This window comes from Mobula birostris, chromosome 30 (genome assembly GCF_030028105.1).
Source record: "Mobula birostris isolate sMobBir1 chromosome 30, sMobBir1.hap1, whole genome shotgun sequence".
Lineage (NCBI taxonomy): Eukaryota > Metazoa > Chordata > Chondrichthyes > Myliobatiformes > Myliobatidae > Mobula > Mobula birostris.
The window spans coordinates 8,073,163-8,217,341 of NC_092399.1; the positions used below are offsets into that span (position 1 = coordinate 8,073,163).

At 40.2% G+C, this 144,179-nt stretch overlaps 4 protein-coding genes across 10 annotated transcripts; 3 read left to right on the forward strand and 1 right to left on the reverse strand.

Moving 5' to 3' along the window:
* The first annotated feature begins 5,970 nt into the window (after positions 1–5,970).
* ppie (peptidylprolyl isomerase E (cyclophilin E)) lies at positions 5,971–22,214 on the forward strand. 3 transcript variants are annotated; one of them, XM_072247102.1, is made up of 10 exons: positions 5,971–6,015; positions 10,491–10,589; positions 10,942–10,985; positions 12,499–12,525; positions 13,164–13,245; positions 15,586–15,689; positions 16,264–16,387; positions 19,243–19,428; positions 20,635–20,777; positions 22,035–22,214. In XM_072247102.1, exons 1-10 carry the CDS (start codon positions 5,985–5,987, stop codon positions 22,101–22,103), a joined length of 909 nt encoding a protein of 302 aa, XP_072103203.1. In that variant the 5' UTR covers positions 5,971–5,984; the 3' UTR covers positions 22,104–22,214. The 3 variants fall into 3 exon arrangements, with proteins under 3 accessions (XP_072103203.1, XP_072103204.1, XP_072103205.1); XM_072247104.1 differs by lacking the exon at positions 5,971–6,015 and adding an exon at positions 6,038–6,255; XM_072247103.1 differs by lacking the exon at positions 12,499–12,525.
* A 362-nt stretch (positions 22,215–22,576) lies between these two features.
* LOC140190635 (homeobox-containing protein 1-like) lies at positions 22,577–90,897 on the reverse strand. 5 transcript variants are annotated; one of them, XM_072247377.1, is made up of 10 exons: positions 90,791–90,897; positions 66,568–66,647; positions 63,826–64,282; positions 63,331–63,416; positions 59,999–60,109; positions 56,309–56,456; positions 53,544–53,626; positions 49,223–49,318; positions 48,040–48,134; positions 22,577–36,195 (listed from the first exon to the last, which is right to left on the reverse strand). In XM_072247377.1, the coding sequence occupies exons 3-10, from the start codon at positions 64,272–64,274 to the stop codon at positions 36,055–36,057; spliced, it is 1,209 nt and encodes a 402-aa protein (XP_072103478.1). In that variant the 5' UTR covers positions 64,275–64,282; positions 66,568–66,647; positions 90,791–90,897; the 3' UTR covers positions 22,577–36,054. The 5 variants fall into 5 exon arrangements, with proteins under 5 accessions (XP_072103478.1, XP_072103479.1, XP_072103477.1 ...); XM_072247378.1 differs by having other exon boundaries at positions 48,040–48,131; positions 66,568–66,650; XM_072247376.1 differs by having other exon boundaries at positions 66,568–66,650.
* An 8,299-nt stretch (positions 90,898–99,196) lies between these two features.
* Positions 99,197–109,801, forward strand: LOC140190510 (zinc finger protein 706). Its single transcript, XM_072247149.1, has 4 exons — positions 99,197–99,303; positions 104,632–104,780; positions 106,883–107,001; positions 108,750–109,801. Exons 2-3 carry the CDS (start codon positions 104,649–104,651, stop codon positions 106,976–106,978), a joined length of 228 nt encoding a protein of 75 aa, XP_072103250.1. The 5' UTR covers positions 99,197–99,303; positions 104,632–104,648; the 3' UTR covers positions 106,979–107,001; positions 108,750–109,801.
* A 7,225-nt stretch (positions 109,802–117,026) lies between these two features.
* LOC140190443 (14-3-3 protein beta/alpha-A-like) lies at positions 117,027–142,800 on the forward strand. Its single transcript, XM_072247034.1, has 5 exons — positions 117,027–117,503; positions 133,722–133,845; positions 137,119–137,282; positions 139,829–139,924; positions 141,142–142,800. Exons 1-5 carry the CDS (start codon positions 117,201–117,203, stop codon positions 141,199–141,201), a joined length of 747 nt encoding a protein of 248 aa, XP_072103135.1. The 5' UTR covers positions 117,027–117,200; the 3' UTR covers positions 141,202–142,800.
* The last annotated feature ends 1,379 nt before the right edge of the window (positions 142,801–144,179 follow it).

Here is a 144,179-nt window from a genome sequence, read left to right on the forward strand (position 1 = left end):
AAAGCATCTACAGTGCAGTGACAGGTAAGAGGTAGAGAGAAGTAGGTGTGACTAACTAGAATGATTGATCAACTGCCTGGGGGAAGAAAGTTTTCAGATGGCAAAGCCCTATAGCACTTTGCAGGTGGGTAATGATTTGCAGGCCCGCAATGGTCTGCGTCTTTGTCCCGGACACATTCCACAACGGTGGCCGACTGCAGCCAGTGGCTTTTTCAACTGAGCTGACAGTTTGAGTTTGCTGTAGTTTTCATATATTGGGAGAGGATGCTGCACCAGCTCGAGAGGAATGGCTGATGTGAGGATGCTCTCTCTGATGGGTGTGTAGAATTGCACCAGTATGTTCTGTGTAAGATGGAAATTTACCAACTGCTGCAAGAAGTGCTCTCCTGCTGAGTCTTTTTGTTGATGAGGGAGATATGGTCCTCCCACATGAGTTCCTGTGAAATAATGATGCCCAGGATCTTGGAATTTTGACTATAGAGTTGTATGAGGAGACACAATTCTCCTGAAGTCGATATGTCTCTCCACAGTTTTGAGGGCAGTCAGCTCCAAGTTGATGTGATTGCACCAGGACAGCAGCTTGTTTCCTTTCCCAGTAGTGCTTCGATTCATCACCTCTGGGGATTAGTCCAAAGACAGTGGTGTCATCTGTAGACTGTATCAGTTTAACAGATGGATCACTGGAGACACAGTCATTGGTGCATAGAGAAAATAGGAGAGGCAAGAGAGATCCTCCACCCACCCCCCCCAACTCATCAGTGCTGACTGAACGGGATGTGGAAATGTGCTTGCCTAGTCTCACATGCTCTCTCCTGTCAGAGAGGACTTTTGTCATTCACCTGCAGATGGAACCTGGTACTTTTTAAGTTTGGAAAGTTTCTCTTGCAGAAGCTCAGAGGTGATGGTGTTGAAGTCTGAAATGAAATCAACAAAGAGAATCCTGACATGTACTGGAGCGTCCAGGTGCTGCAGTATGAAGTTCAGATCGATGTCGACTGAATCATCTAAGGATCCGTCGGTTCTGTGGACAAGCTGCAGAGGTGTAGAAAATTTGGAGTTGTGGATTTGAGAAATGACGAGATCCACCTTTCAAAAGTCTTCATTGTGACTGATGTGAGTGCAACTGGCCTGTAGTCATTGAGTTCAGTGATTTTTTTTGAGGGGGGTGGGACTGGAAAAACAGATTTCTTGAAATCTGGAACAGTACATAATTTAAAAGCAAAAAAGAAATTGTCTTCTAAACTCACAAGAGAGCATAGGCCATCAACTTTGATGTTTCTGTAGCAGGCAATTTCTCATTTACAAAGTCGAGTTGCTAGCTCGACGCTGGACCCAGCATGGATGGAAAGCGTGCCTGGGGAGCCGGCTGGGTTCGGGTTTGGGTTCGGGCTCGGGAGCCTTCGCTCCAAAGCCTGGTGCTGATGCCACTACGCCACCAGCCAGCCAAGTTAAAAGACAGTAATAATTTCTGTAAAAAAAAAAAGACTGCAGAGAACTGGTTATCACAGTGCTTAAGGATGGCAGGGGCAACAGAGTCAGGGCTGGTAGCCATTTTGATATCTTGCTTCCTGAACAACTATCATGCTTCCTCTTCCTTGACAACAAAGTGTGTGGGACATTGGTAGTGTTCGAGCTGAATGGGCACGGGAGGGGAGATCTTTGAAGTGTGATCTGTGAGTCTAATCTACAGGAATTATCCAAATTGGGAGGAGTGAGTCATCAGGGCAGAGAAGTGCCTTCCTTTTGGACTGAAGGCCTTTCCAGACTGAAGAACTGTCAATTGCAGAAAACTGGTTCTACAGTTTGTCTGAATATTGGTATTTGGCAGCTCTGATTGCCTTCTCCACGTTGTACCTGGTCTTCTGAATTCCCCTTTATCTCCACTCCTGAAGGCCTCCTCCAGGCGCAGCTATTTAAGCTCTTGTGTTGAAACGACGTTTATTATTGCTGAAGCTTGGTGATTGTTTTATTGAGGATGCAGGTATCTTCACAAAGGCTGGAATGGTATCCTCCAATGAGTCCAGGTGCTGCAGTATGAAGTTCAGATCAATGTTGACTGAATCATCTACCAATCCATTGGTTCTGTAGACAAACTGCAGTGGTGTAGAAAATTTGGAGTTGTGGAGTTGAGAAACGACGAGATCCACCTTTCAAAAGTCTTCATTATGACTGATGTGACTGCAGCTACTAGTTCTAAAGATTCTTTAGGTCAAGATACCACCGAATGATTCCTCGGGAGACATCTTCCAGATAGTCTATTATTTCACTTTTTCTACATATTGATATAATATATTAATTCTGCATACATATTTTGATAATAAAGTGAACCACTGAACCAATCAGTGGTGTCAAAACATCTCTGAGGATTTATCTGACTATATTTTTACAACTTTATTTGTGGGCTTCACCCTTTTCAGTCTTTGCCTTTATGCAGGGATGATCTGAATCATAAATTTGAGAGTAGATCCATAGTGAAAAAGAAAATTGCATAATTGAAAAAAGAACATTATGTTGTCATTAGGTGCTGACATTGTCTTCGCATTTGACTGCTTCATTGCCTTGCATTTTAATGGCAGTGGATTCCAATTAAGAACTCTAGGGTACCACCCTGGTAAAACTCATATTATAAGTCTTAATTCATTTTCCCTTGCAAAATTGCCATTTCATTCACAACTAGAAATTTATTTTAATTAAAACTTCTCCAAATCATTCCATATGACATTCTGCAAATGTTCAAAGCTGATGCTTCAAAAACAATATCCAGAGAGGCTAGTTCTGATCTTGCGCCTCAGGGAAGGTGGTAGGCTTGCTCAACAGAAGTAGTTATTGAATAACTGCACATCCTGGGAATGGCAGAGATTCATCTGGTGCCATCAGCCTGTGCTGTGGGAGATGCATTTGATTTAGCAGAAGAGGAGAACTTTCTGATGGCAGCAGGAAAGATAAAATTAATGTGAAAAAGATGTCTATCACTTTTGATAAGTTTATAACTTGCTGGTTCGATTAAAAAATGTTTACACTGCTGTCTTTTGGTACATGGTTGGAATCAAATCACTGTCGGATTTTCAGTGTGTGCTTTTCAGCATGCTGCTGTTAGCTGGCTTGTTAAGACATGCATGAGAAGTCCCCGAGAGAGGTTCAGAACAGTGTTTATCTCTTGGTAGGCAGCACAGACAGAGAATTGCCCTATCATACTTGGTGTGCAACTGTAGAACTATCAGAGGTATCTTACACAAAATGCTGGAGGGATGCAGCAGTCATGTAGAAGAGCAAATAGTTGACGTATCCGGCCGAGATGCTGGGCCTGAAAAGTTGACTGTTTACTCTTTTCCGGAGATGCTGCCTGACCTGCTGAGTTCCTCCAGCATTTTGTATGTGTTGCTTTGGATTTTCAGCATCTGCAGATTTGCTTTTACATTATTGAGTACTTTCTTTACCTTGGCCGAGCCAATTATTCTATAAACGACAGAAAATCTACAGATGCTGGAAACCAATATGCAAAACACGCTGGAGGAACTCAGCAGGCCAGGTAGCATCTATGGAAAAGAGGAAACAGTCGACACTTCAGGCTGAGTCCAAATGAAGGGTCTCGGCCTGAAACACAGACTGTTTCCTCTCCTCCACAGATGTTGCCTGGCCTGCTGAGTTCCTCCAATGACTCTATACACGTTTAAAGTTCAATTTAGTCTGAGAGAATGACGGCACAAAAAATTCTGCCTAGTCCCTTCGACCTGCACCTTGACCAGAGCCCTCCATAGTTATCCATTCAGTCCACTTGCCTGATGTTTCACTCAACACCCTAATCACACATTCCTCCTGAGAAATATTGTGACTGAAGGGTACCCATCCACAAAATACTGCAGCACTTCACAAACTTGGGACCTGTAGAGCAATGAAGAACGAGGGCAACAAATTAATGTAAGTGGCACTACTTGCAAATTCCCCTCCACATCGCTGTTATTCTATGAGAGTACTTCAAACAGATAACAGCAGTTCAAGGCATTTTCCAAAGGGCAATTAGTAAAAGTGCTGGCTTTGCCATCAATGCCCACAGTCTATAAAATGAATGTCTTCATTATATAATGCAAATTTTGAGATGTTTTCAATAACCGAAGGAAACAATCTCCCCACACTCGTCAATGCTATCCTGAACTACAGAAACAAATCACTGCAGATATTGGGATTAATAAATACTAATTGGAAATACACAGCAAGTCAGACAGAACTTGTGAAAATTGGAAGCAGATGTTTCAGGGAAATAATCTGCCATAACCAAACTAAAGAGATAAAATGCAATGTTGGAGGAGGGCAGGAAGGAAAAAATCAAGGGTGTGTGATGGTGTAGGAAGCAGGAGAGTTTGAGTAACAAGAGATGATGGTGCTGTGCAAAAGGTCTAACAGGAAAAACAAGCGTAGTGGTTAGCACAACGCTTCACAGCATGGGCAACCCGGGTTCAATTCCCACCGCTGCCTGTAAGGAGTTTGTATGTTCTCCCCACGACCACGTTTGGTAAATTGTAAATTGTCCTGTGATTAGTTTAGGATTAAATTGGGGAATTGCTGAGCAGCTTGGCTCAAAGGACCCATTCCACTCTGAATCTCAATAAATAAATACAATTGTAAAATTAACTAGTGAGTCTTAAAAACTATAGTGTCCTGTTGAAGACGAGTGCTCTTCTTTCACTAGTACTGTTGCGCTATACTGGAATAATGTAGGAAACAAAAGATGGCATTCAGAAAGGGGATGAGATAGAGAATTGAAATGACAAGAGATCAGAAGATTGGGTGGCACTTTTGGAGCAGTGTTAACAGCTGGTCACCCGGTCTGTATTCAGTCACCTTGTGTGCAGTCAATATAGTAAGCAAAATTAATTTGTTCAGCTGGGGGTAAATGGAGCCCTGAACAGCACAAGGTGGGAAGTTGCAACATCTGTAGTTTCATTGAATGACGTGTACAAGGGAAGAATTGGTAGTGGTGGAGGAATACTGAATGAACATGCCATGGATAAAACACAGCAGCAGTATTTGTGGACAGCACATCTACAAGAAATTCTGCATCCACCATCAAGGGCCCCCAGCATCCAGGCCATGATCTCTCTACACCATTGCCAGCCAGAGGCAGGTACGGGTGCCTTCGGTCCCTCACCAGCGGGTTCAGGAACAGTTCTTACCCTTCATCCATCAGGCACCTGAACTTCACTCCCCTCAACACTGAACTTATTCTACAACCTACAGACTTACTTTCAAGGACTCTACCTCTCGAGACCGATATATTTTTTTTGTTAATTTGCAGTCAGACATTTGCACATTGTCTGTCTTTGCATGTAATTTTCATTGATTCTGTTGTTCTTTTTGTATCTACTGTGAATGCCCACAAGAAAATGAATCCCAAGGTAGTATACAGTGACATATATGTACGCTGATAATAAATTTGAACTTTGAGAGAAACAGTTACAATGCAAGTTGATGGTCTTTTACCATTCTATTATAATCTATGCGCTGTCAGAGAAGCATGCAATACCATTGGGGTGATATTAGAGAAAAACCTTATGGTTTACCCAGAGACAACTAGGATTCACTAATCTGGAGCTGCCAATCACTGCAAGAATGTGAGAGAAGGAGCCTAATACATGTCATTTACGAGGATGGGGAGAGAAGGAGAGAGACATGTCATTTACAAGGAAGATGCCGTTTCCCATCACAACAGTTCTTGTCCTGATGCTCCATGAGGTTTCAATGCAAGCGACAGGAAATTGTCACCCTCGCTTCTCCAACATTGCTCGTTCCAACCTCCGCCCGTCTCCACACACCAAATAAATGTTTTTTTTCCCCCAGTGTGAACACTGGGGGGAAATGTGGACGGTTAAGGAATCCCTTCTCTCCGAGTTGTTACACAAGTACAGGAGCCAATCAGCGACCTCGCTGTCCCTTTGGCACCGCCCCAGGCTGGAGGTTAGAGTTCAGAGGGGAAGCTCGACCCAAACATGGCGTCGACCAAGCGGGTGCTGTACGTGGGTGAGTGAAAAGAGGCTGAAGCTGCCCCTCCGGGGTAAAAGAGCGGCCGTCGGGGCAGCGGGTTTAACCTGGTGAACGCTCAGATGGGGCGTGAGGTGTCGGTTCCTGACGGACGCGGGGGATCGGGAGCCTTTCAGCGGGGCGAGCAGCGGCTGTGGAGGGAAGCAGCCAGTCCGTATTTCGGGCCGAGACCTTCCACCCAGGCAGAGAGCTCGGCCTAACCGGTCTACGCCGACCAAGGTGCCCATCTAAGCCAGTCCCATTTGTCCGCGTTTGGCCCATATCCCGAATAAACCTTTCCTATCCATATCGCCATAAAACTGTAAGACATGGGAGCAGAATTAGGCCACTCGGCCCATCGAGTCTGTTCCATAGTGGCCGATTTGTTAACCCTCTCAACCCCTGGGCCGCAACAGCAACCTCTCACTCAATGTCAGCAAGGCCAAGGAGCTGATTGTTGACTTCTGGAGCAGGAAACCAGAGTTCCATAAGCCAGTCCTCATCAAAGGATCAGAGCTGGGGAGGGTCAGCAACTTAAAATTCCTTGGTGCCGTAATTTCAGAGGATTTATCCAGGGCCCAGCACATAGGCGCAATTACAAAGAAAGCACAGCAGCATTTCTACTTAGGAGTTTGTGAAGATTCAGCATGACATCTAAAACTATGACAAACTTCTATAGATGTGTGGTGGAGAGTGTATTGACTGGCTGCATCACAGCCTGGTATGCAAACACCAATGCCCTTGAACGGAAAGTCCTACAAAGAGTAGTGGATACAGCCCCCTCCATCATGCCCTCCCCAGCAGTGAGCACATCGACATGGAGTGTTGTCACAGGAAAGCAGCATCTATCATCGGGGAGCCCACCACCCAGGTCATGCTCTCTTCTCACTGCTGCCATCAGGAAGAAGGTACAGGAGCCTCAGCAGTCACACCACCAGGTTCAGGAACAGTTATTACCCCTCAACCATCAGGAAGGAGGCACAGGAGCCTCAGGACCCACACCACCAGGTTCAGGAACAGTTATTACCCCTCAACCATCAGGCTGTTATCCCCTTTGTGGATAACTTCACTCAACTTCACTTACCCCATCAGTGTCCTCTTCCCACAACCAATGGACTCACTTTCAAGGACTCTTCATCTCATGTTCCCTATATTGTTTGCTTGCTTGCTTATTTATTTATTTCTTTTTTATTTGCAAGGCGGGTTTTCTTTTGCACACTTGTGGAATGCTCAAGTTGGTGCGGTCTTTCATTGATTTTATTATTCTATTATGGATATATTGAGTATGCCCACAAGAAAATGAATCTCAGGGTTGTATATGGTAACATATATGTACTTTGATAATAAATTTACTTTGAACTTTAATAATAATAAAAAAAGTTGCCCCTAAGTTTTGTTAAATCTTTTCCTTCTCACCGTAAATGTATGCCCTCTGGTTCCAGATTCCCCTCCCTGGGGAAAGGATTGAATGCTGGTTCTCAATTGTTGCATTAATGAAAGGTCGGATTTACACTAATGAAATTTTATAACTATCGTGTTCCCATCAAAACGCCCTGGATTCTGTCACTCACAGTTCAGATTGCTTTGGTTATCACATGTATGTTGAAACATAACGGTGAAATGCATTGATTATGTTAACAACCAGCACACCCAGCTGCCAATAGAGGGAGCTAGCTTAGGTCAGCATGGATCAGTTGGGCCGAATGACTCATTTTGATGCTCTGTGACTTTCTCAGTCTGACTGAACCTGGGGTCAGTTAATGGCAGGGGTCCATGGCATAAAAAAGGTTGGGAACCCCCGATGGGGAATGGTGTCAACCTGAAATTTATGATAGAGGGGAAATAAACAGGTAAGAGGAGGTAGTTGAGTAAGAGCTGGTGAGCAGGGTGATTGGCAATTGGTGGAGAGGAGAGGAGTTGGGAGATAATGGATGGAAGATGATGGAATCTGACAGGAGAGGGACGTGGAGCATTGAGCTAAATAAGGGAGGAGGGGAAGGGTGATGGGCAGAAGGAGAAGGTGAAGGAGGGGAAAAGATGGGGAATGGAAAGAGGCAAGAGGAGAATGTGGGCTGGTGAGGGTGGGAAGCTGAGGAGGAGCGAGTAGAAGGACAGAGGTGGGAGCAGCTCGCCTGAAATTGGAGAATTTCCTGCCATAAGATTTTAGATGGCATAGTTCCACCCAGACAGGATATGAAGTGCTCTCTCTCTGTGATGCCCCACCTCCTTCCCTTTCTCCCATGGTTCATTCTCTTCTCATCTCAGATTACTACTTCTTCAGCATTTATCTTTCCCACCTATCACCTCCCAGCTTCTCACTTCATCTCCCCCTCCCCCAACCACCCACCGTCCCCCTCACCTGGCTTCACCTATCACCTGTCAGCTGGTACTTCTTTCTGTCCCTCGCCGTCCTATTCCGGGTTTGTCCCCCTTCCTAACGAGTCCCGACGAAGGGTCTCAGCCCGAAGCATGGACTGTTTATTCCTCTCCATAAATACTGCCTGGCCTGCTGAGTTCCTCCCCAAAATAGTGTGTTGATTTGTGTTTAACGCTGAGGGAGAGAGGTGGGTGGGGGAAATGGTGAGGTGAATTAAAATGGCTCGCCACTGGGCATTCCTGAAGGCCGTATCGGATGGAGCACAGGTGCTTGGCAAAGCATTTGCTTGTTCCATGCTCTTGGCCTCATTGATGCAGAGGAGGCCGCGTCGAGAGCACCAGATGCATTAAACAAGGTTGAAGGAGATGCAATGTGGGACAAAGCAAGAATCCTCGCATTCCCAGGGTGAATGTGCAAACTCCATGCAAGTAGCACCAGTGTATCCAGGTCAGTGGTGATATGAGGAAACAGCTTTATTAATGTCCCCCAAAGCCATCCATAACTTGGAATTATTACTGTAATGATTATCAAACGGCATCCAGATGATAGAATGTCTACCCTGAGAAGGTCTGTGTGGTTTTAATGGATGATGCTTTGACCATAATCTTAACATGGTCATACAGCAGCAGCATCACTGCGCTGCTCTCACACTTGAAACTCTGGAGACTGTGAGTCTTGGTGACTTCGTGAATGGATTTCAAACTTTTTAACTGGACTGGGAAACTGGGCATCTTGTTATAGAGAGATGTAATGTAGGTTTGTTCTTTAGTCTGAGCATTTGGCTTTAGACTGTTAGGACTCAAGGTTCAAAATACATTTATTATCAAATAATGTATAAATTATACAACCTTGAGAGACCTGATGAAGGGTCTCAGCCCGAAACGTCGACTGTACCTCTTCCTAGAGATGCTGCTTGGCCTGCTGCGTTCACCAGAAACTTTGATGTGTGTTGCTTGAATTTCCAGCATCTGCAGAATTCCTCGTGTTTGCAACCTTGAAATTTGCCTGCTTACAGGCAGCCACAAAGCAAGAAACCCGAATAACCCAATTTAAAGAAGAAAGACGATAACCAGATCAGCTTCCCGCTTCCCAGAGTAGGCCCAAGCCTTGATCTCAGTTCATCCTATTAGTGGGCCAAAATGCTGCAAATCTGGCAGAGATGACTAAAGACGGAGCAGTTCACGGCCTCGGCACTTCCAGCCTCTCTGTGCTGCTGTTTAAATTGACCAAGCACCGGGTAGTGCCTCGCTCTAGGACCTGGACACTCTTGGGCCTCACGACCTGAAGCCGATCTTGATCTCACCAAATTGGCTCACACTTGGAGTGATACAATCTCGTATCCTGAGGCATCGAAACTGTTCCACCTCAACTCCGCTCCAAATCCCTCACCCCAGTGCCGCCCGCGACCCCTGTCTTGAACACGTTGCCTTTTGGCTTTGCGATGCACCCGCGTGGCCCATCCTTTGAATTGGCTTCGCCTTCGCTTCTTCCTCATTATTTGCGGTGATAGTTTACTGCATTTTACTTCAGAAGAGGTGTCATCACTGATTCTTTTGGTCAGATTCCTTGCCTTTTGAACTACCAGTTGGCTGTCACATGCATCCCGGAGGAAGCTGAGGCATTTCCACAAAAGGAGGGAAGATTTTCAGTCATGAAAAAGGGTCTCGGCCTGAAATGTCGACTGTTTATTCTTTCCCTTGGACGCTGCCTGACCTGCTGAGTTCCTCCAGCATTTTGTGTGTGTTGCTCTGGATTTCCAGCATCTGCAGGCTTTCTTATGTTTAAGATTTTCAGTCTTAAATGCATTCATCTTCTGTCTCAGCAGATGAGTTGAAGGTCGTGAATCCTATAGGGGCTACACATGAGGACATTAACGCATGCAGATGCTCATGCTCTTGAGAAGAAATAAAATGCTGACAGTGCAGTTTCCTATCGACGTCTCGGCGCGAAATGTCAACTCTTTATTAATTTCTAAAGATGCTGCCTGACCTGCCGAGTTCCTCCAGCATTTTGTGTGTGTTGCTCTGGATTTCCAGCATCTGCAGAATCTCTTGTGTTTATGCATAAGAAACTGAGGTATGTTTGTCATTTTAAATAGGTGGCCTTGCTGAAGAGGTGGACGAGAAGGTGCTTCATGCTGCTTTCATTCCATTTGGAGATGTCATGGACATTCAAATTCCGCTGGATTATGAGACAGGTAAATGCTCAGATTCACCTCACTGTGCTCTGGTCAGTATCAGAAATGCAACAAATTTAATAAGTATTACTTCCTTTGTGACTTAGAATTTTTTGCTACACTTGAACACTTCTAATGAATGAGTTCTGATGTCTCAGAATTCTTGTCCGAAAACTTAAACCTCTAAATTTAATTTTAAATATATAAAGATCTAAATTTAAAATTTGTAGAAGTAAATTAGCTCTAGATTTTACAGCACACTCTTGTATTTATGATGACAGCTGTTTTCTGTGATACCTGGTGTTCTATATTGGTAAATCTGGTAATAAAGATTGTAAAATAGTTAACAATCTAAATTGTTATTCCTGTTTAGAGAAACACAGAGGTTTTGCATTTATTGAATTTGAGAATGCCGAGGTGAGTTAGTTATTTTTATATTTCTAATAACCAAAATCAAACTAGTCTGCCAATCATCGGTATATGCATACTAGAAACTAATTTGAAGACCACTCCGTATTTTATTTTCTAAGTGTCCAGCTGGAAATATTATTGATATTCCATGGGTGAAAGCTATGGATTTCAGCGAGCAAATATTTTTTGACCAAGTTATATAAATTAACTCTTTCTCCATTTCCATGCTTTCAGTCTGCCCATCAACCACCTTCTTTGCATGGTCCACGATCTTCTGCAGTCAGATTCCATCTTCTTCATCCTTTTGTCATTTCCACCTATCACCAGCTAAGAGACCATCCCCTCCCTCTCCCACCTTTCAACCCCCTCTCATTTGAACCCGTCGACCGCCTGTCGGTTCTTTCTTCACCCCTTCCCGCCCCCTCCACCCCAATCTTTTTGTACTATCTCCCACCCTCCTTTCCAGTCCTGATGAAGGGTCTCAATCTGAAACATTGACTGGACATTTCCCTCCATAGATGCTGCCTGACCTGCTGAGTTCCTCCAGCATTTTGTGTTGTTGTAGATTTCCAGCATTTGTGCCAACATAAAAAATGTGTTTACTGTTTGTTTAAGATGGGTAATATTTGTGCATGTTTTCCCCCTAGTTTTCATCTGTAGTTGTGTTGAATGTTGAGACTTGTGCGAAAGTTCTGAGTAACAGGAGGTATGAATAACACTAAGATAACAATGGGAGGGAGGCGGAATAGCTGGAGGTACTGGATATTTGGTATAAAAATGACCTCTGCTTCCTAGTTTCATGTTCCAAGGACACCTGCTTGATATTGTAGATACAAAAGATTGCAGATTCTGGAATCTAGAGCAGAAAAATAAACTGCTGGGAGAACGCAACAGGTCAAGCAGCCTCTGCAGAGGCAGAAAAATGGATGGCTTTTAAAAACAGAAACACGAGGAAATCTGCAGATGCTGGAATTTCAAGCAACACATATCAAAGTTGCTGGTGAACGCAGCAGGCCAGGCAGCATCTCTAGGAAGAGGTACAGTCGACGTTTCGGGCCGAGACCCTTCGTCAGGACGGCTTTTCGGGTCGGCACCCTGCATGGCTCCAGACGCTGCTTGACCTGCTGAGTTCCTCCTACAATTTGTCTTTTACTCCTGTGCGATATTGTTACCAGTGGGAACAGGTGTGAAGTGTGGATTGTGAATGAAGACATGGTTGTGTCACCCCACTCCCAAAGTCATTTGCTCCATCTGTAACAGAAGTACTCTTGATTCAGGAAGAGAAAGACTTTTTATATTTCTAAAAATGTCTGTAAACAGTGAAATGGTCTAGTGCCTTATCGTCTATTGCTTCACATTTAGTTGTATTTTTAAGGCATTTATTTCATCCACTGATGTTATGGTCAATAAAATCTTCTTTCTCCAATGCACTGCTGAAATATAATGTTCAGTTAATAAAAGAAAATTGGTTTGGAATGCTGCTTATTGATAGCTTACAACTTCCACTGATTTTTTCTAGGATGCTGCAGCGGCCATTGATAACATGGTAGGTGGCAAACGGTGTACCTTCTTCGCATTCTTTTATTATAGAGAGCGATATTTTAAAATCATTGTTAATGTAGCGATTACTTGAAAACAAAGCCAAACCCTTTAGACTGATCGAGGGGCTCAACGCTGTGTGACGCGCTTCCAAATAACTCAGCTCCAGGTCAAAAAAAAACTGTGCAATCCTTTGTTACTAAACCAGCAAAAACGAACGACCTTACAGCGATATTAGAAATTAGCACATCCAAAATTAGCGAAATAACAAAATAAACAGAATAAGAGTAATTAGTGTTCTAATTAGCAGTCAACAAAAAATATCATCCATGCCCCGGCTGCCTCTAACTAATCTAACTAACTAGGACAAAGTATGAATACATAACTATACTCATTTACTTCTAGCACACCCCAACCCGTGTGACAAATTACCATAATCCATAAAACATGTACACAAAATATAATTCAGACAGACAGAGCATAGGTATATAGCTCCTACAGTTAATGATGTAAAATGGTTGCGAACTGATCCGCATTAAAGTACCAAGTAACAATGAATGAGGGATATGCCTGAAAGTGAAGAATATTCAAATGCACCCTGCATAATATTAGCCTAATTGTCTTTATTTTCATGCCATTTACCAGAATGAGTCTGAACTTTTTGGAAGGACAATCCGAGTAAATCTGGCAAAACCTATGCGAATTAAAGAGGGATCCTCAAGAGCAGGTGAGGAATAAAACTGTATTTTTACATAGAATGAGTATTTTCCTTATTGACAGAACTTAAATAGCTACTACAGGATATACAGTGGATTCTGGTTAATTAGGTCACCTATTAATCGGGGCAGCTGCTTATTAGGGACAACTCTTATAGAGCAGAAACTATTTGCAAAAATAGCTGGGATTCCTTTCACTTATTTAAACTGGGGTAGGAGACTGTTGCCAAACAGCTTCTAACTAGCATACCCGTATGTGGCATTCGACACTACACTGTGCTTAGAGCAAACAGTCTTTAAATAGGGTCAGTTGCATGTGCTTGTCTTCAAAAGCAGTGATAATCAGGCCTCAGCCCGAAACGTCGACTGTTTATCCCTCTCCTAGACGCTGCCTGACCTGCTGAGTTCCCGCAGCATTTTGTGTGTGTTGCTTCGGTTTTCCAGCATCGAAGAATCTGTGCTGCTGAGCTGTCTGGGGGGAGGTGCTGAAATGCAAAGGCTGAGAGATTCAGAGACAGTAATATGCGGTTTATCGCAGTGACATCCATCATCATTCACGACCTTGCTCAAGATCATTTTGATGCTAAGAGCAAGCCCGAGCAGCCAGAAAAACAGCTTGGAGAGGTTCAAGCAGCAGCTAACAGGTTCGATGGGGAGAGATTTGGAAATAACTTTGGTAGAGCCTATGAATTGTCAATTAGCAGCTGAGGGAGGCCACTCATTCCTTTGAGCATCTTCTGTCATTCAGCAAGTTTGTGATTTATCTGCTTGTAACTTCAACTCTGCATCCAGGCTGCCTGTGATAACCTTTACCTTTCACCCCCCCAACTCTTTAGAATCTATCCACTTCTGCCTTGAAAATATGCAAAGACTCTGTTTCCACTGCCTTTTGAGTCTTTAAGCTCCAGACTTTCAACCCTCAGAGAAGAAAATTTGACCATAAGACATAGGAGCAGAATTAGGCCGTTTGGCTTATCAAGCTCTCCACGAGGACCACAGCCTTGCCGTAGGGTTTGGAGGCTTGCGTGCCTCAATGACCCGGAGAGCTGTGTTGGCTGGAGTCAGGGCCCTATGCTTTGGCTCTTGGTAGGGTCACCCCTGCCAAACAGGTCAAAGGGTAGAGGTCAGACTAAGAGTGGTCCACCAGTCTTCCAGGTTCAGGGGTTCAGCTCCGGGCTAACAACCCTGACTGGTAAAACAAAATTGTTATGGAAACAGCAAAGGAAAATCCTTCTGCATCTGAGTGCAATGGTATTCCTGAGTCTCCATCCAGGACTCCCATGACTGACAGAAGTGAAAACCAAGGGGAAGCTACTGACATGATGAAAGAAGCCCTGGACACCACCAGAGATGAAGGAGCCTCATTGCTAGCCTAAATCTCAGCGACATGATGGGTAGTAGGCAGTCAAAGGAAGGATATACTGGCATTGTAGAGAGCCCAGAGGAGGTTCACAAGGATGATCCGGGGAATGAAAGGGTTAATTTGTGAGCAGCGTTTGATGGTTCTGAGCCTATACTTGCTGGAGGTTAGAAGAATGAGGGGATCTCATTGATATTGAAAGGCTTAGATCAGGGGTTCTCAGTCTGGGGTCCACAAACCCCTCGGTTAATGATAGGGGTACATGGCGTAAAAAAAGGCTGGGAGCCCTTGGCCTTGGTAGAGTGGACGTTGAGAAGTTTCCAGTAGTGGGGGAAATCTAGGACCAGAGGGCACAGCCTCAGAATACAGGGATGTCCTTTTAGAAGAGAGAAGAGGAGGAATATCTTTAGTCAGGGGGTAATAAATCTGTAGAATTCATTGCCTGAGACGGCTGTGGAGGCATTGGATATATTTAAAGCAGAGGCTGATAAGTTCTTGATTAGTAAGAGGGTCAAAGGTTACGGGGAGAAAGCAGGAGAATGGGGTTAAAAGGGATAATAAATCAGCCGTGAGGGAATGGTAGAGCAGACTTGATGAGTCATCTGCTACCTATCTACTGCCCATTACGCCCGGTCCTGCATCTCTGGTGGTGTCCAAGGCTTCCTTCATTGTGTCAGTAGTTCAGTTGTTACTCCAATCAGTCATGCAAGTCTGTCCTCTACCCTTTGACCTGTTTGGCATGGGTGACTCTACCAAGAGCCAAAGCATAGAGCCCTGACTCCAGCCAACATAGCTCTCTGGGTCACTGAGGCACACAAGCCTCCAAATCCAATGACAAGACTGTGGTCCTCTTGGAGGCTTCTTTCTGAGATAAAGAGCCAAAACTGCTCACCATGCCCCAACTGCAATATAAAGCCTCACTGAACTAGAGGCATTAATATAATTGCTGTGCTTTGTAACTGAAATATAAGTGATACTCCTTTCAATCTAGTGTGGTCGGACGACGATTGGTTAAAGAAATTTGCTGGAAAGACGCTGGAGGAAACTGAAGGTGATGAGCGTGGAGGAGACAGTGGAGAAACGCAGACGCAGGAGGTGAGGCTTAGTCACCGTGAAACACTTCGGCAAAATAATTCCACATAAAGAAGGTATTGCAGTTGGACCGGCACCATTTAACGGGTTATTTTAGTTCTGGAATGCCCTAATACAAAATTTGGCAAAGGCTGAAGTGGTATCTGGAGAGTGAGATGGATGCAGGCCTGTGATAAATGACAGTGGAGTTGTCTTATTGCCTTGTATAAGCACCATGTTTAACCAGCTCAGTAATTCACAAACATCTGTGTTAAATGTACATCTCATAAGTTATGAAATCCAAGCATTAACTGCCTTTTCTTAAAAATCATGGAATGCTGCTAAGACACAAAGTAGAAATCCACGATTTCTTAGTAAAAATATGCAGATAACATTGATATTTTTGATTGGATTTTCTTAGATGTACAATACAATTAACACAAATGTTATGAAATCAATTGCGCACATGACTTTGGTGAGATCGGGAAAATAGTATTTGATTTTATCATTTTATACGAATGTATGTCAACACTTGAGTATTTGAAAGTACCTTTTTTGTTCATAATTGTTTAATCATTAAAAATAATTATTTCTTAAGGGTGAGCCACCAGCCAAAAAATCAAGAGCCAATCCTCAAGTCTACATGGACATCAAAATAGGCAATAAGCCTGTTGGTAGAATACGGTTTTTATTGCGAGCTGATGTTGTTCCAATGACTGTAGGTAAGCAGTTATATAACACACACACACGTGTGTCCTTATTATTTGTAACCACCTTGTTAGTTACACTTACTTCCTTTCACCCACCTTGTATCTGAGTCGCCGAAGCTGCCTGCCCAGACTACAGACCATGGGCTGCTCCTGCTAATGATATATTTATGCTCATAGTAGATACTCTCTTGAATTGCCCTTTTTGAAATGTGATGGTTTTGGAGGATTTGCTTTCTATTGTATAAAAATCCGAACTGAAATTGCCAATATCTGTGAATGTGCACAGCTTGAGGTAAAGCAAACATACTGTATGTTCAGTTTTTACACGTGAATCACCTGATTTCTGCCAAATGAGCCTACAAAGGCTGAAGCCTCAGCAGTTCTGCTTCTGAGTGAATTGATGGAAAGGATAGAAGTAGTTGGCAGAGGAGGTGTAAGGCGCTCCTTCCCTCCGCTAGCCTGCAGGTCACCCTTGGGCAAGGTGTAGCACCTGCTTACCCTCCCAAACAGGGTCACGTGAAGCCATGGGGGCAGGTGGTGGATGGTCGTATGAGCAGCTGGTGCAGATCACAAGTCCTGGTTATGTGACCACTGACGCCAGGCAGACAGTCTCTGAAGAGTATTGATAATGGCCAGGGTCACCCATCTTGTAAAGACACTGCCCAGAAGAAGGCAATGGCAAACCACTTTTGTAGAACAATTTGCCAAGAACAATCATGGTCATGGAAAGACCATGATCGCCCATGTTACAATTCATGACACATAATGATGATGAGTTGGCAAAAACCCTGCGATGTTACTCATGGGTTTTAACTACATAAATAATGAACAGACCAGCTTGTACTAGAGAGAGCAAGAGAGAGTGGGTTTCTTAACAGGATGTAGGATAGTTTTCTGCAAAATTGGCTTGGAATTTTCTGGAAGCCCTGAGTCACAAAGTCAGCACCAATATTGAATAAGAGCTCCGGGGCAGTGTCTCTGGTGAGGCTGCGTGTTTGAAGACCTTCCACGTTGGCATCTGTGAAGCCACAGCCAAGGCTGATCCAGCGACCACTGAGTTTAAATGTTCATTATTGTTAAAGGTTAATGAAGAAAGAGAAAACAAATAAAACATGTAATGTACTAGAAAAACACAAAAGATTTGAAATTAACTCAATTAATTCAAAAAGATATAGATTACCTGATCCTCGTTAGTGTCTTGCAACCAGACCTGTCCCCCTGAGTCAGAGCAGCTGCTGAGCCTACAAGTCCCTTGGACCTGTTGGATAAAGTGACAAGCTGAGGCTCCTGCAACCTGGGTCCTCGTCCCTGCTGAACTGCTGTCCAAATCCAGGCCACTCCCTCACCTGCCTCCAGGATCAAACCATCTGTATCTCCCTTCCCTAATGTAAAACAGGGGTTCCCAGCCTCTTTTATGCCATGGACCTCCTACCATTAACCGAGGGGTCTGGGAGCCCCTTGTGTAATACAATGTCCGCAGTTGGCACTCCCACTCAACACCTCTTGGGTTGAAGTTTTTCAAGATGCAGAAGCGTTTGCTAGAAATCAGATCTCCAGCAATGCCTGGGTGTTGCAGTTACAACACATCACCTGTCTTGCCATCCCTGTCAAATGTTGTGATTTCATGGAATCAGTTCAAATTTCTGTTTATCTAATGTAGATTATTTTAACTGGTTTATCAGTTGAATGTAATGTGGACTCATGAGTTTTTATCTACACAAGTCTTTCTTAAGTTAAGTAAAACAGCCCAGTTAACATTAAGCATCAGACATCACTGCCTGAAACATCCATAAATCTAGTGGAGGCTGTAAAGAGTTTTTCCTTTTCTCACTGATTTGCTGATCACCTTCATTCTGCATCCTGTGGTTCTTAACCACTCCATCAATGGGAACAATTTCCCTCACTTAACAATTAACTAAAACCATTGGGTCAATTTACAACCTCTCGGCTCCTGCAGAGGACAAACCGAGCTTCTCCACATAACTAGAAGTTCTCTGTCATAGAGTTAATACAGCATGGAGACAGAGCGTTCAACCCCAGTTAGCTACACTAATTAAACCATTCAAGGTGCTTGAAGCCATGAGGACGATCCCAGCTTCTCCACATAACTAAAAGTCCTCTCTCATGGAGTTAATACAGCATGGAAACAGGCCTTACAACCCCAGTTAGCCACACTATTTGAACCATACAAGGTGCCCATCTAAGTTAGCCCCATTTGTCTGCATTTGGTCCATATCCCTCTAAGCCAAAGGTTCCCAACCTGGAGTCCACAGACCCATGGTTAATGGTATTTGTCCCTGGCATAAAAAAAGGTTGGGAACTCTGCTCTAATATTTTCTGGTCCATCTACTGTACCTGCCTAAATGTCTTTTACATGTTGTTATTGCGCCTGTTTCAAGCACTTCTTCTGGCAGTTCGTTCCATAAATACGTCACTCTCTGCGTAGAAGAAGTTGCCCCTCGGGTCCCAGATTCACACGTCATTAGACTGGAATCTGTCATATGCTTTCTCTTGCTGCATTACTTAGCTTGTTTTTTTCCCGTCATTTAGAGGTCTCTGTTAATTTCCCTACCGTGAGGAGAATATACTTAGATTGTAGCTGAGACATCTCTAACTTAAAGGTTTCCAGTTGTTCAATTATGGCTGTGCCTGCCAAGTTTAGTCCCAGTGTTCTTTGGCTAAATCTTTCCTCGTCACATTGGATTTGGCCTTTCTCCAAATGACTGATTTTTATCGCTTGCAGTTATCACAAAGTGTACACAATGGGATGCTTAGGAATCTGATTTTGTAAATGACTAGCATAATTAATATAGAAAGATCTCACAGATTGTCCTTGTGTAAATATTTAAATAAAACATTTTTCCCAGAGAATTTCCGTTGCCTCTGTACACACGAGAAAGGATTTGGATTCAAGGGCAGCAGTTTCCATCGGATTATCCCCCAGTTCATGTGTCAAGCCGGTGACTTCACCAATCACAATGGCACAGGAGGGAAATCCATCTACGGCAGAAAGTTTGATGATGAAAACTTTATTCTGAAACACTCTGGGGCAGGTAATGTGATTTCTACTTTATTTTTGAAAAAACATAGGTAATTCTGTTGGCGTTGAAAGTGATTGATGTAAAGACTGAAGGTCTGACATTCTCTGTAGCTTTGTCATGGCCAGTTTCACTGGCAAACTAAGAGGCTTGCCTTTTGCTGCTGAAGAATAAAAGTAATAAAAAAAAATGAACTCATTTAATTGACACGGTTTGTGGTTTGGACTCTGGTTAATGATGTTGTTGCTATTTATTTTGGGTGATTTTAAATTGGGGCGGGCTACAGATAACGAACACTGAGCTAAACTGAATATGCCTGGACTCTTCTGACTTTTGTGTTTTTCGCTCATATTTTTTGTTTGCTGCTGCACGTGTTTTTTTGTGCATTCTTTTTTGCGCATGGGGGGGGTTGATGTCTTTCTTACAACGGGTTCCACAGCTCTGTTTGTTTCGTGGCTGTCTGTGGGAAAGATGTGTCAGGGTTGTATACCTCACACATGTTTTGTCTTAAGCTGCAGCGGGATTCCTTTGGTTCCTTTGCTGTGCCTGCTTGGAGAGAATTGTAGTTGATTTTAGATGAGGAATCTTGGCAGGCAGGTGTAGGGGCATCACAACAGAAGCTAATTCTTCCAGTACCAACTGGATTCAAGAGTAGAACTGTCATTTTCTTCCTTTCCTAATTTCAGAGAATCCTGCAGTCACTTGTGACTTCTACCTTTATTCCCACTGAGCAGCTTGGGCAAGAATCCCCCTGGGTGCTCTGGGTGCCTCCATAGTCGAAAGACTGTACTGGTTAGAAGCTTAAATGGACATTGTAAATTCTCCTGTGGTTAGGTTAGTGTTAAATCAGGTTGTCGGGGGTTACTGGGCAGCACAGCTTGAAGGACCAGAGGGGCCTATTTAATAAAATAAAATCCAAGGATTTAACCTGCAAACGGTGTGGTAACGTGCCACATGGGCGCTCAGACGTCATCTGGAATTTTTGAAGAAGCCTAAGATTTTGTTTTCAAAAGTAATTTTTTTTGGATTGAATTAATATTTAATTTAATGCCTTGTTGTATGCTGGTTTAATTTCTTGAAGGACATTGTCTTGACAGCTGCAAAAATCATGTAACATTATTATCTAAGCAGCTTAGGAATAATAGGATCTTGCTCTACTGGGTCAAAACCACTGAATTTTGTACTCTTTAGTTGAGCTGATGATCTCTGCATTTGGTTTAGGTTTACTCTCAATGGCAAACTCAGGAGTAAACACAAATGGATCTCAGTTTTTCATTACCCTCGAAAAGACGGACTGGCTGGATGGAAAGCACGTAGTATTTGGTGAAGTTCTGGAAGGAATGGATATTGTCAAACAGATGGAAGTGAGTATTAAACCCCAGTGTAATTCTACTTTTTATTTTTCCAATTCTATAATCTCTTGTCTTTGATCGTCTTCTAACCTTTATTTCTGCTGTGGACCAATACCATTAAGCAAGGGGTCCGTAAACCCTAGATTGGGAACCTCTGTTCTAACACGTTAGCTGTTGTTTTCTCCAGTACAGTCACAGTCAGTGGAATCGCATATATAGGTGAATAGTGCTGATATTCCCAGTAATTTCTTTTGCTGTAGTGATAGCCAGTGTCTCTTGGGTTGCCTTGAGGTGCACATGTTCACCAAATAAGTGAGAAATGTCGGCCTTGCAGATGGAAAGAAAACTTAAAGCTTTATTTTTTTAAATGGCGTATTCCTTCTCAGTGAGAATTGATTAAGTTATAATAATGAGTAAATTATATTACTTAAGATGCATCAAGTAGTTGATTTTGTGCATGTTACAAATATAGTATATTTATAAAATTAACACAGATTCTGGTTTCTATGATTTTGAATTATTTTAAGGAAATGTAATCATTCACTTGATATTGAAACTATTGAATAACCTCAACTAGTTCCCTCCAATAATTAAATGGCACAATAAAAGGGAGAGAGAGAGAGGCATTCATTGGTGGTGGGGAAAATCTAGAAAATAGCACCACTTAGACAAGATGGTGGAACAACAAGGTACTGGCACAGTAGTGATGCGAACGAACACAAAACAGTTTTTGCAAAAGTCAGGAAAATAGAGACTTGCGTCATAGAGGGAGAGAGGGAGGGAATAATGTTCATTGGCATGTACATAGCAAGGATGGATGAACCAAGAGACAGGTTTAACAAACAGCTGAAACTAAACCAAAAGAAAAGCTCATAAAAGTGAAATCTGGAAGAATGAGCTGTTTGAGGTTATTGGTTAACCATATGTGGAATGCCTTTAATTTTTATGGTGGTTTTGGTGGTGGGTAGAAAAACCACAGTGACATTTTTAAAAGGATAATTGCTTTGAAAATTTAAATATAATTCGGCAGAAGTGAAATGTTGGAGGAACTGAAATTTATTCACATGAATGGAAAAAACATTCAATATATTGATTTATAGTCTGGCTGCAGCAAATTTTGTTAATCTTGTGGTCACTACTTCAAAAGGATCAAAATTAATGTAATTTGTCTTTGAAGTGAAGTATTTGAATGAACAATTTAGTTTGTTAATAATGTTTAGTTCAAGATTGTTTTTCCTGAAATATCTATAACTGGTGTGTTATTTCCAGGCTCAAGGTACAAAGGATGGAAAGCCTAAACAGAAAGTGATAATTTCAGACTGTGGAGAATACGTGTGATGGCAGCGGCTGTTAGCATCTGTGGATTGCAGTGTTCCCCTGTTTTCACTATTAATGTGAAAATTTATTGTAAATATAAACATTCATAATAAATTAATTTTTTAAAATACATCTTTCTCTTTGCGGAGACAATGAAAATTGTTCGTGTTTTCCCGTTCTTTGTGTGTAAAAACTATCAGGGCCACATTTCTCATTAATTGGAGATTTAAAAGCTTTTGCCACTGCAGGCCTTTTTACAACAGAATTCTACATTTGAACATTTGAGAATCATATGTAACTAGATTTAAACACTAAGCACATTTCTAATTGCCCATGAAAGAATTGTGCTCCATTCTAAATCATCCATTGTATCAAAATAAGCATATATGGAAAAATACTTCTGATTTCTTTCTATCAGTTTTTTTGATAAAGTCAGTGAAATTAACGACTGTACGGACATAATTAAGAATTTCTTTCCAAAGAAAAAGAGGAACTCCATTTGAACATATTTATTGCTTTATTGGGGTAAAGAAAATTTGAGCTAACCAAAAATTCAATAATGAAAATATACAAAAACTATAAATTGGGTTCTATAACAGTCTACTGTCAAAAGGCACTAATCCAGACCATTAACTACAAATTATATACATATGGAAGCATATGTATGAACACAGAATAAAGGATGGGATACACAAGCACAGATACAGATAAACCAATTTCTTTTACTTTTCCCTTTTCCTTTTATTTCTCATCACTTTCCTGGGGCAGAATATATGGAAAGGCATTTGACTCCACTGATGTGCCACCATGCACTGCATGATCAGCAAGCACTGTGATCCTGTCCCTGTAGTGTCAGATGCTTGGTTTACAGTTCTGTGGTTTTGATCTTTCATCTTCGGTTTAAATTCAAGTGCTCAGCTTGCAGTCAAATCCACAGCCAAGCTGATGACCAACTTCAGTTCTCAGTTCAACCACTAGGTGCAATGCTTTACAGTTACATTAACAAAGGGTAATTAAACTGGTGTTGGCCAACCCTACTATTTCAACCATGCCAAAAAAGTACACCTGATGGCCAAGTAGAGAGAAGCATAGGCATCATTATAGAAACCTGCTGTTGGCCAACCTACATTTCCAACTGAAGGAGGTAAAAGAACACTACAGGGTTGGGGAGTGTACTTTGAAAAAAAAAGTATGAAACAGAACATGATTACTTTTATAAATTCCACAATATATAGTCACATCAATAGCTGATAGTTCAGTAGGTCAATTTTTGTTGCATATTTTTGTACATATGTAGATACAGTTAACCTCTGGACATAATATTGACACTACCAAGTGCCCTTAAGTGAAAAATAACCTGAACTTTAACTAATATGGCAGTAGATTTGTCAACAAATTAGTAAATACACATTCATAGTTGGCATTGCTGAATTTTAGTACAAGCTTAACAGAAAAAACTTTCCAAACGTGTTTTGCTACATTAGTTTAATGGTTACTACTAGGTCTATAATTAGAGTTTTTTTTTTGTAGAATCTTACGTTTAGTTAAACAGATACAAGATGTCCTGTATTTCCTTGGAACTAGATAAAGGAAAAGTTACTTAAATACAGTGCATAAAAATTATTTTTAACAGTAATGATATTACAGTGTACAGTATTTCAAAAAGTTACTTAAAAGTAACTTACATCAAAATTACATATAATGCTTGTAAACTATGCAGAAAAAAAAGATGCTCCCCTAGACATTTTCACAGAAGCCACAATTATACATTTTCTGTTTTGCTTCAAGCTGCACTGAGAAGCTGGTCTAATCCAGTCAATGAGGAGGTCTCCAAGGACATTGCTAATTGTGCTGTGGGCAGTGTAATTACATCCTTTGTATAATTCTCTTAAATATGCAACTGAGCTAGTTTTATACATTAAACATACTGGAGTACAAAAAGTAATTTCTTTTTAAAAAGTGCTTTAAAAAATATTTACAATAATTAGATGTATTTGGACCATTTTTATAGACCTTTAGAAATATGACATTTACACTGGCTAACTGATGAATCAACCCTTCAGACCAAGAAAATGATGTGGGCAGCATTGAGTTTGTATGTGTATATACATATTTATCTTGCTAAACTATAAATTCAAACCTGTCTTTGTTATACATTTAACTGAAGTCTTTCACAGAAATTACTTGCTGGGAGCAACCCAAGTTTGTCTTTTAAATAACTAGACAGTGAAATAGGATACAAAGTCACGTGCAAAACACTGCTCACAGTACAATGAGTTCTCTTAAAATCGGGTAGATTGGATAGAATAATACTGTACCTTTTCTATTGACCAATAGTGCAATTTTTTAAAAAAAAATCATGGTTCAACGACTCCAAGTTAGATTTTTCTTAATTGGTTTTTATCTCCACATCAGCCTAATAAATTGTGAATTTTGATGTGGGTTCTATTGTAATCATCCATCTCAATTAGGTGGGACAAAGAAATGAATATGGTAATTATTTGTAAAAATTTCACCTAAAATTTAAAAAAAACTCATACATTAACAAAATAATGAAGCAATTTAAACTATTTGAGAAAAACTTAGATGACTAGCATTAAAATTTCACCACCATCCACAATTTCTTTAAATACATCCACATTGACAGAGCACTACAAACAATTGCCTCTATCTACATTGTTGGTAGTAATTTTACTTTGCCATCCACAGCACTAAAGCTCTTGATTTATTATGACTGGTTACACGAGTCTGGATAAAGATCACATTTTGGTGTCCACAATTTCTACTCCGAAGCATACTTTATAAATTAATACTGGTAGATCTAAGTCTTGGTTTACATTTGTAAACCACAACTTTTGTTGTAGATACAACCTGCTCATGAATTTGCAATGTTAAAGTTTTATCAGGATCATGAACATTGAATGCATGTCAATAATGCAGTCATTCCACAATGTCTGGATAACTAATATAAAAAGCTATTCTGATAAATGGTAATGGGTATGTCTCTTAAATAAATGATATTCCTGGCTTAAAACTTTAAACCCACCTTTCAAGAAATATAAATGTGATCTTCAAATTACTGTATCCCAGATCTCAAAACAAAAACTTTACCAGAAACAGTCTTTCACAATGTCAGTAAATCCCGAAGTACTTTGGGTCCAACTAGTAGTTTAGAGAGTTAACCTGGCCCCATTCTTCCTACAGTGCCATTCTGAATTTCTGATGTGACGATATGAAATAAACGTACTGTAAAGACTCCCAAAGTGAAGTCAAGTCGTCCAGTCATCACTCCCCTCCTCTTTCCAACCGATCAGAAGTTTTAAATGGACTACTGCCGCCATCTACTATATACAGGTGTATTTCTACAAAGAATAAGTTGCATTTGAAAAAAGTTTCTTTAACTCCAAAACTGGTTTATTGTAACTGAACTGAAGAGTGGGAACAACTGCAGCTTAATAGACTGACAATCATTGTGGTCAACTGGGTAAAAGATCCAGTGTGTAAATGAAGCACTTGCTCTCCAAAGTGAGCTTACGAGAATAAAGGAGGCACTTTTAGTGGAAAATGTATGTTTCCATTTTTAAGATTCTACCCATAAAGGCCATTCAAAACTTGATTATTTTATCTGTGAAAATTAATAAGCAATTCACAAATTATGGAATTTTTGAGAGGGTAGGGTGTATCAAAATGAACCCGACAGAGCAGCTAAGACAAGGTGCAAAGTCTCACTCACTTACTACAATAATATGCAGTTGTCTGGTCACCTAGCCATAGAGAACAAGATGGCAGCAGCTGTAATCTGTATATTTTTGTGAATATATGTGTTTTGGGACGATGGACTGGGATTTGCAGGAAGTTTATAGAAATGAATATAATGAACATATCAACTACAAATAGGGGACCCTGAAGTCCTTTAAAACATTTATGATTACTTAAATGCAACAACTACGGCTTCCCCAGCTGATCCATCAGAAGTATAGAGGTATACAAAATTAAGAGGGGTACAGATAGGGTAAAAATGCAAGCAGGCTTTTTCCACTGAGGTTGGGTGGGACTACAACCAGAGGTCATGGGTTAGGTGTGATAGGTGAAAAGTTTAAAGGGAACATGAAGGGAATCTTCTTCACTCAGAGGTTGATGGGAGTAGGCAATTCAAATGGTTTGGCACGAACTAGAAGGGCCAAAGAGCCCATTTCTGTGCTGTACTTTCCTCTAATTCTAAGTACTGATTTGGAAGAATACTTGTCTCATAGAATCAGTGGACTGGATAGGTTGAGATGAAAGCTGGTTTGTGCTGGAAGGAAAGGTATTTTGTTGTTGTCCACACTTGTGCCACAAGTGGAGCAGTAACATTATACTGATGCAAGTCTGATACAAGTTATCTGGGCACATTGAACTAAATGAAAATACCACTGAGGTGTATTTGCACATAGGTGATTATTTTGAGCCAAATGTTAAAAGTCTGTGCTGCTGAAGAGCCTAAAGATCCATAAAAGTGTTTTTATTTGAGAGGGCAAGGTGGGGCAGTTGTGCACAATGGACGTATTAGCAAGCAGATTTCCCACAATGGTACAGAGATATTACTTCACCTATCCTAACATCGTCAACACTCAGAAAGGCAACATTTGGGAATGGAAAAAGTGAAGTTGAATTTTTCCTTAAGAAGTGATAAATAGAATAAAACTGAGTTGTTAAAATTGTTTTGCACTCTTCCCCTACAATTCACAAAGTGTAATTCTGTTATACAGTGTATTTATCCCAGTAAAATAAAGTGCACAAAGCTGAACTGTTGGTGACTGATGGTTGAAGTGCACAGTAGTTTCACAGCTTTCCATCTTCTAAAGAGAGGAATTTTCAAACTTGAAGTTAAGAGTGCTGAGAACTTCTGAGAGAATTAAACCCAACAGAACAGTCAGCCTCCCTAATCTTCCCTGTACTTTCAAGATTTTTTCTTAAATATCTATCCAACCTTAATCAAAAAGAGCAAGACACTGACAATTTTATATCGTTATTTTCAAAATTATGCTGTGTTAAACTTATTTTCCACTTATTATTTAATTGTATCATTTTTCACCTTGTTGGAGTTGCTAAGCTTTTTCTTAGTGCTTGCTAATAATACAACATTGCATAGCAAGCAGAGGCAAGTACTTATACCTTGCAAACATGAAAAAAAAATCGGCAGATGCTGGAACTACAAAGCAACCCACAGAAAATGCTGGAAGAGCTCAGCGGTCAGGCAGCATCTATGGAAATGAATAACAGTCAACGTTTTGGGCCGAGACCCTTCATCACGACTGATGAAGGGTCTCTGCCAGAAACGTCGACTGTTTACTCTTTTCCACAGATGCTGCCTGGCCTGCTGAGTTCCCCCGGCATTTTGTGTGTGCTGCTTATACCTCACTCTTGCTGGTACAGGCCTTTAGCCTACTTCTACCAAACCTACTGTTACCCTGTATGAAATTAATTAACTGTACATACACTAATTTATTTCTGTTTTAACTAATTAACTTCACTTTTTAACAAAAACCATTTTCAACTCAACATCAAATATTCCGAGTTTAAAGAGAAGAGTATTTATGAACAGAAACACTATACAACCGTAATTTAGCTAAGTTTTCATGGTTCTGATTGTGCATCTAAATTATTTTAATCATTTAAATGGCATTTCACTGATGCATACAGAATCCTATTAATTTCAGGAAATGTAGAGAGGGCAACGTTAAAATTATCAGATTACGGTGTCATTTTTCTACTTCAACAGTGATGATGACTGGCAGTGTTTTGGAAAGGACTTACCAGCGTCCCTAAAACGTACATTGATTTGAAGGGTTCACTTTGCTTTGCAAGTTAAGGCTCGAAAACGCCAATGTCTCAGGTAGTGCCCCTCGTGGAAGCGTCACCTTCACAGGCTACGCAGCCAAAGATTGGGATTAGTATAACAAACATGAGAAGGTCTGCAGACGCTGGAAATCCAAAGCAGCATACACAGAATGCTGGAGGAACTCAGCAGGCCAGGAAAAGAGTAAACGGTCGACGTTTCAGGCCGAGACCCTTCATCAGGACATCGACTGTTTACCCTTTTCCGGAGACGCTGCCTGCCCTGCTAGGTTCCTTCAGCATTGTGTGTGTGTTGCTCGGGATTACTAGAAATGGGTCAGCACGAACAGGGTTGGCTGAAGCGCCTGTTTCTGTGCTGTTACGACTCTGTGAAGATGCCGAACTAATAGTTCGCTAATCTAAATGAGATGAAGACCTCCAACTTGATACTTTCTCATAGGAATGACTGAACTGTGTGTGTGTTTTTTTTAAAAGAAGGAATGAATCAGGAACTGGGGAAATGGGAAGATTAGTTTTGATGCTCTGGCAAAAAGCTGGCATAGATCCAACAATTAGTCATCAGTGTCAGATAATATATATGGTTGTTTAAAAGTTTTATATAAAGGTGCTATAAATAGCTCCATTAAGAAACATAACACAATTGCAAGGTGTAAGAATCCACCCAAAAGGATGATTATATATGTACTTGCAGAACATACTCAAAGTACCAGGGAGTGCTGCTGTTCCAGTACGTTTCTTCACTGGAAAGACGGGGTTTACCAGGACGCTGCCTGGATTAGAGGGTATGAGCTAAAAGGAAAGGTTGGACAACTTGGGTTGTTCCCTCTAGAGCAGGGGTTGCCAGCCTGGAACCCACATAGCCGACGCTTAATGGTATTGGCTCACGGCGTAAAGAAGTTTGGGAACCCCTGCTCTAGAACATCAGAGGTTTAGAGGCAACCTGATAGTGGTTTTTTTAAAAGCGTTTTGAGAGGCAAAGACTGTCAGAATCTCTTCCCCAGGGAAGAAATGTCAAACACTGAGGGGCATCCTTTAAGGTTAGAGGGCAGAAGTTTTGTGCAGAGAGTGGCAGGGGCAGTCTGGTGGAGTTTAAGAGGCTTCTGGCTAGACAGATGAATATAAAAAAATTATAAGGCTATGAATGCACACAGGAGATACTCAGTATAAACTGGCATCGCGATCGGCACAATGTGATTGCTGATTGGTCTGTCCAGTGCTGTACTGTTATGTGCAGCCCTACTGTAGAAGATGCAAAGCTTGACAAAGTCAGAGCTAGTGCTAGTGCGGTGCACTGTTGTGTACTGCCATACACCTATCGATATCACTGCAATTATTATCCACCCGACTGAGCAGTAACTCTTCCACTCTCACTCAATGTCACCACAGGCTCTCACTTCAGAGCCTTTAAACCAATCCTGCCCTGCCAGTTCACATAAAAGAACTCACTAGGGTACTTCAACGAAGAAAGTGATGTTATCTTGGTGTCCCTCAGTCAACACCATTAACAATAGATAAACTGGCCATTCATCTCCTCTTGCCTGTGGGATCCTTGCACAAATCTTATGTTTTTACTTACTATACAATTGTGATTGCAATTTATTTATTTATTGAGATACAGTGTGGAATTAGCTCCTCCGGCCCTTCGAGCTGAGCCACCCAGCGACCCCCAGCCTAATCATGGGACAATTTACAATGATCAATTACCTACTAACCAGTAAGTCTTTGGACTGTGGGAGGAAACCAGAGCACCTAGAGGAAACCCACACTTTCCTTGGAGAGTTCGCACAAACTCGTTATAGAGGGTGCTGGGACTGAACTCTAACGCCCCGAGTTGTACTAACTGCCACGCTACTGTGACGGCTAATTCAGTAATTATTAAGTCACCGCAACACACTAGGACAGGCCAGGCCAACGCAACTTCCTAAGCAAGAAACATTGACCATTGCTCTGGTGCCTGACCCACTGGGTTCCCATAGCAGTTTGGTTTTGGCTCCAGAATACAGCGTCCACAGTCAATTGCATCTCCTAAATATACTGTTTGTTTGTTTTGTCATTTATAACAGATGCCAGAAACAAAATAATAGTTTTGATATAAAGCTATTAATGCGGTTTCTGGTTCCTTAGTTTCTGCCTTCAGTTATTTCCTGATTTTATTACTGCAGTCGCGATGTCTGGAAATGATTTATTTTTCATTCTCAACATACATGTTATATTTACTAGCTAATAATACTGCATTTCACTCTTAACAGCCAGCTGTCTCATTGGTCCCTGACTAACTCCAATGCAGGGGTTCCCAGTCTGCAGACCCCTCCGTTAATGGTAGGAGTCCATGGCATAAAAAATGTTGGGAACCTCTGCTCTAATAGGTTACAAATTTTTTTTTTTTAAAAAAGGCATTTGTAGCTCCAATAACTCCTCCAGCAACCATTCCTAAATATTGGCCAATTTAAATATTCCTATATTCCTAAATGTGGAATCTTACACAATCAAATCTAATTCTAATTTTATATGACATTCCCTAGTAAGCACTTTTTTCATTTAAAGGTACCAACTTTATTTTTGAGGCTGAACTCAAATACTAGATAATCAGAACCCAAATGACTTAAGGGCCCCACGTGAATATGGCACCTTTAAGGATCTGTCCAGATCACATTTTTGTTTAAACATACTTGGACCTTCTCAAGACCAAATACTCTAAGTACACTTGATTCTCCACCCTCAGCCATTTCAGGCAATCTTTAACTTTCTTGTGCTCAGCCGGTAAGGTGATACTTCTAAACAAGTTTCAGTGGCAGAAAGCTAATAATCTTGAGTGATTTTGTTGTTTCGTCTGCCTTTGAAAAAGTTGAAAAGAAAATGAATGCATCATTATCAAGTTCTGTGCAACTACTACACAGTTGCTCATTGGAAAGTTATGGAAGCGTTATTAGTGATTTGTTGATTTTTGCGCATTAGTGTCAAGTAGCTCATGATTTTAAAGTCCCTTCCTGTTTTTGAATGCTGGGAACAGACAGTGACAGGTGAGAGAAAAAGAATTCCATCAGTGGGTCATCAGTAATGAGATCTGTATTAGTGCCAGGCACATGGCTTGTAGCAGCACTTATTTAAAGAATACTTTGTTCAGTACTCTGCATTCAAAAACAAATTCTACAAGGTGCAATTCTGCTCAGTATATAATGCTTTAAATCAGAAAGGTATTTTGTCCTAAATTAGAGGGATGAACAGATTTATTCTGTGTGCTGTCTGGAGGTTTGTGTATTAATGAGCATTACAAAAATAACTCGAGTAGTTAATCTAGAAATAACCTTATAAAACTACTTGTACATTTTAACGATGAGCCAGATATTTTTACCCTTTCAGCTATTTTGATGTGGCTTGTTGGAACACAAGATTACAACTGATGTAGATGACTGATAATTCTGATTCAATCAAGAGAACAGTTAATAAAGACAACCATTCAGGTAGTCAACTGCTTCCACAGAATAAATAGCAAATTAAGTCTGAATTCACTTGGTGATCAAAATGCATTATTGCTTAATTTAGTGGTTCACTTAATTTTAAACCAAATACTTCAATAAAACTAAAAATTACTGGAAGTTACTATAGTTCATTGAAAAATCAGTTTTTCCTCATAAACCATCTCTCACCGGATACCGTTCATGGTTTGATATGAGACGTGGAGCTGATTATTGCAGGTTCTTGTTGGTAAATCTTTCAAACTGGTAATACCATTTGCAGCAAAAATTGCTGACTGTAATCACCATCTAGATTTAGAGTTAATACTTATGGTTTTATCACATTAAACAATGCAATAATCCTAAGATATTTTGATGAAAGTATACATGTTCTAGTTTTTAATTCAGAGAACTATAATGAACATTTAGATTTTACTCTGATCTTAATGCTGTTCATATCCCAAGGTACATGCTTCCAGTCTATAAAATATAATTCATGTTATATTTTAACTCTGGGCATTGTTGTCAATTAGTTATTAATGCTTTTGAAGTTATAGAGAAGCTAACTGTTTAAATTACAAATTGCAATTTTCATTAAACTCCATGAGTGAATTTGTATCTTATGAACTGCACAGTCAGAAGTTACAAATCACCCAATCACATTGTGTAAGTTACATCCCACAGATTGATGTGTAGGATTCTGTTTTCAAATATTTTTCTTTTCAATTCTATTTAAGGTGACTTCAAAATTTAGTGTCCCTGAAGATACAAAGTACAATTACAGGTTCTCCCAGCTTACCAACACCCAACTTATGAAGAGCCCGTACATATGAATAGGCACTAAGGAGACCAGCAGAATGGATTTTCCAGCTACTCTGGTGCTACAGGTGACGTCTTGACATGAGCTGGAATTTTGCCACATCGAACCCATGAAAAATACATTCTAGTCAATACACTGATGTCCATTTTGTGAATCCTATCTCAAGAAGCAACGCCCAAGCCAGCAACAATGTAATTTTTAAAAAACTGTTAGTGATTTGGAAAAGCTTGGCTGTGGTAAATTCTTTTAGAAGGATATCATGAGTAGCCCAAGAGAGGCTGGGGTTAGTACCAACTTTATTCAGTGAGATTTAAAATGGTTCTCTAGACTATCTATTATGAAGGGGCAACCCACCTCCATAAGCATCTTCACCATGTAGGAACTTTGTTTGCCAGGCAGATTTCCAGCTTGTGAACTGTTCGAAAGCCGAACAATCCTCAGGAACAGAACCCTGCTGTAAGCTGTGAGAACCCATATTAACATATGTATCTGACATCTTCATCCATTAAGACATGAGCTAGAAGCTCTTTTAAAACTTCATGCAAAAGAATGCCATTTGAAGACATTATTTCTATTATAATAAGGGCAAAAATCATTGTGAGAGTTTGTTTGAAAAGCCAAAAAAAAAAACTGCAGATGCTGGAAATTTGAAATAAACCCAGAAAATATTGGAATTACTGGTTTAGGCAGGGAGTAATTGTAGAGGGAGAACGGATTCAGAAAACCTTTCTTCTGCAGCTCAAAATGTACTTGTTCACAAACTCCTCCCAGTTCTAATGGAAGGTAATCAATATGAATCAATTTCTCTCTCGCAATGCCCTCCGATGCGTAGATCCAGCATTTCCTGTCACTGTGCTTCAACTCTAAAGTATTAGTTAGAACATGGTAAAGGCAACATAACTAAGTGGTAACTAGATTAACCCATGGCAAACAGTAAACAAAGTTGAGACAATCTATAACTGCAATAAATATCTGAAACTGAGTAGGGCCACCATAACAGATTGTCTACATAGTTAAAATTAGTTGAAGCTTTGTTCAGCATTATTCCAAAGGGCAGAAAATCTAGAATACTGACTCTGGTAATAATCAAAATAACACTTCTTTTTCAGTGTTGTAGGTATAACAACCAAGCAAATTCATTTATGCAACACTGAAGCCATTATCCTAGCAGCAACACAGGCTATGTTCGTTTCTCAAACCAGCATCATTATAGACTGGGACTAGACCAGCTTGTTTTGAGATTCCACGCTAACTTAGCAAACCCAAGGAGATAATTTTTTTTACTGAATCACTTCACAGGAAGCAGGATTCGTTTGATTAGCATCTAGAATTGAATCCATGGCTATGATATGCATTTTTTAAAAATATCTGCTTCATTTTTCGGAAGCCTTCCTCCGCAACAGAAGCTTTAAAGTGGATAGCAGTTATCCCTTGGGGTGACATAAAGAGTACTGAACTTGAGGTAAGGAAACGTTCACAAAACTATAAAAAAGAAACAAAATTTCCCTCAATTTCAACTTTGGGAGATGTGGAAAACCGTCACAAACTAAATACAGTGGATTCTGGTTAATTAGGCCATCAGTTAATTAAGGCAGCTGCCTATTCATAAAGAACAAAAACTAATAAGGAAAATAGCCCGTTTTCCCTTCATTTCTTCGGGACACGATGCCACTTAATTGGGACAGGAGACTTGTTGAACAGATTCTAACTAGCATCACTCATTTCTGTGGCCATTAGACGCTATACTCTGCTTAGAGTGAATAGTTTTTTTGTCACTAATAGTTGGTGAGAAATAAGCAGTAAGACAATTCAGAACTGTTTTGTTCATTGCAGTTTCAAGCATTCAGGCTTGGAGATGCCAGAAACACAGGAGTGAAAATGAAACTATTTCACTGCTTCAACAAGTTAGAAGCTACAAAGAACTTGAAGGTATTGACAATCTTGAATGCTACAATGAAAATGGAGATTTAGAGGATATAATTGTTGATAGCATAGTATGAAGGCAGTCCATTACCTGCACTGATTTTGTTTATTGCATACACTGGATGAATTCCTCTGTTGATAAACTATTACGAATTAATGCACAGTTTTATAGTACTGTAGTAGTATTGGTAGAGATCTAATTTGTTCTGTATTTCATTTAAATACGTAATTTGTTACTCTGTTTGTCTTTTTTATACTGTTTTAACTATTTCCATGAGACTTGTCTAATTGGGTCAGCCACTTAATTGGGCCAAAATGTACTGGTTCTGATGTGCCCCAAATAAATGGAATCCACTGTACCTGGTTAATCATGTTTTACGACACATTAAAAAGCCAGTCATGAAGTCACTTAGGTTGCTTGCACTGTGGGCAACTAGATTACAAATGAGCACAAAGTCTGAATCTGACAATCAGTTTTCAGCCACCTAACCATCCCACTTGCTGTTAACCTCCTTACACCATAGTCCACCTGAGTACAGCAGGGTCACTCGGAACCTCCATTTCTTGGTCAGCATGCCTCAGTCAATGCAACAGAAGATACACTCGGTCTGCATGAACATTCCTGGTATGCTTGGCAATCAAACGTGGCCGCAGCCATCATCTTACTGACCACCAATTTCCAAAAAGCCAGAAGTCTAAGGCTTTAAAAAAGCAATGCTATTTTACATAGTCTTGTTGGATGGTGCTCTAGTATTAGATGTAACAAAACCTCTATAGCACTGAGAAAAATCTTCTATCCTGGAGGGAGATGTTCAGCAAATAGGCTGTGAACTCATTGCTTAAGCTATCCCTGTGATAAATAAAGCAACATAATGTTTTCTTGCAACAAATTTGATACTGGATTAAAGCTTATAACCATCTATAAACAGAAAAATACTTAAAAATGGTACCGCAGTGATGGTCATTAATTACAGGGAAAATGACTGTTACATTCGAGATCACCACAACAGTGAATATCTTTTAATTGTCATTAATTAGAACCTTACTTCTGGGGAAGTGGAAATTGGCAAAGTTGTCTCTTTTAGGTCTGTCAGATGCAAACATTTTGATCCTCTAAGTTCTGATGCAAATTCCAAAATGTAACATTTAGTTACTATAAAAACGATCATTTAATCGTGTGCACAAATAGACATGAAGAGGCGGTTGAAAGCTTATCCACTGGATCCAAAGGATGCCTGCACGCTGAAGTACAACCAAACCTTCTACAGTTAAGTGAACTTTTATTCAAAATGAAAACAGAACGAAAAGGAAATTATTTGACCAAGGAATGGATATATAGCACTTGTCTTATTTTAAAAACAGGCTGAAAAGTAGGGGCCAACGAACAATGAGCAATCTGAAACACCAGGTTTAAAATCCAGAATGGGAACATATGGAGCCGCACGCTTCTCAGTTTCCAGAAACTGGAGCCTTGAAGAAACTGCACTCTGAGTGTGTTCTGGGCTCTTATAACTTCTGACTGCAGGCCAGTTTAGTCTGGTTTGACTTTTTGTTCGTACCTCCCTAATAAAAAACTAGCTATGTAAAATTTAGAAAATAGAAAATGCTTTTATTTTGCCTTCAGCTAATAATTTCAACTGTATTGAGTAATGTGCAGTAATACATTAAAAAAGTTTCCTTTTTGAATTCACAGTCAGCCGTCAGCAAACCTTAGCTCTAGTCACACCTGACAACTTCTAGTCACTGATATGTTAATATGAGATGATCACATTGGCAGCTATAAAAAAATGAGAACTTTTCTTTCAATTTAACAGACAGCGACAAACAAATGATAAATATACATCTAATAGTCTGTTGCAGAACAGTACATATAACAGGGAAGAAGGTGGCTATAGTCTATAACATTATATAATCCTGATTGCCTTCAGCCTTACGTTCAATCATCGTCGACTGCTTCTGTCTTGATCTCACTTCCACCCTGGCCGGCCAAAGCTAGGACTGAATGATTGACAGCTGCCATTTCGACAGCCAATGAGATGGGATCTTGCTGATGGTCACTATGACAGGTATTTTCATCCTGAGAGGGAAAACACAAACTGCCATATAAGTAGCACAGGAACAAACACAAAAACACACACACACAATGCTACAGCTAAGAATTAAGGTATGCTGGCTGAATGTATTACACAATGAAGTACCGATTATGCTCTCATCAGCAATCTAAATGACCCAGATACTACACAATCTGTCTAAAATACCCACAAAATAAGTGCTTTCCCCCAAATTATTTTACAAGCATTTCATCTTTTTTTTATATAAGCTCTTGCAAGATGTGGGAGATTTGGGAGACCTCCAGTACATCTCCAGTATTGCTACATCTGTGTGAAGTGCATCTGGGTGCAGCTACTTACCAATAACATTCAGGAACTGGAGCCAAAGCTAGATGATCTTCGGCTCATATGGGAGAATGAGGAGGTGACAGATAGGAGCCACAGGGAAGTAGTCGCTACTACTGTTGGGTGGGGTGAGGCAGGGGAACGTCCTAGCTGGGGAAAGCTGCAGAGGTCTCTGGCGCTGAGTTTGGCTCTACGGCTCGGATGGAAGTGGGGGAGAAGAGGAAAGCAGTAGTGATATGGGATTTAATAGTTAGGGGGACAGAGGGGAGACGTTGTGAACATGAAAGGGATTCCCGGATGGTATGTTATCTCCCAGGTGCTAGGGTCAGGGATGTCTCAGATCGGGTCCACCACATTCAAAAGTAGGAGTGTGAGCAGCAGGAGGTGACGCAAGTAGGAAAAGAGATGAGCTCCTGAAGAGTGAATGCAGGGAGCTAGGTCGGAAGCTGAGAAGTAGGACCTCAAGGGTTGCTGACAGTGCCATGCAACGGTGAGGGCAAGAATAGGATGATATGGCAGGAAAATTGATGTAGGGGGCAGGGTTTCAGATTTCTGAATCACTGGGTTCTCTTTTGGAGAAGGTATAACCTGTACAAAAGGGACAGGGTACAGCTGAACTCAAGGGGGACCAATATCCTTGTGGGCAGGTTTGCGAAAGCTGGGGAGAATTTAAACTAGATGGAAACTAGAATGATAGGTCAGGGGATGAAGCAATTGGTGTAAAGACAGATACAAAGAGGAAGGATAGGCAGTGGATAGGGCTTAAATGTAGTCAGCTGGATGGGTTTAATGTGAGATGTATTAGGAAGAAGGACGATAAACTTAGAGTGTAGATCAGTACATGGAACTACAGTGTTGTGGCCATTACTAGGTCTTGGCTGTCAGAAGAGCAGGAATGGGTGCAGGATATTCTGGGGTCTAAATACTTCACAAGGGACAGGGAGGAAGGTAAAAGAGGTGGGGGTGTGGCATTGCTAATCAGGGATAATATCACCAGCTGCAGAAAGGCAAGATATAGAGAGATTGACTACTGAGTCAGCGTGAATGGAAGACAGAAACAGGAAGGGAGCAATCAGTCTTTTGAGAGTATTCTATAGACCCCTCCCACCAATAGCAGCAGAGACAACGAAGAGCAGATTGAGAAGCAGATTTTTGGAAAGCTGCAAAAATAACAGGGCTGTCGTCACTTACTAATATTGATTGGCTCTTTCTTAGTGCAAAAGGTTTCAAAGGGGTGGAATTTGTTCGGTGTGACCAGGAAGGCTTCCTGACGGGCTGACTAGAGGAGAGGCCATACAGGATCTGGTGCTTGGGTCCTAAGTCAGATCTCTCGGTGAGTGAACATTTCAAAGACAGTGAGTGAAGTACCCTGGCTTTTCCCATATTGTCTGCCCCCATCCCTCTCCAAGGCTATGGTAAAGTATTTAATTGAGGGAGAGAGAATTATCATGCTATCAGGTAGGAACTTGGGAGATAAGTTGGGAACAGATGTACTCGGGGAACTGCATAACGGAAATATGGATGTTGTTTTGAGGGTTCTGAATGGGTTTGTCCCATTTGTTCCATGGGAGGGATGGTAGGGTGAGCAATATCTAGTGACGAGGAAGGAGGGACCGTACATACGGTTTGGGAAGCAAAGATCAGACGGGGCTCTAGAGAGTTACAAGGTAGCCAGGAAGGAGCTTAAGAATGGAGTTAGGAAAGCTGAAAGGGAGCAGGACAATGCCTTGGTGAGTAGGATTAAGGAAAAGCCCGATGTATTCTCCACATAATGTGAAGAAGAGAAGGATGACTAGAGTGAGGATAGGTCTGATCAGGGATAAACGTGCTGGAGGTAGGGGAGGTCTGTAACGAATACTTTGCTTCAGTATTCACCAGTGAGAGGGACCTTGAGATTTGAGAGGACAGTGTGAAGCATGCTAAATATGCTGGAACACTTCAATGATGTCAAGAAAGAGGATGCGCTGTAACTTTTGAAAAACATTAGAATAGGCATGTCCCTAGGTTTACTCCAGGAAAAGACTGTGAGAAGTGAGGGAAGAGATTGTTGTGCTGTTTGCATGATCTTTGTGTCCTCACTAGCCATGGAAGCAGTATCAGGATATTGGATGGTAGCAAATGTTATTCCTTTGTTCAAAAAAGGTAGTAGGCATAATCTTGGGAATAATAAACCAGTGAACCTTACATCTGTGGTGGGCAACCATTGGAGAGGATACTTAGCGACAGGATTTATGAGCATTAGGGAAGTATAGTCTCAACAGGGATAGTCAATATGGCTTTGTGAGGGTCAGGTCATGCCTCATGAGCCTGGTTGAATTCTTCAAGGGAGTGACAAAACAAATTGATGAAGGTAGAGCAGTGGATGTGGTGTATATGGATCTTGGTAAGCAACTAACTGCCGATACTGTGCTACACTGTTCTGCATTCATATCACTTCTTGTCATTTTTGAGGATAACTTTGGCTGTGAATACTCAAAGTTTTTTAACACAAATATAAATACTACCAATATTAAATACCTAATATTATTTAAATATTAATAATACCAATTCATAAATATATATACCACCTGGTCCTGAATATAAATACCACCAATTGCTAGTTGAATAAAGAAATTTTAAATATTAAAAATTTGGCTTATCAAAAATATTCTCTGGGTGCTTTGTAATATTTTGTGGTTAAATCAATGAATGTGTTGTTTTAAAAGGAACAGAAAAATAACCAGCCAAAAGTCTTCTTATAAATGAAAAAATACTGTGGGGCGGCAGGTAGCATAGCGTTCTAGCACAATGCTTTACAGCTCCAGTGACCCAGGTTCAATTCCCACAGATGCCAGCAATGTGTTTGTACATTCTCCCTGTGACCCCATGGGTTTCCTCCGGGTGCTGTGGTTTCCTCCCACAGTGTAAGGGTGTACTGATCAGTACGTTAATTGATCATTGTAAATTGTCCCATGATTAAACTGGGATTAAATCGGGGGTTACTGGACAGTGTGGCTCGAAGGGCCTATTCCACACTGCACGTCAATGAATGAATGACTGAATGAACAAGGAAAAGAATAAATAAATATCTAACAACAGGAATTCTGCAGATGCTGGAAATTCAAGCAACACACATCAAAGTTGCTGGTGAACGCAGCAGGCCAGGCAGCATCTCTAGGAAGAGGTACAGTCAACGTTTCAGGCCGAGACCCTTCGTCAGGACTAACTGAAGGATGAGTTAGTAAGAGATTTGAAAGTGGGAGGGGGAGGGGGAGGGGGAGATCCAAAATGATAGGAGGAATGGAATCAACTGAAAGGCACCTGAAAATTACAGTTTTCTATGTTAGTAATTACATGTTGTGGGAGACAATCTTATTTAAGAATGCCAACCAAACCTTAAATATGTTTTTTATATGCAATTTGAGTTTTCAGGCATCCTTGTGCAAATATTTTCATTAATGGCCAATCCGATTCATTAAAACCAAGTACCATGAAAATTGGTTTCTGGCGAGTACCCAGGAGTGGATGTTAAGTTGTAAACAAGTGTTGCAGATTTGATACATACTGTGGTGAAACCATGACAGCTTCCATTTTTTTTTTAATAATGCTTGCCAGGCGCCTTAACCTATCAAAAGCATACATATTGTTTTCATGCAACACAAATACCAGTGTCTATTGTTGACCCTGCTTTATAACATTTACTCTATTAGAAATCATATTCATAAATTTCTAATAATTTGTAAAAACACAAGTTTTCAAACTGTGCACCTGCAAGTCTCTAATCAGAATCAGGTTTAGTATCACCGACATATGTCGTGAATTTATTAACTTTGTGGCAGCGGTACAATGAAATACATAATAATAGAAGAAAAAAACTGAATTACAATATGAACATATATACTAAATAGTTTAATTAAATAAATAGTGCAAAAAAATCAATCTAGATTGATTTTCATTCCAGTATGGTTCTGAACTCCAATCTACTGTAATAGGCTTTGGCTACATCAACAGAAATTTATGAATGGAAAATCATGTTTACCAGATCTGCTAGAGACTGTTATGACTGTAACTAGCAGATTACATAAAGGAGATCCTAAAGGTGTGGATCAGGATTTTCTGAAGGCCTTTGATTTTTTTGCTTTCTGACAGTATGTTTTTCTGAAATCATAACCATATATAATATTTGAGCTACAGTGTGTGCTATACGCTGTCGGTAATGTGTGTTGCTCCCTGGCCCGGAGGAAGACCGTCTTGGTTGACTATATTCATGTATGATCGAATTATAATTAAAATTGAACTTGAAGATGCCACACAAGAAGTTGTGAAACAAAATTAGACACATGGGATGGGGGTAACATACAGGTATGGACTGATGATTAGAGAACTGTCAGAAAACACAAAACGAGTCAATTTTGTTTAGAAAAGCAGTGAGTAGTCGGATGCCGGACCTCACCATCTCTATCAATGATTTGTACATTCAAAGTTCAAAAGTTCTAAGTAAATTTATTATCAAAGTACATACATGTCACCATATACAACCCTGAGATTCATTTTCAACAAACCCACAACAGAACAATTACCATAATAAGATCAATGAAAGACTGCTCCAACTTGGGCATTCAACCAGTGAGCAAAAGTCAACAAACTGCAAATACAAAAAGAAAGAAATACAGACTGTGGACTGTGTATATTGACATCAAGTTGATGCTACAAAGCTCAGTGTTGAAAGCTGTGAAATGTGAGGATGCCGAGAGGTATCAGATGATATGGCCAGGTTAAGCGAATGGGTGGTGATGTGAGAGATGAAATATGATGTGGAAAGATGAGAGTTCTCCCACACAATTAGGTAAGATAGAAATACTATTTTGTTTAAAATGGTGGTGTTGCCCAGGGGAGTTACTGAAAGTCAATGAGAAACACTGCAATTAAGACAGCAAATGGTTCATTCCAAGATGTCCTGACGAAGGGTCTCAGCCCGAAACGTCAACTGTACCTCTTCCTAGAGATGCTGCCTGGCCTGCTGCGTTCACCAGCAACTTTGATGTGTGTTGCTTGAATTTCCAGCATCTACAGAATTCCTCGTGTTTACTCCTACTCTATAGTGTCCTTGAATATCCCATTCTCCCTCCCTAATATGTGATATTCTTAACACAGAGAGTGCAAAGACTTGGGAGTGTGTGTTGTTGGGAATGGTACGTTCACCCTACAAGGCAAGATTAAGCAGATTGGACATGCACTACAAAGTGCATGACAAGTGTTCTTATTGAGACAGTCAGAGGTCAGATGAAACTTGCCTGGGTAGATGCAAGGATAATATTTTCATTAAGTGTCTTTCTTCTTCTTTTGACTTTTAATGGAGGTTGGCAGGTCAGCTTAAAGATGTATTACCACCGCCAACTGGAATTGTGGAAAAAAAAACCTTGCTACTTCTCTTTCAAATGAAAGCTAAATTACCCCAAAAAGCCCTGTGATTTTAAGTAAAAAAAGATGATGCTGTCAGTTAAGGACATCCACAATTTAACAAAATTTTAAAATGAAAACCATCAACACCACCTTCCCCCATTATGAAGCCTGCATTTGATTTCTTTCAACTTTACATGCTTCACATCGTAATAGTATATGTTCAACTGTTTCATAATGATGACAAGACCTACACAACCCAGAGTGATGCTTTCCAACAAGATACAAGGAATAATTAAGCATAGTTGCCCAACTCTAAGTTGTGTCAAATTCCTTCCCTTCATATGGATGTCTTCAGTGAGGATTGCAGCTTCAAAATAAGGGGGTCAGCCTCTCACAGTCCCAAGGCCCCCACAACACCCCATCCCCTCTACCCACCAACAGGATAATGCATCTTTCTAATTCTCTCCACAACCATGCTGTAGGCTTTGTGATACAAGCAACTGTCATTAAAGCCAAACTAGTATGACAGTGGTGTCCACATGTTGACGAAAATTTCAAGGATTCAGGAGCTGATGGTTTTGACTTATTTTCTAAGTCTTCCAGTAAAGTCAGTGAAACTTAACAGCAAGTTGCATTTAACAAATTAGTCAATGTCATTAAACAAAATATTGGACTAAATCATTAAAATAATTATTCATACCATGTGGACAAATTGATATCAAATTAATGATCCATGTTAGCTTATCTGCACAAAAGATCAGGACTGAGAACCCAAGGTGTGAAAAGTGATACAAAAAATGCAGAGTATGACACACCAGCGTGATTAAAGAAATAAAAACATCGGTCAAAGCTGTTAATCACTCAATTAGCAACTCCCCACTTCTCAAAACCGCAAATATTAAATATAGATCTCAGCGAAGAAGTAATCAAGTAAGGTGTTTGTGATTCAACTACACAGATTGAATATAATTGATTTGCGAATGTGATTATCGTAGCAGACTTCGGACTTGGACAAAATCAGTTTACGTGATTATTAACCAAAAGGAGATATTAACATTATTCAAATTTCTAAGTAAACTTTATTATCAAAGTACATTTGTCACCATATACAACGCCGAGATTTGTTTTCTTGTGGGCATTCAGAGTAAATACAAAGAATCAAACAGAAAATAAGAAAACCAAGCAAAATAATAATAATAATAAATAAATAAGCAATAAATATTGAGAACATGAGATGAAGAGACCTTGAAAGTGAGTCCATAGGTCGTGGGAATAGTTCAGTGTTGGGGAGAGTGAAGTTATACCCTCTGGTTCAAGAGCCTGATGGATGAGGGGTAATAACTGTTCCTGAACCTGGTGGTGTGAGTACCGAGGCTCCTGAGGCTTCTGTACCTCCTTCCTGATGGCAGCAGTGAGAAGAGAACATGCCTGGATGGAGGGATCTCTCATGTTGGGTGCTGCTTTTCTGCGAAATGTAGATGTGCCCAATGACTGGGAGGGATTTATTTGTGATTTTGGAGGCTGCTCCATTCAAGGGCATTGGATTTCCATACCAGGCCATCATACAACCAGTCAATATACTCTGCACCACACCACTGTCAAACTTTTAGATGATCTGCCGAATCTTCACAAATTTCTGAGGAAGTAGAGGCATTGCCCGGCTCTCTTTGTAATGGCACTTCCGTGCTGGGCAAAGAACAGATCCTCTGAGATAACACTGAGGAATCTGAAGGTGCTGAACCTCTCCACCTCCGAGTCCCCAATGAGGACTGGCTCATGGACCTCTGGTTTCCTCCTCCTAGAGTCAATAAGCAGCTCCTTGATCTTGTGACAGTGAGCGAGAGGTTGTTGATGTGGCAGGTTTTCAATCTCCCTCCTTAATGTTGATTCATCACCATCTTTGATGTGGCCAATGACAGTGGTGTCATCAGTAAACCCAAATATGACATTGGAGCTGTGCTTAAATAGAGCTTTAGTAATACAAACCTCCTTGCCCTGGTGTTGAGAGTGCAAACACCAAAGAGCAAAATGTTCAAAAGAATCTCTGTCCAGAGTAGTAGGGATTATAGAAAAAGTGATTACATTAGATCTTTTATTCCAGTTTCTTTGAGAATTCTTTACAATTTGCAGCAGTGATTGCATATCATTAATGAGGCATATTAAAATATATTTTTAAATAAGTAAGGAGGCATGGGATCCAAGGGGACATTGCTTTGTGGATCCAGAACTAGCTTGCCCACAGAAGGCAAAGTGTGGTTGTAAACGGGTCATGTTCTGCATGGAGGTTGGTGACCAGTGGTGTGCCTCAGGGATCTGTTCTGGGACCCCTACTCTTTGTGATTTTTATAAATGACCTGGATGAGGAAGTGGAGGGATGGGTTAGCAAGTTTGCTGATGACACAAAGGTTGGGGGTGTTGTGGATAGTGTGGAGGGCTGTCAGAGTTTACAGCAGGACATTGATAGGATGCAAACTGGGCTGAGAAGTGGCAGATGGAGTTCAACCCAGATAAGTGTGAAGTGGTTCATTTTGGTAGGTCAAATATGATGGCAGAATATAGTATTAATGGTAAGACACTTGGCAGTGTGGAGGATCAGAGGGATCTTGGGGTCCGAGTCCATAGGGCACTCAAAGCTGCTGCGCAGGTTGACTCTGTGGTTAAGAAGGCATACGGTGTATTGGCCTTCATTAATCATGGAATTAAATTTAGGAACCAAGAGGTAATGTTGCAGCTATATAGGACCCTGGTCAGACCCCATTTGGAGTACTGTGCTCAGTTCTGGTCGCCTCGCTACAGAAAGGATATGGAAGCCATAGAAAGGGTGCCGAGGAGATTTACAAGGATGTTGCCTGGATTGGGGAGCATGACTTATGAGAATAGGTTGAGTGAACTCGGCCTTTTCTCCTTGGAGCGACGGAGGATAGGAGGTGGCCTGATAGAGGTGTATAAGATGATGAGAGGCATTGATCGTGTGGATAGTCAGAGGCTTTTTCCCAGGGCTGAAATGGTTGCCACAGGAGGACACAGGTTTAAGGTGCTGGGGAGAAGGTACAGAGGAGATGTCAAGGATAAGTTTTTTTACTCAAAGAGTGGTGAGTGCGTGGAATGGGCTGCCGGCAACGGTGGTGGAGGTGGATATGATAGGGTCTTTTAAGAGACTTTTGGATAGGTACATGCAGCTTAGAAAAATAGAGGGCTATAGGTAAGCCTAGTAATTTCTAAGGTAGGGACATGTTCAGCACAACTTTGTGGGCCGAAGGGCCTGTATTGTGCCGTAGGTTTTCTATGTTTCTGTGTTTCTAAATTGATGACTAATGGTGGCATTCTACAATCGACTGGGCCTGATAATGACCGGACATACCTGGGCCACATTGCACATTGCCCAGTGGTGGCAATTGTTGCAGCTATACAGGAAGTGATTAGTTAGGCCATGGCCTGTTCAGGATTACAGGTTCTAATCTTATTCTGTAAATTACAGAACATTTTGATCTATTAACATTGAACCAATCAATGGGTGAATCTTTCAATTCAGCATTTGCAGCAATGCCAGTACACATCCATATTATTCCATGGGTGTTGTCTGCAAGTCGGTTGCTCATTCTGCACACCGCTTGTGCCAGTGAAATCCTCACAGAAGGGACAGCAAAAAACATCCATAACTTCCCAACCCTCATGTTTAACCGTGTGCAATTACAGCAATCCCATCAGCTAATGGGAGGTTGTGCATGGTGTTTTAATTTAATTTGAATGTTTTAAATTGTCTTAAATATGTGTTAATTTCTTAACCACTTTCCCAATGTGTTTTAGAGACTTTTCATGTTCACGTTCAATAAAAGTGTCAGTTTTGACGACAAGTTTGGTTGAGGGCAGGATCTCGCTGTTCTGTGATTGTCAAAGCCAACTACATGTGCTAAGAGAGTCCCTACGCTTCACACCACCACACTGAGGTGCTGACAGCTGACACCTGAGCTATGCTGGAAGAAACAGCATGGCTAGGTGAAATTCTGCTCCACTGTGTCAGGCCAGTTGCTAAACTAGTTCTTTCCAAAACATCATCTGATGGAAGTAATTTAAAATATCATTCGCCAGGGAAGTGGTGCAATGTATTTGAGTTTTATTCCATAAAAGGTCAGGATCTAAATGGTCAGATTATATTTTCAAGGTCCTCCAAATTGAGTACTATTTTTGATTTAAAAGTACCAGCCTACAGGACCAGATTGTGAAGAGTATCTGCCACCTCTCATTGTTTCACGAGGACCATTATTGAACATATGCAAGCAAAAACGAACAGAAACAGTGAATTCCACTCTTCCAGGAATATCAACAAAGCTATTGAATTTTTTGAATAATCCAGTAACTCTCACATTTTTTCTTGTGTCCAGCAAATTGAATTTCATAATTTCCATGGCTGGAGGAGCATACAGTACGTCATAGTCAGTCATAGAAAAGTACCGCACAGAAATGGGCCCTTCAGCCCATCTAATACATGCTGAGCCGTTTAAACTGCCTACACTGGGACCATAGCCCTACTATCCATGTACCTATCCAAACTTCTCTTAAATGTTGAAATCGAGCTTGAATGCACCAAGCAGCTCATCTCACACTCTCATGACCCTCTGAGTGAAGAAGTTTCCCCTCATGTTCCCCTTAAATTTTTTTTACCTTTCACCCTTAACCCATGACCTCTAGTTGTAGACCCACCCAACCTTCCGGAATGTTCAACAGTTATGCATGAACATCAACTTTTTTTTTTAATCATGAAAGACGACACATTCCTCCAGACCTTGTGTCTACTTTTTACCATTATTCACTGTGTCGAGATCAGGAACTACAATCTTGTGCTTCTTTGGCCCAAGTATCACAGTTGCCATTTCCAATCCAACATGTTTCTGAAGATGTTAACATATGACACTAACTACAAGAACTTCTTCACCATTTCCATTAAAAATACATTCTCTCAGGTTTCTTATTCAATCCAACATCACCTCAAAACCAAAAGTCACTAGTCTACAGATAACGCTCAGCTCTGAAAACTGACATCATACCAGCGTGTCTTAAGGTTTTAAAATTGTACCTTGCTGTATTTTTGCTGGTTAAAAATACACATTTCCACCTTACCCAAGTTATTTCAAAGGTTTGCAATAAAAAAATAAATTATTTTATTTCTCCTCTAATTACCCTTCAAGTGCCGTGAATGCCAGAAACTCCTTGAAGTGGTTACAAACATGAACTGGAAGAGGTGTCATCTACTCGGTCAGCAAGGCTGCACCACTGATTTGACTGCAAACTCACTCCAGGTTCCAATCCACTGTACATTTGGTCATCTTTTATCCACAGTTTATCAGGAATCTATCTGAATCTCCACCTTAAAACTACTCAATACTCTCCTATCCACCACCCTTTGAGGAACAGGGTTCCAAAACTCACTTTGGAGAGAAAAACATCCTTGCTTTAAGTGGTCAACCCCTTGCAATCTCATTTCTATATTCTTACAGATGAAACATGTCTAAACCCCTCAGGACTGTGTACGTTTTAAACAAGAGCCATTTCTTTCTTCTAAACACCAGCACATACAAGCCATAAGACTTAAAGATATAGGAGCAGAATTAGGTCCTTTGGCCCATCAAGTCTGCTCTGCCATTTCATCATGACTGATCCATTTTCCCTCTCAGCCTCAATCTACCTTCTCCTCATATCCCTTCATGCCCTGTCTAATCAAGAATCTATCAACCTCTGCCTTAAATATACCTAATGACTGGCCTCCACAGCTGCCTGTGACAACAATGCCCAACCTTTCCTTACAGGATAACCTGCCTATTCCAGTGCACCTTCTCTGATCTGCAATAACATACTTTATGATTTTGCAAGTAGTGTAACAGTAACAGTTAAACATCTCTAAGAATAGTGTGAAGAATCACAGAATTCTTGTGAACCAAGGAATGAATGATTCCAGCTTAACCTTTAAATGAGATCTAATCAAACACCTTAGTCTGTCATTATACAAAAGGCAGATAAGTGGCATAGAGTAAACATTGAAAATAAATTAATTATAACATATATTTATTCAACGTTCCTGGTTTTAAAAAAAGGAAGATTTAAAGAAGTAACTTTTGTCGTTCTAACCTCTAATAGTCGTGACTCACTTGCTCACAGTAGTCGTTGACTTCAATGTCGTCACTATTGGAATGTCCACCAGGACTCTGCACGTCAATCCCGTGACTCTCCAGGATTGCTGCTTCTTTGGAAAGAAGATTGATCAGAAACCAAACTTAACTTTTGAAACAAAAACCCTTTAAAAATAAAATCAAATTCTGAATCTGTTAGAGTAACTTTTCTGATTTCATATAAGTGATAACTAGAGCCCTAGAGGTTCAGAGACCAATAACTTGGCCCTTCCGGTCATCTTGGCTAAAAGAAAGTGCATCAGTGCAGACTGAACTTGGAACTTAGGATTATCTACTTAAGATTTTTTTTTTAATCAACTGAGTTATTGCCTACCTCAAGCTTTTGTCTACAACTTGTTTAAGTTTGAAAGAAATAAAATATGACTTTCACCAAGAAGTTGTTGCTACCATGCAGCCATTTTTAACAATGGAGTCGGTTCTCACTAGAACGGCAAGTCTCACTTCACATCTCATTGGTGCAGTTTTGATTTCAGCACTGAATTGAATCTCTGTCTGATTTTGTAATGTCACAGCCTATATTTCACCTGAACATCAGTGGAGAACTGCTGAAACTACAGTGCTGTGCAAAAGACTTAGGCTCATGTAAAAAAATTCTGTAAAGTGAAGATGCTTTCAAAAGTAATGACGTTAAAAGTTTCGAAATACCAAAAAAAATTGCCATTAAACAGTAAAAAAAAAAAAAAAATCAGTATTTGGTGTGTCTATCCTTTGCCTATAAAACTGCATCAATTCTCTTAGGTACACTGTCATGCAGTTTTACAAGAAAATTGCCTGGTAGGTTGTTCCAAGCACCTTGCAGAATTTGCCACAGTTCCTCTGCAGACTTTGGCTGTCTCGCTTACTTCTGTCTCTCCAGGTAATCCCAGACAGCCTCGACAATGTTGAGATCAGGGCTCTGTAGAGGCCAGACCCTCCGAAACCATATTAAAAAATCTAGGGTGCCTATGACTTTTGTGCAGCGCTGTAAATGAGACCAAAACCTGAATACCTACTCCGACATTCAAACCCACAAAAATAGGTGTGAAACAAGTATCCTATCACAGTAAAGTTTTCAAATAATACTCTGGTTGAGGTTTCAACCATTACAAAAAGTATTTATAATAAGTTGTCTTTAAGACTAATTGTTCGCTAATTGCATTACCTATGTTTGCTCTTCTCTTCATCTCCTTTCGACGATTGGCAAACCAGTTATACACTTTCAGAGGAGTAACTCGTTCAAATTCTGAAAGCTTTTTACCTGAGTAAAGAATACAGGCAAAGACAGCTATCAAAAGAAAAATCACAGAATAAATGTACAAATTTAATACTGCAATTATCCATTGTCATCAGCTCTCTATTTTGTTTCTGAGGAATCAAGCGAAGATAAGAATAGACTCATTGATTATTCTAAGGCTCCTCATTCATTAAGTATGTAAAGGAACCCACACTGAAACCATGAATCATCTAAGATTTCTCCTAGCTTCATGCTGGTGTGCACCAAACAGTCCTTCCAGGCGAAGCAACACTCCACTTGTGAATCTACGGAGGTCGTCTATTGTGTCCGGTGCTCCCAATGCAACCTCTTCTAGACCTGTCATAAATTGGGGGACCACTTCGTCGAGTACCTCCACTCCAACTGCCACAAGCAGGACATCCCAGTGGCCAAACATTTTAATTCTGATGCCCATTTCGGTCCATAAGGTGGAGGAGCATTACCTTGTGTTCCATCTGGGTAACCTCCAACCTGATGGCATGAATATTGATTTCTTCTTCTGGTAAACAAATTTCCCTGCCTTTCTCCTCTGTTCCCCACTCTGACCTTCTATTTTTTCTCACCTGCCTATTACTTCCCCCTGGGTCCCCTCCTCCTTCCCTTTCTCCTGTGGTCTACTCTCCTAACAGATTCCTTCTTCTCCAGCCCTGACCTTTCCCACCCACCTGGCTTTCAGCTAGCTTCCTTCCTCCCCACCCCCCCACCACCTTTTTATTCTGTCGTCTTCCTCCTTTCCTTTCCAGTCCTGAAGAAACTATCTATTCATTTCCACACATGCTGCTTAACTGCTGAGTTCCTCCAGCATTTTGTGTGCGTTACTCCTCATCCACTAAGTGTGTAAAGGAACCCACGCTGAAACTACGAACCATCTAAAATTTCTCCTAGCTCCCGTTTGTGTCCTGAATATTCCTGTTTGCTGCACCAGCAAAAGCTCAACTAAAACTAAAACACTGACAGATATGTATCCTTTTGTTTAATCCAAAGCATGTTTGCACATCAGAGCTCAAAGGAACTTTGTCATGAATATTTTAGGAAACTTAAGTGCACATTAGCAAGTAGATCGAATTTAATCTTCCATCTTATTACTTTCTTCTGTTTACGATTACCGTACATAAAATCTTCATTCTTCCATAAACTACCATTTAACATAAGGCAGTCCCCAGACTACACTAGGGTTCTGTTTCTGAGGACAGTCCATAAGCCAACTGTCCATTTTCTATTGTAACCCATATTGTATTGCTCTTTTAGCTTATTGAAAAATCAGCTACCCGTAATTAAACTAATGGAATACAAACTGTATCCAATCATTAATGAGTACGACAAAATATTTTATCCCTATTAGACTAAAAAATACTTTTCAAAATATATTGGAGAATTTGCATTAAGTTAGATTAACTATCAAGTCAGTCATAAAGGAGTTTCTCCTTTATATCATATCATTGAACTGAAGATAGCAGTGTTATTGAAATCCTCAGCCAATCTTTCCAGTTCTCAGCACCCAAGATAGCAGATTGCAGATGTTTGCCCACATTTAATCCTTTGTGATAATATACATTTTTTGGAGTGTTATTAAAAAAAAAATTCAGTGGTTAAAGAAATTTAAATGCATCTTTTGTGTTGGGAGTTCACAGCATCATGGTGGTGTAGTGGTTAGAACAATGCTTTAGAGTAGCAGCGACCCGGGCTCATTTCTTGCCGCTGCCCATACGGAGATAGCTTGTTCTCCCTGTGACTGCACGGGTTTCCTCCAGGTGCTCCTGTTTCCTCCCACAGTCCAAAGATGTTCCAGTTCGTAGGTTAATTGGTCATTGTAAACTGTCCTATGATTAGGCTAGATTAAATCGGGGGATTGCTGGATGGTACAGCTTGAAAGACCAGAAGGACCTATTCTGCGCTGTTATTTCAATAAATTTTTTAAAATTACGTCGAAGTTTTATATAACTATAATTTAGAGAGACATAAAGTGTATCTATTTCAGATACATAAAGTGTAAAAGAGAGGTAAGAGTGAATATCGGACCGCAGGGAAACAATGCTGAAGAGGGAACAATAGGGGACAATGAATTGCGGATGAACTGAATAAGTATTTTGCATCAGTCTTCACTGTGGAGGACACTAGCAATATGGTGGAAGCTCCAGGTGTCAGGGGTCATGAAGTGTGTGAAGTTACCATTACTAGAGAGAAGGTTCTTGGGAAACTGAAAGGTCTGAAGGTAGATAAGTCACCTGGACCAGATGATGTACACCCCAGGGTTCTGAAAGAGGTGGCTGACGAGATTGTGGAGCTATTAGTAATGATCTTTCAAAAATCACTAGACTCTAGACTGGAAAATTGCAAATGTCACTTCACTCTTCAAGAAAGGAAAGAGGAAGAAGAAAGGAAACCAGACAGTCTGACTTAAGTGATTGGGAAGATGTTGGAGTCGATTGTTAAGGATGTGGTTTCAGGGTACCTGGAGGCACATCATAAAATAGGACATAGTTAGTATAGTTTCCTCAAGGGAAAATCTTGCCCGACAAATCTGTTGGAATTCTTTGAAGAAACAACAAGCAGAATGGACAAAGGAGAATGCTGACGTTGTGTACTTGGATTTTCAGAATGCCTTTGACAAGGTGCTGCGCATGAGGCTGCTTAGCAAGCTATGAGTCCATGGTATTACAGGAAAGATTCTAGCAAGGATAAAGCAGTGGCTGATTGGCAGGACGCAAAGAGTGGGAATAAAGGGAGCCTTTTCTGGTTGGGTGCTGGTGACTAGCGGTGTTCCACAGGGGTTTGTGTTGGGACTGTTCCTTTTTACGTTATATGTCAAAGATTTGGATGATGGAATTGATGGCTTTGTTGCAAAGTTTGTAGACAATATGAAGACAGGTGGCGAGGCAGGTAGTTTTGAGGAAGTGGACAGGCTACAAAAGGACTTAGACATCTGATTAGGAGAATGGGCAAAGAAATGGCAGATGGAATACAGTGTCAGGAAGTGTATGATCATGCACTTAGGTAGGATAAATGAAAGGGTTGACTATTTCCTAAATGGAGAGAAAATACAAAAAAACTGAGGTGTAAAGGGACTTGGGAGTCCTTATGCATGATTCTTTAAAGATTAATTTGCAAGTTGAGTTAGTGGTGAGGAAGGCAAATGCAATGTTAGCATTCATTTCAAGAGGACTAGAACATAAAAGCAAGGATATAATGTTGAGATTTTATAAAGCACTGGTGAGTCCTTACTTGGAGTATTGTGAGCAGTTTTGGGCCCCTTATCTTAGAAAGGATGTGCTGAAACTGGAGGGGGTTCAAAGGAGGTTCATGAAAATGATTCCAGGATTGAATGGCTTGTCAAATGAAGAGCATCTGATGGCTCTGGGCCTGTATTCATTAAAATTTAAAAGAATGAGGGGTCGTCGCCGTGGCTATCCCTCGAGGTCGAGGATGATAGTCATCGTTCTGTTGATCTACTTATGGGCTCTCAAGTGGCTCAGGAGCATCTGATGGCTCTGGGCCTGTATTCATTAAAATTTAAAAGAATGAAGAGTGACCTCAATGAAACCTATCAAACAGTGAAAGGTCTTGATAGAGTGGATGAAAGGGTGCTTCCTATGGTGGGAAGACCAGAGGACATAGACTCAGAATAGAGGGGCATCCTTTTAGAACAGAGATGTGGAGGAATTTCTTTAGCCAGAGGGTGGTGAATCTTTGGAATTCTTTGCTACAGGTGGCTGTGGTGGCCAAGACCTTATGTATAGTTAAGGCAGAGGTTGATATATTCTTAATTGATCAGGACATGAAGGAATAAAAGGAGAAGGCAGGAGATTGGGGCTGGGGAGGAAATTAGATCAGCTGTGATGAAAAGGCAGAGCAGACTCGATGGGCCAAATGGCCTTATTCTGCTCCTATATCTTATAGCCTTATATAATATCTTCCAGAAATCTTAATACATCATTGTTATAACATTCTCCCCTTATACTGGGAAGAAGAATAATTCATTTGGAAATGTACAATGTATGAACTTTAAATATTATACAGGTAATTTCTAAAGTGTTCAACATAAGTTGCCATACCACTAATCAAATTTTCATAAATAAGACTTACTGCTGTGTATTTTAATGACGTATGCAACACCTCATAAATTAAATTAGGCACTTCATGAATTTTTCTCACCGACTTCTTACTTTTTCAAAATAACAGCAAATGATGAATGGCTGCAGATGCTGCTTACCTGGTTTTTGTATGACTGTATTGCAAGCATTTGCAATTTCCTCACGCTTTGCCTCATCAGGATACTGATTTTCACCAAAATAACTGTAAAGCATTGAAATGAAAAAGTACAATGATGCACTTTTTGAAGCAGGAGTATTTTAATTATGATGTTTAGACCACTGTAATTAAATCAGAGGAATATTGAAATGCTTTGTGACTCTTATGCAAAATTGGTTATGCAGTATCCGTAAACATACCCCTGCTGGATAAAGCTCAGGCTAGGTTCAGTGAGTCTCCAACTGCGAAGTAAATTGAGTTCTCAAGTGTTGTATTTCTGGTAAGAATTCTGAGGCACTAATTCTGCACTGTCAGAGGCAGCCATGACACTTTGACCAAAAGCACATGATCAACACACAACTAGTCAACAATCTGGTATGCACAGTGTGACTAGAAATCATCGCATAAAGTAAGTTCACAATTGACTGAGCTCTGTCGTGTCATCAGCTCATTCTGACCAGCCGTCATCCAGGAAGCAGCACTTCATGCTTTTATGTAAATAATGCAGCATTCTGCTGAAAGGCATCAAACCTGAAAGCATTGGCTCCATTTCTCTCAACAGATGCTTTCTGGCACGCTGAGCGTTTCCAGTAATTTCTGTTTTTGTTTCAGATTTCCAATATCTGTGTTTTTTAAAATTCTTATCCTGTGTAAGTAAGCTTTAGTGTTTCACAAGCAGCACTCTGATCATTTATTTTAAAATAAAATAAAAAGAATCTAACTGGTCTACAAAGCAAAACACCAGTATTATTAACATATCATTATCACTGTCTACACTTTAGAACAATGGCAGCTGACAGCAGATTTAATTTATGTCTATAAAATTAAGAGGCAGTGACCAAGGAGGCCCTAATTTTCTAATCCTGAACAGTAATTTCTAGAGGACAAAGGCATAAGATTTTATCTAGAAAGACTGCAAAGAATTTAAGGAAATCATTTTTCACCCAGGATGGGGGGTACTTGAAAGGATGGTAGAGGAGGAAATCAATATCACACTTTGAAAAATAGATTTGAGTTGTCTTACATTGACACAATTTACAAAACTATAGATTTGAAGTCAGTAAGTGGAATTAACCAAAATAGAACCAAGAACATGACAAGAGAAAGTCTACAGATGCTGGAAATCCAAAGCAACACACACAAAATGCTGAAGGAACTCAGCAGGACAGGCAGCATCAATAGAAAAGAGTAAACAGTCGACTTTTCAGGGGTCTTTTCCATAGAAGCTGCCAGACCTTCCGAGTTCAGTCTGACCCTGACCTTCCGGGTTCAGTCTGACCCTGACCTTCAGAGTTGAGTCTGACCCTGACCTTCCGGGTTCAGTCTGACCCTGACGTATCGAGTTCAGTCTGACCCTGACCTTCCCGGTTCAGTCTGACCCTGACCTTCCCAGTTCAGTCTGACCCTGACCTTCCGGGTTCAGTCTGACCCTGACCTTCCCGGTTCAGTCTGACCCTGACCTTCAGAGTTGAGTCTGACCCTGACCTTCCGGGTTCAGTCTGACCCTGACGTATCGAGTTCAGTCTGACCCTGACCTTCCGAGTTCAGTCTGACCCTGACCTTTCCGGTTCAGTCTGACCCTGACCCTCCCGGTTCAGTCTGACCCTGACCTTCCCGGTTCAGTCTGACCCTGACATACTGGGTTCAGTCTGACCCTGACGTACTGGGTTCAGTCTGACCCTGACCTTCTGGGTTCAGTCTGACCCTGACCCTCTGGGTTCAGTCTGACCCTGACCTGCTGAGTTCCTCCAGCATGGAACATTATAGCAGTACAGGCCCTTCAGGCCACAATGTTGCACCAACCCGTTAATCCACTCGAAGATCAGCCTATCCCTTCCCTCCCACATAATCCATTTATCTTTCATCCATGTGCCTATCCAAGTCTCTTAAATATCTCTAAAATCCATTTGTCAGGTGGCATAGACATGATGGGTATGAATTGCCTCATTTTAAGCTAGATTTCATGCTATTGAGACACAAGCAGCATTAAGCTATTACACTGGTAATTAGCAACCACATTAACGTGACAAGTTGTAATTTCTCCTTATATTTTTAATCGCTTAGCTCTGCTCTCTCGTTGCACAATACCATAAATGGAGCAAACCCATTAATATCATTCATCTTTTGCTCTTCTTATGAAAATCCGTAAACACAACCAACCTTTATCACCTTACACTGTTGGGGCAGCAGGCTGAGGGTAGCAGACACCAACAGAATCAACAAACTCATTCGTAAGGCCAGTGATGTTGTGGGGATGGAACTGGACTCTCTGACGGTGGTGTCTGAAAAGAGGATGCTGTCCAAGTTGCATGCCATCTTGGTCAATGTCTCCCATCCACTACATAATGTACTGGGCGGGCACAGGAGTACATTCAGACAGAGACTCATTCCACCGAGATGCAACACAGAGCGTCATAGGAAGTCATTCCTGCCTGCGGCCATCAAACTTTACAACTCCTCCCTTGGATGGTCAGACACCCTGAGCCAATAGGCTGGTCCTGGACTTATTTCCTGGCATAATTTACATATTACTATTTAACTATTTACAGTTTTATTACTATTTATTATTTATGGTGCAACTGTAACGAAAACCAATTTCCCCCGGGATCAATAAAGTATGACTATGACTATGACATGGCTTGCTGGCCAGCAGTTGGAAACTTATTACTCTTCATCCAACTATAGGAAAACAAATCCAAAATAACTACTGCCCTTCCTCCTACCAACCTTTCCATGACAGACAGGCACTCTTTGCGCCAGGTAAATCTACTTCCTCTTCTGAGACGAAAGTTTCCAGTCACTGGACTGACGTTTGATCGCCACTCAGGATCTTCTGTTGTTGTGGTTGAAACTGGCCTCATACTTAAAGTAGCACCTTAGTGGAGAAAAAGAAACAGCTTTGATGGAGGGTTATATTTATGTTAATTTTGTTAAATTATTTCAAACATTGTCCTAATGACAGAAAATAATTGAGTTCTATATAATAGGGAAAATCGACAAAGCACAAAAAGGAGGGGTTCCCAGCTTTCTTTTAATGCCATGGACCAATACTATTAAGCAAAGGGTCCGTGGAAACCCTGCCACAGAGGAAGATGTAAAGCATAACTATCTACTCTCTCTATACCTACGACTGTGTGGCTAGGCATGTCTCAAACGCCACCTATAAATTTGCCGACGGCACAGTTATTTTTGGCAGTATTTCAGATGTTGACGAGGAGGTAGACAGGAACGAGATATATCAGCTGGTTGAGTGGTGTCACAGCCACAACCTTGCACTCAACGTCAGTAAGATCAAGGAATTAATTGTGGTCTTCAGGAAGGGGAAGTTGAAGGAGCACACACGTCCTAATTGAGGGAGTAGAAGTGGAAAGAGTGAGCAGTTTCAGGTTACTGGGCATCAACATCTCTGAAGATCTATCCTGGGCCCAATATATTGATGCAGTTACAAAGAAGACATGAGAGCGGCTACATTCTGTTAGGAGTTTGAGGAGATTTGGTACATTAACAAAGACACTCACTAGTTTCTACAGATATACCATGGGGAGCATTCTAACTGGTTGCTTCATTGTCTGGTACGGAGGGACCACTGCACAGATTCAGAAAAGCTGCAGAAAGTTGTAAACTCAGTCAGCTCCATCATGGGCACTACCCAGCATCCAGGACATCTTCAAAAGGCCATACCTCCATCACCCTTTTCTCATTGCTACCATTAAGGAGGAGGTACAGGAGCCTGACAACACATACTTAATGTTTCGGGAACAGCTTCTTCCCCTCCCCCATCAGAGTTATGAATGGACAATAAGCCCATGATTTTGATGCTGATTCAGATTCTAATAAACTATGGTTATAGAGAAACAAGCAACACACATCAAAATTGCTGGTGAGCGCAGCAGGCCAGGCAGCATCTCTAGGAAGAGGTACAGTCGATGTTTCGGGCCGAGGCCTTTCAGTCAGTCCTGACGAAGGGTCTCGGCCCGAAACGTCGACTGTACCTCTTCCTAGAGATGCTGCCCGGCCTGCTGTGTTCACCAGCAATTTTGATGTGAGTTGCTTGAAATTCCAGCATCTGCAGATTTCCTTGTGTTTGCGTTATAGAGAAACAAGTTATTGATGAAATGTTTGTCTCTGACAGTTTTCTTTTATCTATTAAAATACCGTCTTACACTATGAAGCATGATATGATTATGTTTACATGTATTTGTATTGTAATGGAAGACAACATGATCTTTAGTTGGATACGGCTATTCTAAGTTTTGCTCTCTGTTACTGTGTTCTAATAGTCTGAGGGGAACACTGACCACCAGGGGGCCTTGAATCCAGTGCTACACATACAGTATATGGGTTACTTCTGCACATCTGCAGTCAAAATAAAGCAGCTTGAAGGACGAGGAGTCAGAAATAACTCCAATTCTCCGATCCTTCCCTGTTGGAATTTAGATACTAGTTGCGTTATTTTCATGTTCCTTAACAATTTAATGCAAGTATTTTCCTCCAACATAGAGCGCAGAATTGTTAAAGCAAGGGAAGAAGTCAAGTCTATATTAGAAAAGAACATCAATATCATCCCTAGGCTGACTAGTATTAATGGGAAAGTTAATACCCAGCTTCTAGCTATATCCGGCTATTCCACTGGTGGTCCAACAGCTCTATCAGCATTGACCCAATTTCAGCCCAGGAGATCCATCAGTATTGTCCCAAAGTTGGGTCAGGATTTCTGCCATGATCCTCAATGACAGCCTAGAGCAGGGCTTCCCATGCCATACCATTAAGCAAGGGTTCCATGGACCTCAGGTTGGGAACCCCTGGCCTAGAAGTTCTCATAGCATTACCCTGATATTGGCTCTGTCACAGAAGCACACCAGCTGCTCGATAACCCGGCCTTAACTGTTGTCAGTGAGAAGATTAGAGGGGAAATGAATAGTATCTTCACTCAGAGGCAGGAGGAATCTGAAAATTACTGCCAAGACAGGCAGTAGAGTCAGAAAGCTTCATCCAACCGTTGTGGTGTACAGCTGAAAAGTTGTGACTCTCAAGGCTACTTACTGCCCTGGTGCTGTGAAAGAGAACTGCTCTTTCAACCGGTACAGACACAGTGGGTCAAATGCTCTCCTTCTGTTTGGTAATCTTCTAAATTTAGTTCCCAAATGAGCACAAGTTCATTTATTCTTCCAGTCTATTAATTAGTTATGATAGGAAAAGAAGAAACGGAAGCATTTTTCCCTTCGACAGGTTTGTGGCTGATCTATATCACTGCCACTTTCCTGCATTATTCCCAGTTTGCTCACTTCCCTTCATGTTCAGAAACCCACTTGGAATAAACTCAGTTATTGAGTCTCCAAAGCTCTCCAGGATAAGGAATTCCAAGATTTACCATTCTATGTCCCAATTTCCAGTTTCCCACCTTCTCACCCAATGAAGTTTCCTCATTGAATACAAGCCTGCTTGCCCCAATCTATCGTCATATAGCAAACCCACTCCCTGGAACCAATCTAGGGAATCTTCACTGATTTCCCTCCATTGAAAGCCCTGATATTTAGATAAGCAGAATAAGACGCACACAGATTTCCAGTGACTAATACACCCATCCTACGTAACTGCACAGATTTCTTTAGTACTGTACACAAATCCTCTGATTGCTTCAATGAATTGAACACAAGCAAATCTAATCTCCATAGAAAGTACAGGAGCCTCAGGACCCTTACCACCAGGTTCAGGAGCAGATATTACCCCTCAAGCATCAGGCTCCTGAACCAAAGGAGATAACTTCACTCGCCCCATCATGGAAGTTCCCACAACCTACGGACTTTCAAGGACTCTTCAGCTCATATTCTCAATATTTATTGCTTATTTATTTATTATCATTATTCTTTTTTTTTGTATTTGCACAGTTTGTTGCTTTTTGAACATCGGTTGTTTGTCCATCATGTTGGGTGCTGCCTTCCATTGATTCTATTATGTTTCTTGGATTTACTGAGCATGCCCGCAAGAAAATGTATCTGACAGTTGCATATGGTGACATACATGCACTTTGATAGTAAATTTACTCAGAATTTTGGTTTAATTAGTTTATATATTTTAGCTTTCCCCCTTCCTGGATTGACCATGGCACAGTTTACTTTGAACTTTAAGCATCAACTTTGCCCAGTTTCTCATTGTTCAAAAAAATTTTTCTTACTTTTATTCTACATTTTACTCCTCCTGCCATATTCTTTCATATTTGTCCATCTTATATGTATCCTTTGAAGCTTCTTTATATCCTCATCCCTACTCTAAAATCCCACCTGACACTGTATCATCTCATTTCTTGTATTTGAAGCCCAAAAAGAAAAAAATTGGGAAAATCTCACTGATTGTCTTTACATTACTTAATCATTAGAGCAACAAATCCAGAGGATAATAAATCTGAATATAACCCACCTGGACTATTTTTTTCTAGAAGATACCACCGATAAAATGCCCTCTTCTTGGGTTCACTCATATCAAGACCCTGCTGCAATAGCCACTGAGATATATAACTTTGGCTAATACCTGCAAAAGAAAAACACAATTATTAGAGATTTTGAAATAAATACTTATTATCTCTGTTCAACACACAAAAATTCTGGAGGAAGTCAGCAGGTTAGGCAGCAACTATGTGTCCAGATGAAGGGTCTCGGGCAAAAGCTTCAACTGCTTATTTCTCTCCATAGATGCTACCAGACCTGCTGAGTTCCTCCAGCATTTTTTGTCTGTCGCTCTGGATTTCCAACATCTGCAGAACCTCTTGTGTTTCTGTCTTTACGTACAAGAGCAAGATCAAAGTTTTAGTCCCTCTTGTCCTTACTTACCACCCCACGAGCAATTGCATCCAACATGTCACTCTCGGCAACTTCCGCCATCTCCAAAGGGATCCTACCACCAAACATATCTTTACCTCCCCACCCCCTATCGCTTTCCACGGGGATTACTTCTTCTGTAATTCCCTTGTCCATTCACCTTCTCCCCAACCTCTTTTCAGGGCCCCAAACAGTCTTTCCAGGTGAAGCAACACTTCACCTGTGAATCTGCCGGGGTGGTCTATTGTGTCCGATGCTCCTGATGCAGTCTCATTTACATTAGTGAGATCCGTCGTAAATTGGGGTCCATTTCATCGAGCATCTCTGCTCCATCTGCCAAAGGTGGAGCTTCTCGGTGGTCAAACATTTTAATATCAATTGCCGTTCCTGTTCCGACACGTCGGTCCATGGCCTCCTCTTGTGCCATGGTGAGGCCATCCTCAGAGTGGAGGAGCAATGCCTTCATTTCCATAGATGCTGCCTGACCTGCTGTTCTTCCATCACTTTGCGTGTGTTGTTTTAGTCTTTGGCAAGTTTTTCAGTGTAAATTATATCTCATCAGTCAATAACTCACTCATGTCCCAAATTATTAAAAGCTTAGGATTCCAAGCAACTTGGGTTAATGCTGAAAAATTGTCACACTATTACTTTTTCCAAAGTTGCCACCCAGACCTTTTAAACTTGTAACCAATATCTACTGCAATTATTTTGCTGCATTTTTTAAACCCAGATTTGTAATAATTCTGGGAGTCCCCAAAACTATGAGTTCAGTGTAGTAAACAAGGGAAAAGTGCCAGGAGCACTATAAAATAATAGGGCAAAGGGAGGTGAGGAGGAACAGGAAAGACAGTGAACGCAATGGGCTGGGAAGAAGCAGAAGGTGATCATGATGTGGAAGTAAGGAGGAACTCTTAGAAATCCAAGCTGTATCAGAGTTATCAGAGTCAGAATCACTTTATTGCCAGTATGTGAAACATCAGAATCGATTGTGGTTTGGTGCCAAACATAAAATACAGGAGAATACCATAAGACAACACAATAGATTCCAACAATTTACACGACAATAGTACAAACATCTAGTGAACGGTACACAGTGAACGGTAGGGGACTGTGCATGTGGTAGAACAAAGGGATCTGAGAATATAGGTCCGTAATTCATCCAAAGTGGTGTCACAGGTAGATAGGGTCGTAAAAAAAGCTTTTAGCATATTGGCCTTCATAAATCAAAATATTGAGTACAGGAGATGAGATGTTATGTTGAAATTGCATAAGACACTGGTGAGGTCTAATTTGGAGTATTGTGTGCAGTTTTGGCCACCTACCGACAGGAAGGATGTAAATAAGTTTGAAAGAGTACAAAGAAAATTTACGAGGATGTTGCCAAGACTGGAGAACCTGAGTTATAAAGAAAGACTGAATAGTTAGGACTTTATTCCTTGGAACGTAGAAGATTGAGGGGAGGTTTGGTAGAGATATACGAAATTATGAGGGGTATAGATAGGGTAAATGCAAGTAGGCTTTTTCCAGTGAGGTTGGGTGGGACTACAACTTGAGGTTATGGGTTAAGGGTAAAAGGTGAGAAGTTTAAGGGGAACATGAGGGGAAATTTCTTCACTCAGAGGTTCATGAGAGTGTGGAACAAGCTGCCAGTGCAAGTGATGCATGTGAGCTCAATTTCAACCTTTAAGAGAAGTTTAGATAGGTACAGTACATGGATAGTAGGGGTATGGAGGGCTATGGTCCCAGTGCAGGTCAATGGGAGTAGGCATTTTAAATGGTTTGGCACAACCTAGACAGAGCGAAGGGGCCTATTCCTGTGCTGTACTTTTCTATGACTCTAATCAACAATTAGCAGAAAGGTCACATGCCCAAATGTCAATAACCAAATAAATGTGAACATATGAACAGATTAAATAATTATCAACAGAGCAAGGAGAGCAGGAAGGACCATTTAATGGATCTTGTACGGGGACAGTTAGGGCATTACACCTGAGTGAGTCTTGTTGAGAAGCTGGATAGCCAGAGGAAAGCTACATCACCAATTAGTGCATTGTCGGTCGCTGAGTCGGGACACTTCGACATCGCAGAAGCAATGCAGAGGTTTGTAAAATCCCAACAGCAAGCAGCCAGCCTCTCACTCGCGTTGCAGGAGCAACCTCTCTTCCCCTCCCTGGTGAGAGGGAGCCTGTCTGAGATAGCGAAGTGCTGGGTTATGGACTGTAGTTTTGATGGAACCTCTCTTCCCCTCCCTGGTGAGAGGGAGCCTGTCTGAGATAGCGAAGTGCTGGGTTATGGACTGTAGTTTTGATGGAGCCTGGATCAAGGTCTCTTTCGGGCTTTTGCTATTGCTTGCATGGTGGTGGGGATGGGGGGGGGGGTGCTTCTGCAGATGCAAGTGGGTGGAGGGGAGGGGGAAGGTCAATGGTTCTGCTTGTGCATGGAATGGGGAGAGGGGCTTTGGGTTTCTGAAGTTGCTATCATTCATTCTTTGGGGTTTCTTGTTTCGCGGATGTCTCGGTGAAGAGTAAGAATTTCAGGCTGTGTACTGTATACATTATGTGACATTAAACTGAACCATCTGAACTTCTAACAGGCTTCCCAACAAACAAGATTTTCTCATTTACTGAGAGAAAAAAAAATGGTGGGGAAATGTTCTGTGAAGCCACGCTAATATGACACTATCTTATATCTTTTTGACAAAAGGAAAAAAATAAGAATGCTCAGTATAGTATTTCATTAATGTTCAGTATAGTATTCTATTAATGTAGTGTCATGCTCGGTATAGTAGTATTCTACTAGCATGTGGTAAAATACCTCACTCTCATGACACGTAGTTTACTTATTTTAACATTAAGCCCATCTCCAGAGGAGTATAATCACAATTAATACAAAACTCTTAAAAATAACTCATTTCATTAGCACTTTCTGTCTTACCTGTGACTTGCCCAACTACAGCCTGAGAAATCCTCCGATTGGCTAAAAACGCTTTGATTTCTTCTTTTACTGCATTGCTGTCTCGCCTGGAAAAAGAAACATGCTCTTGTTTTTAAAGTTTATTTATCTCCTATCGTTCCACAAAGTACCCCCCCCAACCCACTCCCCATTTAAGACAGCTCATCCCCACCTGGTTCCTTGCAGCTGGCAAACAAGCCGACGCTGGGCATGGCTTCCACTTAAGACACTGCCACCATCAACGCTGCCCCTTCACTGGCCAACAAGTGGCGCACTGCGGACGACATCTCCTTTTCTTTTCTCTCTCCCTAAAATGGAAACACCTCTTTCTGCATTGCAATTCCTCTAAAATAGGCTAGCCAAGAAATAATAAAACTCAGACTAAGGTCAATGGATACAACCCTATCCATGATCTATTGGCATCTGGGGTATTATGAGATTATGTCATTATTTGCAACAATTATTAAACCACATTACCTCATGTACTCCTCCACCTTCTCTTCCAAGTCTGCATCATCATCTCCTGTGTCAAAACTATAAGACCTCTGACTGCCACTGTTCTGGTACCGCGGAGATAGTGTCCCACTGGCAACAAGTCTCTCACTTGCTATGCTTTCCCGTCCAGTGTGGCTTGTATTGTAGGGTGGAGGTGATGTGTCATAGCTATTACTAGGCGAGGGAGATTGGGCAATACTTTGAGTCTGTGTAGCAGCAGAAGCCGTCGAAGAGGATGCAGAAACATTGTTTCCATAGTTACTACTGTAGTTAGGCCGCCTAACAAACTTTTCACTTTGCTCCTGGTCAAGCCGCTCCATTGTTTCAAGTGCATGAATTATTTCGTGTTTCGTCATTCCTGATCGGCGCAGGCGTTGGAGGAGATCAATTTGTTCAATGGTGTATCGAGGCTCGTCATTGTAGTAAGACATGATGTCATCTACAGAGAAAAACACAATTAGAACATTAAAACATTTTTGACAAGAACAGGCCATTTGGCCCAACAAAGCTTGCTAAATTCTTACTTACATAGTGTGCTTTTAGATTTGAAAGTTTCTCAGGTACACAACTGGGTTGCATGTGTCCACAACTCCCCATGTAAAGAAAAGCCTCCTTAATCTTAATCTGTTTAGTCTGAAATCTCCGGTTAACCAGTCTCCACCTATGGCCCTGAGTCCTTGTTGATGGATTAATTCTGAAGTAGCAGCTGGCATCCACCTTACTTGTACCCCTAATGATTTTGAACACTTCTATCATGTCTCAGATCAGCGTTCAGTAGACAACAAGTCTGGGTCTGTCCGTAAACTGTATTATACTCAGACTTCTAACCAAGCATTTTCATTAATTTTAGCTTTGCTGTTTCTTAAATTGCTGACCTCTATTACACGCTGTACAATTTAACTCGAAACATTGGAAAACAGCCAATTACGCCATCAGCTCTTCAGCTTAATGACTCTTGTATGAGAATGAGAATACAGAACTTGTGCTTTGCCCAGCCAAAATCCAACGCAGAGATGGATGTTTACTTCAGGTTCGTCAGCTCCATGTTCCTCAAGCAGATACTGTGGATGTTGCAATTCTAAATGAAAACAGAAAATGCCGGAAGCCTTCAGCATCCGCAATAAGACCAATAGAGTTAGCAGCTGATCTCCCGGACTGATCTGATAACACAACAGGAAAATATTTGGGTAGTTTACCAATTCTTTGTGCATTGACATTTACAGGCAGTTTGCAGAAGATATGAAAGTATGCTACTAGTTTCAGAGAAGGTGAAGTGCAACGAGACAAAAAGGTACAAGGACCACAACAGGACTGAGAGATGAAGGGGTCTTTTTCTTTGCACAAGAGGTCTGTTTGAGAGTATTCTAACAGATCCAGTATCCTTCCACATTCCAAAGACACACGAATTTGTGGGCAAATAGGTCACATGGGTGTAATCAGGTTTGTTGGGCCAGAAGGATTGTTATCATGCTGTAACTTTGATTAAGAATACATAAACAAATAAACAAACAAGCTGTGTGCTTGACTGCAGTACTCTGAGTGTGCATCAACAAGGATGTAATTACTGGCACACATCTAAGGAGCCATAAATACGGAATCAGGAAATGAGATGGGAGAGAGAGCAAATCACAGTGACTAACCGATCAGCAAAATATTACTTGACCACATTCCCCCTAAATAGACTTTCTTAACATGTTCCCTTGTCGTGATTTTAATTGGTTTTATACTCAAAATTGTTAGCCCAATTATTTTGTTTTTCCCTATCCATAAAAAAATGTTTCAATTAGTATTTGGGTTGTATAAAAGTCAAAGGTGAAGGTAATTTATTCCACCTGCGAATGATCCACCTTGCAAAGAAAAACAAGTTTGAAAGAGGTGTTATCTGCAATTCAGTAAATCCAGAGAAGTACAGTTAAATCCAGCTTTTTAAACTTATATTACTTTTTCAATTTCAATTTCTAAGCGAATTGCACAAATGACCACAGACAAGGAACTTAAGTGACATGTATCTATGTTTCTATCTGCCTTCTCCAACTTGCATACTAACAGGATCTTTCTGTTAACACTTGCAGAACTATCTTCACTACAGATTGTACTCATTCTTACTCTAAAATACAACAAGAGTCAAAAACAGGCCCTTCAGCCCATCTAGTCCATGCCAAACTGTATAAAGTACTTAGCCCTATCAAACTGCACCTGGACCATAGCCCTCCATACCCTTCCTATCCATGTACTTATTCAAATTTCTCTTGAGTGTTGAAATCGGGCCTACATTCACCACCTGTGGTGGCAGCTCGTTCCACACTCCCTCCACCCTCAGAGTGAAGAAGTTTTCCCTTAAATATTTCACCTTTCATCCATAACCCTTGACCTCTGGTTGTAGTCCCACCCAACCTCAGTGGAAACTTCCATTTTAACTCTAAATTATAAAATCGTAATTCTTTTAAAAAGACTAGCTTGAAATGACTACCATGTCACAATTTCAGGTATCTGTGACTACACCACACAGGTGAAATCTTTGTTCAGTCAGGATTGTAGCCACTTTTCCACGCTGCAGCAGTCTATTACAGAGGAAGTGACTTTCCAAGCAACATCGCATTAGTGTAATTACATTCTCACAAGGTACAGTACGAGTGAACAAAATGAACAAATCACACAGCAGCCCTTGCTGAGGCATCACCCACTGTAGATGGTTCTGTTTAAAGCTGAAAATGGGTAACTAACCTGAAGTACAGGAGGTCCAGTCACTATAGCTCTCCACATTGGGCCTCCTTCACCGTTAAACTGCTTCAGCCTTCTTGCCCCTTCTTGTGCCACATGGAAATCCATGAAAAGGAAGAAAACAAAGTAAATCCTACTAACATTTTCTCAACCGGTTCACAAATCCAAATAATTGAGCCCTAGCCATAAACCCAAAGTATTCTCTCCTTGACACCAGTCAGTAGCTTTGAAACGTGACCAAATTTCAAGCAGCAGACCAACGCAAGTAACTTCAAGAGACTTACAGGTTTATGTTCCTTATATTGCTGTTGTGGGGAAAATCATTTCATTAGATCTACAATATAATCTCTATAAACTAATAAAAAAAAGTATGGTGATTATTGTTCATTATAGTTGTTGATACCATTGTGAAGTAGCTTTCTAATTTTTATCTGTATAAAATGTGGCATTGCCACTGTAACATAAAATAAACAAATTTAGAGACAAGATCAAGACAAGTCTTTGTTAAAAAAATTGGTTTGGCCTCAATTGGAAGGATGCATCCATTTCTTAGCACCATTTTTTAAGAAAAACAAGAAGGATTTAGAATGATTCCAGGGATAAGGATCTTTGATTTGTGTGTAGACTAAAGGCAAAATAGTTCTCCTACGAACAAGTAGGTTGAAAGGGCTTCAGACAAAGAGAAACTTTTCCTGTTACCAAGAACCAAAGAATGAAGGTGAACGGCAAAAGCATCAAAAGTAACTTAAACATAAGAAATCCTGCAGATGCTTTAAATCCAAAGCAACACAAAAAAAATGCTGGAGGAACTCAGCAGGTCAGGCAGCATCCAGTCAACATTTTGGGCAGAGACCCTTCTTCTTAAAACTTTTTTTGCAAAATGATCTGGAAAACACTAGTGGTGGAGGTGTAGTGCTAATGGAGATGGGTTGTGAGACGGACTTAAACACGGTATTCAAATAGCATTGGAGGAAAATGTTATCAAGTTATGGAGAGACAACAGGAAAGGAGAACACTGGATTTCTCTTGTTAGAAAAGAGCATGGATCTGATTGACCAAACAGCATCCCCCCATGTAGTAACTTTCTTGTCATTCTACAAACAGGTTCTTACTAACTTTATATCATCCATGCTAATTTCTTTCTACCTTGGCATTCATTTTCTTTCAGTTTTACACAAAATAAGACAAAAATTGACCTCAACAATATATGAAATACATCAACTTTACTTTCTAAATAAGCTACAAGGTCATAAATTTGTCACAGGTGGTGCATTTCGTAGGTCGTCAAACAATTTCACAAATTTCTGCTTGCGGTTTTCAACTTGAGTCTGTAAAATGTGTTAAAGAAATCCCAAGGTTATTACTTCTAAAGGCATGTGGGTGAAGTGATATGGCAGTAACAGTGTGGGTGGGGGCGGGGGGGGAATAACAACTGCATCTTAAAGCATTTGTTTTCAAGACTGTGACCACAATGCTAAAAATATAGGTCACCATCTCTGCTCCTTAACATTCACAACGGTCAGCAGACCAGGTAACCTACTATTGGGTAATATTTGTGAACCATTTGGGTAAAGTGAGTCAGTTGAACAAAGGTTTGAGAAGTACTATCTTAAAGAAACCAGTTAGAGTGGCAGAAGCTTGAGGAAAAATTGATCACTCATGAACACAATAGTGGACTTTTCAGAAGTAGTTGAAGGTCACTCCAGCACTTAGATAGGTCATTGTCGTAGTTGGTACACTTCCAAGATCAAACTATTGTACTGGGCATTTCAGCGTGAAACATTTGAGACACTCCTGGTGTATTACTAAAAATCTGAGAGAGAAAGCCTTACTAAAGTCAGAATTAAGGATGATATTCAATAACTAACTACCATTTCATTTTTTAGGCATTTTCAAAGCCAACAATGGAAAACCAGATACACCCTTCTGTTCCTGACCATTAACCAAATCTAATGTAACTCAGTTATGACTGCCTCCCTAAACGAAGTACAAGCAGTGCCCAGGTTACAAGAGGGTTCTGTTCCCAACAACTATCTATAAGCCAAATTCTCTGTAAGTTGGACATGTTAACTTTCTGTTGTAATATTTGATTATACACTTGCTAGAGATCTTTTGCTTCATTGGATAACACTGGACAATAAATATTTTGTTTCCTGAATACTTTTGAGTGTACCTTATAGATTTTGGGGTGCTGATCATGAAAATCACCATGAAATGTCCCAATCATGCACCATTTTTTTGGAAATACCTATATTTGTTATTTCAATTCATAATTCAAGTCAGAATAATTAATGCCATGATTAAGGAAGGCATTTTTGTTGGCCCACAAATCAAACAGGTAATCAATGACAAGCAATTCAAAGAACTTCTAGTGGGACTGGAGAAAATTGCATGGAAGGCATTGTTGAAAATTTTCTTGGCAACTACAGAGCATCAAACTATGTGCAGATGGTTGACAACATGCTTCAATCATACAAACCAATTAGACTTCTTCCCTGCAAATCGTGGCACTGTCAGTGACGTGCATGATGAAAGGTTTCACCATGACATTGTGGTCATGGTGAAACTGTATCAGGGCAACTGAAATCCATCAATGCTGGCTGATTATTGTTGGACATTTAAGCGAGAAGCCTCAGACACTGAGTACAAACAAAAATCATCAACAAAATATTTTTAGCTTAGTTGAACTATTGCAAAGCAGCAGCACTGTTATGCAATTAATTGCATTATATTCAATAAAAGTTAATTTCTTGTTTCTCCAAATTCCTACGTGATACAAGTAGTCTGAAATTATATTTACGTTCAACTTCATGTGTTCTACCATAAACAGAATATTTCTGAGGAAGCAACAACTTTCGAAAAAATTTGTTGTCCAGTGTACACTAACACTATCCTCAACTAATGGAATATAAACTGTATTCAGTTGTAAATAAATACCATCAAATATTTTATTATTAGTATTGCTAACTTGAAAAATATTTTTAAAATATAAGACTCCTAGCTGACATTGAATCCACAAATGGCGGGCTGCTTGCTAATAACTAACACTGTAAATAAAGCTAGAAGTTGCGACATTTTTACAACTTGGGCATTGGGGTTCAGAGTTCAATTCTGAAGTCATCTGTAAGGAGTATGTACGTCCTCCCCGTGGAATGTGTGGTTTTTTTTCTGGATCCTCTGATTTCCTTCCACAGTCTAAAGATGTACTGGTTAGTATGTTAATTGATTATTGTAAATTGTTCCTTAATTAGTCCAGAGCAGGGGTTCCCAACCTTTTTTTAAAATGCCATAGACCCCTATCATTGACCGAGAGGGTCGTGGACCCCAGGTTGGGAATATCTGGTCTAGGATTAAATCAGGGGTTGCTGGGTGGTGTGGCTCGAAGGTCCGGAAGGGCCTATTCTGCACTGTATCTCTAAATAAAACTTAAAAATAAATAAAGTTACAGCTAAATTGTAAACGCAAACCTTTAAATTTTATCAAATTAAGTACACTCACTAAATTCATGGTGTTGGACTATATGGGTCAAATGATCTCTTCCAGCACTATTATGAGCCTGACCAGGTCTACGAAATTGCACTCTGAAGAAAATACACACATGCTACCAGATCCTGAACAGCAATGTGGGCAAGAAACTAAGGAAAAAAAATCTGACAAACTTGAGAATGGAGTCTATTCTGGCTGTGATAACCATTCTAGTCATAGTGCACTTTCTCAAACACAAGAGAATCTGCAGATGCTGGAAATCCAAAGCAACACATACAAAACACTGGAGGAACTCTGCGGGTCAGGCAGCATCTATGGAGAAGAACAACAGTCGACATTTACTCTTTTCCACAGATGCTGCCTGGCCTGCTGAGTTCCTCAAGCATTTTGTGGTAGGGCACTTTCTGTCTAGTCGCAAACATGAATGTGCACCTGTGTAGTGGCCGAGAATACCAACAATGCCCGAATCTTTCAAGAGTCAGGAAAAGAGAAATAACAAACAGGTAAAGAACTTAAAACATCACTTGTAACCACTAATTTTAACTAACCATGAGAACGGTAATTGGAAAAAGATAGTAACAGCTGACATTGATATAATGAAACTGAGAAGATATTGTGGATTAGCTTTCCATTTGAGGATGTGGCCAATGTATGCTGCAGCACCAGAATTCGAGTCCTCGACCTCATTACAATCCAATCTAACAACCACAGAATTACAATGGAGAAAGTAATCCAAATCTGTGGGATTCAATAATGTTTTGTCATCCAAATCCAAACAGAATGCTGCAAAATTACAACAGAAAATTCACAGGGATCGAACGACTGAAGGAAAGTAACTCTAAACGTTTGCCTAAAACCTTCTGTTTCAACTTGGCAAACGTATTTATAATGTCTAATGTGAATTATCCTAAACATACACAAAAGCAGAAAAGATGCTCCACGCCACTTTTTTTGGCCTAAAACAAGTTCAAGTTTATTGTCATTCAACCGTACACATTTATAACACCAAACGAGACGACGTTTCTCCAGAGCAAGGTGCACAACACAGTACATTTAGCACAGACACCTAACACATGAAGTGCCTGTACAATACTAATTAGGAAGTAGACAGTGTAACACTAGTGGCACTTCAAACGTGATGAGACCTGGGTGGAGTAGTCGCACAGTCTGGGGGAAGAAGCTGTTTCCCATCTTAACAGTTTGTGTCCTAATGCTTCGGTACTTCCTGCCTGATAACTGGGGGGGGGGGGGGGTCAAAGAGATTGTTGGACGGATAGGATGCTAAGGGCCCTGCATAAATATATCTGATGGGTGCGAGAGAGACCCCGACGATCATTATTTTAACACTGCTTCTTAAAGTTGCACAAAGAGTAACAACAGCAGATGAGACATACTATTTTATTTTATTTTATTTATCTGGAGATACAGTGTGGAACAAGCCCCTCCAGCCCAACAAGCCTGGCTGCCCAGCAACCCACCTCTTTATTCAAAATTGCTTAACGATTACCCATTACAATGACCATTTAACCTAAAAACCAGTACATCTTTGGACCCTGGGAAGAAACCAAAGCACCCAGAGGAAACCCATGTCCTCTTTACATCCCGACACGCGGGACAGAAGCAAGGTCGCATTGTGTATTCCACGGACCAGCTAATACCAACCAGTTTAGCGAGCAGAGCGGCGGACACCCCTGCTGAAATCCGGAGGAAAACACACAGAGGATGCAGAGGGGGATCACAAAGTCGAGGAAAGAGGACCAGGTCGAGACAACGGAGACCTTTGAAGAAGAGGAGTTCGGTGGGTAATACCGTTCCAGCTGACCGGAAGTGCACTGACAGCGGTAAGCGTAAAGGAATTGGGTGCTTACTGATCTGGTTAACAACAGATGGTGCAATCTGGGGCATATTACGATCGAGGAACATGTTTGCAGACTGGATATTGAACTTGTTACTGTTGGACTTTGGCCACATTCCACCGTGATACAACACTTGGTGGCACGGGAGGCCGTTCCTGCCTGTGGCTATCAAACGGGCAGCTCCTCCCGTGGAGGGTCAGACACCCTGAGCCAATAGACTGGTCCTGGACTTATTTTCCATCTGGCATAGTTTGCATTTTGTTGTTTGATTGTTGTGGTTTTTGTATTGCTATATTTAGGCTCTATTCTTGGTTGGTGCGGCTGTAACGAAATCAAACTTCCATTGGGATTAATAAAGTATATCTATCTATCTATCTTATGGAGGATGCCAGAATTGAATTCAGAACTCTGACTGCCCGAACTGCAATAGCATAGCACAAGGTAAATGGCAGGATACTTGCTAGTGTGGAGGAGCAGAGGGATCTGGGGGTACATGTCCACAGATCCCTGAAAGTTGCCTCACAGGTGGATAGGGTAGTTAAGAAAGCTTATGGAGTGTTAGCTTTCATAAGTCGAGGGATAGAGTTTAAGAGTCGTGGGGTAATGATGTAGTTCTATAAAACTCTGGTTCGGCCACACTTGGAGTACTGTGTCCAGTTCTGGTCGTCTCACTATAGGAAGGATGTAGAAGCACTGGAAAGGGTACAGAGGAGATTTACCAGGATGCTGCCTGGTTTAGAGAGTATGCATTATGATCAGAGATTAAGAGAGCTGGGGCTTTACTCTCTGGAGAGAAGGAGGATGAGAGGAGACATGATAGAGGTATACAAGAAATTAAGAGGAATAGATAGAGTGGACAGCCAGCGCCTCTTCCCCAGGGCCCCACTGCTCAATACAAGAGGACATACCTTTAAGGTAAGGGGTGAGAAGTTCAAGGGGAATATTAGAGGAAGGTTTTTTACTCAGTCGGTGCGTGGAATACACTGCCTGAGTCAGTGATGGAGGCAGGTACACTAGTGAAATTTAAGAGACTACTAGACAGGTATATGGAGGAATTTAAGGTGGGGGCGTTATATGGGAGGCAGGGTTTAAGGGTCAGCATAACATTGTGGGCTGAAGGGCCTGTACTATGCTGTACTGTTCTATGTTCTAACTGCTACACTGCCATGGTGCCCCCTTCTTATTTATTTAGAGATACAATGTGGAACAGGCCGTTGTGGCCCAGCAAGCTGCGCTGCCCAGTAACCCACCTACTTAACTCTAGCCTAATCACAGGACATTCACAATGACCGATTGACTGGCATGGTTCACCAGAATAACACACAAGCTCTTTACAAATGGCACTGGAATTGAAGTACCAACGCTGCAATGCCCCGAGCCGTAACAGTGTCGTGCTAACTGCAATGCCACCATTGTGATGTTCATGTAACAACATCATTGGTTTTCCCCGTTTAGCTGCACTTGGACATTGTTGAGTGTTCTGTGAGTAAAGAGGAGCTGCAGTTTTTCAAATCAGTAATATTAAAACTCTCACTGCAGAAGAACTTCACATATTGCACTCCTTTTGACAATAATTTGGCAGGAATTTTGCACTGCAAAAAGCGTGCCGGAAGAATGAAAATGCAAAGTTCAAAGTACATTTATTATCAAAGTATGTATTCACTATACAACCTAGACATCGTCTGCTAACAGGCAGCCACAAAACAAAGAAACCTAAAAGAACCCATATAAAAAAGTCCAAATACCCAATGTAGAGAGGAACCCATAAAAAAACAGTCATACACCCAATGTGCAGAGAAAAAAAATCACATTGCATTTTAAAGAAATAAATTTCCTAACAGATGCTGAGACAATATTACTCTGCAACAGATTAACTGCATGTTCAACAAGTGTTTTATTTTAGTGTTTGGTGATAGGTTTCTCGCCCAATTTGTGCGAGATTTCTTCTTTAATGCATTTTTAAAAATTGCCCTGAAAGAAGTTTTGTTTTGGAGAAAGTATGGTATAAAACAAACTTCCGTCACATGTTCGATTACTGGACTGCTAACTCCTCTGCAGAAGTTCCCGTTGTCAATAATAGCCATAAAAATACAACAGAATAGGGTTATACAAAACTTAATTAAAAATTATTGAATATTTGGTCTCATCATCCAGAAACTTCAGGACAAGATTGTTTAATTACTAGGCTATCCAGTACAATTCAAGTCAAGTTTATTGTCATTTTGACCATAAGCTGCTGGTACAGTACACAGTAAAAATGAAACAACGTTCCTCCAGGACCATGGTGCTACATGAAACAACACAAAACTACACTAGACTATGTGAGACAGCACAAGGCAACACTAGACTATGTAAAACAACATAAAAACTGCACTAGACTACAGACCTGCACAGGACTAGATAAAGTGCACAAAACAGTGCAGGGCCGTACAATAGTTAATAAACAAGACAATAGACACAGTGGACGACAATTTACAATATAATAATAAATGATGTAGATGTCAGTCTAGACTCTAAGAGTATTGAGGAGTCTGATGGCTTGAGGGAAGAAACTGTTGCACGGTCTGGTCGTGAGAGCCCGAATGCTTCGGTACCTTTTGTCAGATGGCAGGAGAGAGAAGAGTTTGTATGAGGGGTGCGTGGGGTCCTTCACAATACTGTTAGCTTTTGCAGGTGCAGTGTGTGGTGTAAATGTCTGCAATAGCGGGAAGAGAGACCCCGATGATCTTCTCAGCTGACCTCACTATCTGCTGCAGAGTCTTGTGATCTGAGACGGTGCAATTCCTGAACCAGGCAGTGATGCAGCTGCTCAGGATGCTCTCGATACAACCTGTGTAGAATGTGGTGAGGTTGGGGGGTGGGAGATGGACTTTTCTCAGCCTTCGCAGAAAGTAGAGACGCTGCTGGGCTTTCTTGGCTATGGAGCTGGTGCTGAGGGACCAGGTGAGATTCTCTGCCAGGTGAACACCAAGAAATTTGGTGCTCTTCATGATCTCAACAGAGGAGCCGTCGATGTTCAGCGGCGAGTGGTCGCTCGGTGCTCTCCTGAAGTCAACAACCATCTCTTTTGTTTTGTTCACATTCAGAGACAGGTTGTTGGCTCTGCACCAGTCTGTTAGCCACTGCACTTCCTCTTTGTATGCTGACTCATCGTTCTTGCTGATGAGACCCACTATGATCGTGTCATCAGCGAACTTGATGATGTGGTTTGAGCTGTGTGTTGCAGCACAGTGGGTCCGCAGAGTGAACAGCAGTGGACTGAGCACACAGCCCGGGGCGGGGGGCCTGTGCTCAGTGTGATGGTCTTATAGATGCTGCTTCCAATCCAGAGTGACTGAGGTCTCCCAGTCAGGAAGTCTAGGATCCAGTTACAGAGGGAGGTGTTCCAGCCCAGCAGTTTCAGCTTTCTAATCAGGTGCTGAGGAATGATTGTGTTGAATGCTGAACTAAAGTCTAGGAACAGCATTCAAACGTATGTGTCTTTCAAAATTCAAGTGAGTCTGTCCAAAAGAACAGCTCCTTTCCCCAGTACTGGTTCCAGAGTCCCTTGAATCAAAACACCTTACCTCCATACTACACTTTGAGCCACAAGTACAACTCTCCTATCTGTGTGACACCCTTGCAATTTACAAACATTTCTGGTCCAAATACAGGCATTACCACCATTGTCCTCCAGCTTGCTAACTTACACCCTGGCTCCTTAAACTCTCTCAGCTAAACCCATTTCTTAATTCTAATTATATTATTGGACCATGACACTGGATTCTAATGCTTTCCGGTCTCATGGATATGTCCTTATTCCTAGTTCTGATAGGCAATACACCCTTTGAAGCACACTTTTGTGGCTGCAGAGAGTGGCTTGTATCCTCCCTACTCCGCTAAGTCCACTGTCCTTGTGGTCAAGGAACAAAACTGAAAATTAATTTTATAGGCCATTAAGTGCTACATGCATTGCATATTACAGGCAATTTTCACAGGCTCAAGCTGCCACTGAATACCATGCAATATTTTCATAAATACAAAATATTAATTAAAAGTAATGGAATAAAAAGGACTCTGAAAGGATTTGTAGAAAAATCCCACAAAAAGTAGCAAATACGGCTCGGTCCTTCATGGGTAAGGGACCTCCACCATCCGGGTCGTGCTTTCTTCTTGCTGCTGCCATCAGGAAGGAGGACTCACACCACCAGCTTCAGGAGCAGATATTACCCCTCAACCATCAGGCTCTTGAACCAGTGGGGATAACAATACTGCTGTTTTGTTTGGCTGTGTTCATGTATGGTTGAATGACAATTAAACTTGAACTTAAATAATTTCACTCAACTTCACTTGCTCCATCACTGAACTGTTCCCACAACCTATGGACTCACTTTCAAGGACTCCTCATCTCATGTTCCTGATTTTTATTGCTTATTTATTTATTTATTTATTTATTTATATTATTATTTCTTTTTTTTCTTTTCTATTTGCACAGTTTGGTGTCTTTTGTACATTGGTTGTTTGTCCATCTTGCTGGGTGCAGTCTTTCATCGATTCTATTACGTTTCTTGGATTTACTGAGTATGCCTGCAAGAAAACAAATCTCAGGGATGTATATGGTGACATATATGCACTTTTCTCTAAGAGGACCTTAACCTCATCATAGGGTTTGGAGGCTTGCGTGCCTCAAAGACCTGAAGAGCCATGCTGGCTAGAGTCAGGGCCTTGTGCTTTGATTCTTCGTAGGGTCACCCATGCCAAGCAGATCAAAAGGTAGAGGCCAGACTGAGAGCGTCTACCTGTCCTCCAGGTTTGGGGGTTCAGCTCAGGACTCACAACCCTGACTGGTCAAAAGAAAACTGTTACGGAAGCAGCAATGAACACGGAGGGCCTTCATTGCTGCCTTAAGCACCAGCAGCGGGACAGACAGTAGGTAAGTAATATGTACTTTGATAATAAATTAACCTTGAACATGGAGGAACAACACCTTATATTCCGTCTGGGTAGCCTCCAACCTGATGGCATGAACATTGACTTCTCTAACTTCTGCTAATGCCCCACCTCCCCCTCGTACCCCATCCGTTATTTATTTATATACACACATTCTTTCTCTCTCTCTCTCTCTCCTTTTTCTCCCTCTGTCCCTCTGACTATACCCCTTGCCCATCCTCTGGGTTTTCCCCCCTCCCCCTTTTCCTTCTCCCTGGGCCTCCTGTCCCATGATCCTCTCATATCCCTCTTGCTAATCAACTGTCCAGCTCTTGGCTCCAACCCTCCCCCTCCCGTCTTCTCCTATCATTTTGGATCCCCCCTCCCCTCCCACTTTCAAATCTCTTACTAGCTCTTCCTTCAGTTAGTCCTGACGAAGGGTCTCGGCCTGAAACGTCAACTGTACCTCTTCCTAGAGATGCTGCCTGGCCTGCTGCGTTCACCAGCAACTTTGATGTGTGTTGCTAGAATTTCCAGCATCTGCAGAATTCCTCGTGTTTACTTGAACATCCCTGGTAGTTTACCAAATATGTAACATATGCACAACTTATTAATAGTGTCCCAATGCAGAATTTATTTAATTAAAATTCTGCAGAAAAATATATTCAGTAAAATGCTATACCAACTACCTGATAGTTTTCGTGTTCTTCCTATTTTCTTGTGATATTACAGGGGTACTAGTGCTCTAAACAACTCATTGATGTAAATATAAACATTCACTGAATACTTTTTATATTTTACCTTTAATCTGATATAACTAATATTGCAGTTGTGAGGAATAAATTAAGATACCAACTGCACACATTTTCAGTTTAATGAAATAGTCTTTCATCAGTATCCAGATCACATGACCAATATGTACCTTTTCTTTAGTACCAGTTTTTAGTTTTAAATTCAGTTGTACCAACGCATGTAAGAAAAATGCATTTTTTTAAAAATTCAATGAAATACTGGAGCACTGATATTTATTGCCAGGTTAACAATACAAAGTAGGGCTTGGACTGAATTTTATATGATAATGCAGTGGATTCCAGTTAGTTTGGTCCATCAGTTAAATGGTGTACCCACTCATTTGGGACAACTCTTAAAGAACAAAAACTGAAAAAATAAAATAGCCAGGATTCTCTTAGTTTACTTGGGATCCTATATTGCTTAATTGGGGCAGGAAACTGTTGCCGAATAGTTTCTAACTTGTAATAAACACAAAGAGCTGGAGGAACTCGGCAGGCCAGGCAGCGTTCACATTTTATGAGTAATTAATGCAGAAAGCCAGGCAATTGCAAAGGGTTCACAAACTTGTTCTTTCAACAGTATGGATAGCCACTGTATGATGAACTAGTCAGTTTACATTCAAGTTAAACTTTTAACTCCTTTTTTTTTAAAAAAGCTAAAATCCCTCCTATACACCTTTGGGCATTTTACTACATTAAAGAAATCCAAGCTCAAATCAAACTTTCGTTTTTGGTGTGGCAGGTACTGATTTTATTTACCGCTTTCATTGGAGCAAAGCTGCTCCTACTGCTCCTCAACATCATCTCAATCACCAAACAAATTCCTTTTCGGAAAGATGTACTATTTTTCTATGCTGTAGGGAAACATTTTGCTTCTGATGAAATTTTCACACAGGACATTGTGGGATTAACCTAGATCTTCCCGCTTCATTGACGTAGGAACATTTCTGCCTCTGAACTAATTCCTTTGGTCCACACCAGCTAAATAACTGCACTAGTCCATAGAAAGTTACTTAGTCAATGATAGTAATCAAAAGGCTTAGTTCTTCTGATTGTTAAAATAAACCTTTATGTTAGTGAGCTGCTGATCTTATTGATTCAAAGGCATCTGTTGTCCTGCTTTTCTACAATGGGAATTTAAAATTCACCCATGCTCATACCGAGGAAATTAAAGGCTCCATTTTCAATCTAATGTAAATTTGAAAGCTAACAGGTATAATATTAAAAATGAATGGATCATCTTTGTTTAGTGTTTAATAATTTGTGGTTTATACAGCAAGGATTCCTTGTATAAAATCCACAATGATTGCTTGAACTATAAATTAGAAGATCAAGTTTGGCTTTGTGGTCAGGTGCTACCTCATAATGCTAATTCAAAACATTGCTGTTATTCACATGTTTAACTGCACCCTTGGCTAACTTATGACCATGAGATATAAGAGCTGAATGAAGCCATTTGGCCCTTCAATTTTGCTCCACCATTTTATCAAGGCCTCACAACCCCATTCTCCTGCCTTCCGCCTGTAACATTTGACCTCCTCTTTAAATATACCCAATGACTTGGCCAACAAACACAGCCGTCTGTGCCAAGGAATTCCACAGATTCACCATCCTCTGGATGAAAAAAATCTCCTACTCGTTTCTGTTCTCAAGGGACACTCTTCTATTGTGAGATTGTGCCCTCTGGTCCTACTCCCTCCCACTATTGGAAACAGCCTCTCATGTTCACTCTAGGTTTCAATAAGATCCCCCCCCCCCCCCAAGTGCCTTTGCAACTCTGATTTCTGAATTTGCTCTCATTCAGAAAATAGTCTACACCTTTATCCCTTCTACAGCAGTGCATGACCATACACTTCCCTACACTGCACTGTCCGTATATTGATTCTTGTCCCAAGGATACTCTCAATAAATACACTGTCACTTTGAAATGTATTGTTTTATGCTGATACTTATATTTTAAATGTTTGCGTTAATTAATAAAAAATGAATTTTATAATACATGATCCATTGTTTTTGCATAAACTGGTCTTGCTCTCAAACTCTCATTGTCCTTACTGCTGATGCTGTCATTATCATTATCTTAATTTCAGTCAATTCCACATTCGCTCATTATGTGCCATGTCGTATGATGTGGGTGACTGTTGTCTTTCCAAGACCATGACTATTCTTGGCAAATTTTTCCTACAGAAGTGGCTTGCCATTGTCTTCTTCTGGCCAGTGCTTTCACAAGACGGGTGGCCCCAGCCATTATCAACACTCTTTCAGAGATTGTCTGCCTGGCATCAGTGGTTGCCTAACCAGGACTTGTGATGTGCACCAACTGCTCATACGACCATCCACCACCTGCTCCCATGGCTTCATGTGACCCTGATCAGGGGCTAAACAGGTGGAACATCTTGCCCAAGGGTGACCTGTAGGTTAGCACAGGGAATGTGTGCTTTACACCTCCTTTGGTAGAGACTCATTTCCACCACTCAAGAGTCAATCTCCAGATTCTTCACATCACAAAATAAAACACCAAGCCATTAAATTTAGGTGTGTGGGCAGAAGGAAATATATTACACATTGACAGTGTAAGATGCAAATCTTTGGCTCAACTTAGATCAATTTAGCTTAACCACAATTCTTTAAATTGTGGTATGGTTCCTGAAGTTTAGAAATGGCAAATGTAACTCCATTGTTTAAAAAGAAAGGGGAAAAAACAACAGGAATACACAGACTGGTTAGCCCACATTGGTAGAAGGGAAAATACTAGGATAGAGCATAAAGATGTGATAGCAGGACATCTTTTTCAAATGAAAAAGAGAAGACTAAATCAACATGAGATTCAGGAAAGGGAAAATATATGGGATAAACATACAGTAGTTCAAGAATATAACTGATAGGCTGGATAAGGAAGAGCCAGTGAAAATTGTAAGACCATAAGATATAGGAGCAGAATTAGGCCATTTGGCTCAATTGGCTTAGGTCAGTAAGATGAAAGAGCTGATTGTGGACTTCAGGAAGGGTAAGACGAAGGAACACATACCAATCCTCATAGAGGGATCAGGAGTGGAGAGACTGAGCAGCTTCAAGTTCCTGGGTGTCAAGATCTCTGAGTCTAACCTGGTCCCAACATATTGATGTAGTCATAAAGGCGGCAAGACAGCGGCTATACTTTATTAGGAGTTCGAAGAGATTTGGCATGTCAACAAATACACTCAAAAACTTCTATAGTTGTACTGTGGAGAGCATTCTGCCGCGCTGCATCACTGTCTGGTATGGAGGGGCTACTGCACAGGACCGAAAGAAGCTGCGTAAGGTTGTAAATCTAGTCAGCTCCATCTTGGGCACTAGCCTACAAAGTACCCAGGACATCTTTAGGGAGCGGTGTCTCAGAAAGACAGCATCCATTATTAAGGACCTCCAGCACCCAGGGCATGCCCTTTTCTCACTGTTACCATCAGGTAGGAGGTACAGAAGCCTGAAGGCACACACTCAGCGATTCAGAAACAGCTTCTTCCCCTCTGCCATCCGATTCCTAAATTAGACATTGAAGCTTTGAACACTACCTCATTTTTTTAAAAAAAAATATACAGTATTTGTTTTTGCACATTTTTAAAATCTATTCAGTACACAATTGATTTACTTGTTTATTCATTAGTTTTTTTTAAACTGCTGCTACTAAGTTAACAAATGATGTGATTTTGATTCTGATTCGTGTCTGCTCCGCCATTTCATCATGGCTGATCCATTTTCCCACTCAGCCTCATTCTCCTGCCTTCTCCTCGTATCGCTTCATGCCCTGACTAATCAAGAATCTATCAACCTCTGCCTTAAATATACCCAATGACCTGGCCTCCACAGCTGCCTGTGGCAACAAATTCCACAGATTCACCACTGTCTGGCTAAAGAAATTCCTCCTCATCTCCATTCTGAAAGGACATCCCGCTATTCTGAGGCTGTGTCCTCTGGTCTTAGACTCCCCCATCAGAGGAAACATCCTTTCCACATCTACTCTGTCGAGGCCTTTCAACATTCAATAGGTTTCAATGAGATCACCCCTCATTCTTCTGAACTCTCGTGAGCAAAAGCCCAGAACCATCAAATGCTCCTCTCATGACAAGCCTTTCAATCCCACAATTTTGCATTGGGATTTTGATAAAATATCACCCAAGAAATTAGCATGCAGAATTTAAAACACATGGAACTAGGGATAAATGACAGGAAACAGAAGTTATAAGTGAGGCTTTCTCAGTGACTCGAGGGTACTACAAGTAATCAGAATTTGGTGAGCCCCAGCTGATCACAATAGATATCAATAATCTGGACGAAGAAATCAAGTACTTCATTTTCTAAGACAATGACATAAAACTTAAATGAATTGGAAATTGTGAGGAGGATAAAAGAGACTTCAAAGAAATTTAGTAAAGTTATGTGAGTGGACCAATACATGGTGTAAAGACCCATGTAGGTCAGTAAATAGTATAATGTAGACTGGCTAATGCTAAGGCTCCATGGCATAAAAAAGGTCGCAAACCCCTGATGAAAATAAATAAATATAAGAGATTACAGATCTAACACAAAGACAGACTATTATTTCAAAAGAGAAGTGAATAAAGTGCAGAGCTAAGATGGAGTTGCTGGGAACTACTAAGTTGCTCTGTAGAGAACCTGTATGGAGACAATGGGCCTGTAGGGGTAAAACTAATCCAAAATGAAAACAAAACAATTGCTGCGAGCCTGCGACCACCAAAGGGTTGTTAAACTTGCATTATGCACTTTCAGCTCCAATGAAATGATTGTCCCAAACAGTGCAAATAAAATTTTGATCCTTTATTAGTAATTAACAAACATACAATCTTAAAACAATGAAGTTAAGCAAATCTAAATGTAAACTCAACATTATTCAGCGATATTAAGTGGACAGCAAAGATATGAGCTCCACCAGTCCCAAGCTACAAATAAGCAAGAATACGTAATTTATTCCTTTTACTTTAACCACACCCCCACTAATGTGATTAGTTACCACAATAAACGTGCATCACAGAATACAATGCAGATAGAGAACAAGTACATGCTCCTGCAGGGCCAAATAGCCTCCTTTGTGCTGTACTAATTACGTGAAACATAACAAAATTCTGACAGGACTTGTCCGGACGGATACAGAAGGAGATTTTCCCTGACAGAGGAGTCCAGAACAGGAAAAATGATAAGTCATTGAGTACTGAGGTGAAGAGATCTTCTACCATATAGGGCCACAGAAGCCTAGACACTGAATACATTTAACACAAACACAAGGAAATCTGCAGATGCTAGAATTTCAAGCAACACACATTAAAAATTGCTGGTGAACACAGCAGGCCAGGCAGCATCTATAGGAAGAGGTACAGTCGACGTTTTGGGCCGAGACCCTTCATCAGGACTAACTGAAAGAAGTCTTACTATCTCTTCTTTCAGTTAGTCCTGACAAATTATTTGCTTGAATACATTTAACATACGTTTTCAAATACAAAAGGCAAGAGTTTAGAAAGCGAGCAGTGTGGTATTGAGATAGAGAATTAGCCACAATTGTATTAAATAATGAATGCTCTACCCCTGCCTCTATTTTCCATGCTTTCTAATGGATTAAAAGGATAGGCAAGCACATTTTGCAGCATTTCTGATGAAAAGCCATTGATTTGAAATGTTAACATTATCTGTCTTCACAGATCCCACCTTACTTTCTGGTATTTTCCCATTATTTTCTGTTTTTATTTCAGATTTTCACTATCCATAGCAACCAGTTACTGTCCAAAGAATGTGTCTATTAAATAAAGACCATAAGATATAGGAGCAGAATTCGGCCACTTGGCCCATCAAAACTGCTCCACCATTTCATCATGGCTGATCCATTTTCTTCTCAGTCCCAATCTCCTACTTTCTCCCCATATCCTTTCATGCTCCAACTAATCAAGAATCCATCAACCTCTGCTTTAAGACTTGGCACCCCGCAGCTGCCTATGGCAACGAATTCCACAGATTCACCACTCTTTGGCTAAATAACTTTCTCTTCATCTCTGTTCTGAGGCTGTGTCCTCTGGTCTTAGTCTCCCCAACCACAGGAAACATCCTGTCCACATCCCCTCCACTGAAACCTTTCAACATTCCATCAGTTTCAATGACATCACCCCACATTCTTCTGAATTGCAGCAAGTAGAGGCTCAGAGCCAAATGAACCTCATATGACAAGCCTTTCAATCTCCAAATCATTTTCACGAACCTTCTCTGAACCCTCTCCAGTTTCAGCACATCCTTTCTAAGATAAGGGACCCAAAACTGCTCACAATACTCTGATAATAAAGCAAGAACTGATCCATCAAGTCCACACTATATTCAAAATAATTGGAGTATCATGACTAAAGAGAAAGGCTTTCTTCTTTCTACCTGCTTTCCAAACCTCCATCACTCTCCCACTCACATTCTACCAAACACAGATCTGAAACGTTGAATCTCCACAATTCAGGATAACCTGCATATACTCAATCTGCTTCAACTCCAGGGATCAAGGATCAATTTTATTTGCCGTATACATTTACATATATTGGGAATTCACTGTGGTGTGTTGGCACAACATGCAACAAAAAAAATTCAACAATTAGAAAGAATTTTTCTTTTAAATATAGGTTTTGGTTATAGATGGATATGGAATAAAATGTGCATAAATACCAACATGCATTTACAATATAAACAGCATTATAGAAGGTATTTTAAAGTGTTTACAGTGACCAATATGTTAGAATGGTGATCAGATTAACTGCATGGGGGAAGGAACTTTTAAGATTTTTCAAGAGTTTAAAAAAAACATCATTACTTTAAAAAAAGAGTTAGATAGATAGACATACTTTATTGATCCCAAGGGAAACTGGGTTTTGTTACAGTTGCACCAGTCAAGAATAGAGTATAAATATAGCAATATAAAACCATAAATAATTAAATAATATGTAAATTATGTCAGATGGAAATAATTCCAGGACCAGCCTATTGGCTCAGGGTGTCTGACCCTCCAAGGGAGGAGTTGTAAAGTTTGATGGCCACAGGCAGGAATGACTTCCTATGACGCTCAGTGTTGCATCTCGGTGGAATGAGTCTCTGGCTGAATGTACTCCTGTCGCCACCCAGTACATTATGTAGTGGATGGGAGACATCGTCCAAGATGGCATGCAACTTGGACAGCATCCTCTTATCAGACACCACCATCACCGTTAGCATTCTCAAGCAGGAAGTTCAATACTTCCCTTCCAGGTTCTTGACCTAAATGGTCTTTAAGAATAATAGTTAGGAAGCATCTAATTGTCACTTAACAATACGAGCCAGAAGCTTGTCAATTGGTTATCAATATTTGGGTGTAACTTCCAGAGGAAGAGGTAATATCTCATGCTGCATTTTTGATCCTTTTGTATATTTTCGTACACTTCAAGATATGAACTAGGTGTACTTTTGATCCAATGATACGAAAGTCATCATATTAATTACTTAATAGTTCAGCTGGAAATTTTGTAGGTTCAAATCTAGATTTTAAGCCCAGCTGGAATAGTGTACCAATATTTTAAGCTACTACTGCATTTGTAGGTGCTATACAGAATCAGAAAAAGGCTTAATATCAGTAGCATGTCATGAAATTTGTTGGTCTTTGTGGCAGCAGTACAATACATAATAGAAAAGAAACATGAATTACAGAATATATATATTAAATAGTTAAGTTAAATAAGGAGTGCAGAAATAATAATTTTAAAAAGTAATAAGCTAGTATTCATGGGTGCAGTATCCATTCAGAAATCAGTTGCCACTTACTTGGTCAAATGTCTTTACAGTAATTGTTGTGGCACTGCTGTGGGTTTCATCTGCAACACTAACGGTATATGATCATTTATATTTTGCAAAGTGAGAAGAGCCAATGGAAAGAAACGATAAGTAGGTCAAACTTCATTGTGAGTGCTCAGCATTCACCCCAGAATTATCCCGATACCCAAAATTAACCACAGAACTACATCCATTTATCAGGCAGCAGGGAATATCCAAAGGAACAATATGATAGCAGGCCATCTAATGAATGCAATAGGTGACATTTTAATGAGTTAAATCTGGGTATTATTCAAAGCATCAAAATTGTAGCATTTCACTTTCTGAGATGCTACAGTATGATAAACTTTAGGGAGGTTCAAAACATAAAAAGCATGATTGCCCATATTTGTATTTATAACCCACAATGATACATAGGGACTGAATTTAAGAGCAGGGAGGTTATGCTGCAACTGTGCAATGTACGGGTGACACCACACCTCGAGTACTGCATGAGTTCCAGTCTCCTTACTTGAGAAAAGACAGAAGCTTCAGGGGCAGTGCAGAAATTCAGCAGGTCGATTCTGCAGATGAGGGGGCAAAGCCTATGAGGAGAGATTGAGCTGTCTGGGCCCTTACTCACTGTAATTCAGAATGAATGGGTTTCTTACAGAAAGACATAAAATTATGAAAGGAATAGATGAGACAGAAGCAGGAAAGTTGTTTCCACTGGTAGGGAACACAGCCTCCAGTTACATCAGAAAATTTTTTTCCCAGAGAAAGAAGGCTCAATGCTCCTATTTCTTATATTAAAAAATGTAGACTGCAGAAATTGTAAAAAAAAAATATTTTATCCAGACTTCAAGACAGGTATCCCACAACAAATAAATGACAATAGTGACTACTTTGACTGTAACATGGGGGAGAAAAAAAATGACAGCAATTTTCACACACAAAGTGAAATAATAATCAGAAAAATCAATGCTTGCAGTGGTTATGACATTAGCAGAGGTCTGCACTTCTTTGCATAGACCAGATCAGTAACAAATCCCAAGCAAAACTGTATTATTGTGATGCTAACAGATACAAGGCTGGCACTGTCAGACCACAGTCTGCAACTTTCCAAACTTAAACACACTGCAAAACTACAAGATGTGTCTTAGAACACAAAAATAGGCCAATTTCCTTGTAACTACTTTATTCACACCACTCTTGATTCTCCTTCATAAAGTGGCTCTGATGCTTAACCTGTATATTCTGTACTGTGCATCCATACATACATTCTTTTACATGAACAGTGGATTCCAGTTTATTGGGACACCTCAGGACTAGTACATTTTGGCCCAATTAAGAAGCTGCCCCAATTAGCCGAAGTTTCTGGAAAATAGTTAAAAAGGTATTGGGAAAAAAAAGTCAAACTGAGTAAGAAATTGTGTATTTAAATAAATTACAGAACAAACTAGAACACTAGTGATAATACTACAGTACTATAAAACTGTATTAGTTCCTAATACTTATGGACAGAGGAATTCATCCACATTGTCTTTTGACTGTAAATAAATAAAATCAGCATAGACACCTATTAAAGCTAATGGACTGCCTTCATACAATGTTGTCAACAACCACATCCTTCAAATCTTCATTTTCATTCAAGACAGCTATCAATACCTTCAAATTCTTCATAGTTTCTAATATGTAAGGAAGTAATAAAATTACTCATTTTCACTCCCAGCCATTTCTGCCATCTCCAAGCCTGAATTCTTGAAACCACAGTGAGTAAAACAGTTCTGAATTATCTTGCTGCTTATTTCTTGCCAATTACCAGTGACAACATTTGCTGCTTTTTGAACACAAACATATGCAACTGATGCTATTTTAAAACTGTTTGGTCAAAGCACAGTATTATGTTTAACAACCATACAAGTGCACCCAACTGATGCTAGTTAAAAACTGTTCAACAACAGTCTCCTGCCCCAATTAAGCCACATAATGTTCCAAATAAATAAAGGGATTTCCAGCTATTTTCTCAATTAGATTTTGATCTTTAAGAGTTGTCCCAAATAAGCAGCTGCCCCGATTAACTGATAGCCCAATTAACCAGAATCCACAATATTATTTGTTTGCGAATTACTTTAATCAGGAGAAAGATACTAATGAATTAAATTGTCTCTAAAACTTTCCAAAGGGTTTTTAATCAATTTTTTGTCCTGAAGAATCCACTTTGATATCCCCAAATGCTAACTTATTACCAAGAATAGAACCCAACTTTTCTAACACAACACTATCTAAACAGAAAATATATTTCACTGACTACATGCAACTGCACAGAACAACTGACAGATATTTTCTGATTTTCACAGCAAAACTATTTAAAGCAATTTCCATATCATTATTCAATGCTATTTCTGACAGAAAGGAACAAACTAGGAACTCCCTGTGTGCAAAAGCTCCAGCCCAAATCTACTACCTCTTCGTTTGCCTCTGACTCATCAAAAACACCTGATATTTTGCTGATAAAACATAGCAACTTCTACATAATGGCATTTAGATTGCACTTTTAACAGAGTAAAACATCCCATTAACATTTATGTAATACTAATCAAACAAAAATCCTAACGCTTAAAGAAATACTAAGATAGATGACCAAAAGTCATCTGAAAGAGGAATATTTTGAGGAGACAGTTGTAGAGGAGGTATTTAAGAAATTAATTCCAGAACTTTTTCAGTAATCTTATGAGCTAAATGTTAGCAATTTGACAATATATATACACATACTCATTAGACTTGACTAATTCATTTTCTTGTGGATATGCAATAAATCCAATAACTATTTTTTTGTTTTGTTGGTTTTCCCTCTCAATGTGTGACACTTCTCTGTCCCTTTATTAGGGAGAGTCTGTGGTATGTCGAATTGTTGGGTGAATGACTAGTTTGTGTTGTACTGCAGATCATGGTCTTTCTTGAGGACTTTGCTATTGCTTGATTGGTGGGTGCCGATGCTTTCATTTTTTAGTTGAAATAAGTAGGGAGGGAGGGTTGATGCTTTGCTGCAGCTTGTGCATGGGAGGGGGGGAGTAGGGGGCTTTGGGCTTTAACGTTTTTACTGTCACTCATTCTTTGGGGCACTCTTCTGTTTTTGTGGAAGCCCGAACAAGAATTTCAGGTTGTATATTGTATACATTCTCTGATATTAAATGGAAATATTGATTCTTTTATGGTTATTGGATTTATTGAGTATGAAAATGAATCTCAAGGTTGTATATAGTGACATATATGTACTCTGATAATAAACTTACTTTAAATTTTGACTATCTTCCAACAAAATATTAATCAATGCCCTTACACATGTGTTTTAAACTGTGTTATTCAGGTGTACAGGGTACAACATCTTAGAAACCAACTCCAGCACAATTTGTTTGTCCAGAATTCTGCTTTAAATTACAGCAAGTGTATTGAAAATCAGAAGTTAAGATTCACATTGGTCAAATATAATTTAAGGATTGTCCAAATTATGTTTGAGACCTTTCATGAGTCCTGATGAAGTGTCTCAGCCCAAAATGTCATCTTTGCATAGATGCTGTCTGCCCTGCTGAGTTCCTCCAGCATTTTGCATTTCTCACTCTGGATTTCCAGCATCTGCAGAATCTCGTGTCTAATTTATGTTTACTCTTATGCATTAGCTTTTGACATCTGTGACTCCACGGAGCAATACATCCAAACCCTGTCACCCGATCCAGACCACTCCACGTGCCTCCCTAACTTGTCAAGCTGCAAGGCAGATAGAGAAAGATTTCAATCTTCTAACAATCCTCATTTGGAAATGACCCAGTGCAGTAGGCAAAAAGGAGTTATTAGCCATTCATTTTAAAATTAGTTAATTATTTGGTAGCCTGACCATGAAAGCACTCACATTTGTTCTCTTTTCTCCACATTCCTGTAGGTTATCAACATTAAACACAAAGTTCTGACACCTTAATATTAACTTCCCTTTTGCTCTTTCCAACCAGAATCCATACTGTAATTATTTAACTTAAAATAAAGCCATCATTCTCTCCCATCGCTAGTTATTTGAGAACAACTACTAAAATATTTATTTTCCTTCAAATATACTGAAGGAGGAGACTTTTTTGTGTTTTATTGTTTAAATATTCTAACTTCATTTTGAGTATAAAAGAGATTAGATTTAGTCAATATCTAGTCCAATTCAATGTACTGTTTTATTGCAAAACGATAATAAGACCCAATTTCAACCTACTTATGAATGAAGGGTTTGAACATTCTTACAAAACTCAAGGAGAAAAACTAAAATCAACTTATTTTATGTAATATAAAGTTAACTGAAGTCCTTAGATGAGTCTCCAAATCAGAATTTGTATAATTACTTAATTATTGTAATTGAGATGGCAACTGGCTTTAAATGGATTAGTAACATCATAGAAATAATTGTGAAAGCAGTTATTAAACTTAAGTAATATGAAAGAAATCCAAGTGTTTAAATTAAAGATGCTTTTTGTGTACTCAAGAGCTAACTTTAATGAGTATTCATGATTGCTTTTAAAACGGTCTGAAACAACACAGTGATTTTATACGAGTGGTAGAACCAACCTACTCAAATATTGCACACTGCAGATCTAAAGAATTGTATCTCAAAGATCTGAAACTCTGCTACAGCTTTCTCCATTTATGAGGGAAGGGGGAAGGATACTCCATCAACCACAATGGATTTCAACACTTCGTATTTTAATCTAGCCTCATTCATTTCATGTCCCATCACCCATTTTGCTTTAAACGTGTAATCTCTTGAAACGGAGCCAAATGTTAATTAAAAATATGCAACAGACCATGTAACCTTTCGGGTATTCTTTAGCATCGTTGTGCGGAATATTCAGAAAAATCGCAACTCCGCACAAGACATCGAGATATTTAACTTTTATTCTGCCCTGTATCTTGTTGATGGCGAACACGATTTCAGGAATAAAAACAGTGAAGCAAAATAATTTTTAAAAACAATTGAAAGAGGCAGATGTTGAAAGGATAAGAACTGTAAACAAGACAGGCACACTATAAATCGTCAAGCGAGTAGAGGATCTAGGTTCTTACTGTAGAAAGATTGTTTTATTACAGTTCAGTACACAATAGTGTACAGTCAGAAAAATATCCCAACATTACACAAAAGATCTACTTACATTTAAAGTGCTTGTAAACTCCGCGCAGGGGAATCCCTTTGGATTCAATACAGAGTATTGTTATCCTGAAAACTAGCGACCAAAACACTGCAAATAACGTGGCTCCCGTCATTAAAAAGAACTCCCGTATCGGAAGAGCTATCGGTCAAGAAGCCTCCTCCTCCCCCGCCCGGATCCTGCAGTTTGGGTTGGGACTCACCGGTGTCCTGCCGCCTGGAGCCCGGCGATCCGCTCGTTACAGCCAGAGCTCCGAGTCACACGAAAGCCAGAATGCCTGCTCCATCATTCGCCATGACAGATCGTGAGGAGCTCTCACCTCTGACCTCTCACCTCCCTCCCCCTCCTCCCACCCACCCACCCCCCGCCGCCCCCGCGCGCGCGCGTCCTCGCGAGGCCCGGTCGCGCGCCCGGCGGCCTCTGCCCGGCCCGCAGCCGCGCGCTCATTGATGTCACCTTCATTTTAAAGTACCTCACAGCCCGGGCGCCGGCGGTCTGTTGTCACCCAGCTTCGAGGCCTCAGTCGTCGATTAAAATTAATCGAACTGTTAATGTATTTACGCCGACTGCAATGTGTACGCATTCTCCAGGGTTTTCGATTGTGCATTTCATTCTAAAAAAATTTCTACGTGGACCAGTATTCTTAATATTTTCAGTTATGAAATCTTATTTTTAAAAAATCCCACTCGCTGCCACCCTCTCGATCACAAATTTCAATGTTGGAAGTTAGGATGAAAAATTATTTATGTAAACTTGCTAAGCTGCAATTGCTCCCTGTCGTCCTCCGGAGGACGTACAGCACCACCACTGGCTGGAGGGTGCAACAACACGGTGACAAATTCACCTGATTTTCAAAGGTTTCAGAGATTTACTGTTCTCACTGTCAAAGTACAGTGTACAACTCTGAAGTTCTTCAGTTCTCCGGGTAACCATGAAACCAAGAAAGAAAAGAAAGCACAAACATCAAGCCCCAAATCCCACCTCCCCGCACAAAAAAATGATCAAAATATAATATTTCGAAGTATGAATAGTTTTCATGATAAATGGGAATACTACAATTGTGAACAAGAGAGAATCTGCAGACGCTGGAAATCAAGGCAACACACACAACATGCTGGAGGAACTGAGCAGGCCAGGCAGCAACTATGGAAAAGATTTAAACAGTCAAAGTTTCGAGCTGAGACCCTTCATCAGAACTGGAAAAAGGAGATTTGCAGTCAGAGTAAGAAGGTGGGGAGAGGAAAGGAAGAAGTACAAGGTGGTAGGTGATAGGTGAAATCAGGAGAAGAGGAGGGTTGAAATAAAAAGCTGGGAAGTCAAATGGTCCACTTTCCTATCAGGTTCCTTCCTCTTCAGCCTCTTACCTTTCCCACCCACCTGGCTTCACCTATCACCTTCTAGCTAGTCCTCATTCCCCTCTCCCCAGTTTTTTATTCTGGCATCTTCCCCCTTCCTTTCTCGTCTTAAAGAAGAATCTCGTCCCAAAGCGCCGACTGTTTATTCATTTCCACAGATGCTGCCTGAGCTGCTGATTTCCCAAGCTTTGGATTTCCAGCACCTGCAGAATTTCTCATTTTATCTTTTCTCTTGTTCCTAGTTCTGTCAAAAAAATGTAAAACAGAAAGTTCAACTTTGTTACAGATGTTGCCTTGAGTTAACATAGTAGGACCATCATTTCAGGTCCAACTATAAGCCATACACAAAGATTCGATGTTGTGGGAACAAACTGAAAGATCACGCAGAGTTGGTGTTCAAAATAATGGCAATTTATTAAAAACCCGATCTCATTACCTGCCCCCTTTGGGACTCCACCTCCTTCCCTTCCTTCCATGGTCTTCTAACCCCTCCTATCAGATTCTCCCTTCTCCAACTCTTTATCTTTTTCACCAATTGACTTCTTGGCTCTTTGCTTCACCCATCTCCCTCTCTTACCTACCAAATTGTACTTCTTCCTCCACTCCCCCCCCCGCCCACCCTCTTACTCTGACTTCTTCTCCTCCTCCTTTCCAGTCCTGATGAAGGGACTCAGCCCAAAACGTCGACAGTTTACCCTTTTCCCAAGGTGGCCTGCTGAGTTCCTCCAGCATTTTGTGTGTGTGTGTTGCTCTGGATTTCCAGCTTCTGCAGATTTGCTCGTGTTTATAAAAAAACTGGTGTGCACCAGGAGAATGGCCAAAGCTGATCAGCCTGAGCATGAATTTGGTACAGCTTTTACATTCATGGTTGATGAGATTACCAGTAAAACTACATTTTGATAGCAGAATGGTGGCTATAGGAAGACTGACAGAAGTGTTATGGGAGACTTAATTAAGTAAGCGACTAGGTCCTGATTACAAAGTAATATGATTGTCCTCAGGTCTAACAGTAAATCCAATATTCTATTTTAAAAACACAGGTGCACGTTACAACATAATTAATGAAACTCCTTAAACATGGACGTCATCACTACTGTATTCTATGTTTCTACATCTGGGCTTTGTCTGTGGTTCTCTGTTACTATATTAGCACAAACCACATCACTGTTTACTAGTTACTAGCCCTCACTATTCTTCCCCCTAAAACAGTTTTGAATACATTTATAGAATGATGCTGGCTGAGATACATCCTAGGGTATGCTGGGACACATCATCAAAGATGTAACCTAGGGTCATCGGGTGTTTAAACGGTTTAGAGAGTGTATACAGTATACAACCTGAATTTCTTACTCTTCACAGACATCAACTTAACAAGAAACCCTAAAGAGTGAATTGAATTGAATTGACTTTATTACTTACATCCCTCATATACATGAGTAAAAATCTTTACATTACATCTCTGCCTAAATGTGCAATGTGCAATTTATCGTAATTTATAATAAATAGTATGTACAATGGATAGTCAATATAACGTAGAAATATAGTCGTGTCAGCATGAATTAATCAGTCTGATGGCCTGGTGGAAGAAGCTGTTCCGGAGCCTGTTGGACCTGGCTTTTATGCTGCAGTACCGTTTCCCAGATGGTAGCAGCTGGAACAGTTTGTGGTTTGTGGTTGAGCAACACACACAAAATGCTGGAGGCTCAGCAGGCCTGGCAGCATCTTATGGAAAAGGGTTTTGTCGATGTTTCGGGCTGAGACCCTTCATCGGGACTGGAGAAAAAAGAAAGATGAGGAGTCAGAGTGGGGAAAATAATACATTTAAGGAAAGATGATACACTTCCAAGTCAGGATGGGCTGTGACTTGGAGGGGAACCTGCAGGTTGCGGCAAAGAAACCCATAGCTGGAGTAACTCAGTGGGTTGAGCAGCATCTGTGGTGGTAGAGGGATAGTTGACCTTTCTGGTTGTGACCCTGACTCCTGATACAGAGTCCAGCCCAAAATGACGACTATCGTTTTGCCTCCTTAGATACAGTTCAACCCATTGACTTCCTCTGATACTTTGTTTGTGCTGCCAATCCCAGCGCCAGCAGTCTCCTGATTCCGGTATTCCTCTTAGTGTTTGGGAGCTACTTCCGAAATAGCCCTTGTGAGTAACCGGAGTTCAGTTTGTACCTGGAAAACACTGTAGTCACGTTGCTCTAGCGCGGAATGAGTAAATGTTTGGAGTTGAGAACGAATGAAATTCAGGATTGTGTAATTGTGGTTGCTCTCGAGTGTTGCTGGAACCATATTCATTCAACCAACCAAACAGTTTCTGCCACACTCCTCAAAGTCCAAAGTACTTTATTTATTTATTTACTGAGGTAAAGTGCAGAATAGGCCCTTCCAGCCCTACCAGCTGAGCTGCCTAGCAACTCCCAATTTAACCCTATCAACGACTGATTACCCTGCCAGCCAGTACGTCTTTGGACTGTGGGAGGAAACCGGAGCACCCAGAGGAAACCCACGCGGTCACAGGGAGAAGGTACAAACTCCTTATGGTCAGCAGCGGGAATTGAACCCGGGTCGCTGGTACTGTACAGCGTTGTGCTAACCACTACGCTGCCATGCCGCTTTCAAAGTACGTATACCATACGCAACCTTGAGATTCGTCTTCTTGCAGGCAGCCACAAAACAAAAAAAAACCACCATAGAACCCACTAAGAAAACCCACACAACAAAGACTGTCAAACACCCAATGTATGGCAAAAAAACAAGAAACAGTACAGAAGATAAAAGCAAGTAAACAAATAATACACAGAGCATGAATTACAGGGTCCCTGAAAGTGAGTTCACAGCCGCAAAGAGAGTTCGGTGCTACAGCAGGTCCAGGAGCCTGACAGTGCAGGCCACAGCCGCACAGCCAAGTTCAGCACTGTAGCCAGTCCAGGAGCCTGACAGTGCAGGCCACAGCCATGAAGCTCTTGATTCATGCCTTACAAATCCTGGAAAAAAATCAAACAAATCCACATACGTGTAACTCACTGCAGAATACTCAGTTTATGATTCGTTCAAAGCACATTTATTATCGAAGTATGGTATGTATACTATATACAATCTTGAAATTCGTCCTCCTACGGGCAGCCACAAAGACTAATAAGGCTAGTAAAAACACATTAACAAAGGCCTTCAAACATCCAAGGTGCAAACAAATTGCGCAAACAATAAGAAATAGACACTCCTCGGAACTAAAGTTCATGAAAGCGAATTCGGGGCCACGAAGCCAGTACATCACTGCAGCCAGTCCAGGAGCCCATTAGCTGCAGGCCACGGCCTCAGGTCAGTGCCGAGGTGAGTAAACCTCGCCGAGCAACAAGCTGAATGCCAGCCCGCCCCATTAACCTTCTGATTCATGGTGACGCCAGGATGCTGATGGTGGGGAACTCAGCAATATTGAATATAAAGGGGGGAGATGATTATTGCTTTGCATTTGGGAGATGGTAATATTACTTGCTATTTGTCAGCCTATGCACATTTAGCATTTATTTTAGGTATTGCTTCACACTGACTACGAAAGCGTCCATCATTAAGGACCCCCATCGCCCAAGACATGCCCTCTTCTCAGTGCTACCATCAGGAAGGAGGTACAGAAGCCTGAAGGCACACACACTCAATGATTCATGAACAGCTTCATGAAAATCTGCCATCAGATTTCTGAATGGACACAAACCCATGAACATTACCTCACTCTTCTTTTGTTCTTTTTTTTGGACCTGGCTGCTGGCGTAGTGACATCAGTGTTGGACTTCAGGATGAAAGGTCCCAAGTTCGAATCCAGCTGGCTCCCCTGCACGCTTACCATCCGTGCTGGGTTACGAGCTGGTGAAACTCACCTGGCAGAAGGCAATGGCAAACCACTGCTGTAACTTGCCTCGTACGCGGTTCCCCACTACGTCAGAGAGGCGTGGAGGGAAATCGTCCGCTAACCGGAGAAACTCTGGATGCGACATACCTTTCCTTTTTTGTATTAATTCTTAGATTTAATTTAATTTTATATGTATGCTTCTAATTGTAAATACATACTAATATGCATTGCAATGTACTACTGCTGCAAAACAATAAATTTCATGGCATATGCCGGTGATATTAAACCTGATTCTGAAACCTCTGCAGCAACATACAGGAGTTGAGATGATTGACGTCAAACAACCACAAGCACTGTGAGATATTACTCCAGACTGCAAAGACTTTCCCCTTTAGATCTTCCCCTGACCTCTTTAATACATGCACATCAAAATATTCTTTCAATCAGTAATATAAACAAAGCTTGTAATGAAGAGATGATATTGTTTTATAGCATGTGTAACCCAATAACACTTACAATTTTGTATTAAAATACTAATCATACATTTTGAAAACTAGAGTTCCAGAAAGAATAATGGAGAATTTTAAGTAGTTTTATGATTGCTTTGTGGTTTGGATAATTAACTCAGAATTGCAAAGAAAACCAAGTCTGCATTTAGGGTTGATCTGCCCGAGACAGGAGTCAACATCACCACCATTATGTCCCGCATCCTATGACGTGGGCGATCATGGGCCCATGACCATGATTGTTCTTGGCAAATTTTTCTACAGAGGTGCTTTGCCATTGCCTTCTTCTGGGCAGCATCTTTAAAAGACAAATGACCCCAGCCATTATCAATACTCTTCAGAGATTGTCTGCCTGGTGTCAGTGGTCACATAACCAGGACTTGTGATATGCACCACCTGCTCCCATGGCTTCACCTGACCCAGATCTGATGCTACACCTTGCCCAAGGGTGACCTGCAGGCTAGTAGAGGGAAGGAGCACTTTACACCTCCTTTGGTAGAGACGTAGCTCCACCCTGCCACCCAAGACAGGGGTAAACTGCTCAAATTCAGTTTTACTCAATTTATTTGATGTTGTAACAAATGGGAAATGACAGTAGTGTCAGACAATGTGACCATTTTGCCAACATAAAACTTAAATATTTTCCGATCATGAATGTAGAATCCTTCACTATTAACAATTTGGAAATTACCCTTGGCATGAGATGGGTCAATCTATCTTACAAGGTTAAGGTACGAAGCGGATTGCCAAATGGGCCTGGATGGGTTCTGATGACAAGTTCTATCACTCATAATGCTCTGGGGTTAGTACTCACTGAGAGGTGTTCAGCTGCTATAAGAATACTAACACCATGCTATGTTCTTCCAGTGGATATACTTCACTGCGAGTTTGAGGAGATTTGGTATGTCACCAAAGACTCACAAATTTCAACAGATGTACCAAGGAGAGCATTCTAACTGGGAGTGAGGGAGCTACTGCACAGGATCAAAGTAAGCTGCAGAGAGTTGTAAACTCAGTCACCTCCACCATGGGCACTAGCCTCCGTAGTATCCAGGACACCTTCAAGGAGTGATGCCTCAGAAATGTGGAGTCCATCATTAAGAACACCCATCACACAGGTAATGCCTTGTTCTCATTTCTACTGTCAGGAAGGAGGTACAGATATCTAAAGGCACACACTCAATAATTCAGGACTATTCATCCATCTAAACCCAGTTTCCTAGAGGAAAATGGACGGTTGCCATATCAGGTTGAGAACCTCCAATATGGACTCTAACTTTCTAAATTCTTTTTCTCCTTCCGTGAGAAAGACCAAGAGGATCATAGGGGTCTCCCTACCATCCATCAGGGACATTTATCAGGAGAGCCCTTAGTATTAGTACTCCCCACCCATCCATCCAACATCCTCTTTGACTTTCTACCATCAGGCAGGAGACTCCGATGGATAAAGACAAGAATGGCCGGGATGGGGAACAGTTTCTCCCCTCAGGCTTTTGGATTCCCTTCTACATTACGTTTGATGTGTCACTAAATAATTTGTACTGTATCTCATAATACTTAATTTATGCACTTTGTTTATCTGTGCATTATTCAACTGTGGATTTAATTCTTACTTTCCTGCGTTATTGTGTGTTATGTACTTTACTCCCTGGTCCAGAGAAACATTGTCTCGTTTGACGGTATACATGTATATAGTTAAGCAACAATAAACAGGACTTGATTTGACTTGACTTGACTGCATTATTTTAACCACATTCCCAACTCCCCTGATGTGAAAGTGTCCCTTAATCCTGTCAGGTTTAACTCGGACCACTTCCCAAGGTTAATCTCGGATGAAGTACTGTGTCCCAGACAAACGTTATCCTCAAGAAATATTGCTTGACAGGAAGATAGCCTGATTTTTGAAGGATACGGCGATAATAGAGCAAACCATGACAGAATGTTTGGAGGACAATTAGAAGTGGCACAAGAAATACTTGCTTTCACGCAAGTCTGCAGATTGTGAACATGAACTTGCTTCCCCTAAACTCCACTCCCCCTTTTCCCTCTCTCTTCCCTCCCTCCTTTAACCCCCCCCACACCCCCAATTTCCTCCGTAGTGACAGATTTCTTTTTCATCAGCTTACAGTCTATCTGCAGACTAAATCGGAGAGGTGACAGCATCTCTCGTGGGTGGGGAGGTAGATGTTTTCGGGGGGGGTGAAGAAAAGTGGAAAAAAACATATAACCAATGCATTGGATGGCCTCTTTAAACTGTTTACCACGCAGTCGTTGACAGACCGAACCAGAGAAAACTAATAATAGCGAGCCCAAATTGTTACCGTATTATTTATAAATGGCGCCTGTTTGCCCTTCAATACTATAACGTCACATGTTAAATGCACATTTTGTTTTGCACATGTAATATCCATGTGCGGCTTTTATATTGCGGTGATGCGCAACCTACGCTTCCCGTTCTAGCTTCCTTGCAGTGGCACCTGAAGTCTTATCCTTGAAACAATTTCGTCACTTTCTTTTCAAAGCGTTCGAGAAGGATACAGACTTAAAAGACGCTTTCTAAAATGTTTTCCAACTGATTGTACTGCGGCAGGGCTCTATACAAAATACCATTGATGAAAACATGCGTTGAACGTCTTGGAGCGTAATTCCCAAAGGTTAAAAATGATACAGCAGCAATAAAAGTGACGATAAACCAGTTTATTGCTTTGGAATCTCTCGGTGTAATTTTATTAGAGGAGGAGAATAACATTAGATAAGACGACAAAATTTTGGTTATATCTTTTCCGCAGCCTTTAATGCCCACGTGATTCTCGGCGCTGTGGTGCCCACGTGATCGTCGGCTCTATGGTGCCCACGTGATCGTCGGCTCGAGTCCCCGCATTTTTTTTCACCTCCCGGGCCTCGGGCTTGATGCCGTCACTTCCGGAGACGTCAGACCCCGCCTCTGCTGACCGAGTACGGGCGAGCGCCGTTAGCGGGCTGTGTGGTGTCTGTCGGTGCCAGCCGGTGAGTCTCGGCCGCTTGGCTACTCAGTTCTTGGCGTGAAACTCGGGGTTGCTCTGTTGCGAGTCGCGGAGGTGGGGCAAGCACTATGCCCCCAGGTGGGCTGTAGCCCTGTTGCAGGCCACACACCGCGCCTCGGCCTGGGCGACCGGTAATCCGGCTTCACGTTGGCGTAGCTTGTTGCTCTTCACGCTCGTTGTTGAACAACCGCTTCGCAGTCTCTGGAGAGTTGCCGGTTCTTGAATGTTAGTACCGCAGGGCGGGAATTGAGGGGAGTATTGTCTTTTGTTGTGGTTGAGTTAAGAGGGTGCTAGTTCACCTCTTGGAAAGTAACGTGCCATACTGGAGCAGATGTTAAAGTTGATGTGTGTTGTTTGAATTTCCAGCATAAGCAGAATTCCTCTTGTCTGGAGCAGATGTTGTTAGTTTATTTCGTTTCCTTACGGAGCTCGCTTCTTTCAGATTCCCCGCGCAGTTATAGTGCGTGTAAAACGAAGTTAAATAGGTTCATGTGGACTTTGTCTTTGTTTTCTAAACAGATGGTGGAAATCTAAAATAAAAAAAACAGAAAATGCAGGGAATACTTAATAAGTCAAATATCATCCATTATTATTGTAATGACCTTTCCTGTTCTTCCAGGCTTTCTGATGCCAAAGTAGTGCTACACCAAAATGTCACCCTAAGTTATGAGCCTGTATCTGGCCTGTATTGAATCTACGGGCTTCTGTCTTGACCAATACCACAGAATACTTCCTAAGTCCTCAGACTGTCCACAGGTTTATAGCTTGCTGCTTTTTCTGTTAATTTAGAAAGATTATGTGTATGAGGGGAGTTGATACGATGAGGGTATTTTGTGCTTTACTCTGGCATGATGCTGAGGCACACACAAAGTTGCCTTCTCTTCTTGGACCCCGATATCCCAGTGAAGCATAGGCCATTGATGACATCCCGTCTTCGCTGTCCGAAGTCGATGGTATGGTTGGAATTCGGTGTTTCTGTAATCCATTGCATCCACTCTAATTCCACATCCCATTTCCATTCTGACATGTCTATCCACGGCCTCCTCTACTGTAAAGATGAAGCCACACTCAGGTTGGAGGAACAACACCTTATATTCTGTCTGGGTAGCCTCCAACCTGATGGCATGAACATCGACTTTTCTAACTTCCGCTAATGCCCCACCTCCCCCTCGTACCCCATCTGTTACTTATTTTTACGCACACATTCTTTCTCTCACTCTCCTTTTTCTCCCTCTGTCCCTCTGAATATACCTCTTGCCCATCCTCTGGGTCCCCCCCCCCCTGTCTTTCTTCTTGGACCTCCTGTGCCATGATCCTCTCATATCCCTTTTGCCCATCACTGGTCCAGCTCTTGGCTCCATCCCTCCTCCTCCTGTCTTCTCCTATCATTTTGGATCTCCCCCTCCCCCTCCAACTTTCAAATCCCTTTCTCACTCTTCCTTCAGTTAGTCCTGACGAAAGGTCTCGGCCTGAAACGTCGACTGTACCTCTTCCTACAGATGCTGCCTGGCCTGCTGCGTTCACCAGCAACTTTGATGTGTGTTGCATCCACTCTACAGGAGATTGGCCTACACAGCTTCACCAGAGTCCTATTGACTGGCCTTTCTGGTTTCTTCCCCTCATTATGCGGACGTAGGGTTGGACTTTGAGAACTGCACTCACAAAATGCTGATAATAAAAATAAAGCGCAGTATGTATTTTTAGCAGAATGGACTTGTTTATAGTGGTTTAAGGTCACAGGACTTTACAGGATAAAAATCAACCCTATCTTGGCTCTACTTTTTTTAACTGCTTAAGCTGGCTAGTTTTATCAAATTCTTCTAGTACTGCATGTTTCTTAGACCTGTTTTCCCACATCTTGATAGAATCATGATACCTATATTTATTTGGACTCTTAGAAAATGTTTGTTAAAAATACCTACATACAAGCATTTTCAGACCTTTAAGGATAAATTATTGACCTGAGTAGGAAAACATGTGGCAGGTGGATCCACTGAGAACTGTATTACAGCCGTAACTTTATTTGTTGGGCATTACCTAAAGATTGATCGGCATGCTTCCATTATAGTTCTGAGATGTTTGTGTGGGAAAGGCAGATTCATTCATAGTTGGGGCTAGGCATGCTGGTTGGGATGGCTAAGTTGCTTCTATTGAAGCAGGGGTTTGACGTACTCAATCCTTTCTGAAAGTAAAAGCATAATTTGGACAGTCCCTAGCGAAAATTTGAGGTCAATGGCGATGTTGCGTAATTTTCAAGGAGACTTTTGATTTGAAGGCAAATAACTGGTTGGTAGGTTAATTGGTCTATCAATCGTCCTGTGATTAGGCATGGGTTAAATTGCGTTGCTGGGTGGCGCAGCTCAAAGGGCAGGAAGGGCCTATTCCATGTTGTATCCCAATAAATAAATTGGATGATTGTTCATTTATCATGTGAATTGCAGTTCAACCTTTCAACCAATTTAGTAATTTATATGTAATATATAAAATTGTACTTTGATTTCTACGTACAGTGGTTTTGTAACCTATCAATAGGGCCGTGGAAGGAAGCTGGAGCCGCTGGAAGAAACCCTGGTAGCCATAAGGAGATTATTAATCCCACACTGACAGGATTTGTGGCCAAAATCAAATCCATGGTGCTGGAGCTGTGGACCAGCAGCATTAACTGCTCTGCCTCTATGCTGCCATACCACTTATATTAAACCTTTTATTCCATCCATGATATATTTGACCATGTGATGATAAGTGAGAATCTTCTGCATGCCTATTTTCCAATTTGCTGAAGTAGATTGTGACCCTGATTCAGATCATTTGCTGAAACATTTATCCAGGCCTCTTTTTGTTACCTCAACATTTAAGTCTGAATGGGTACATGGATGGTAGGGGCATGAAGGCAGTTGAAATGGTTCTGTATGGGCTAGATGGGTCGAAGGGCCTGCTATGCTGAGTACCTGTGGGGTTGTGTGTGCATAATCTCCATAAGCTTGAGGTAATTACAAAACTCAGTTTTGCATCAATGTACAAAAACAATTCTCTTTTATAAGATGATGTTTATGATTTTATAATAGTTTTCTTCCTATTACGAATTTTTTTCCTGTCCTAAAATCATTAGATTTGCTATTCTCCAATTTTGGTTTTTAGTAATATCTGAATTTCATTTCTCCAGCACAATAATATCTTCAGTTTCTAACTTTGGAATCTCACCTTCGTTAAATACTCCTTTAAAAATTGGACTTAGTGATCAAGTTTTCTTTTGTTACTTATTATTTTCTTGTGGTTCAGTGTCAAATGTTATTTAGGGTCTCGGCCTGAAATGTCGACTGTACCTCTTCCTAGAGATGCTGCCTGGCCTGCTGCGTTCACCAGCAACTTTGATGTGTGTTATTTAAAACCCTTCCGTACAGAGGCTTGACATACAGCGGTATGCAAAAGTTTGGGCACCCTTGGTCAAAATTTCTGTAACTGTGAATAGCTAAGCGAGTAAAAGATGACCTGATTTCCAAAAGGCATAAAGTTAAAGATGACACATTTCTTTAATAATTTAAACAAGATTACTGTTTTATTTCTATCTTTTACAGTTTCAAAATAACAAAAAAGGAAAAGGGCCCGAAGCAAAAGTTTGGGCACCCTGCATGGCAGTACTTAGTAACACCCCCTTTGGCAAATATCACAGCTTGTAAACGCTTTCTGTAGCCAGCTAAGAGTTTCAATTCTTTGGGGGATTTTCACCCATTCTTCCTTGCAAAAGGCTTCTAGTGCTGTGAGATTCTTGGGCCATCTTGCATGCAGTGCTCTTTTGAGGTCTATCCACAGATTTTCGATGATGTTTAGGTTGGGGAACTGTGAGGGCCATGGCAAAACCTTCAGCTTGTGCTTAAGGTAGTCCATTGTGGATTTTGAGGTGTGTTTAGAATCATTATCCTGTTGTAGAAGCCATCCCTTTTCATCTTCAGTTTTTTTTTACAGACGGTGCGATGTTTGCTTCCAGAATGTGCTGGTACTTAATTGAATTCATTCTTCCCTCTACCAGTGAAATGTTCCCCGTGCCACTGGCTGCAACACAAGCCCAGAGCATGATCGATCCACCCCCTTGCTTAACAGTTGGAGAGGTGTTCTTCATGAAATTCTGCACCCTTTTTTCTCCAAACATACCTTTGCTCTTTGCGGCCAAAAAGTTCTATTTTAACTTCATCAGTCCACAGGACTTCTTTCCAAAATGCATCAGGCTTGTTTAGATGTTCCTTTGCAAACTTGACGCTGAATTTTGTGGTGAGGACGCAGGAAAGGTTTTCTTCTGATGACTCTTCCATGAAGGTCATATTTGTGCAGATGTCGCTGCACAGTAGAACAGTGCACCTTCCTGAAGGTCTTTTGCAGTCAAACGGGGGTTTTGATTTGCCTTTCTACCAATCCTACGAGCAGTTCTCTCGGAAAGTTTTCTTGGTCTTCCAGACCTCAACTTGACCTCCACCGTTCCTGTTAACTGCCATTTCTTAATTATGTTACGAACCGAGGAAACAGCTATCTGAAAACTCTTTGCTATCTTCTTATAGCCTTCTGCTTTGTGGGCATCATTTATTTTAATTTTCAGAGTGCTAGGCAGCTGCTTAGAGGAGCCCATGGCTGCTGATTGTTGGGACAAGGTTTGAGGAGTCAAGGTATTTATAAAGCTTTGAAATTTGCATTACCTGGCCTTTCCTAACAATGACTGAACAAGCCATAGCCCTAACAAACTAAGGTCTGAGACCTTGGTAAAAGTTATGAGGACTCAAATCTCTCGGGGTGCCCAAACTTTTGCACTCCTTCCCTCCCCCCCCACTCTAAAATTGTACAAAACAAAAATAATACATTAATCTTAAAATGTTGAAAATAATGTTTCATCTTTAACTTTATGACTTTTGGGGATCAGTTCATCTTCTACCACTTAACTATTCACAGTAACAGAAATTTTGACCAGGGGTGCCCAAACTTTTGCGTGCCACTGTATATTGACTGAAGATGTTGTGTAGTAAGAGTTATATGAATTTCATTTTTTAAAAATTCTGCTTGCACTAACAACTTAATCAGTTTTGAATTTGTAATCTATGATACACATGTTTTTCATTCCTAAAGTTATTATTTTTTCTTTCTATTGGACCTTGTTTATTGGGAACAGTCTGCGAAGATGTGCCTTTGATTCGCATGGAATGTTTGTGATTTTTGTCTAGTTTGGGATTTTTTTATTTTAATGTTTTAAATGGTGGAGTATAAGTGTTTTGCTAGTTTCTGTTGTTGCACTAGTATGAAGAGTAACTGAAGCTTTACTTTTTGGTAGATTTCCTGAATTTCATCATGGCTCGTGGACAGCAGAAGATCCAAGCCCAGCAGAAGAATGCTAAGAGACAAGCTGAAAAGAAGAAAGGGGGATCTGATCAAAAGGCGGCAGCAAAGGCAGCACTTGTGCACACGTGTCCAGTCTGCAAGGTAGGGAAGAGCAGGTTCACAAAACAATTTAAAATGTCTTTGAGAAGAACATCACTGCAGTACTTGTGTTGAAATTGTGATGAGTTTTGATTTTAAAATAACGTTGCCTGACTAATTCCAAGAGCGTAAGCTTAATAAAAACAAATCTGATTAATGTGGTTATATTCACAAATTGCACAACAAGTGAGTCTAGCCTTTGCCTCTTATTATTTAGTGGTGTTACCCCTTGTTAGTCTCCCATGTGATTGTCCTGCCAAAGACCACAACTGCACCAGTCAAGTAATGTGGCTCTAAGATCAGCTTGGAGACTGGTTGTGCTATGACAAATGCCTCTTCTCTTCACACCCTAGAGTAGGGGTTTTTAAACTTTGGATCCCTACCATTAACTGAGGTGTCCATGGACCCCCAAGTTGGGAACCCTGCCCTAGAAACTTTCCACCATCCACGATGAAATAGTTGATGCTAATGATGACCAATCCACTGCAATAAATATTTATGCCCTTGACTGCTAGCAATAAGTGGTTGCAGCATGTTCATCTACCTCCCAGATCTGTGACATCTGCAAAAAGGACAAGAGCATTCACTGCATGTTGCTGGCCAAGTTGCACACCATCCAAACTTGTAAAGGCATTGTTCTTCCATCATCACCATTTACTCACCTTGTGCCACCATTGATCAATAAAATTGGCTGATCTGATCTAACTCTATATGCTGTATTTTACCTAATTTCTATTTGTACCTATTCTTCAATTTAAGATTAGCATTTGATATGAGAATCTCCAACTATCTTTTAATAGAAGTAGTGGATTCTGGTTAATTGGGCCAGGAGGGTGTTGGTGGACTGTTTGTAGCTAATGTCAGACACCTGCACTTGTGTGGCCATTAGATCCTACACTGCTTAAGTAGCATCTGTTATGCATGCTTGTATTCAAAAAGAAGTGATTTTTCTCAGTGGTTGATGAGAAATGATAGTAAGACAATCAGATCTGTTTTGCTCACTGCGGTTTTAAGTTTTGAGGGTTGGAGATGCCAGAAACAACCAGGAGTAAAATTGAAACAATTTCACTACTACAAGTTAGGAACTGCAAAGAATTTGAAGGTATCAACAACATTTGGAATGTTATAATGAAAAAAGATTTGGAGATTGCAGTTGTCAATAACAATGTATGAATGCAGTCCATTGTCTACACTAGGTGTCTGTGCTGATTTTGGGTTTGTTTACAGTCGTTCAAAAAAACATGGCAAAATACACTGCATTATTCCTGTCAATAACTATTAGGAACTAATACAGTTTTATAGTAGTATAGTAATATTGATGGTGTTCTAATTTGTTCTGTATTTCATTCAAATACATAATGTGTTACTCAGTTAAACAGTAGTTTATTTTTTAAACTTTTTAACTATTTTCATGGAACTTCAGCTAATTGGGCCAAAATATACTGGTCCCAATGTATTCTAATTAACCAGGATCTATTGTTCCTAACTTCTGAAAGGGTTCGGCTATAATGTTTCCTAGTCTGAGATGTATGGAGCTATTCTCCCTATCAACATCAGTTACCATATTTTAAATTTAAATTGGGCTCTTGAATCAAAGGGGATAACTTCACTCGCCTATCATTGGAATGTTCCCACAACCTATGGATCCATTTTCAAGGACTCAATCTGTTTTTGATATTGCTCTATTATTATTTCTTTTAGTATTGAGTGACTTTTGCACACTGAATGCCCAATTGGTGCAGTCTTTTATTGATTCTTTTATGTTTGTTATTCTATTAAGGATTTGTTGAGTATTGTCAAAAAAAATCTCATGGTTTATATGGTGATATGTATGTACTTTGATAATTTACTTTGAACTTTTAATCAATTTTGAACTATAATTTTAATGCATTATAATTTGGTCTGAGTCGGTTTGTAATTTCATTTGAATGTGTTGCACTTCTTCCAAGATCAATGAGGTATGGTAAACAGCTATGACACAATATTTCAGATGTGGCCTTATCAAGAATGTGTATAACTGTAGCATTTTGTTGTATTTCAGTTTTACTGGACATTGAGATAATTGCATTACATATTATTTGCTATCTATTTTTCTGTTTTTTCAGACACAGATGCCAGATCCTAAAACCTTCAAACAGCATTTTGAGAGTAAACATCCCAAGTCTCCTTTGCCCCCTGAACTGGTAGATGTACAGGCATAAATAAAAGCACAACTTGGATATGGGTGAGAAGTTTTTCCAAAGTTCATCTGTTATTACTCTTTAGAAAAAGGAATCTGTCTGGCATTTTGGTTTCAGAATGCCTGAGATTACTCTCATTATGAGGAGACAGCTGAGTGATTAATTTAGTGTTGCAATTTTCAGGGGTTTGGATTAATAATCTGCTGACAGAAGTCATAAACCAAATTTGGAAGATGGGGAATCTTATTTCATTATGTACTAATGTCTTTGCTAATTTTGCATAATTAGATGAAGTTCTTCCAAGAATTTGTGCAATTGAATTGTTTAGTCATAAAATTGAGACGTGAATCTTTTTATTTGGGTTAATTGGTTCTGATATTGAGCCCATGTTTTAGTACAGATTTTAATATTGATCTAAAGCAGAAATAGATTAAGCCAGTGAACTGCTTTAAATTTAAAACTTTAGAAATCAGCGGTCATCTTACATTTTATCAATCTTATGATTTGTGTTGTTTGAATCTCCTTGTACGCAACCTGATTAAGGTGCTGAAGGTGACTTTCTCCCAGGCACAAACTGTTAATACATCACAAAACCACGTGAATACATTCCTCCAATAAGAAGTGGTCAGCTATACAATTTGTCACCAGACTAAAAAAATTAGCACAAGTCTGCACAAGCTAGTTTTCATCTTTATTTATAAACAGAGTGCCCAGAATCAGCAACAATTAAGTAGCTTTCAACATAGCTGAGAATCTTGTCACACAAATCCCATGGGATGTTTTGAAATTGGCATGGTGACACTGCAGATAGTGTAACTGGCCAGGGCTTGCATCTGATCTTCTGTGCTAACTGCAGAATTTGTTTTTCCTGAGTTGTGTGGCCTTCCCCAACTCTTGCAGTTCCTTCCCACATCACAAAGACACGCTAAATGCCTACTGTAAATCTCCTGGTTGGTGGGAGATCCATGAAAGGTGGTTAAATTTACCAATGGATGTGTATGAGTGTGAGAGAATAAGTTGGGAGAATGGGATCGCTCCAATCTGGGAATAAATACTTTTCGAAACAGTTTTAGATAGAAAAGCTTGTGCTTAGAAATCAGGTATACTGACCGGTTCATTTTAAACATAGTTTTCAGTTAATATCTCAATAGCAAATACAACTTTTTCACCCAAGGACAACTGAAGTACAGCTTGCCAGACTTGTTTTGATCTTGGGTTTAATGTCCTGCACTGTATGGATTAAAGAGCCACACTCTTAAAAGTAGTGTTCAAATGCTATTCCAGTTCTAGAAAATTGAATTCCTAATGAAACAATTTATCTTGAGATGCAACACACATCAAAGTTGCTGGTAAAAGAATGTTTTCAACCATCTGTACTTGTCTCAACATTCAAACTGAGACCTTCTGGAAGTGGATTTTATTTGAAATGTGATCATTCAATACCAGAGTACCAGCCTTTGGAAAGCTAGCTAACAGGGTTAGGGTAAGGGGAAGGTTGATCCTTCATTGGTCAGCTTTAAGAATAATTATTCATTTAAAAAATGACTTCTGAACAATCTGTTTCTTTAGACTTTATTGATTCTATTCTTGTGTTACTATAAAAATGTTTTGAATCCAAGTTTTTGTATTATTCATAATACAATATGAATAATAATACAATACAATGTTCTACTTTCTGTAAGTGGGATATTCTAATTGATTTGGACGTCTAGTAGCATCTGAAGAACAGCTTAATATTCAGGATGTTTTTAATGTGACAAGTTTTGAAAAGTTACTTTGTGCTTGTTTTTAGACTTGGATTTCTGCTGACACGGTGCACTGAAACCTACTACATAAGGCCTGGAAAAGATGAAGAGCATTTGATTCTTCAAACTTTTCAATTTCTACTTACTACTGAACTTTGATGTTTAATCTTTTCATGTTTTGGGACAAGGAAGCATTGAAGATTTTTTTTGTTTGGGCATTACAAAGGTGCCAATTCTTCAAGTGGGAAAAGTGGTACAGATCTTGTGATAGATTAGTACTAATATTGTTTCTTCACTACTTTTAAGCACTGGCATCATTGTGATATTAGTACTGCTGGAGTCTGTTACAAATATACGGGAGTTTGATTCTGTGGCTTAAAGCTGTAGTGGTTAATGCGAGAGCCACTTTGGTTGGATACCATGTTCCTAGATTATGACTAAAAATTTCTTGATCTCCCTGAGTGCAGCTCAGTCAGCCATATTAGCATATGTATTCTTTGTTCAGCTTGTGTTCAGTACCTTCTTTGTAGAAGGGATGTTGCAATATATTAAAAATTATATCCCTGTTACAAACAGTAAGTTGTGATCAATCCATAAAGATAATCGGGTCTATCACACTGGATGTTTCCAAGTGATTGCAGGACAATTTATTCTCTTGACCACCCTTTCTAATTTTAAGCATTTACTGTTCTGTTTGATTTCCCAAAAATAACATTTGATCAGCTCCATGAATCATAGAGTAAGATTCCCCACCTATTTATCATGCAAATGTTGGATACTTTTGAAGGAACAGTCTCTTGAAACTTGCGTGCTTATTCAGAGCTTTACAGATAGTTTTGTAGCTATAATTTTTGGAATTAGTTTGATAACTAATCTATTAACTAGTTATAATTTCATGAATGAAATTTGAAGGGATTCCTCTATATAGGGAAAAAAAACAATTATCGCTGACTCAAATTCCTATTTCAAATTACAGTATTTAAGATTGCAATAGCTTTTTTTCCCACCCAGAATCTTGCCTAATCATATATGCAGTATTTTGTGATTTATCTGGAGCTCAATGTGATTTCAATAAATATCAAAAGCACATTTTCTTCTAGAGTGTCTCAGAATTCCCTTATTTTAATGTTTAAATGTCATTTGTGACTATGCTAGACTCATTGTATTGTTTCTTACCACATGTAGCCCTTGATCATAGTCTTAATAGTTCTGTATTAAACTAAACTTCTACTCTAAGCTGCAGTCTAGCATTTGAGTCTCGCATAATTACTTTGATTGGAAATATTGGGTATACTAAGCACATTGAAGAGGAAGCATATTTCCATTGATAATTACATGCTGTGAATTCAGTAGTCTTTGAAGATTGTAATTTTTGATCACTGTCTTGAGTTGCAGCTAACAAGAAATGAAATATTTTGTTTCAGAACACTATTAATACATCCAACACAGCAGGTTCAGTGCAAGAACTCCAGGTCAGAAGAGTTATAAAACAAATTGGGTAAAAAGATTGCCCTGTATCCATACAGATACTGAAATTACAGTTAGAGGTTTTTATCTTTGATGTTTGCATTCAAATCATTATCAATTCTGTCTTGAGCCGGTCAAAACTGACCTTCAGTATGGTATCTGATCGTCCAATTTTCAAAAACCACTAGAAATTTAGCCACAATTGCTGTGACTTGTAGCTACTGGGGGCTTTAAAAGTCCAGTGGAAGGGTCTATGCTTGAAATAGCAGTTGCATATTCATTTCCATAGATGCTGCCCAACCTGATTCTTCCATTTTGTGTTGCTTTGGATTTCTGCCATCTGCAGACTTCGTGCTTATAATGTGTTAAATATGTTACTGAAATTCTAAACTATATTTTTGACAACACAATGCTGGAGGAAGTCAGCAGGTCAAGGCAGCATCTACGGAAATGAAAAAACAGTTGACATTTCAGACCAAAATCCTTCAGGACTAGAAAGAAAGTGGAAAGATGCCAGAATAAGGAGGTGGGGGGGGGGGGCGGGGAGAGGCAAAGGATGATAAACTAGAAGATGGTAGATGAAACCGGGTGGGTTGGGAATAGGGGTAAGTTAAGAATCCGTGGAAAAAGTAAAGGACTGGAGAAGAAGGAATCAGAAGAGTGGACTGGAGGGGGAGGTGATAGGTAACAAGAAGAGGTAAGAGGCCAGAGTGGGGGATTGAAGTTGGAAGGGGTAGGGGGAAAGAAATGACTGCAAATCAGAAAAATTGATTTCATGCCATCAGGTTGGAGGCTACTTAGATGGAATGAGATACTGTTTCTCCAACCTGAGATTGGCCTCATGGCAGAAGAGGAAGCCTCTTGCCTCTTCTCCCCCATCTTATTTCAGTGTCTTTCCCCCTTCCTTTCTAGTCCTGGTGAAAGGCCTGACCCAAAACATTGACTGTTTTTCAATTTTCCAATTGCACTTTTCAAAATGTACCTTTTTGAATAATATTCCATTTCCTTAAATGCCAAATGCTTAACAAAAATTTGTTTCATCTTGCTGAGTTTTGACAAAATGCATTGTTGCCTTTTGCCTGCATTCCTTGTTTCAGACAGTGGTTTACTTTCACAATAAAAGGAAATGTACTCCCTGAAAGTCTTCTAATTGATCAGTTGGACTGATGTTAGAAACAGCTAGCTGTTTTTATTAAACAATAAGGTTTATTCATTTGAATGTGTAATGCATTCTCAATTTCAAATTAGAAACAATATTAGATACTGTACAACATGTCACAACTTTCCTGAGACTCTAGAAGTACAGAATGATGAGAATTAAAATTATGGAGTGACTTAATTTAGTTCTTGAAATTTTGTGCTCTTGGCTATGAAAGTCTAGATCTTCAAATTTAATGTCATAATACAGGTAATCACAGCCCCAATAGTTTATCACAAAAGTAATGTCATTATGGGCAGTCACTCTATTTGAATGCATTTTTAATTGATTGAAGTGTTGTTGACATACCTTAAAGCTTAAGTATCACTCTAAGTTCTTTTCTAATTAAATTTGTTGAAGAATGTGATTTGAAAATACAAGACACTTGGATGTACTGAATTCTTTAGTTATTTCAACAAATGAAGTCAGTGTTAAGGGGGCTCTTTCAATGTGCTTTTATTTGTTGGAACTTGTGAAGGACCTTATCACAAGGTAAGAGCAACTGACAGCTGTCACTTGTAAAGATAAGTGGCCATCCTTCAACTTTTCTTCTGATCCTCCATTCTTTCCACACGAATGGATTCTACAATTCTTCAATTTCTGCCTTGATTATACTAAATATATATTAATGACTTGGATGAGGGAATTAAATGCAGCATCTCCAAGTTTGCGGATGACACGAAGCTGGGTGGCAGTGTTAGCTGTGAGGAGGATGCTAAGAGGATGCAGGGTGACTTGGATAGTTTGGGTGAGTGGGCAAATTCATGGCAGATGTAATTTAATGTGGATAAATGTGAAGTTATCCACTTTGGTGGCAAAAATAGGAAAACAGATTATCTGAATGGTGGCCGATTAGGAAAAGGGGAGGTGCAACGTGACCTGGGTGTCATTATACACCAGTCATTGAAAGTGGGCATGCAGGTACAGCAGGTGGTGAAAAAGGCGAATGGTATGCTGGCATTTATAGTGAGAGGATTTGAGTACAGGAGCAGGGAGGTACTACTGCAGTTGTACAAGGCCTTGGTGAGACCGCACCTGGAGTATTGTGTGCAGTTTTGGTCCCCTAATCTGAGGAAAGACATCCTTGCCATAGAGGGAGTACAGAGAAGGTTCACCAGATTGATTCCTGGGATGGCAGGACTTTCATATGAAGAAAGAATGGATGAACTGCGCTTGTACTCGTTGGAATTTAGAAGATTGAGGGGGGATCTGATTGAAACGTATAAGATCCTAAAGGGATTGGGCAGGCTAGATGCAGGAAGATTGTTCCCGATGTTGGGCAAGTCCAGAACGAGGGGTCACAGTTTGAGGATAGAGGGGAAGCCTTTTAGGACTGACATTAGGAAAAACTTCTTCACACAGAGAGTGGTGAATCTGTGGAATTCTCTGCCACAGGAAACAGTTGAGGCCAGTTCATTGGCTATATTTAAGAGGGAGTTAGATACGGCCCTTGTGGCTACGGGGGTCAGGGGGTATGGAGGGAAGGCTGGGGCGGTGTTCTGAGTTGGATGATCAGCCATGATCATAATAAATGGTGGTGCAGGCTCAAAGGGCCAAATGGCCTACTCCTGCACCTATTTTCTATGTTTCTAAATAACCGAGCATTCTTTACACTTAATCATGTATGTAATAGGTTTAGAGCTACAGTTTAAAGTTAAATCAATTTAATTCTATTGTACTGATTTTTAAAAATGTTATTAAATGAAATATTTGCAAAACCCATTATCCATCAGCATTTAGTTCTTTTCCAAGACCTTAAGAGAGTCCATAATTGTGCTGCATATACAGGCTTCCAGTAATTGATCCATTAATTGAAATGTTTGAATCCCAGATGAACGCTGAGTAATGCTTAAGTTCTGGTAGGATCTGTAGAACCTCAAATGCTCAATTTTGAATTAAATTTTTGTATCACTTTCTATATTTCATCTCTCCTCACCATGTCTAGGTGAGGTGAGGGCCTCCATCAGATAGTTGACCACGGATATTGCATCCTAGCTGTCTGGATACGCAAGCCTGGGCAGTACGCTGGAGAGCAAGCTGTTGCCCATGTAGCAAACTCTCCCTCTCCATGCATCTGATGAACCAAAAGGAAAGACAGAGACTGATACAGTTTGGTATCAGCAGTGTTGCAAGAGTTGCCAGTCAACTCAATGTAGGACTGCCTTGGGACTCCAGCTCTGGATTTTTCCAAGTTTACTCCTGAAGCCTTCCTCATGCAATTCCCTTTCAACCTAATTTTCAAAATAATTTAAAGTTCTAGCATATTGGTACTAAAGCTTCAAGAGTTAGGAATGTATTGGAATTTGACATTGATTTATCTGTGTGAGTGTATTTTTGAATTTAAAAGTGGAAACAAGGGTGAGTGGAGAAACTTGCAAGTCATGCTGAAGCTCTGAACAATTCTAAATTTAAACCAAACCCAGAGTCAAAGTAAATTTATTATCAAAGTATGTATATGTCACCTTGAGATTTAATTCCTTGCAGCCATTTAAGGGAAAATAATAAAATACAATAGAATTTATGAAAAACTATAACTGACAATGTGCAAAAGATAAATGGTGCAAACAATGAACATTGCTATTATATCTGCTGCTTCCACTTCCACTGGCAGCATATAGCTTGCTAGATAGGTACTCATAATTCTAATACCAGTGTAAATGTTCAGTAGGTCAGGCATTCTATTAAGAGTTCCGAAGGGTCTTCAACCTGAAATGCCAGCTGTTTCTCCTCCCACAGCTGCCTGACCTGTGTTCCACTTAAATTATTTATATTTGGAAAAAAATGGGTCTGTATAAATTTATCATCCAAATTATTACATTTTTATGGCCTTTTGGAAAATGGCCTGCTGGACTGTCCATATTAGTTATGAAAGTAAATGATGCTTCCTCCTTCCTGATGGCACCAGCAAGGTCCAGGAGCCTTGGGGCTCACACCTCCAGGTTCATGATCAGTTTGACCATCTCCTCAACCATCAGGCTGTTGAATCAAAGGGGTAACTTCACTTACCCCATCATTGAAATGTTCCCACAACCAATGGACTTATTTTAAGAACTCTATCTCATGTCCTCAATATTGTTTGTTATTATATTGTGTTTGCACAGTTTGTCTGCTGCAGACTGATTGAATGCCCTAGTTGGGTGGTCTCATGGATTCTGTTATGGTTGGGCTATAGATTTGAGAATACCCACTAGAAAATGAATTTCAGGGTTTTAAGTGGTGATGTATATGTACTCTGATAATATACTTACTTTGAACTTTGTATTTTCAAGATTAAAACCGAAATGACCAATGACCTTTTTGTTTAAAAATTTAATATAACAATGTCTTAAATTGCCCTGAGTTTCAACAGCTATAAGTGAGAGGAGAAAGTTTCGAATGCACTTTTGGGAATAATATGATATGTGCAAAACAATGGTGCAAAGGTTCAGTAAAAGTAATGCAAAACAATGTTATAAACAGAATAACCTTCCAGCTTTATATAAGTCAGGATTAATGCATGGTTAAGTTGAAAAGCTTCAAGTCCCTTATTGTCAATATCTCAGAGGACTTTATTCTGAACCCAGCATATAGATGCAGTGATGAAGGTATGTCTCTGCTTTCTTAGATGTTTAAGGAGTTTTGATGTGTCACAGGAGACTAACAAACTTCTATAGTTGTATAGTGAAAAGACTGGTTGCATCACTACTTTGTAAGGAAACTCCAATGCACAAAATCAGGTTTATTATCACACGCATGTGATGTGAAATTTGTAACTTAGCAACAGCAGTTCAATGTAATACATAATCTAGCAGAGAAAAATAAAATAAAACATAAACAAGTAAACCAATTACATATGTATATTAGCAACACATCAAAGTTGCTGATGAACGCAGCAGGCCAGGCAGCATCTCTAGGAAGAGGTACAGTTGACATTTCGGGCTGAGACCCTTCGTCAGGACTAACTGAAGGAAGAGTGAGTAAGGGATTTGAAAGTTGGAGGGGGAGGGAGAGATCCAAAATGATAGGAGAAGACAGGAGGGGGAGAGATGGAGCCAAGAGCTGGACAGGTGATTGGCAAAAGGGATACGAGAGGATCATGGGACAGGAGGCCCAGGGAGAAAGACAGGGGGGGGGGACCCAGAGGATGGGCAAGGGGTATAGTCAGAGGGACCAAGGGAGAAAAAGGAGAGTGAGAACAAGAATGTGTGTATAAAAATAAATAACAGATGGGGTACGAGGGGGAGGTGGAGCATTAGCAGAAGTTAGAGAAGTCAATGTTCATGCCATCAGGTTGGAGGCTACCCAGATGGAATATAAGGTGTTGTTCCTCCAACCTGAGTGTGGCTTCATCTTTACAGTAGAGGAGGCCGTGGATAAGACATGTTGTTTACATATGTATATTAAATAGTTTTTTAAAATGTGCAAAAAAAACAAATACTGTATATTTTTAAAAAAAGGAGGCAGAGTCCAAATCTTCAATGTCCATTTAGGAATCAGATGGCAGAGGGGAAGAAGCTGTTCCTGAATCGCTGCGTGTGTACCTTCAGGCTTCTGTACCTCCTACCTGATGGTAACAGTGAGAAAAGGGTAGGCCCTGGGTGTTAGAGATCCTTAATAATGGACGCTGCCTTTCTGAGACACTGCTCCCTAAAGATGTCCTGGGTACTTCGTAGGCTAGTGCCCAAGATGGAGCTGGCTAGATTTACAACCTTCTGCAGCTTCTTTTGGTCCTGTGCAGTAGCTCCTCCATACCAGATAGTGATGCAGCCTGTCAGAATGCTCTCCACGGTACAACTATGGATGTTTTTGAGTGTATTTGTTGACATGCCAAATCTCTTCAAACTGCTAATATGGTGGTAGAGAAAGTGGAGGGATCAAGTTAGTTTCAAAACCGGAACAGCTTTCTCCACCCCTGAGGGCATCAAGCGATGATGTCTTAGGTATGCAAGAAACCCCTTCATTGAGAAGCCGAGCCCTCTGATTGTGCCGTTTATGCAGGAATTATCCAAGCCTGAAGGCCCACATCTCAAAAAGGTTCAACAACAGCTTCTTCCCCATGCTGCCAGCAGATTCTTGACTCGACCTGAAATATCTTACTACCAACTTGCATTATATTTTTTTTGTCTCTATCATGCACCAGTATCATTGTTTATTTTGTTTAATTTGCACATGTTTAAGTTATGCATAATCTGTTATTTGTTTGTTAAATTGTTTTCATTGTATTGTGCTATTGCAAAAAGCTGTCTATGACAATAGACGTAAAACCAGCTTGTTTGGTTGTGGTGCGCCTGATTTTGCTCCGCTCAGGTCGCATTCTGTTGTAATCTTCAATCATCCCTTGACAGCAAAGAATGAATAATAAATAGAGGGAGGACCTGGTCTGCCTGATTACCACCCACGGCCCCCTTTCCCCTTCTGCTCGCTATTGTGGAACATTTTTTTGCAGCAATTGGCTGAGCACCCCGTAAACCCGACACCTTGCGTTAACTGCGGTAGGTAGAGCTTGCCCACGACGTTTTGCAATTAGGACATCGAGCTACTCTAGCAGAACCTCAGACTCTCAAATCACCACCGGCCGGCTCCGATGAGTCAGGTCAGTCCTCTGCAGACCTGGTCACTCGTGACGTCATCGCCAGGGCGGGGCGAGCGCCGGCCGCGCATGCGCGGGCCGGGTCTCCGGTGGGGGGGGGGGAGAGAGCGATCTCAACCGCCATTTGGTTTCGAGGACGGAGACGGAGGGAAAGAACGCGGCGGAGTGCTTCGCTCTTGACTGACCGTCGAACGCCTGAGCGAAACGTCCCGGGTGCGCTTCAGCTGGGAAGAGAGTGGGAAGAAGAAGAGAAAACGAGGGGCCATGGATAAGAACGAGCTAGTGCAGAAAGCCAAGCTGTCGGAGCAAGCGGAGCGTTATGAGGACATGGCGGCTGCCATGAAGGCGGTAACGGAGTGGGGCGAGGAGCTGTCAAACGAGGAGCGCAACCTGCTCTCGGTCGCTTACAAGAACGTGGTGGGGGCCCGCCGCTCGGCGTGGAGGGTCATCTCCAGCATCGAGCAGAAGACCGGCGAGGGCGGCGGCAGCGAGAAGAAGTTGCACATGGTGAAGGAGTACCGAGAGAAGGTGGAGGCTGAGCTCAGGGAGATCTGCAATGATGTGCTGGTGAGGAAAAAAAAGGGGGCTGGTTTACCGGCTGATCAAATTATTGCAGTTTCCAATCACTTCCGCTACCTCTGCATCATTTTTTAAAACTAAAATGAGCTGTAGCTTGCTTGTCACTGACATGCACCGAAGCTCAAGCTGTGTGATACCCATCTGCCGCATTAAAGCGGCTCCTCGCCATCATCTCTGGGTATCAGACATGAGGAACCTGTAAGAAAATGGAGGAGGACAACCTCTTCTCTGCATTGAGCTGCGGGTATCGGGCGGGGTGGGCGGTTAATTAAAGGCAGCGTACGCCAAGCAAAAGAAAATCATCTTATTGCATTCACCTCGGTTTCCAAAAGAGAGAAAAATAAATTCCACGTTTGTCATTGCCAAGATGCACCTACATGTCATTTATGTGAAATGAGATGTAATTTCAGTTGCCTTTTCTCCAAGCATAGCATTTCCATCATATTTAAACGTACTACTGTTGCATAAAATTGCAGCCTGTTCTTTTGTGTCTGTGATCTACATGATTTATTTAAAAAATGCAATTTTGGAGGATGATCTTTAGAATTTAATTAGATGTAATCTTTCTTAGGTGGAAAAGAACACCTTTGTGGGAATGGCTTGGAGCCAGTTCTGTTGGTTTTAAGAACGACAAGCAAATGAACATTTCCTTGTAAATTCTGGCAATCAATGTATGTAGATGACCTGTACAGAGGTCAGTAGCAGGTGGTGCAGAAAAGTGGGGCTATTTCATTAAATATCAGTATTTCTGGGAAATGCTCTTCATTTATTAAAGTCATAATCAGCCAAGAAATATACCTGATTTTTAAAATTTGAAACATTAACCATTTCTTTCTCTTTTGCTGGCTGATCTGCTGAGCTTTCCAAACGCTTTCAGTTGTTAACTGTTGCTTTTGCAGGAGATCCTATATTGCGATAAGCCAATGGTGTTTAATAATGCAGGAAATTTCCAACTGATTATTGGAAAATCTGAAGTCATTGTCTTCAGTCATTTTCACATCTCATTTCCTAGCGACCGTCTCCACTCCCTTCTGTTTAAATTGATTGAGGCTCTTCTCTTTCTAGGTGTTGTATTTAACCCTGAAGTGAATTCTGGGTCATGTATCCTAATTGACCCTATTTAAGTCTTTGTAATGTTACCTAACTCCGTTCCTCCCTCAGCTCATCTGCCGATGAAACGAATCCACAATTTTGTTACCACCAGACTTGATTATTCTAATGCTACCTAGGCTGCTCCTTTTTTTAAACTTGTTTTTTTTTTAAACCTGTGGTCATCCAAAATGGAGATGTTTGTGTCCTAACGTACATTTATTTTACCGACATTCTTGTATTTGCTGACCTACATTATGAGCTCTTGGTCAAATGTTGTCCCAAGTTGAAAATTTTTTATGTATTCTTCAAATCTCACCACGACTTTGCACCCTTTATCTTTGTGATCTCTTCCAGGCTTACAAGCCTCTAAGCTGTATGTATGTATCTAAACTAATCCTGCTTGCCTGCATTAATTCCATATGCCTCTATACCAGGGGTTTCCAACCTGGGATCCATGGAACTCTTGCTTAATGGTATTGATCCATGGCATAATTGCCCCTCAGATTCTGCTTTAAACCTCCTCCCTCACCTTAAACCAATGCCCTCTAGATTTATACATCCCTGCCTCGGGAAGCAGATTCTGATTAGTAACGTACTTATGTCTCTCATAGTTTTATTTACCTACATTGTGTCACCTCTCAATCTCCTTTGCTTCAGAGAATACAGACCCAACCTAGCTCATATCCCTTTGTACTCGAGGCCTCTATTCCAGACAACACCCTCTGAGCTTCATTACATCTTTTTCTGTACTGTGGCGACCAGAAGTGTGCATTTTCCTCCAAGTGCAATCTAACAATGTTTCTTCCAACTGTAGTGTGATGTTCCAACACTTCTACTCAGTGCCTCAGCTCATAATGCATGCATGCTATATGCCTTCTAGCACCACCCTAAATTTCTTGTGTCGCTACTTTTGGGGAACCATGTGCTTGGACCCTAAGATACCCGTTCAGCAGCTCTTCCCACAACCCCACAATTCACTGTGCATGACCTGCTCTTGTTTAACTTCTCAAAATATATCTCTTTGCACTTGTCTATGTTAAATTTCCACCCATCCATGTGCAATAGAAATTCCATCTGCCATCTGATTGTTAGAAGTAGCGGTGTATACACAGTACCTTATTGAATGTCATATACAGCCCCTTGGTAAAACTAATTTGTATTTTATCTATTTAATATACTTAAATAACCAAGACTATGATTGTTGAATTATAAAGTTTTCATCATGTTCATTCTTTACATTGTATTGTTAAATTACACTAACAGCATGTCACTTAAATCTTTAAAGAGCAAAAAAAAATTGCAGTCATTGGGAGTCTAAAAGAACAACAGAAAATGCTGAAAATTCTCAGCTAGTCAGGCAATATCTGTGGTGACAGAGATGAAATTAATAACTCCAAATGGATATTCTGCAGAAAATTCTTTCATCTAAAATGCTGTCTCCCTTTTACAAATGCTGCCTGAGCTGTAGTTTATTCCTAGTGTTTTCTGCTTCTACCTTACTACTTTGAATGCTTTTCGTAGATTGGCTGTTTGAAGATATGAAAATCTTGAATTAGTTGAACACATTTTGTAGCTATACATAGCAAATTTAAATTCATTTTGCACTTATATAACCATTTGAGATTCTCCCTGTGAGAATCTTAAAACTGCTGTATGCATGATTTCTAGATAAAGCATACAGCGGTATGCAAAAGTTTGGGCACCCCTGATCAAAATTTCTGTTACTGTGAATAGTTAAATGAGTAGAAGATGAACTGATCCCCAAAAGTCATAAAGTTAAAGATGAAACATTCTTTTCAACATTTTAAGCAAGATTAGTGTATTATTTTTGTTTTGTACAATTTTAGAGTGGAAAAAAAGGAAAGCACCATGCAAAAGTTTGGGCACCCCAAGAGATTTGAGCTCTCAGATAATTTTTACCGCGGTCTCGGACTTTAATTAGCTTGTTAGGGCTATGGGTTGTTCACAGTCATTGTTAAGAAAGGCCAGGTGATGCAAATTTCAAAGCTTTATAAATACCCTGACTCCTCAAACCTTGTCCCAACAATCAGCAGCCATGGGCTCCTCTAAGCAGCTGCCTAGCACTCTGAAAATTAAAATAAATGATGCCCACAAAGCAGGAGAAGGCTATAAGAAGGTAGCAAAGAGTTTTCAGGTAGCCGTTTCCTCAGTTTGTAATGTAATTAAGAAGTGGCAGTTAACTGGAATGGTGGAGGTCAAGTTGAGGTCTGGAAGACCAAGAAAACTTTCCAAGAGAACTGCTCGTAGGATTGATAGAAAGGCAAATCAAAACCTCCGTTTGACTGCAAAAGACCTTCAGGAAGATTTAGCAGACACTGGAGTGGTGGTGCACTATTCTACTGTGCAGCGACACCTGCATAAATATGACCTTCATGGAAGAGCCATCAGAAGAAAACCTTTCCTGTGTCCTCACCACAAAATTCAGCGTCAAGTTTGCAAAGGAACATCTAAACAAGCCTGATGCATTTTGGAAAGAAGTCCTGTGGACTGATGAAGTTAAAATAGAACTATTTGGCTGCAATGAGCAAAGGTATGTTTGGAGTAAAAAGGGTACAGAATTTCATGAAAAGAACACCTCTCCAACTGTTAAGCATGAGGGTGGATCGATCATGCTTTGGGCTTGTGTTGCAGCCAGTGGCACGGGGAACATTTCACTGGTAGAGGGAAGAATGAATTCAATTAAATACCAGCACATTCTGGAAGCAAACATCACACCATCTGTAAAAAAGCTGAGGATGAAAAGAGGATGGCTTCTACAACAGAATAATGATCCCAAACACACCTCAAAATCTGCAATGAGAGGTGCAAGCTGAAGGTTTTGCCACGTTCATAGTCTCCCGACCTAAACATCATCGAAAAATCTGTAGATAGACCTCAAAAGAGCAGTGCATGCAAGACGGCCCAAGAATCTCACAGAACTGGAAGCCTTTTGCAAGGAAGAATGGGCAAAAGTCCCCCAAACAAGAATTGAAAGACTCTTAGCTTGCTGGCTACAGAAAGCGTTTACAAGCTGTGATACTTGTCAAAGGGGGTGTTACTAAGTACTGACCCTGCAGGGTGCCCAAACTTTAGCTTTGGGCCCTTTTCCTTTTTTGTTATTTTGAAACTGTAAAAGATAGAAATAAAAAAGTAATCTTGCTTAAAATATTAAAGAAATCTGTCATCTTTAACTTTATGCCTTTTGGAAATCGTTTACTCGCTTAGCTATTCACAGTAACAGAATGTTTGACCAGGGGTGCCCAAACATTTGCATACCACTGTATATAAAATGTCAATAATTAATAACAGCTCAGTGTAGCAGGCACAACAGCTTGTACTTGACTTTAGATTAAATTTGGTAGGAGATTATTAGCCACTATTAAGATTTATGGGTGGGGTGTGGGGGAATGAAGGCTGGGAGAGAAATATCATGATAAAAGTTCCCAGGAAGGAAGTTGCAGAATTTAAAATCTGGCCGAAGTCTGTGGAGATAACTGGCAGAGCAATTAAGCCCAAGTTATTCTTCTGCGTCAAATGTACGCCATAGGTACGGCATAGCCGTGTACTCTACGCTGAACCCTTCGCCGTAGCCTAGCACGCACCTCTCCCAAAATGTAATTATGCGTTGCGGCGACGCAGACCGCAACAACTGTTATTGGTCTGCTTGGTAGCATCGCATTTCCAGTTGCTGCTTCTCCACCATTTCAGAATTGAGAGAGAAGAAGAACGTGAGTTGAGCGTTCTTAGCTCAACATGAGCTCCATCTCCAACATGATGCGCTCAGTTTCAATCGCCATTGTTTGAAGTACAGGAAGAAACTCAATACAGTGGCATAGAAACCCCACCGCCAACTAGCGTTTTGGTGGTGAATTGCAGAGCGATGCAGACACACCAACGCACAAGTATAAATGCTCACAACTGCATAGGCTACAGCGTAGCCCGTACGCACAAGTATAAACCAGCCTTTAGAGTGGGGGAACTTGGTATTGTGCAGGATTGGAGGAGACAACATGGAGGAATTTGAGGAAGTTGAAATGGCAATGATGGGTAAATTAATGAAAAGTTTCAAAAGATAAGTAGGATTGGATTAATTTTACTAAGCTTTTTTGGAGGAGATAAAGCAGTATGGGGCATGGATTGAGAAAGTCAGGAGGTGGAAACTTCAACATGATTACCTTGAAAGGCATCTGAAATGTTGGATGTGTCCTTGCTATATAGAGTTAGAATATGTATTACAAAAAGAAGGGTAGAAAAAATGTTCATTTGTTATCAATGTAGGGAATAAATTACCTTGGCATTAGGGAACCCCTCTCTATCTGTGCCAGCAAATGGGAAAAACATTATGAATTTTCGAGGTTCTGTTCTTGCAATGTCCAGTTAGTGTTCAGAGGCGAGGATTTGAGGCCGGTTGTAATTTCCCTGCTGCTATCCCGTCTAAAATTGGTTGATGAACCAGACACTGAGTTTGGCATTTCATCGACATTTATTATTTTTTAATGTTAATTCTTAAAGAAAATCGGTTGGTTCTAGTACCTTTCATGATGAATTTGTGGATTCTTAAAATACTCCAGAACCCAGAAGTACTGTTTTGCCGCCATTTTGGGCTATTCTCTCTGTTTTGTTTCCACAGGTCCTGTATTATTGGTGACAATGTTGACAACAAGCATGGACATCTTCAGGGCTATTTTTTAAAAAATAATTTATGAGCTGTTTGCACTATCTGGACCATCATACTAAACTCAAGAGTTTAAATTTTAGCATTTAAATTTTAGTTTCCAAAAGGTAGACGTCAGCACACATATTGAATTATTAATTCAACTTGTTCTAAGATGTTGTGTAACATTAATCTCTAGTTTATCCCTTTTCATATTGATTGTGTAATGGACTATGACCTATGCTTTTTTAAAAATTGAAACGTGTTATATTGGTTGGTTCTGGAATAAAGTGCTGATCTGTCGGGAGAAAGTGAAGCATTTGATGATCAAAATCGCAGTAGCACTGCATTATGAAGCACTTTACTACAGTGCATTAACAAAGTTTTAAATATCTTCTTATCTGCGTATATATCCGCTCTGAACCTTTTCTTACCAATTTACTGAAGTTAACTTTTTGATATGTTTGAATTAAATCTGTTCCATTGTTAAAGATTAAATTTACTATCTTTGAAGATTAAGTATCTTTTAAAAATAGTAAAATTTAGTTTTTATTAATGAAACTGATTTAATTACAGTTTAGTATTTTAAGGTGTTGGATTCAATGTAAACTAAACAAAAACACTAAAGAAATTCCTTTTCTTTATAAAATGTATAATGCCTGTGTTGTGTATGTGGCTGGGTTACACAACAAAACGATAAATAAAAACGCTAGAGACTGGAGCTAAGTTAACAGGGCTTTTTACTTATGGAACCCAAACTGAACACATATATACAGATCAATACACGCCTAATAGCGCATGCTCAATAGCTTGTTACTACGACATAAAATAGGCTATATGGCACACTCCTCCGCTTTTATTTTGAAAGTGTATTTATTGTCAGGTGTTTCTTGGATACTTCCTCGATTTCCATTTGAAGGTAAGCCTGGGTGAAATAAACTTCTGTGAAATGTTCCCCTCCTGACAGGGAAGCAAAAATGTCCTCAGTACGAGGTAGAGGATACTGTACAGTGTGGAGGACTGGGTTAACAGTCACTTTAAAGTCACCGCATATGCGCAGCTTGCTTGGTTTTCCTGGTTTTGTGCTGGAGGTTTTCTTCATCACTGGAACAATAGGCGTGGCCCATTCACTCCAATCCACCTTTGACAGGACCCCAGTCTGCTCCAGATTTTTCAGCTCTGCCTCTACTGTAGGATGGATTGCATATGGCACTGGCCTGGCTTTGTGAAATTTTGGACATGCATTTTCCTCAATCTCAATCTTTGCTTTCATGCCCCAAAGTGTTCCTATTCCTTTCATGAACACTTCCTCAGAGTCAGCAAGTATTTGCGACAGTCTCTTAGATGTGGCCTTGCTGCCCTCCTTTGCTGACACATTTAGTGCCTTGATGGTGTGCCAATCCAACTGAATTTTCCTGTGCCATTCACATCCCAGCAATGGTGGTCATCCATTTTTCAGTACATAGGGGTTCTGTTGCTGTGTTTTACCTCCATGGGTCACTGTCACTTTAATTTTGCCTTTGGGATGCACTTTCTGTCCTGTGTAAGTCTTCAGCAGTAGTTTAGTTCGTTTCAGAGGTATGTGTGAAAAGTCGTGTACAGAGATCACTGTTAAGGCTGAGCCTGTGTCCAACTCCATTTTCAATCTCATGCCTGCCACTTGTGGAGTGATCCATATTACTCTTCGAGCATCTGTCTCTTCTACACGGTGAATTGGTAGGCAAGACAATTCACTTTTGTCTGAGTCATTTTCATCAGAATTGCTTTCTTTCATTTTGGGCACATTGTTGTATTTTCCTTTCTGGAGTTTCTTCTCTGTATTTTGTCCTTTTCCTGCTGTTTACTAGCTTTGCATACTCTGCCAGTGTGGCCCTGTTTGCCACAGTTTTGGCATTCTTTATCTTTAAACCAACAACCATCAGGGTCATGTGACCTGTTCCCACAATGGTAACATTTCATTCCTTCATTTCTGTGCAGTGACATTTTATTCGTAGCATATTCCAGAGATTTTTGTTGTATCTGCGAAGCATCTCGTGCGGCTGTTTCTAATGATATTGAGATGTTTAGCATTTTCTTGAATGTAAGGTCTTTTTCACACAGGAACAACTTGTGTGTGGTTTCACAGTGCATGCCACACACTAACCTATCCCTAAATGCATCCGATAGACCAGCTCCAAATTGACAATGTTCTGATAATTTGCACAATTCAGCACAATATTCAGAAATGCTTTCATCTTTGCCCTGTTTCCATTTATGGAATTTAAATCTTTCAGCAATGACCAGCGGTTTGGGGTTTAAATGCTGTTGGAGAGTGTCCGCTATTTGCTTAAACGTTTTGTCAGCTGGCTTTTCAGGGGTTAACAAGCTCCGTAGCAGGCCGTATGTTTTCATGCCCATTACACTTAAGTAAGATGTTGGCTTTCTTTTCTTCATTAACATTGTTAGCATCACAATATAACTCTATTCTTTCAATATAAATTGCCCAGTCTTCAATGCCACTATCAAATGCTGTAATGGTTCCAATTAACGCCATCCTTGTGTTAATTTATCCTTGTTATGTGAATTTAACCCCGGTCCCTTGTTTTCTTTTTGACACGTGACCTTTTTTTTTGCTAGTGTCGCAAGCGTACTCTGGCTAGATGTGTGTGTCGCTCCTTTTTTTCTCCCTTCTGAGGCAGGCAGACCCTCAGCCCTGGGGTTCAGCGCCGGCTGTGGTCTCGCCTGTATGCGCTGGGGCTCCGACTGTGTCTTTCGGTTTTCTGACTCCAGTAGAATTCCCGCTTCTTTTCAGACTCGCGGCCTCACTCTGCCTCTTCTGAGTGCCGTTAATCAATTAAAACACAGCGTTCTGATACGATGCAGGTTCAGTAACCTCGTCGCCAATTTGTTGTGTATGTGGCCGGGTTATACAACAAAACTATAAATAAAAACACTAGAGACTGGAGCTAAGTTAACAGGGCTTTTTACCTATGGAACCCGAACTGAACACATATACAGATTAATATGTGCCTAATAGTGCATGCTCAATAACGTGTTACTACGACATAAAATAGTCCCATATTATACAGTAGGCTATATGGTACAGCCTCAATGGTGAGACATTGGGAAGAATAGTTTGCTTAATGGTGGATTTTCTTTCTGCACACAATATTTCAACAAGATTTTGGAAGTTATTAGAAATGTTATGTACTCAAGGCCTGTTCAAATCTGGGCTTTAAAAGATAGGTCTGATGTACAATAATATAATGCAAAGCTAAGTGGATTGATTAACAGATCAAGGCTGTTGTACTGCTTTTTCCGCCAAAAATTTAGTAGAGAGCAGACAAGGAAAACTAAGAGTAGAGTTCAGTGTTCTTCATTTCTAGTATAAAGGTGAGATGTACCCAACTCCTAAATCTGCAATAATCATGTGCTGTGGATCAGATTATTATCTATGCTTTTTGACACCCGAACATTAAAAAAAAAGCCCGCTGGTCTTGGCCTTGTAAACGTATGCTGGTAATACTAAGCTGCATGGCTTTCTCAGTAAATGTAACTAGTACCAATCAACTACTTGTATTTATCCTTTAAACCTGTTTTCAAATGTATTTTACTTGCCTTTTCAAATGACTTGCTCAGCTCCTTAAATCACAAATGCAGTTCTGAGTGTCTGTAATACCAAACATAATTGGTTTTGGCTTAATTAAGCCAGAAACTGCTCCTTATCTAGCTCTAGTAAAAGCAACGCCCCAACACTAATGCATTCTCATCACACTTAATGGATTTGAGTACACCAGAATATGTCATATTTATTAATGCTTATTAGGTTATTTTTGACAGTTCCTTGCAATGTGCATTTGCTTCAGCTGCACTTCTGGCAGATAATTCTTGATAAATCAGTCACCCGAATGTTCCTGATGTTCTTGCTGCAGTAAAATTGAAGTACCAGTGAAGTGTCTATGGATATTATATCCTATTTGATAATCTCTCATTTAAACTTATTTCACCTGAAGACTAGTTTTTTGATTCCCATATGCAGGGTCAAAAAAGGTTAAGCACAATAGTTTAAACATCTGCAGCTGAAAATTATAAAATTGTAGAGGGCCGAATCTTGAAAAGGGTGGCAGGATGGAGATACCTACACCTCTAACAAAGGAAGTGTAAGGCACTCCTTCCCTCCGCTAGCCTGCAGGTCACCCCTGGGCAAGGTGTAGCACCTGCTTAGCCCCCCCACCGATCAGGGTCACGTGAAGTCATGGGAGCAGGTAGTGGGTGGTCAAATGAGCAGCTGATGCATATCACAAGCCTTGGTTATGCGATCACTGATGTCAAGCAAGCTCTGAAGAGTATTGATAATGGCTGGAGTCACCTGTCTTATGAAGGCACTGCCCAGAAGAAGGCAATGGCAAACCACTTCTGTAGAAAAAAATTGCCAAGAATGATCATGGTAATGGAAAGACTATGATCTCCCAAGTCATGATACTACATTATGGACGAATCTTGTATAGTATTATCAAGACAGGTATTTATGCATGAGCTCCATTTCAGTTCCAAATTACTGCACGTTCCATTTGCCTATTTTCCTACTCCAGCATTTCTAATGAACTGCTGTTATGAATGTTTTGACTTCAGATTTGGAATGTACCTAAAGAGAAGTATTTCAGTTGTGATTGTGAAGGAAGATGGGATACCTGTAAGAGAGCTAATGATAATTTTTGTTTAATTTCCTGGATGTTTTGCTTTTCTGTACCTCTTCACTTCCTTTCCTGGAGCAGTTGATCCTTTTGGGATCTTGTTTTACGTTACATCCTTCTGTTCCTCTGCTCATGTACTTAGTTCAAAAAAAAGTTAATTAATTGTCTGTTTCAGTGATCACTCCTTTACTGCAGTCATTGCTAGAAATGCTCAGCAGGTGAGGCACCATTAGAGAAGAAAAGTTTGCCAAGGGAGGAAGGGACATGGACCTAACTATTTGTTTTTGCGCCTCCCAGTCTGCCTCGAAGATGACGCCTTCTGCTTTAGAGTTTACTCAGTTCCATAGTTGATGGAACCCTCCCTATTTCTTGCATTTCTGCTGTGACCCCCTCCCCTACTTCCTTCCTTGAGGCAGAATAGCTGTTGATTTCCCTTGGTCTTTGCCTTTCACCCACCATCTTCTGTACACAATTTTCCACCAGCTCCATCCAATATCCCACCAGTCCCATCTTACTCGTCCGCCATCTGCTTTCAATGAGGAATGCTTTTTTTTTTTGGTTTTCCTGATCTGCTCAATCTTCCCTGGCCCCTCCAAAAGAAGGTGTAAAACTATTCTTCACCTCACCTACTACATCCCACCACCACAACCACTCTTGCTTTTCAGGGACCTAAATGACCTTTATGGATGAGGCAGGTATTTACCTGCACATTTTCCAACCTGTACACTCATTTTGACTGCATTGTTCATATCATGCTTCCCCCAGCTATCAACACCTTCCCATACTTAGTTCCATCTGTCCATTAGCTCCTCCCCATCTGGCTGCACCTATTACCTACCAGCAACTGTTCCTTCCCTTCCTCCCTCCATTGTGGAATTATGAACTATACTGTTCCTGCTTCATTCTGCAGAGTCTTGGACGAAGGAACTTATACTCTACGGATGCTGCTGAGTTTACTTAATTATTCCAATGTTCTGTTTATATTGTATATCCCAGTATCTGTGGCCTCTATGCTCTTCCTCTACCTTACTTCATAGATACTGCTTGACAAGTATTGCATCCTTTCATTAGTTATTTTCAGCTGTTTCATCATGGGCATTTTGTTTATCATCAGTAAGGCATCATTATTAGAGGGGGGGAGGGGGAAGTGGGGAGCCTTGTTTTTCTCTTGGTTACATTGCTTGTGGATGCGGGAAAATATTCATCTAATCCTTATAGTGCTACTACCACAAGCCAATGCAATAGATTCTGGGCTGAGAACTTCCTAATCTACGTGGCTTATTGCCTCACTTGAAACTGAATTCATTTATTGAATAGTTTAGCACTTTTAATTTTAGAGTACCTTGAATTCATTAGCACATTTCAATATATCTCCACAATTAATTTGTTATAATTAAGGCACATGTAACAGATATCCATAAAGATATGTAAAACAAATACTTTTTATTAGTTATACCTGTGCATTTGCTCGTTAATGCCAAACAGCTAATATTGGCAGCAAATCAATGCATAAAAGCATGCAGTCATCGTCAGACCAAACATCAGAATGGGGGAAAAATGTAATCGAACTGCTTTGACTGCAAAATGATTGCTGGTGCCAGTTGGAGTGCCTTACCTCAAACTGCTGATCTGGGATTTTTGTGCACAACCATCTCGAGTTTACAGAGAATGGAGTGAAAAACAGAAAAAAAAACATCCAGTGAGTGGCAGTTCTGTGGGCAAAAACACCTTGTTAATGAGAGAGTTCAGAGGAGAATGGCCAGACTGGTTCAAGCTGACAGGAAGGTGACAGTAACTCAAATGACCATGCATTAAACAGTGGTGTGCAGAGGAGTATCTCTGAAAGTACATCACGTTAAACCTTGAAGTGGCTGGGCTACAGCAGCAGAAGACCATGAATGTACACTCCGAGGTACCTAGTATCTTTGTGCAATGCCAAATAAAACATACCAATAATGATGTTGACATAATGTCCATAGACACAGACATTTGTAGAACAACTCATTTCTTCGTCATTGACTTTGGTTCCAGAGGGTATGAAAATCAAGTATACCTATAGGTGATATTCTTTAAATGTTGCTATGGAATATTGGAGCAGACCTGATAGGTTGAATGGCCTGATATTATTCCTTGTTTTTTTTTCTCGGTTACATCCCTTGTGGATGCAGGAAAATATTCATATGTATTATGAATATGTATTCCTATTCCTATGTATTATGGTCATATGCCTTATGGAATCCTTTAAATATATCAGGTTTTGTGTTTGCATTCAGAATTCAATGATCACTGTAAATTTAAAAACCCTTTCTTCAATGCCAGTATTACCCTTGACAAAATTTGATGTTTTATTTGACATTGCATAAACTTAGAAGTGAGTGGTTTTGTTTTAGCCTCTGATGCTACATGGATCCACATTTGATTTTGAGAATTGTTGAATTAGCTCAAATGCTCCTGCATAGACGTTGAGACATTGTCATAGTCATACATGTTACCATCAAGACCATGATTAGTTTTGTTCTCTGATTGTAAAGGCTGCCACTGTTGACTATTGGTGCTCCTATGAAAGTTGATTACCTGTATTAGAAATTGGTGAATAAATTGCTACATAAACCGAAAATCTTCACTTGCATACTATCCATACAGAGCAATTCATTACAACAGTGCATTGAAGTAGTACAGGATAAAACAGATTGCAGAGTGAAGTGTTACAGTACAGAGAAAGTGCAGTACAGGTAGACATTAAAGTATAAGGTCACAAAGATCTAGATTGTGAAGTCAAGACTCTACCTTATCGTATTAGGGAAACATTCAGTAATCTTAGAATAGTGGGATAGAAGCTGTCCTTAAGCCTGCTGGTACATGCTTTCAGGTTTTTGCATCTTCTGTCCAGTGGGAGGGGAGAAAAGCGACAAAGTAGGTGGGATCTTTGACTTTGCTGGATACCTTACTGACACAGCAAGAAGTGAAGACAGAATCCATAGGTGTAGGCAGGTGTCCATGATGTACTCAGCTATGTCCACAGCTCTGCATTTTCTTGTGGCCATGGGCAGAGCAGTTGCCACACCAAACTCTGATGTATCTGAATAGAATGCTTTCTGTGGTGCACAGTTAAAATTAGTAAGGTCAAAAGATAAGCCAGCTTTTTTAAACTCCTGAGGAAGTAGAGACGCAGATGGCTGTGGTGATTGGACCAGGGCAGGCTATTGGTGATATTGACTCTAAGTTCTCTAGGAACTTGAAATTCTCCATCCCCTATCTTAGCACAGCTGGTGTAACACGAGCACTTTCCTGAAGTCAATGTTTTGCTGATAATTGAAGGAAAAATTGTTACACCATGTCACAAGTCTCTATCTTTCTGTAATTGAAGGTGGATCTGTAGTCAATGAACAGTAACATGGGTGTCTACTGTTCAGATACTCCAGAGATGAGCTGCATGAAAATGATTCTGGGATATAATAGCATATACTGTTCAAAGTAACTGATAGGTTCAAAAAGCAGTGAGAAAAGGATATGGAATTCCAGGCTTTAGAAATAGTTTGATGAATACAAGAGCAAGGAAGTCATAATGAAGCTTAATAAAATGCAGGTTTTTAACCTGGAGTATTGTGTCTGATTCTGGGCAATGAAGTATAGGAGACATGTGAAGACCTTAGAGGCTGTGAAAGATTCCTGTTACAAAGGATCTGTGTGGATAGACTGGAGGAGGAATTGTTTTCCTTGGAACAGAGAAAGTTACAAGAGGATCTTAGAGTATTAAATCATGATGTGATAACACAGAACAAGAAAAATTGTTTCCATTGATTGAGGGATCAAAAACTGGAGGACTTTGAGTGAAGGTAATTGGCAAAAGAACCAGCAAATGTCATAAGGAATATAAGGAAACAGAAGTAGCCATTTGGTCCTTCAGTCCTTGCACTTCCATTGAATGTGAGCACACTGGTTTGCCCCAGGCCTCATCTTCCTTTGCTGATTTCTCATAGCTTTCAGTTCCCTGATCTTTCAAAAATGTACCTACCCACTCTTTAAACACCTCCATTGATCTTGCCTCCATAATCCTAAACACAAAATAATCTGCAGATGCTGGGATCAAAGCAACACTCACAGCATGCTGGAGGAACTCAGCAGGTCGGGCATCTATTGCATCCGGTGCTCCCGGTGCGGCCTTCTGTACATCAGTGAAACCCGATGCAGATTAGGGGACCGCTTGGTCGAGCACCTCCAATCCGTCCGCCACAACAGACAGGATCTCCCGGTAGCCACCCACTTCAACTCTGCTTCCCATTCCCATTCAGATATGTCCATACTACCATGACAAGGCTAAACTCAGGTTGGAGGAGCAACACCTCATATACTGTCTAGGTAGTCTCCAGCCCCTTGGTATGAACATAGAATTCTCCAGTTTCTGGTAATTCCCTCCCCCTCCCTTCCTCTATCCCTATTTCACTCTGCCCCCTCCCCCAGCTGCCTATCACCTCCCTCATGGTTCTGCCTCCTTCTTCTACTACCCATTGTTTTCCTGCCTGTGACGTCCCTGCTTCCCCTCCCCCACCCCTTTGTCTTTCAAACTACTAGTCTTTCAACTGAACCTACGAGCATTCTTCAAATCCTTCCCCCTCCTTCTTTGTTCAGTCCTGACGAAGGGTTCCAGCCCGAAACGTCGACTCATCGTTTCCACTGATGCTACCCGACCTGCTGAGTTCCTCCAGCGTGCTGTGAATGTTGCTCCATAATCCTCTAGGTAGATAAATCCAGTGATTCGGTCTTCAATTTTAAATAACCACCCCGAATTTAGCAACTAAGTCCTCTTGTTCAAGAGTAGAAATTGAATAACAGGCTCAAAATGTGAAGGGTTCTGCCCACTGTTATCTTTTTGTTGCTAACAATTTGACCTTTTCAGTCTCAGTAGACTGTTGCTCGTTGGTGATCATGGCAACTATTAGAAGGATTATCAAGTGAATAGCAAATACATTCGAGTGAATAGCAAATACATTCATATAGATATAGTTGCTATTCTTTTGATGCTTTGCCTGTCTCCCCCCTCCTTATTCTAGTAGAAAGCTGCAGTTTATAACAACAGGATTCATCAGATCATGCCCTTGAGTACAACAACAAAAGTTTTAAGGTTTATGGTTTTATGATTTCTAACAAAAATAAATTTCCTTGGTGAATATGTTGTGGAAAAGTATATCTAGAAACCAGAATTGGTTATGGCAGTTACTCCACCCTTCTGAAAATCTGAAGTGATTTGGAAGGGAAGGTTGCAAGCACATGATGGGATGACATAATATGCTGTTTTTAAATAGTTTATGCTGGGATTTTTTTTCCCCTTTCTAGCATAGCTGAATACCACTAGTGATATGGAATACTTCATACATTGTTATATTTTAAAACATTCCTTTTAAAGTATCCTTTTTTTTCCAGACATGCATTTTGATGTATTGTGTTTTGTATAATAAACCTTTAAAAAATCTTATGACTGTTCAGAAGATTAACAGCATAGAGTTTGTTTAAAATTAATGTCTGACTTTTAACTTTTTACTAGATGTTAGATTTGCTTGTAACCCTGATATTAAGATTAATCTGTCATTTATATTGCAGATAAAATGTTTTACATAGTAAAGAATTGTTTGTATATATACATAAGTTCCACATCAATATATATAAATTTTGAATCAATATACTGTATTGGTTCAGAAATTTATTGTTGTTTCAATACTTCCATGTCTTTTTTAATGTTGGGAAAAAATAACTTAACACAGCTCAAACCACTTTTATTTCTTCTTGCAGGGTTTACTGGATAAATATCTAATACCAAATTCCACCAATTCAGAGAGCAAAGTCTTCTATCTTAAGATGAAGGGAGATTATTACCGATATCTTGCAGAAGTAGCAGTAGCAGAAAACAAAAAACGTAAGTTTCCTGTTTTTGGTATACAGTGGATTACAGTTAATTGGGACTCATTGGGCTAGTACATTTTGGCCTAATTAAGGGGCTGTCCCAGTTAGCTGAAGTTTTATAGAGATATTTAAAAAGGTATTAAAAAAAATGACAAGCTACCGATTTATGTACCAAATTATGTATGTAAGTGAACTAATACTACGGCAGTACTATAAAACAAAGTTATTGACAGAGGAATTTATCTGATATACGTGCAGTGTATGGGATGTCCAGGGAGGGGTAGTACCTCTGGTGAAGGGGCTTGTTGTGTCTGTTTTGGGGCAGCTGACTCATATATGTTCTCATCTGTGGCTCTGAGTAGCTCCTTGCATGATACAGTGGCCACACACCAGTACGCTGCTTCAACAGGCGAGATAAACTAGCTAAGGGTAGCTGGCAGGCCTTATACTGCGGTGAAATAGGAACATGCCTGTCTTAGCATGTGAAGTCAGCTCCAGCGGACTGGGCGTATGAGATACAACTGCCAAAAAGGTGGTTTTGCAACACTTTGTTAAGAGTGAAGGGCATGATAAGGCACAGAAGTCATGGTCATCCACTGCAACCAAGTGATGACTACTCATACCACTGGACCCAGACTTCCAAGGTCAGGAGAGAGGAACTGTCCTAGTGCAACTGTTTTTCCATTTTAAAAACTTTCTCACACAGGTTCTTTGTTATTGTTAGGTATGACAGAAAACCGATATGCTGCCATAAATGAACAAGATCAGTGCAGACACCAAATGGAGATAATGGACTGCCTTCATATAGTGCTTTTGGCAATTGCGTCCTCCAAATCTTCATTCTCATTGTAACATTCAAGATGATTGTTGATACCTTCAACTTTTTCTTAGTTCATAACTTGTTGAAGTAGGGAAATAATTTCATTATCACTTCCGGCCGTCTCAGGCATCTCCAAGCCTGAATGCTTGAAACTGCAGTGAACAAAACGGTTCTGAACTGTCTTGCTGCTTATTTCTCAGCAACTATCAGTAACAAAAGTCACTCCTTTTTGAACACAAACACATGCAACTAACGCTATTTAAAAGTTGTTCGCTCTGAATGGCGTGTATTCTCAAATGACCACACAGTCTCCTGTCCAAATGAGCAGTATACAGTCCCAAATAAATGAAGGGAATCTTGGCTATTTTTTTGATTAGTTTTTGTTCTTTAAGAGTTATCCCAAATAAGTGACTGCCCCAATTAACTGGAATCCACTGTATTTTATCTAAAATACAGTACTGTTTGTATTATTTTCGTCAATACAGAGAATTACGGTTCATTGGGACACATCGGGACTAATATGTGTTGGTCCAATTAAACAGCTGCTCCAATTATCTAAAGTTACATGGAAATAGTTAAAAATGTATAACAAACACAAACTGCCGTTTAACTGAGTAACAAATAATTGGATTGGAGAGCATGCATTATGAGAATAGGTTGAGTGAACTTGGCCTTTTCTCCTTGGAGCAATGAAGGTGACCTGATGGAGTTGTATAAGGTGATGAGAGGCATTGATTGTGTGGATAGCCAGAGGGTTTTTCCCTGGGCTGAAATGGCTAACTTGAGGGGGCACAGTTGTAAGGTGTTTGGAAGTAGGTACAATGGGATGGCAAAGGTAAGTTTTTCATATAGAGAGTGGTGGGTGCATGGAATGCACTGCTAGTGAAGGTGGTAGAGGCGGATACAATAGGGCCTTTTAAGAGACTCTTAGATAGGTACATGGAGCTTAGAAAAATAGAGGGCTGTGCAGTAGGGAAATTATAGGAGGTTTCTACAGTAGGTTATATGGCCGGCACAACATTGGGGCCCAAAGGGCCTGTAGTATGTTCTAAATAATGTATTTAAATGAAATACAGAACAAATTAGAACAGTACCAATATTACTAAAGTACTATAAAATTGTGCATTAGTTCGTAATAGTTTCTGATGGGGGAATTCATCTAGTATGCTCTGGCATAGTCCTTGATGGGTAAACTATGCATTCTCAGCCCCTTAAAGCATCGAGGTTTAACGCTTTTCCCAATAACCGACAACTTCTTTTGATCTATTCCTGACATATTTGAGCAACACAACACAGTTATGTGATGCATTGCTTTCTTTGAACCTGATAATATTGCATGTTTATAGTCAAGGGAACTGTCCGGCATGGCACGATCAAAAATGACCTGTTTCATTTGTGTTGTGGATATCATCTGCACCAAATTTTTGAAGCAAGTCGGGGAGTTTTGTAGATTTCCATGTTTCTGTACTTAGAGCATCAACAGTACATTTCTTACTGTGTGCTTTCTTGAATTTAATGTGGTTTTTACATTTCCATCGAGACAACCTACCATCTGTTGCTTTAAAATCTTTGTGACCCAACTTAGCTAGCTCCTCTGACTTGTTTTTTAACATTGGTTCAGTGATACGTATACCTTGTCCAGTTATAATAGAAAACCATTGACTGAGGACCTCTTCAACATCTGGATCTATGCTTTTGTTTTTGGGATGTTCCCTGTTGTCCCTCACATACTGCCCATTCTTCTCACAGTTTATCTTGCTGGTGTATCAAGTGTGCAGTTGTACATTTCAGCACTCCAGTTATCTCTGCCAGCTGACAATAAGTGGTGTTTAGGTGATGACTTTTAACTTGGTCCAGAAGGGTAGTGTTTTCGGCTAGTGTCAAATCTTTTCATGCCAAGGGTCTCAAAAGTGTTTTTTAAAGTCATAACAAATCCCCAAAAATCATTGCTTTTTTGAACTGTTATCTGTCAGTCCAGATGGATAACATAACACAAGCACTGCAACTGGGCGCTCGAAGCACACTGTAGTCTCTAATGGGCACACAAATGCACATGACTGACTGTCTCCTGTCCCAAATAAGCAGCTGCTCTGATTAACCAATGACCCAACTGACTAGAATCCACTGCATATCGTCTGCAAAATTGTAGAACAACATAATTCTACGATTTCCTTACACACTGAGTGTGGAACTCTGGTTGTTGGTGAAAAATCAAATATTGTGTACAGATACTGTAAGGAGTTTTGACTTGCATGCATTAACATGGATGATTGTGGATGAGACTTTTACTCGAAAGTACATTCTTATGTTAAAACAAATGATGAATAAGGTCAACTTTGGATTCAGAGAGTGGGTTGTGAGGAAAACCTATCGACTGCAATAGGATCGAACTAATAAAATTTGTATTTATTGCAGGTAATGCCGCAGATGCTCAGTTGCTAATTTCAGACTTCTGTCTTGTTTCAGAAACTGTTGAGAACTCCCAGGCATCATACCAAGCAGCATTTGAAATTAGTAAGACAGACATGCAACCAACACAACCCATCCGATTAGGACTTGCCCTGAATTTCTCAGTATTCTATTATGAAATTCTCAACTCTCCAGAGCAAGCCTGTGCACTTGCAAAAACGGTAAACAGTAAAGAAAGGACTTGTTTTCTTAAATATTCTTTGTTTTTTTAATGTAACTTGCATGTAATATTTCTTGTTAGGTGAGTATTTGATTTTTTTAATAAGTTACACCAAAGCTGGACTAATTTTGGAGAAGACTTCTTTAGTATTTTTGTCAACTTAAAATGGTACACGATATTACTATTTCACTACAAATTGGAAATGTTCAAAGGGTCAGTGGTTCCGTTTAATATCAGAGAATGCATACGGTATACAACTTGGAATTCTTACTCTTCACTGATATCTATCATACAGAAAAAAACCCAAAGAATGAATGGCAGAAAAACGTTAGAAACCCAAATATACATATAATTGTGTCGAATATGGCTCTGCAAAAGCAGTTAATTTCCTTATGTTTTCTGCTGTAAATTTTTGAAATGATTCTTGTACACTTGCCCAAATAATTAAAGGAGCTGTGATCACAATTGGATTTGGGAGATCATTCCATCCAATCCGAGAAACAGCTGTTCACTTTTATCTCTTGTGCCATGGCAATATTTAATCATACCTCTTTGTCCTTTTCCAGTGCCTGTTTTTCAGTGCTTTATTCATTGCTTTTTGGAAATCCCTGAACAGATACTAACTATATTACTCTCGTATTGCTTCAGCTGAGAACTTTGATCAGTTTCCCTTTTAATATCATTTATCAGGCTATATACGAGCCAGTTAATTTTCCTTGGTACTATTATTTCCTAAAAAAAAATCTTTAGCATTAGTGTTAAATAAGTTTTAAATAGCTTTATTTTCCTGTCTTCTCCTGTTCCTCCTCTACAATTTGAAATAGTCAACCATTAGCTGTCCACTTCTACCATTGCCACATTGTGAAGGGTTGAATTTAAGAGCAGAGTGATAATGCTGGGAACTGGTGAAGTCACACCTGTCTCTCTTGCTTCTGTCTTTCCAGGTAATCCCAGACAGCCTAAATGACATTGAGCTCAGGGCTCTGTAGGGGCAATACCATCTGTTGCAGAGTTCTTTGTTCTTTTCGCTGAAGATAGTTCTTTATGACCCTGACATTGTGTTTCGGTTCATTGTTCTGCTATAGAATAAAGTTGGGACTGATCAGATGCCGCCCTGATGGTTTGTGTAATGGATGAGATTCTGCTTGTACTGCTCAGCATTGAGGGTTCCATTAATTCTGACCAGATCATCAACTCCATTGGTAGAAATGCTGCCCCAAACCTGCAGGGTGCCTCTGCTGTGCTTCACTTTTCGCTGCCGGCACTCATCTATGTAGTGCTGTCCGGCTCTTCTATGGACAAACTGCCTCCTGCTTGAGCCAAAAATTTCAAGTTTTGACTCCTCAGTCTAGAGCATGCTGCCATTGTTCAGCACCCCAGACATTGTGTTTTTGTGTATTGGTAAGTCTTTGGCTTTGTTTCCACTTTGGAGGAATGGATTTTTGGCAGCAACTCTTCATTGAAGGCTTGTCAGAACAATAGAGGGATGTACATGTGTTCCAGTGGTTCAGAGCTGATAGCAGTGTGGCACTTACTACAATTTAGAAGGGTCGTCAGTTTGAAGTATTTCTTGTCTTGAAACTCCTGTCTTGTTGCAAAATTTCTACTTGGGAAAGAGCTTTTTGATGCAGGATGATCACCTTGTGTCTTGTTGCTATGCTCACTCTTGCCATGGTGTAAGAATTGATAATTTGAAGGTTCAATTGTTTCATCTGCTACACCTTGACCTTTTAGTTTGGTTGTCCTTCACCCAATTTGGTTTCTTCTACACTCGTTTAACAAAATACAAAAAAAACCTGTAACATTTAATTTTTTTGAAAAATTAAAGTTGAAAATCAAAAATTTGCTCTTTTGTACTTACTAATACAAAAGACAAAAACTAAACATCTAAGATAAAATTATTTTTAAAAAGCGTAGGGTGGCATAGACCTTTGCACATTTTGTAGCTCCTCTATTTTTCCATTTTTCAAACTATTGTATTCTGTCTGTGACTGCTCAGTCATCTCCTGAACTCTAATAAATCCTTTGATCAGCGATGTCAATCAATATACCCCTTCACCCTTTTCCCCTTCTTGAGTATTTTGTAGCTTGAGATATTGTCCCTCCGTGAAGCTTATTCAGTGATTATTCCTTCCAATGCTCAATTGACTGCCAAAAGTTTTAAGCCTTTGCAGTGAAATGAGGACGTTTGACCCATCCTACTGCCTTGCTTTCTTCCTCTTGCAATTTATTACATTACATTAAATTGTTTAGTTAAGTTACTTTGTGTATAACACTAGAAAGAGACTTTTGGAAGCCTGGTTAAAGGTTAGGACCTTAACCCTTTTCCTTTTGTTATTGGTACCATACATCTTATGATTTTGCCATTCCTGCTGGAATTCCTTGAAGTAATTTAAAAGTGGATGTCCAATGCTATCTAGTGTAATGGCATTTCACCCTAAATGGTTTATTCTTTTCACCTAATTGAGTCATAATTTCAAACATTTTTGCAAAGATGCATTAACTTAAAACAATTTTTGTTTTTTTTTTGTACTATGTTATCTTCAGGCATTTGATGAAGCCATTGCAGAGCTGGATTCATTGAATGAAGATTCCTACAAAGACAGTACACTGATAATGCAATTACTCAGGGATAACCTGACGGTGAGTAAAGTTATGCAATAAAGCAGCTATATTTTAAAATATCGTTATTAATGAAGAAGAATGAGGCATATGAAATCAAACTTCAAGCAAGCTGATAGTCAATTATATTGAAAAATTGTCTAAGAATTCAGAGTGGTTTAAAAGTTCATAAGAAATAGGAAAATCTCAAAAGGAATGACAAACTTATCTACATAAATTTTGAATGTTGGATAAATTCTGAAAATATGCTTCAATTTGTTTGTTGCACTTTGAAGATCTATAACTGGAAGGAATTAACCTCTGATTTCAAAACTCTGCATCCATGCCTCTTACTCCTAACAGCTTGTGGGCATTTTAATTTGGTTTTCTGTTTGATCCAAACTTTATCTCCTGTCTTGTATAATTGAAAATCTGGCCCAAACTCTCATCATTTAATCTTTAATTATCACCTTAATCATTTCCCTTAAAGCACTTTGAGAGCATGCTCTGTTATTGGTATTGTAGAATGCAGTCTGTAATAGAAATACACATTACTAAGATTTATTTTTTGTGTAAGTATTGGGATAGAATATACCCTTTTTAACTTTTTTTCTAGTATGAGCAGAATGAAATTAGGATATAGCACATGATTCATAATAAAATATTAAACCTGTCTTTACCTGTATTTCTTGGGGCTGTAGCAGCAAAAAAAAATTAATCCAAAATCAAAGCAAAATAATTGCTGCCAGTTTGTGAACTCATATGGAGTTGTTAAACTTGCAGGTCTCACCCTCAGCTCCAATAAAATGATTATTCTAAACAGTCGAGTGCTTTATTCAATCCTTTATTAGCAAACATACAATCTAGTAGCGATATTAAGTAGTCAGCAAAGATATGACCTTTGCAGTCCCAAGCCACAGACTGCCATGAAATAAGCAAGAATACGAAACTTATTCCCTTAGCTTTGATCATATCCCCACTAATATGACTAATATATCTTAATAAACATTAGCCCACTAATGTACACATCATAAACACAGAGCACAGAATACATGGCTCCTACAGGGGCTATGAATTCACTTTGCAGTCTTGCAGATTCTTTCTCCCCCCCCCCCCCCCCCCCCCCAATTAAGAAGAGTAAAAAACCACAATTTTATTCAGGGCTAGGGACCTGGAACAGGGAAGTAGTTTGATTACCAAAATTGTGTCAGGATATAGTACAAATGTAAGCTAAAACATTTAACATTCTTTTCTTGCAGTTATGGACTTCAGATAATGCAGCAGATGACGCGGATGGTGGAGAAGGGGGAGAGAACTAACTGCACAGAGGGACCTGATATCCTCTTTTACATGTCTTCATTTCTTAGTGTTCCACTGACAATTCCAGAAAAGGAATTTCTCAATTCACCAATATTGAATAGATGCACATGTGAATGCCACAATTTAGCCTATGAAAATCTTCAGCTTGGAACAAATGCCATTCCTTAGCTTTCTTTTGCTAATTGTTCTGACTTTGTAGTGTGCATTTGAGCACTGGCTACACAAACAGCAGAGATTAAATTTGCTGCGCAGTTGTGAATAAGTTGACATAGGTCCTTTTTGGTTTACAAAGGATTGCCATGATTGCCAAGAGCAGCTATGTTTAATGAGTGGAGAGTAAAACAATAATAAAGATCCATAATCCAATGAAAAGTGTTTGAGAATCACTTTTTATTTGTGACCACAAGCCATTGCTTATATTTTGGATTTGATTTGTGCGTACTTTGACATACATCAAATGGTGTCTGCCATACGTAAGCACATTTTTACCCAAAGAAATAGTCCTTTCAGTTTTGAGTGTCATGGTTCTGAAGGTGAATCAATATTTATTAAAAGAACATTTTTTGAGCTGTTTGGTAATCTAGCATTTTACATTTTGGGTTCTGAACTGGCTGATCCAGGTTCAAGTCCTAGAGCTTCTGTTGCTCTGAACTCATCAAGTTTTCTGTATTATTCAGATGCCTTGTTGGAATCCCATTATGGTAAAATTTTGTACTGCTTTTCATTCCTACTGAAAAGAAATTGCATGGCAGCTACTAGTCTTGTTTTTGTTGGGAGGGATTAATTGGGGGAGGAGTTGTGGTAGTGAAGAATTGAAGTAGGGGGAAACATTTGTTAAAAGCGGTATCTGAAAAGCAAATATCAAATGAAATAGAATTCTAACTTCAACCCTACTTCCTGGTAATAGTGGGGGCTTATAATCCTAAATGTATAGGTTAATTCATTTCCATTCCAGTGCTTAAACCAGCCAAAACCTTTTTGCATTCAATTCTACTAAGTTTGTTGCCTGTCTTTTAGATTTGTCCACTAGCGAAAACTTGACCCTTGTAGGACAGAGAGGATAGACTAGATTGGAATAATGTAAGAAAGACATCCGATTTCAGCTGGGTGAATGAAAGAAACAATTACTGTTGGTACGGAATACCTGACTGTCAAATTCTGCAGTGTTTTGTCAAAATTGCAAAATGTTGACTGAACCATTTCCTGTAGCTTACAGTAGTTTGGTATATTTCTTATTGGCTCACGCAGTGTTAGATACTCCGTGCCCTTTGTTTTAAGGAATAATTTGTTTTCTTATTGATTCAATTCAAGATCTTGAATGTGCTGTTCTTTTCTACTATTAAATGTTTGGGAGGTGAAACTGACAAAACAAATTGAGTACTGATAACTTGAAGGGACCTATGCTATGTCAGGTTTGACAGTAGTTTTGTCATTGTGGAAATATTGGCAGTATTTAATCCAGCACTGTGCTGTATTTTAATATACAATTATATGTATGTAAAATTTTAATGAAGGATTTACCCTATTTTGTTTTTAAAGTTTGAAGCTGGTAACTGAAAGTAATATGCGATGCAAATAAAACATTCTTCACAAACTGATCTGATTTTTTGTTTCATTGTTTTGATTCTTGAAAACGTTAATCTATCACAATTATTTACCTAAATGTAGATTTACATAGTGCTTTTGTATTACCACCCTTTATGAATATATGATTTGCCTTAATGTATTCCCTCTATCCAGGCAAGAAATGTAACCCAGAAACATTGCCAATTGATGATCTATAACTTGTTATTTTGGCATCAAAAATTTCTACACCTATTTCTGCTTTGTTATTAGACATTTTATCACCACAGGTCCTTAAAAATTTAATGCCATGCCATTTGTTAAACATCTACAACCAGCCCGAATATTCACAATTACCTTAAATTTTCAGTTTGTCATGATAGATCTTTGCTTGTTTCATGATCAGCAGACCATTAAGCAGCCTGTATTCCAACTCCGCTGATGAGTCCACTCTTTCAACACGTGATGAGATGTTCAGTTTTTGCTTTATGCAGTTTCTCTATTTTTCATTAACTTATGCTTATTGCATACGTGAGGTGACTTCTCAGAACTGTCTGTGGTGTGTACAGACCTGCACATCATGTGGGAACCTTCCCAGCGCATTGTGAATTTTCAAATTGTGACATGTCAAAAATAAAAATTAATTTTAAAAAATTTGGATTTTGGATAAGGGGTGTACAACCTGTGCTCTGAAAATGGTAATTTTTTTTTCCTGTGCTTGCTCAAAATTTTCAGTCCCTTCTTAATACTTGAAGATTTAGTGAAAATTATTTATAAAAAATAGATTTAATGTTTGCTTTAATAATTAGATTTAATAATCAGAAGTGACAATTGGACAAAATGCAGCAACATTGCTTAACCTTAATTTTGACCTTATTTCACATTCTATCTTTTCCAAATCTGTCAGTAATTGACTTAACATCAATGGTTCCTGTGGTCTGACATCACAAAGGAAAGTTGTAAACATTTTAAATCTGATTAATTTGGTCAATTTATGTCGGTTGGTTAAAACTGACATAAGATTTTAGCATCAAGCCAAATCTCTTGAGAAATTTTCAGCCTGGTTGAAGGGAAATGATAGTTGTATTAATGTAAAACTGAAAAAAGAAGCAATGTTAAAAACATAGTTAATTAAAATGCCAGTCTCCATTAAGAGAATAAACAGCATTTTAACTTTGAAGCCCATACATTCCCTATTTAACTCCGGCCCAAGATTTACAAACTGGACTATTCGAGGAGTACTGCATTTATATCTTCCCGTCTTGATTAGATAGTTTTTTTCCCTTTGTCCAGTTCTTTCCCACCCACATTCCTAACATCTCTGGTAGCCTCACCCATTTTAAGTTTCAAATTCCCTGTTCCCAATCAGTTCATCTTTACAATGAGCTGCAGTCTTTCAGTACCAACCCCTACC

Excerpts from the sequence above, each read along its gene's own strand:
- LOC140190635 (XM_072247377.1), bottom strand. The coding sequence starts at position 64,274 with ATGTCTTACTACAATGACGAGCCTCGATACACCATTGAACAAATTGAT. Across the intron at positions 63,417-63,825 it reads AAGGTGGAGGAGTACATGAG|GCGAGACAGCAATGCAGTAA; the intron begins GTAATGTGGTTT and ends TTCTTTTTCCAG. Across the intron at positions 48,135-49,222 it reads GAAGAGAAGAGCAAACATAG|AAGCAGCAATCCTGGAGAGT; the intron begins GTAATGCAATTA and ends TTCTTTCCAAAG.
- LOC140190443 (XM_072247034.1), top strand. The coding sequence starts at position 117,201 with ATGGATAAGAACGAGCTAGTGCAGAAAGCCAAGCTGTCGGAGCAAGCG. Across the intron at positions 137,283-139,828 it reads CCTGTGCACTTGCAAAAACG|GCATTTGATGAAGCCATTGC; the intron begins GTAAACAGTAAA and ends TGTTATCTTCAG. Across the intron at positions 139,925-141,141 it reads TACTCAGGGATAACCTGACG|TTATGGACTTCAGATAATGC; the intron begins GTGAGTAAAGTT and ends CTTTTCTTGCAG.
- ppie (XM_072247102.1), top strand. The coding sequence starts at position 5,985 with ATGGCGTCGACCAAGCGGGTGCTGTACGTGG. Across the intron at positions 6,016-10,490 it reads CAAGCGGGTGCTGTACGTGG|GTGGCCTTGCTGAAGAGGTG; the intron begins GTGAGTGAAAAG and ends CATTTTAAATAG. Across the intron at positions 20,778-22,034 it reads ATATTGTCAAACAGATGGAA|GCTCAAGGTACAAAGGATGG; the intron begins GTGAGTATTAAA and ends TGTTATTTCCAG.
- LOC140190510 (XM_072247149.1), top strand. The coding sequence starts at position 104,649 with ATGGCTCGTGGACAGCAGAAGATCCAAGCCCAGCAGAAGAATGCTAAG. Across the intron at positions 104,781-106,882 it reads ACACGTGTCCAGTCTGCAAG|ACACAGATGCCAGATCCTAA; the intron begins GTAGGGAAGAGC and ends CTGTTTTTTCAG.